Raw genomic sequence first — 116,424 nt, forward strand, 5'->3', positions numbered from 1 at the left:
TGGCGAGTGGCAAATTCATACAAATGATTTTAGGACAAAATCCACCTCATCTAAGAGTTCCTTTGTCACCAAGGAGCTTAAAGCGAGCAAGGTAGAGATAATGCCCTGATTAGTATGGCATGTACTATTCCATGAAACAAATAGAAACAGCTGCAATGTCCACATATAAAATTTTGATAAAGAAAACAGTCAGAATAAATTCATATTGATTATGGGAAACCATACTCTAGCACCAACCTTGGCTGTCTTCTTAAAAACAGCTATGGAACAAAACAGCAACAACTATCAGTGTATTAGGTTACATTTTGTGTTCATTCTATATTCTGTATTCACCATTGGTTGCAAACTGTCTTTACTGTTTATTCATATTTCTTTTTGATTTGTTTTATATTTTTAGAATAGTTTTTTTTCTCTTTTTAGATTATAGTTTTTAAATTTCTTTCTGTAAGACCCTTTTTATCCTTTCCTAAGGATTTTATGCGTCTAATAAAAAATAAAATATAACTGAACATAATCTACACACTGAAATTGATCAACAAACAAGCTGCTCCCATTGGTCTGACTGTAGCCAATCAGGTACAATCTTCTCAGTAGCTTTGCATTGACTAAAATTTTAAAGCATGTAGCGAAAGGGAGCTACTTATTTGACATAGAGAAATATCATACAATAGCATACAAACATTAAACTTAGTAATTTATTTGTTTTCATAACCAGTATACAACAGAAAGTAAAGTAGAAATACTTTATATGGCAGTGGAGTAAAGAAATACAGCCTTATATACACATTATATACAACTGAAATCATGATTAGGACCAAGTGTCTTTAAACTGGTCTATTTAACAAGCATCAACAGTAATCTTTTCAGCAACTTGCAGATTAGTAACCAGTGAGGATTGCAGAGTTTAGTCCAAAATTATTCCAGTTCGAGTTTTATGGTGCTATGGTGGAAAGTTGAAATTTAAAGTTTTGTTTACAAAGGCAAAGTTGAAATTTTGTTCGTGTAAACATGCTCTATTAGAAGAAAAGAGAATCTGTTGTAACACAGAAATAACAGTTTTACTACACGTTAACGCAATTCAGGATTAATTAAATTCCAGAGTTAATACACCTGCCCTCAAACTCCCATACGTTTAAACGATGAACACAAGTACATTTGATATTGCGCAATGACACCTTATAACTGATTTAACTATCAGAAGCTGTATTGCATTATAATAAGCTAGTCAGCAGCTGAGGAAAAGTTGGAAATTTTTACAAGATACAGAGAAGTCTTGCTAATTGCATTAAAAACACTGTAAGTTGCAATTAATTACTTCATACCATCAGAACCCTCGTGAAAACTAGAATTAAAAAAAATGATTTACTTCACTTTTGCTGGACAGTAATTTTTGACAAATGCACATATCTTATCCCAACTTTCTATCATAAAGAAAAAAACTATTTGAACAATGAAAAATTATATCTTGGGGGTCAACAATTTGAAATTCTGGGTGTGGTTAGAAGAGTGACGAGTGTAATTTTTTGTTTGCGTCTGTATATTTTTTTCTTCGAATTTTGACAATTGTTCTGAACACCTTGTATGCAAATTTGTTTGTTTTTTTCTCTGTGTCTAGCTTGCAGTTTTTTTTCAACAAATCTTCCATACCCCCACACCCCATGATTTCAAATGGTCGACCCCTTATTCTTCAAACATTATTTGAAACAGTATGGATGTTCTCAGAAAAAATTAAGTTCAATCAATTTGAAGTATTTCACGATATTTACAACATGATTCTAGACATTGAATACTAGTAAAACTTTGTGAATGTGTCAATTGGTATCAAAACTAAGTTGCATTCTGTTAGGAAAAGCTGCTCCAACGCTTAAATAAAATTTAAAGATTATCCATCAGTTGTACATGTGCAAAAGAAAAAAGTAAACAACCAAAAGTAATTCTGTGAAAAAAAAAACAGGATTGCTTAACTCTTTCTTCGACACATCTCCCTCGAAACATGGCCTCTTCTCAAAATGTACATATACAAGAGTTCAAAAATTAAAATAATATAAACTGGAAAAGGTTTGAAGAAAATGTGGAAATTTGAAATTATACTACGGTTTTAATGAAACCATTGACAACTTTTGCTACACATAAAAATTTAAAAATATAAAATCTATAATTTTAATGTAAAATTCACAAGAGGCTAAAACAGTTTGAGAACAAACATAAAGCCATAAACATAAATTCTCCTTTCCTGGGTTCAAGCAATGTCTTTCTATTTCCCAGTGTCTTTGCTTCAAGATTGTTTCAATTGTAAATTCTTTCAAGTTACCAGGTTTCCTACAAAGACCATCTACAGATGTTGAAGAAAAAATGACATGTTATGCGACGCCCAATCTGCTTGATACACAGAATTGGCATGAGCGAGACAACATAGAATGCAAATGCATAATCGTGTGCACCTACAAAATATTCGTTTAGAGAATAAACACCAGACAGAAAATTAAAACTATAACAATTGCAGTGGGCCATTTAATTATTTCAAAATACCTGTACAGATATTTTTACTTATTTACACATCCACCAAAATAATTTTGTAAAGTAATTTAAGTTGACTTGAACATGAAAATAAAAAAAAATTTTAGCTTTCAATTTTAACACAATTTGTAGACCACACATCCCTGACTAGACAGGATAATCATTGCTACTTAAAGCGCGGTGGTCGGTCGTCGCTCAGCGCGTGTTCGAATTTCATGTAAATAAACAATGTATTTTACACGCGTTGTATACATCGCTATGAGTCCCATATCGAACAGGACGCGGCACGACGACTGTCGCTCTTTAATATTTGCATATTACAAAGCTTGTTTATATTATAAAGATCAAAACCATAACAGGGTTTAGAACAAATCCTGTGATCACCAATAATTCGATGTGGTTTATACCGGTACTAACAAATATAGATTGGTAGATGTTCACCAAGCCATCCGCGGATATACTTCATGTGTTTTTCCCAAATACTTTTTTGGTTCCTTCTCTTCCCCAAATTGCTGAATAGATTGACGTGTTGCGAAGAGTAAGCCAAAAATTTAAAACCACAGTAAACAATTCTTAGATAAAAAATTTAAATTCCAGCACCAGGTAGTATCTTTGAATAGATGCTACAAAAAAATATCCATATTAGCTCTGCCAGGTTATGAAGGTTGAGCACGGATGGTGCAAATTAAATTTCCCAAAAAACTGAGAGCAATTTTAATGCCTCAGATAATCCGCTGACACAATGCAAAACATACTTTTGAAAAACCAATCAATACAACTCTCTAGGAATTTGATAGGCTCCAAAATAGTTTGGCCATAAAAAGGTTTCAGAGACGTCAATATTCTAATCACAGAATTATAAGTATATAAATTTGTAGTACCATGAAGTGCAGAATTTCAACAAAAATCTAAAAATAATTTTCATAGTCATGGCTGGTGTTCAAAAGTGATTTGATTGTGAGAACAGGGGTCAAAACAACTGATACCTGTATACTTTAACTATGTGGGTACCCCATAAATAGGTTGTCCTTTGCAACTTGGTCAGTGTTTTGAGTCAAATTGAATTAATAATTAACAAATGACAAAGCATTCCTAGAATTGTTTGGGGTTAATGTAAATTAGATGCATGTGTCCATGGCAAAACAGGAGTTTCATAGCGAGACCAGCTGTTTGACCATAATTTCACTATTACAAGAAGGTTTGTCATGTGTTAAATTATAAACCACACTATAAACCACATCAAAGAGCTTCTGCCTGCCTGTATATGAACATGTGGAATTACAATATGATTCACTAAAGCATAAATGTGACTGCTGTGATTCCTGGAAAAAGTACTGTAGCACCACTTATTTTTACTGGCATTTACCGGTAAATCACCATTTCGCTTTGTGCACTTTTACTAGGTTTTAAGGTAATGAACAGAGAAACGATGAGTTGTATTTTTCATGTTCACATTTAATTTGGCTGATTTTGCTTTTTTCGGCAAAAATAAAAAACTGTGAAAAATGAATGTGTTTACTGTACACTGGCAGTGCTCTAGACATGCAGAAGGGTACTGTGTTTACCCATTTCCGAGAAATAAATGTGCCTATATCATAATTGGCTTGTTCATTTTTATATTATACAAAAATTAATATTTATTTTTCAATATCTATCTAGGACCAAAAAAAGAATTTGACGCTAACTAAAGACTTTACTAATATGTGCAAGAAGACAAAAGTTGATGACCCACGGTGTTTGACCACAAAGCAAAGATCATTTGAACAAAACCTACAGTAGTAGCCAATCTTCATATATGTACCTTATTATGAATATTTTTCATCATATGAAGGAGTGCAATTAGCATATGGAAAACGAAAAAGGACAAAATTTACCCTGTGTAAAGTCCACGGCAGTACTCTAGCATGTTTCACTGCAATAACTCAAAGCTATGCACAACTAAAAACATCTTTACAATTGTACATAAAAATTAACTGTGCTGTCCCACAAAGTGCAACATAAACGAGTTTCGATCACGGCAATTCTCGCCACAAGTATTACACTGGAATGCATGATCGGAACCGTGAATACCCATGTGAATAGTGAATAACATGGCATCAGGAAATGTAATATCACAATGTTTACACTTGAATCGGTTTTGTCGAGGAGTTGGAGTTGGACTTGGACTAGAAGCCTCACTAATGGACGAGGAGCGCAATGAGTCCCCATTCGATTTGTCACTGTATCCTTCATCTCCGTCACATATTTTCACAGTCTCCACTGGTTTTTTATGACCTGTTAAAAGCATCTGCAGTCGAGACTGGGCACGACTACCACCACCGCTACCGCTACCAGATGGCGCATCATTGCTATTTAGCGAACACACATTTGATATAATCAATCCGGACATGTCAGTGTGACCTTTACTGGTGCTAGCATCATGCGCTGATAAATCCAATGGTGTAGAGTCACCATATCCAGCATAACTACCATCAATCTCCTTCTTAATGGCCGTGGAGGTTGGAGTCTTGAACAAGCCAAGACTTCGAGGAGAAACATTATTCTGCGCTTCAAGAGTGTTGGAGATTGGAGCAGCACCGAGACAAGGTCCAGATTTGTTGATGTGTATTTTCATATTCTTCCAGAGTTTAAACATTTTACCACACTTGCTGCAAGTAAACTTGTATGGAGTTGGTTCAGCTCTCTTTTGTGCTTCCGCAGACCTCTCATTTTGATGAACTGTATACTGATGCGAATTTAAGTCCACGCGTGATCGGAATGTTTCGTCACAGAGAGAGCACTGTACTCTGACATCCTGTCGATGGGTCACCTGATGCAAAGAAAGCTCAAAGCGCGACTCAAAACAGTCCCCACAAGTAGAGCATCTCATTCCAACGTTCTTAACAGGTTTACACTGATGCGTTTTCAATTTGTCATGTCTTGTGAATCCACGACCACAGTGTACACAAACGTATGGTTTATCATCACTATGTGTCCATTCATGGCGTCTCAAATCAGAGGAGCTTTTAAATTCTTTGTAACATACTTTACATTTTCTTGTTGGTATAGTAACTGCGTCTTCTATCTCGCTATCTTCATCATTTGTGGGAGCTCTTTCCCGTCCACTCTCCTCAGTCTTCAAACGAACTATAAGACTTTTTATGGATGGCCGTTTGTTCGGTGGCGACTGATCTTGTTGGGTTTTCTTACTAAGTTTATATATGCGTTTTGGAGTTGAATCTTTGATTTGATGCACTGTTTCCATATGTCTTGCAAGGTTGGGTTTATAATTTGTTTTCAAGCCACAGATTTTACATTTGAAATGCTCCCCGGAGTAGTGGTTACTGATATGACTTTGTAAGCCATCCTTTGATTTACACGAGTGGTGGCATCCACGATAATAACACTTATAAGCTTTTGTTACGGGATCAATATGTTTTTCATAGTGAGACCTAAATTTTTTGGTTTCCGTAGCAGCAAAGGAGCAAATATCACATATATGAACATTGGGATGGGATTTCACATGACAAGCCAAAGCAACTTTGGAAGTGAATTTTTCTCCACATACCGTGCACAGGTTGGCCGGAGAACGTTTTTCTGTGGCATGCGACTGCTGCTTATGCAGCACCAGAGCACTCAGAGAAGAAAAGTTTTGTGGGCAGATATTGCAGTAAAAGTGAGTTTCTTTTTTATGCATCTGACTGTGTCTGATGAGGTCTGATCTTTTGTAGAAACCTTTGTGGCATACTTTGCACTTGCAAGGTTTATTTTTAGATTTTAAGTGCCATTTTTCATGACATTGTAAATGACACTCTTTCACGAACCTCTTCCCGCAGGTTTTGCATCGATGCGGTTTACCCACTTCATTTGGATGGCTTTTGGTTTGATGGTGTGAAAGATCACATCTGCGACCAAAGCTGCGATTACATATATTGCATTCAAACCTATCTCCAGCTGAGGCATCTGCTTGTTCTACTTTGATTTTATTATTCTTTTGCTTGATTCTATGATGGGCCATCTTCATATGCCTGCTTCGGTTACTAGCACTTGCAAAACTAGCTGAGCATTCCAAGCATTTGTAGGGTTGTGAAGCTCTTGGAACAGTAGGAGACGGCCTTACTCCTTGACGTGGCAATACAAATATATTGTGAACTTTTCTCTTATGAAATCCAAATGATTTCCAACTGGTGTAAGTTTTGTGACACAGGTGGCAGCTGTACAAGGTAGTCTTAAGATCATCACCATTGTTGTCGCTGCTCGAACTATCTGCTAATAAGGCTTCATGCTTCGGCCCTTTCATGTAAATACCATGAACAAGCCTATTGTGAAGGGTGTAGTACTTTCGTACCTTAAACGTGAGGTTGCAAGCATTACACTTTGGTCGGGTTCGCAAGGTTGATATTTTAATATCCTCAATGGTTTTCAGAGGACTCTGAGGAGCTTCATGGATTTTCTTGTGGTCCTCCAAGCTTTGCACAGTGGAAAATACCTCATCACACATCTGACACTTGTACTCAACTTCAATGTGTGTGTTCATGTGCTCTGTCAAACCAGCTCTGTCTACACTTGTAAACAAACACATCTGGCAATCAAAGGTGTTCACCTGATGAGCCTTACGCAAGTGTCTGCTGTAGCTATCTCTCCAAGTGAATCTCTCAGTACAGATGGTACACTCGTACAGTTTCACACCGCCATGGACATAACTGATATGCGAGGCCAATCTATCTTTCTTGGAGAACTTCTGCTGACAAATAAAGCACACTAAACTAATATCTTTTTTCAAATCAGACGAGTCATCACCATCTGTCTGTTTCTCTTCCTTTTGATTATCTGTATTCTCTGGAGATTTCTCTTCTTCTTTGTCACTATTTTCTTTCACAACATGAACATTTTCATCAATCTTCTCTTCAACCTCTACAGCAACTGGCGATTCTGGTTTAGCATATCTATCTTTGTTTTCTTCACCATCTGAATTCTCCGATGAAATGACTGCATGCACAGTGACCGATGATTCTCCAGCATGTTCAGTGGTCACATGCTCTGTTAATCTGGTGTATGTATCACCAACAAAATCACACTGCTCACACTTTAATGCCACTTCTGCCATTGTATGTCTAAAAATAACAATAAAAATATTACATTAGAGACCGAAAGTTTATATGCAACTCAAAAAATTGAAGAAAGCTTAGAAAGTTTTGGAGACATTAAAATTTAATTAGCCTTCCAAACAAGAAGCTTGGCAACTAATATTTGTCTGCTATTTGAGATGTACAATGTGATTCACAATATCAAAGTTTATAATACTCACAGAAAATACATTTGATTTTAAATCTGTGGTTTTCAGTCTAATTTATTCCAGAGCACCTTTACCACAAGTTCAATTTGAATCATATTTTTTGGGATACCATAAATTGGCCAACAATAATTAAATAATCAATATGGATGATTTTCATTATTAAATTAATCACATCTGTGGATTACCCCAAAGCATCTATGAACCAAATTTCAATTCAATGCGATGATTATGCAATTAGTATGCTTGAATTTCAATCCAAAACAAATGCATTGTTCCCAGGGACTTATATACCAAGTCTTATTGAAATGCAATAATTGTTTTTTGAATAAGTGGGTAATTATTGTGCAAATTAAGCAACTATTGTGCATAGTTTTCAACAATAAACTAAAAAGGTCTGTGTATTATTTCAGAGCACATATGTACCAAGTTTTACTGAAATGTGATTAATTCATTATGCAAATTAGGTAATTTACATGCATAGCAGGGTTCTGCCCAGCCTGATTTGAGTGCCGGTCACTAATTAATATTCATTTTTCTATTCTACTAGCTACGATTTAACTACATTAATTTACTACTACTTTAATTATTTTAACTTTTTATTTTAAATATTTCAATATACCGTACTTGACCGCGTTAGCGCCCATGCCCAGGCAAGCGCCCACCCCCCAGTTTTGCGCAATTTTTATATTTGGGGTCACATTCGGCAAAGCGCCCACCCATTCAAAATGCAACTAATTTAAAACTTGGTCTTGCGTAACGAATCTTGGTAATCATTTTTATATGATACAGCGTGGATATCGATCGCTGTGAACATGTTGTGAATGCGTAGAACACGGTAACCGTGCGTAAATCTGCGATTGCATCATGGCGGAAAGTGATTTTCATCGAGAGTTTGCGTACAATCCAACAACTTCGTCAGTGGAAATAATATGACAATTTTGACTTTGACTGTGTTCCAACTCAAATGTTTTTAATTCCGTAAATTATGATGGTACGTAATTAATATTGTAATAAAATGTGCGTATTTTTTGTGATCATTTCTGTTTCTTCATTGTGAAAATCAATGACGCAACTAATTTAGTAATTTGCTTTTCCCTCAAAGACGTAATCTGTCACTTGATGAATCAAAATTTTCACTTGCACTCTTTTTCGAGGGGGGTGCTCGGGTAAGCGCCCACCCCTACAAAATCGTGATTTTCTGAGTTGAGGCCCCTGGGCGCTAACGCGGTCGAGTACGGTAAAATTAATCTGATTTGATAAAAGTGAAAAAATATATACACTTTATTTTCGCAGTCACGTCTAAAATGCGTATTTTGAGACATTGACCTCTGACCTGGCAGCCATTTTTTGTTCAAAGCATGTCGTCAGTTTGTTACGGCCAAAGTGGAAACAAGAATTTAATTGTTTTCTTTTCCAATGGAATGCTTGTAAATTGTTATTAAGATATTGTTCAACTCAACAAATCCTACACACAACTAAATTTTCAATGGTAATCCTTCCTTCTGTTTATTTATATCATTGTCTTCCCTTCCATTATCTTGATGTACGACTTATTCCAATTTGGGTTGTTTGTTAAAACTAACAGAATGTCAATCTTGGAAGGTTAAAACAAAAACACATTAGGCTGATGTCACACGTGTACATTAATTTTGAACAACTGTATCTTCTTTCAAGTTTTGTTGTTGTGTTAATTTTTTGCATTGTGTTGTTGTGTGCACATTTTCCCAAAGCATCTATGTACCAAGTTTCATTAAAATCCAATGAGTAGTTCTTTAGATATCTGTGGAACAGTCATAGAACAGCTAAAATTAGCTAATTCATGTATCAAGCAAATTCGTTAATTAATATGCATGGATTTAACCCAAAACCTATTTAAATCTGCACATTAGCCCAGAGCATCTATACATCAAGTTGCATCAAAATAACGTTTTTGAGATATCAGTGGAACAGACAGACACACACACACACTCACACTTATGCAGACAAATTATTAAACTGCAAAGACTATCATTCTGTGCTTTGCACACAGGAGTCAATTATACCCCGGAAATAGATATTAAACGAGTAAAAATGTTACTGGTGAAGCTCAAAATGTGACTAATTAGCATATAAATGACAAGTAATTGAAATCCAAATTTGCATATGAATGCATACTAATTAACGAATGAATGATGGAGATAGGACCTTCTACAAGTTGAAATCAAATAAACCTTAGAAAGAACTTCCATGGCATGAAGTACAAATAAGAAATACCATATTTACTATATAAGAAGCACATTTCCAATACACATAAAGCAACAATTTTATATATTGCATGCAAGATTATTGAAATATGTTTTATTTTGACTATAGACTTCAAAAATAGCAAATACAGCATTTAATCAAGAAATAACAATCAAAGAAAGCCCAGAAAGAACTCCTGTGTGAAGATATTGGAGGCATGAAGTACAAATATTAAGGAATACTGTGTTCACTGGTTTTATTAAAATTTGATCAGTGGGTGGTACCCCAAGTTATCTGTGGAGCACCTATAAATTTGTTAATTTATGCAAATTAGGTAATTAGTAAGCACAAAATTTAACCTATGTACCAAGTTTTATTGAATCTGATGAGTGGTTGAGATATTGGTGGAAAATTTAATATGGCTAATTTATATGCAAATTAGTTCATTAATATGCATGATTTCAACCAAAAAGCATCTATGTACCAGGTTTCATTAAAATTGGCTAACTATTATGCAAATTAGGTCAATAACATGCACAGATTTAAACCAAAAACTAATCAAGTTTGCATATTATCCCAGAGCATAGATGCTTGAAATCTCATGAATGGTTCTTGAGATATTAGTGGAACAGACACGCACACATACATACAATGTACATACACACAGACACACACTCTAACCACAAGATTCCCATTACTATAATTTTGTCATGAACTTCGACCAAATGAAAGTGTTATTCTTTTACAGAAGAGTTTCAAAATGCAATCACCCAGAATGGTGACAAATAAACATATAAATGGCTAGTAAATTTACATACAACCATGACTAATTAGCATCTGTACAGCGAGTAATTACCATACAATTAATACATAATTAGCACATGGATGATGCTAACAGGGGCGCTCAAGGTTGAAAAGAACTTTGAGTCAAACTGGTCATCAAGTCACCATTATGTCATGAATTTTAGTGAGTAATACAGTAGAGATTTTTTTTTTCAAAAATGACACTGCTTTGTCAGTAAGGCGGTAAGATCCTTATCATGCTTAAAATTACACAAGACCTTATTCAAGAGATATTGCAAACAATTCTCAAATCCTCAAAAGGGTCACTCAGTGTTAATACTGTGAAAAATAGATAAGTTTTTTTGCTAAACTAATCAAAAGCCATGTTTGAGATATGCTTCAGGGACAGCATTCTCGGAATTAAAATACAGTTGTTCTGAGTTTTAATAAAAAATGTGTCCGTTAATGAACAAAATTGTGTTCCAGAATGGCAGAAATGCTTAGTTTTGGTGGACTATTTAATAGCAGTAAATTGGCAGCCATTTTGAATTGTACTGCAGCGTATGTTCCCTAATCCTGCATATAGCTTTTTACAATAGAGATAGTCTTCTGCATTTAGGTATTTATACTATAACCTCATCTATTTATCATTTATTTGAAGTTACAATTACATATACAATTGTACAACCTTTGATTTGACCCATGCCATATTGCAGATTAAATACAGAGTCAATTTACTTTTAGAATTGTAAATTTCATTGAAAAATTTTCAATGAAAAAAAAACATATCAAGAATGCATATATACATATGCATGACATATATTTAAAGCAGCACTTCAACTTTTCCACTATGCAAAACACCTCCAACGAATCATGAACAGTGCAAAACATTGCAAGTTCTAATGAGGATTACAGAGATCATTGAGATTCTTTCTGCAGATCTAGTTGTTTATCACTTAACATCCATTGGAAGGGATGATAATGGATACACACAAAGTGAAAATGCAACTTGAATTTCTATAATCTGGTATTTTGAGCATATTTACTGGGGTTCATAAATTCACAGACTTGCCAGTGACAAAAACAATGAAATTTATAATTTCACATGTGTTCAATTAAGCGGATTTTATTAGTTGGCAAAAACAGCAAAATTATAACTTGATTGTACCAGGGTAACTGCATAAGAGGCCTTCTAAATTCACACTTCCGCTTAATAAAATATAGTGTCTTGTTAATGCATGTTTTAGTGAGACCGACACTAGACAAATACCTAATCAATATCAATTTGTGTGAAATGCATTCTATGGCACAATTCTCCCTACCACATTATAAAATAGGGGCGTTAACTCTTTAATGTTGATGAACAATAGAGTCAGCTTAGCATAACAATATGGATGATTGACTTGTCATATTGTTATGTAAATTTGATCAATTTGATGCTTTGTACACAACTGAACTGATCATCCCAACAATACCCGGTACTCCCGAATTTCTCAACTTGCTTGATCCTGAAAAATGTTTGTTGTGACAGGGACAACGGCAGTATTTATGGTTTTCAAATAATGAAATTTTATCTGGGACACTAGTGCTTGACAAATACAATCTTCCTTTGCTCAAGTGTTGTTGTAAACTCTGAAGTAGGAATTTACAAATCGCTGACTGAAACTAAATATGTTGTTTGTCATACTGTTAATTTATTGTTATTGCAAATTACTGCCAGACACAAGTCAGAAACTTTTACTCAGCTGTCTCAGCATGCAGTCAAAGTAACCTTGAATGCCCTCAAACTATCAATTAGCAAAAACATACCCGTAAGCAAAATAAATAGCAGCAGTCTCAACTATCTATAGGTTTCAAGTGGTTGTGATTCATTATTATTCCACTGCCACCGGATTCTATCAGACTGGTTCAAATAGCTGTGACTTTCGGTGAACATTCACAGGTCTTCATGTTCAACCTGGCCAGGTTGACATTATGACAGGATATCAAATTGTGATAATGCGACTATGAGAGAAAGATGGCAGCAAAGCCATGACACATAATTTCAAAAACGAAATGAGCTTTCTATAGACAAAATGGACTATATCTTCTGTCAGCACTGCAATTTGCACAGAACAAATTTAGAAGCGACAATAGAGATGTTCAATGTTAGAAACCAAAAAACATCCATAAAAATTGTATCTGATTTAAATTGGCAGCATCTCTAATTTATTCACATCAACCCTATCTTTTTCTAACAAACTGACTTGTAGCTACAGGTATGAACAAGGTCGTGACAGCTTCTCTCAGCAAGGAAAAGTTACAACATAAGACAACTACCTATATAGTAGGGGAAAAAAAGCACTCCTCCGGAAGCATAAATTACAGGTACTTGAGTATTAAAGCAGGATAAATGGTGCAGCGACATTGAAACCTTTTACACTTGAAAATTTTTTTCAACATCATTTTGGCAAATGTCAGAGAAGAACATTGCCCCAGACTTGAAATTCAGAAGCCATGCTATTGTGGCTCCATGCACATATTTTGATGATCAGAATATATATCTTAAACTGCAGATCCAACAGAGTGGAAGCATGGTAGAAAGTGGCAGCAAGTACATTTCAAATAAACTAAGTATGAAAGATTATTAGATAACTGGTCAAAAAACCAAAATACTATTGAATTTTCGTTTTGAGTCAATTTTTTTTTTATTATTATTATCCCCCCTCTACTTTTCTAAAACATTACTATTTTTCGTCATTCATAAAGCCGCCATATATATTAAATACTTACACAAAAATGACTAAGAATTCTGAGAAATATTGAAATCCCAGTGCTCATAAAACACCTAATGTTTTTGATAAGTGGAACACTATTAAAATATAAATATATTGAGACAAACTTAAACTTGAGTGATAAGGTCTAACATTGGAGTAATTTACTTGATAGAAATTGTCATAGTCTCGGGAAACTCATTTAAAATGAACCCGTTGCCAGTTTTTACCATTTTTCAACATGGTTTGAACTGTGACATGAAGGACCACATAATATCCTGAGCATCAAAATATGACCTTAGAGCAGCAAAACCATGGCAAAGGCCATGCATGAAAGCCTCATCATCTGAATGTCCTGATAGCCTTCAAATAGCCTTCATAGTTCTAATTAGTCGAAAGCATTTGTAGAAGTTTTAGATTCAAAATTAGGCACAATTAGTTAACAAAGTTCAAACTCCAGAAAAGAAGGACAGAAGTATTATATAACCTCCTAATATTAGTTTAAAGAAAGTGACAAGCTGAAGTAATAGGAATTCAGTCGACAGCTGTCGTGATAAGCAGATCTGATTAAATCATCATTTGTGCTTTGTCAAAGAATATTCTTTTTAATTTGACATACGATTATTTTCACACTTAATCAGAAGTCAACTTACCTGTTATCTATCAGAACAAGCTTGAAAATCTTCAATGCGACAGCGTGTACAGCTACATCTGTAAAATAATCACATGTTAAGCCTCATGAATATTCAAAGCTTTAATCTGAATCGAGGCATCTCGTGCCTTTGAAACCTCCATTTTGTTCCTGAAAAAGTACCCCTTGCGCGAATTGTCGTCCAAAATTCTCAATCATAAAATAAACAGATGGAATAAAGAACACGAATAACCTAATTGGAGATTAACCAGGGAGTGGTACTTATTATAAACTGAGGCGAACTTTCATCCGCAACGGGAATATCGAGGCACGAACCACGAACAACCTTCAGATCAGAGTCAGCTACTGATGATTCATTCCTTTCAGAGAGGCACGCTGTGTGGAACTAGGGAAGAGGGTCGGACCTCTCTTATGAACCCGCAAAATAAATATGGATCAGGAGATTTAAAAACTCGCCACAACTTACAAAAATATATACACTTCTTCTTTAGTAGCACGTTTTGATCACTGGTGAGGTATTTGCACGATCAAAACAACGGAAGCGTTACAGAGATAGACAGACAGCTCATCCAAAAGCTTTGCTTGATGTCTCGGCGAATCATGTGACCAGTGTTTGTGAAATCATTCCTCCAAACATGGCTGCTCGCTCTGGAAGAGGCACTGGAATAACTTGTTAATTTTACTCGGTTAGATCTAATTTTGAGCAAATGGTAACGTGTGTAACTCAGGTAAGGTACCGCACGCTGGCACTCTGTAGATAAAAGTGAGATCGACGAATGTTCGTCGTAAATAAGCTGGTGATACTTAACACCGTTAATGCTCTTATATAGTGGAGTATGCATATGCCTTCCGAACTCTCGTGAACGCTGCATTCACATGTGGATTGTCGTCGTTATGCGTTGCGTTGAGTCTGGCATTGTCTACACAGTTGAGGCGACACAGTTCATATGTTGCACCGTATTATGCATTACGGAACTTTAGAATGTTGGAATACACGTTATTAAAAGACAATCCTGTAGTAGGAGTCTTCAAGTGAAAGAGGCTCATTACTTCACTTGATCATTGTCAACGCTGTGATTCGACCGAGGCCAACGATAATAGATGTACCGTATCATGCACGCATAATATTTGTTATTTCTTGAAAATATAAACAGTAAAATTGGTGGGCAAGATGATTTAAGTTGGTAAAAGATGAGACAAAAGCTTGTAAAGTCTTTGTGACTCTGTGTCTTGAAGTATTCACTGCATGTCACTTGAGGGCTGAAAATCCAAATAATTTGATTAGTGCATTATTTTCTGATTTTGTTACCGTGACACTACAGTGTGGTTCACTGCCACAACATTTTATGATTTTCCTGTCGTTCACAATATTCATGAAAATTTGTATGCACTGAAATTTAAGGAAAATGGTGTTCATTCTACTTTACGGTTGTTTTACCTTTTGGATCCCATGCGACATACATGTACATGTATACAACATGTGTAAGATACATTGTCAACACAAAATATCTGCACAACAACCACCAAGCACTGTATGAATTGACCCCACCCACTATTAACTGACCACGCCCCTGGACCACTCCCACTGTTGTGTATTTGACCACACCCAGGTAATAATCTAATGTGGGTGTGGTCAGGTAATAACATAATGTGGGTGTGGTCAGGTAATAACCTAATGTGGGTGTGGTCAGGTAACAACCTATTGTGGGTGTGGTCAGGTAATAACCTAATGGGGGTGTGGTCAGGTAATAACCTATTGTGGGTGTGGTCAGGTAATAACATAATTTGGGTGTGGTCAGGTAATAACCTATTGTGGGTGTGGTCAGGTAATAACCTAATGTGGGTGTGGTCAGGTAATAACCTATTGTGGGTGTGGTCAGGTAATAACCTAATGTGGGTGTGGTCAGATAATAACCTAATGTGGGTGTGGTCAGGTAATAACCTAATGTGGGTGTGGTCAGATAATAACCTAATGTGGGTGTGGTCAGATAATAACCTAATGTGGGTGTGGTCAGGTAATAACCTAATGTGGGTGTGGTCAGGTAATAACCTAATGTGGGTGTGGTCAGGTAATAACCTAATGTGGGTGTGGTCAGGTAATAACCTAATGTGGGTGTGGTCAGGTAATAACCTATTGTGGGTGTGGTCAGGTAATAACCTATTGTAGGTGTGGTCAGGTAATAACCTAATGTGGGTGTGGTCAGGTAATAACCTAATGTGGGTGTGGTCAGGTAATAACCTATTGTAGGTGTGGTCAGGTAATAACCTAATGTGGGTGTGGTCAGATAATAACCTATTGTGGTTGTGGTAAGGTAATAACTAAATTTTAGTATATTCATGTAATAACTCACTGGGCATGAACAGGTAATAACTCAATATGGGTGTGGTTAGGTAAAACCTCAATGTAGGTGTGGTCAGGTTATGACTCCATGTGGGTGTGTCAGGTAATGTTGGCATGTCGTATGGTGGAGATAGGGATGTGAAAAATATATAATTCTACCAATTTTTAGCTTGACTCACACGACTCAGATTGATACAAAACTGAGGCAGTAATCATGCCAGTTGAGTGTAATAAAGCAGTGGAATATTTTTAAATCTCCATATTATGTAATACAAATTTTGGTAATCTGATTGGTCAATGCAAGCAAATTGAATTTGATATTATGGCTTAGTTGGTTCACATAGTTTCACTGAAGTTGACCATTCATGTTCGTTCTCATGAACATATGCCTGATCATGTTAGGAAAATCTGTGAAAATATTTGACCTTAGTTAAATTTGATTTGATTCGGCACACAAAAGAGCTGGATCTATCAATTTGCGTTCCTGTAACAACTTGTCTTTTTATATTACGTCAAAGCTTAGCTGATAACAACATGCTATTTTGCGTTTGATTTCGCATAGAAACACATCACAACACGTGACTTTGTGTTCCATTTAGCATGGAAATGCATCAGTAAATACAGGTTTTATAATGGTATCTGCCAAGGTATAATGCTGAGGAGAAGGTCGAATAAAAGAATTTTGGTTGGTGAACGTTACATCGTGTCTGACATTCCCAAAATACGTCAACCTTGATTTTACGCCATATTGTAGGATTTTTGGGAATTATATTTTGAATAATATCCACTATCAGAAAGACGTGTTTTGTAGAGCCGCATACTGTGGAATACTTTATTTTCGCTGGAATTAATTTTCACTGAAAAGGCTTTTTGGGCGTTTTGTATGGAATTTATTTTCACTGACTTTTGATTAGTTTAATGTGAAATATAGGAAAAAAAGTATATTCACTGGATTTTATTTTCACGGAATCATCCTTTCAGTGAAAATAGCGAAAATAAATTCCAAGCGAAAATAAAGTATTCTACAGTACTATAGAAATATGCACTAAGATTAATTTTAGTGGATTTCATTTTGCAGAAATATTTAAATTCACTAGATTGTGTCGGGAAGATTATATCTTTACCTGGTTATCTTTGTATATTTACTGGTTTTCAATTGAGTGCATATAGCAGCCAGTGAAAATAAAACTCAGCGAATAATTAAACTATATGCAGTATATGTGAGGTACCTTTTCTAGACTACGATATTCAGCTTAGGTGAGGGAGCGAAGCAACCTAGCGGGGGTGGGGGGGGGTGATGGTGGAAGGGCGGATCGACCTGGAAAAGCCATATCAGAAGGTTTCTATGCTGTTTTCACAGTGTATCTATCACCATTAAAATATTTTTAGAGTGTGTTTGTGAGTGTGTCAGCTGGTGTTGCTGGAAAGTTTTCATGGAGAAATATATATTTGAGAAAGATTTCATGCTGTACGGCAGCAAGAAAGTGTGCGGCTCAAGAAATATATTTATGACTTGAAAGTTCAATCGACAATTAGGTAAGAGGGCGCCAGCCGAGAATGTCAGGGCGCTGTACCCCTGTTCAGAAAAAAAAACTGCATGTATATATATATATATATATATATATATATATATAATAATATTGATAGTTTCAAAATAAACATATTCCTTAATTCCATGAAAACTGACAGTAATTAATGTTTATGGAACAGCTATTGTGTTTGCAAATGAGAATTGAATATGTGCTCACAAACTACATTTCAGCATAAATTGTGTGTTTAAAAGCTGCAATAGGGATATCATAGTTAATCTATTAATAGAAGCAACAATTTATTGTATTTTAATCATTGAAATGCGTTTTATTTTTGCCATATACTTACTTCATGTGCTTCTAATAGAGGAAATATGGTATATATCAAATTATGATCTGGTAATATCAGATTTTTTAGTCAAATATACCCAGTTGAATGCTTACAAAGTTTGGTCACAGCAAGTAGAATTAAATTTAAATATTAGTCACATGCTTGGCTTGGCATGCTTGTCAAAGAACATATTTCCCTGAATTTCACTCTGATTTCTGTCAAACTTGGTATGAGTATCACACATGGTCAGTTACTATGGCAATGTCATTTTGCAATGCATCATGGGAAAGGCCGGAAAACCCTGTTAATATTGCAGCATTCTCAATGGTGCACTACATTAGCAAAGGATATTGTAATTGGTATTTGTGCGTGAGGTTTTTCTGGTTCACGTCGATGGCTATACTATATTCTTCAGTGGAAAAAGTGATTTTGTGATGTGAATATTGGGGAAAGCAAGGTCGTTCAACTCAACAATTGTCTTTGTGTTGTCATTCATCATCTAGAATATAGTTAAATATTATGTGAGTGTATAAATGCCGAAAGCAGGTTACTGCAAAAAAAAGTGGTTACTATGGAACAACTGATGTTTTCGTCTCAATGTGGACAGCATAAATAAACTCTGTCTTGAATCATGCAAACATACAGACATACATTTACATAATTTGGCATGTGACCTCACTAAATAACTTTTTCTTTTGTTTTTTTGTAGTTCTTTGATGGTCTTTAAACTATGCTCTTGAGAACTGCAGAAGAACATTAACGGCAACTAAACCATCATTGGCTGCAATTGAACCATTAGTGGAGCATTCCACTGGTGCCAAACTAAACCATCATTGGCTGCAATTGAACCATTAGTGGAGCATTCCACTGGTGCCAAACTAAACCATCATTGGCTGCAATTGAACCATTAGTGGAGCATTCCACTGGTGCCAAACTAAACCATCAGAAGAATGTTCAATTGGCAGCAACTAAACTTTACTTCCATTTTGAAATTGCTCTAAAACAACTAGAATTACTATTTAAATGTACATGAAAATACATGCTCACATCCTAACCTGGAATAGCTCATCTTCCATCTTAACATGATATCTCTTCATAGACTCGCAGTCTGTCACTTTAGATCACAATGTAGAATGTGGTGCAATCATCAACGTAAAATTACCGGATTTGTGTTAACAAAAAAGGATGGAGATAGTGCTGCAAATAAAGAAAGGTCAGAGGATGATAGCAGTAAATCAGAACGGAAAGTCCCTTATCTTTTAGATGAAGCCATTCACATTAATCGACAACCCTCAAAAGACTATGCTAAAATAGCGAGAAGGGCTTTCTATGCTGACTCCAAACAATACAACATACATAAGTTAAAACAGTCTGTGCAGAGTGATAATAAGGATATCTCAATCAAGGCGGAACGCTTCTTGAATGACATAGCAGACTGTCAGGATAGTGTTGATACAAATGAACTTGTTGAAGGATTCATAGTTCTTAGTAATTTAGACAAATGGAAACATCGATTGCTTAAAAAGGATTACAGGTTTCATGTGGCCAGTCAGCATGTCACAGCTGCCAAGTTTAGTTCCGAAGAAATGGTAGATTTACTAAATGCTTGCAGCATTATTCAAGTAAGACCAAATGATCCCCTCATGGTAGCTTTAGAGCGACAATGCACCAACAGTATTTCGAATTGGGATCTAAATACGCAGCTTGTGATTTCTGATCTGTGGCGCGTGATTGGACGCTCTGTTCATAGTATGAATGACAAACTGTTTCAACATGTAGAACTGCATTGGAACACACTGACCAAACATCAACTAGTGCAACTAGTATATCTCATTGGCGAAAATCGATCCTGTTCTCAAACATTGATGGCAAAACTGGAGAATCTACTATTAAAGTATGTGGATGATCTTACAATTAATGAAATAGCTGCTGTGTGCCTTGGTTTCTTCAAGTCTCAAACACGGCTCACTAATAGTACAGTGCTTCATAGGTTTGGTGACCGTGTTTGTGAACATTTACATGATATCAACCCCATCTGCCTTGTTAGTATTCTCAAGGAATATCGATATATTCACTTTATTCATCGAAGGATGTTTGATGCAATTGGCCAATACATTGCACCAAGATTACATACCATGCCCGTACTGTCTATGGTGCATATCTGTCACACGTTTGCTTCACTGCATCTTTTCAATAAACCTTTTTTAGACGCTGTCGCAAAGTGTGCGATCGCGACAGTCCCAAAGTGTCGGAATAAAGACATTGCTAAATATTTATATGCTTTCGGTTCTTTGAATTATGAACCACCAAACGCAGATGAATTCTTTACAGCTATGATTCAGCAAATGCACCGATTGAAGCCTGAATATGATAGGTCGCCCGAGCAGTTGGTTGTCAGTCTGTTATCGTTGGCGTATTTGAACCAATATCATTACAGCCTATTGAATATGGTATTCAGTCCTACATTCAGAAGCATGATTTCAGGTGAGTTTCAGAAGAATACATGGTACATGTTTTATGCAGTAATTCAGTTTGTGGTTTGCATTTCTGCTTGCAGTGATGAAGCACTATGTCGTGTGTGAGTTCAAATTCTGAGTTGCATGTTGTTATGTGTTGTCTGCAATTATTTACATTTTTCATCAGTCGTTTCTGCTGAGGACAGTCATAAGGAGGTTTGTACTCAACTATGAATACTAGCCTTTCTATGTATAAATACTATTTGTTTTGTCCAAGCTTCAGCTTGTGTATTGTGGGTGTTCATTACAGAGTATGGTTCAGTTGTGAGGGCATCGGCTTTCATAAATGTGATAATGTATTGCACGGATGATGGAGTTATTACATGGGACTGTGTGGGTGAAAAGTATGAAGTTCAAGGCCTGAGTGTCACTTCTCTTTGGCATAACTTTACTTCTTGAAGTTAGTCTGGTGATTCATTAAGAAGTCTGATGACATTTGTCCCATACAACAATTAACATAACATAACACAAAGACACATCGCTGATTTTTGCAGAACTAATGGCCAGTGTATATGATTTTGTACACTCTTCGAATTAACCTCAATTTTTGGACTAACCTTAGAGTTACTGTGCATCTCAAGAACCCTTCAGTAATTCATCTTCCATGTTCAATACAATGATCCTCAGAGTAACTTGGTTACAATGCTGATTTATTTGTGTAGCCCATGATCAATTCTTCAGAGAAACTCAGCTTCTCAGTACATTATTGCGACTCATTTTTTACTCCTGTGTGCTTCGCACACAATGGGAATCTTTGCAGTTAGTGTGTCTGTATGTGTGTCTGTGTGTGTCTGTTCCACTGATATCTCAAGAACCATATGTTGCATTTTTATGAACTTATTGCATAGATGCTCTAGGCTATTGCCCAGATTTGATTACGTTTTGGTAGAAATCCATGCATATTAATTACCTAATTTGCATGATAATTAAATCATTTTTAGTTGTTCCACTGATAGATACTCTGTACTAATGCACAGTTTGATTAGTTTAAATTCTTTGCACATTAATTACCTAATTCTCTGCTTTTCCACTGATATCTCAAGTACTAATCATTACATTTCAATGAAACTTGGTACACAGATGTCATAGGACAATGCACAGACCTGATAGTTTTAGTTTAATATCTGTGCATATTAATTACCTAATTTACAATTTTCATCCTTTGGTAAGTACTAATCATGAAACTTCAATAAAACTTTGTACATATATATTCTAGGACAATGTACAGACCTGATTAGTTTTGGGTTAAAATCTGTTGATATTAATTCCCTAATTAGCATAATAATTCATGATTCATTTTTGGTTCTAATCACATTTCAATGAAACTGGGTACATAGATGGTCTGTGACATTGTGCAGACCTTGTTAATTTTATGCTCAAATCTGTGCATATTAAGTACCTAATTTGCATAATTAGTAAGTTTTCAGCTTTTCTAGCAATATCTTAAGTACAAGTAATTTTGAATTATTAGTCCCTGTTCGGACGAAGTCCGTAAACAGGGACTTATAATTCGATCTCAGTCCACCTGTCCGTCCGTCCGTCTGTGCGTCCGTCCATCTGTGCATCCGTCCGTCCGTCCAGAGTCATATCTCAGAATCCCTTGGACCGATTCCGTTCATTCTTTGCATGTGCCTAGTACTTTATGTGGGACATATGCACATGTAGTGATTTAGAGATTTGATTCAAAATGGCCGACTGGCAGCCATCTTGTTTTTTGAAAATGTCGTATTTTTTACATGTTTTGTCAGTTTTCATTGAAATTTGGTACATAGATTATACATGTTAGGATACATGTCCATGACAATTTTTTTTGCAATTGGATCAAAGATGGCAGACTGTTTGGTATCTTGGACATGTTTTGTCAGTTTTTATTCTAATTTGGCAATTCTTTATACATGTTAGGATATATGTCCGGGACAATTTGTTTCAAAATCGGATCAAGGATGGTCGAGTGACAGCCATCTGACTTTTTGGCCTTACTGCTATATTTATGTACCATTTTCATTCGTATTTGGCATATACATCATACAAGTCAGTTTGTTTCAAAATCAGATCAAAGATGGCTGAATAATGGCTGTTTTTATTTTTGGCCATATTACTATATCTCTGTCACCCATGTATCATTTTCATTGATATTTAGCATGTCATAAATGGATACATGTACATGTCAATTCAATTTGCAATTTGATCAAATATGGCCAACTGGCGGCCATCTTGTTTGTTTAAAATGTGATAACTTGGTCATGCTTTCACTTTTGATCTATGTTTTTCTTTGCTGTCTTAAACTGAAGGGGTCGTCACGCAACACATGTTTGAATTTGATGTGAATAAATAATCTGTTGTATATGCCACTTGGGACCCAAGTTTCAAGGACACGCACGCGACAACCCCTCCGCTTTAATATGACAGCATATGACTGTGTCATTTTCAATGACTTGTTTTTTAATGCGTCTCCAATACTCTCAGCACACAGAAGTTCTTTCTAAGCTTTCTTTGGTTTACTCCTGTGTACGCAGCATACAATGAGAGTCTTTATCTCTGTGTGTGTGTATGTATGACTGTTTAGTCAATTTTGGCTTTTCTACTGATAGATATCTTGATTATTAATCATCATTTTTAATCATCATATTTCAATAATACTTGGTACATACATATAGATGCTTTAAGACAATGCAACAACCTGCTTAGTTTTGAGTTTAACTACAGTACTTCCATAATACTTAGTACCTGATTTGCATATTACCTTAATTTACTTTTCAGCTTTTCTTCGATTTTTTTTAAAAAAGGATATGTGTTCCTGAACAATGCACAGACCTGACTAGTTTTGGGTTGAAATTCATGCATAATAATTACCTAATTTGCATAATAATTAACCTCCTATATCTCTAAAACTAATTATTCTATTTCTTGGTACATATTAAGTGCCCAGGACAAGGCTGATGGGCCAAATACAAACTACAATACTATGGATCACATTGGTTTCAGACAAATAATTAGTTTTCAAGCTTTTTATTTGAAAGGCTAATCTTAAATTTGAATTCATTTTTAATATGGCTCCAATACTTTAAACACACAGGAGTTCTTTCTAAGTTTTCTTTGATTAATTTCTGCTTAGCCACTGTCCAAAAGTGACAACTATTAATTTAATATTAATCTTGTTTGTCGATCTGTGTGTCTGTGTCGTCCGTCTATCCGTCTGTCTTTCTTTCTTTCTGCCTGCCTGTCCACCTATCTGTTCATCTGTCTGTTCATTCATTGCTGTCTGTCCATCCAACCATCAATTTGTATTTCAGACACTCATTAACCAATTTCACTCAAACTTTACACAAATAAAATAAATCATGTTTTCCATATTTCATGATCTGAACAAAAATTGTCTGGGTTTCGTTTTTGCTGGTTACTTTTATTTTCCTTAAAAGTAATTTTGTGTTACTGGACAGTGCTCAGTACATCAGTGCTATTAATCAGATAATTTATCTTATTTTTGTTTTGTTTTTTCACTAGAGAGAGGAAGATTGGATTCTAATAGAAATCTATTTGTGTTACATTCGTCAGTGAAAATTGAACGTCCTAATTATAATGCTCATAAATTAGCAGAGGTAAGATCAAAGTTATATATGGCAGTGATAGTCATTGGTATGACTATGTTTATTCAAGAGTTTCAAGGTGGGAGAAACAATAGTAAAATATGATATACCATGGTCAAGGAGGAAGATGTATGGACTTGTTGGACATATTCAAATAATTTGCATATTTATTGGTCCACATGAAAGTGAGGGCAGTGTACAGCGGCAACTGCAATTTCAATGGATCAACACCTCTCCCTCCTACATTGGATTTTGACATGTTTGCAGAAATAAAGTTATAACAATGAATTTAATCTCTTATATTTTGTTGGTGATTTACCAGGAGTTCATCCAGCAGTTACCAGCAGAAATATATGGCAGTGTTGAGCATGAAATATCGTCCAGAGCAGGTGTTGCTGAAGTTCTGGCTGTCTTAAAAGAAGTTGTTGGAGAGAAATATTTCAAATGTTGTTTTATTTTACCTCATATTCGATCAATGGGTAACGTATTTTTCAGTGTCTATGATGGTGTGTCCATGGTTACATGTGGTTCATATTTCACACAAACTTGACACACAGACATCAAGTTATACATCAGCACATACAAGTCAATTAAATATGGCCGACTGATGTCCATTTTTGTCATCATTACCGGGGGGTAAGAATTTGATGCAGCTAACATGCTTTGACATTTTGGAAGATGACTGAGAACCTGAACTAGTTTTTGAATGAACTTGGGGGGGGGGGGGTCCTCATATTGGCAAATTTCACCAAAAAACAAAAGGTGGCTATATTAGTTTAAACAACAACATCGAAACAATTCATCAACTGTTTCGCAGGCATATATTGATCATTGACTCCCGTGTGAAGCACACAATGGGAGTCTTTGCAGTTAGTGTGTCTGTATGTGTGTCCGTCTGTTTCACTGATATCTCCAGAACCATACATTGATTTTTGATGAAACTTGGTGCATAGATGCTCTGGGCCAATGCGCAGATTTGATTAGGTTTTAGGTAGAAATTCACGCATAATAATAATTACCTAATTTGCATGATAATTAGCTAATTTTTAGCTGTTCCATGACTGTTCCACTAATATCTGAACAACCACTCATTGGATTTTGATGAAACTTGGTACATAGATGCTCTGAACTAATGCTAGGTTTTGATATTAATTTTCTGATTTGCATAATTAGTTTTCAGCTTTTCCATCAATATCTCAAATACAAGTAATTTCGGATTATTTTTAATGTGTCTCCAATGCTCTCTGCATATGGGAGTTCTTTCTAAGCTTTCTTTGATTTAAATTTAAACTTAGTATGGACATCAGTTTGTTCGGATTGGCAGTCATGTTGGTCTTATTTTCATGCATCTTTAACCATTCATTGGACTTATTAAGTTCAAAGTAGGTACAAAGAAAAAACAACAGTAAACATTTACATCTTTTTGTGTGTGACTTGATTCAAAATGGCTGATTGGTGGCCATGTTTTTTTTTTCATTTGTCCTTGACACAGTGCCTTCTCATGCGGTCATAGAGACTTTCAGCAGGCAATGTGTTAATAATTTCTTGAACATAACATTTTATTTTTATTTTTGTTTATATTCATTGTTTATAACTTACACAAGCACTAATAACTTAGCAAAAACATTTCTTAACAATGCCGATATTAATCTGATCTTTATTTTCACACCATAGATATAGAAATTCATGTTGATCCTGATGGTAATTACATTCCTCTTAACAAGAATCCGGAATCCAAGATCAATAAAACTGCGCAGTTAGACAATGCATTGTTGCATCAGTTGATTAGCCCTACAGGCAAGAAAACTAAACTGTCTATACCTGGTGTTGCTGTGCAGCTGAACAGTGAATTAACGCAACAGATGGTTGGTACAAAGAACGATAAAACAGTAAAACAATCTAAAAGGTATGTATTATATTTGTAGCCATTCTGTTTGAAAGCTACTGTGGACAAAGATTACCATGGCTGTAAATAACTTAATACATCCTAGTTACCAGTGAATACAGTGAAATTGTCTAAAGTAAGAAAATTACTCAATTCTCAAGGTTCTGTTTATCGAGGTTTTATAATGAAACCTGTCAAAGCTTAAGTGACTACCACGGGTTGATTAGTCAATCTTCAGAGGTGGTTCAGTTTTAGATACTTCAATGTTTATGGATAATGAATTGTGGGTTGAATTTAGACAGGCTTCCAGCTTACACTGGGTTCAGTTTACACAGGATTCAGTATACAAAGGTTCAGTTAAGACTGATTTCAAGAATCAGGATTAACTTTAGGCAAGGTTCAATTTAGACAGGCTTCCAGCTTACACTGGGTTCAGTTTACATAGGATTCAGTATACAAAGGTTCAGTTAAGACAGATTTCATGAATCAGGATTAACTTTAGGCAAGGTTCAATTTAGACAGGCTTCCAGCTTACACTGGGTTCAGTTTACACAGGATTCAGTATACAAAGGTTCAGTTAAGACAGATTTCAAGAATCAGGATTAACTTTAGGCAAGGTTCAATTTAGACAGGCTTCCAGCTTACACTGGGTTCAGTTTACACAGGATTCAGTATACAAAGGTTCAGTTAAGACAGATTTCAATAATCAAGATTAACTTTAGGCAAGGTTCAATTTAGACAGGCTTCCAGCTTACACTGGGTTCAGTTTACACAGGATTCAGTATACAAAGGTTTAGTTAAGACAGATTTCAAGAATCAGGATTAACTTTAGGCAAGGTTCAATTTAGACAGGCTTCCAGCTTACACTGGGTTCAGGTTACACAGGATTCAGTATACAAAGGTTCAGTTTACACAGGATTCAGTATACAAAGGTTTAGTTAAGACAGATTTCAAGAATCAGGATTAACTTTAGGCAAGGTTCAATTTAGACAGGGTTCAGTTTACACAGGATTCAGTATACAAAGGTTCAGTTTACACAGGATTCAGTTAAGACAAATTTCCAGAATCAGGATTCTCTTTAGGCAGGGTTCAATTTAGGCAGGGTTTAATTTAGACAGGCTTCCAGCTTACACTGGGTTCAGTTTACACAGGATTCAGTTAAGACAGATTTCCAGAATCAGGATTCTCTTTAGGCAGGATTCAATTTAGGCAGGGTTCAATTTAGACAGGCTTCCAGCTTACACTGGGTTCAGTATACAAAGGTTCAGTTAAGACAGATTTCCAGAATCAGGATTCAGTTCAGGCAGGGTTCAATTTAGAAGACTTCCAACTCACACAGGGCTCGGTTTACACAGGATTCAATTTGGACAACATTCCAGTTTACACAAGGTTCACTGCAGTTTATATAGGTTTCCTGTTTACACAGCGTCTCAGTTTACAGAGAGTGCCGTTTAGACATACTAGTACATAGGGTTCAGTATACACAGAATTTAGTTTACTGTACATGTGGTTCTGTGTAGATTGATTTGAGTGTATTGTCAACTCCACTTTCTATTAATATGCAAATGACATCTCTACCACAGGCTAGCTGTCGTCATTACCAGTCCTAAACACTACCAACATGAGAGCAAATCACTCTTAGGAATTCATGTCATGAAGCGAAGACAACTCAACCTTCTAGGATACACAGTAATTGAGGTAAGTATGAGAAGCACATATTAAAGCCCCCTAACTATATTGTATTTGATACACAACTAAGGAAAAATAATATTATTAAAAAAATCATAGTACCACCTAGGTGCTACTGTAAAATATGTAAAATCAGCTGCTGCTTCTATTAAAATGGTACAATGCAACAGAATGCAACTTTTATTAGTCCAAGAGCATCTACACATATGAGAAATGGTGAATTTTTGGTTCTCAATTTTTCAATTGGGGCTATGGTTGTGGTTTAAAATAAAGATTTTACAGTACCATACTGAGTGTTATAGTATTTTCATGAACATTTGCATATTGTCTTCAGCACAGCTTAAATGATGTACAGTTGCTTATTGTAATATACCTGATAGTTTAGCTAGCAAGTGTTGTGGAAATAAAATGTTTGTCATTCTGTAAAAATCTGTGCATATTAATTACCTAATTTGCATAATGATTAGAATGGCTCCTGGAAAAACAGTGCATTTTATAAATTAGTCACTAAACTCACAATCAAATATAATTGAAACTGCCTTGGAGTGCCTTACCTGGTCAGTTTATTTTCGAGCTATTATGAAATATACTTGACAATTTCCCTAATTATTGTCATCAAATATATAAGTACACAACATATTTTTCTAATTCCACAGATTGCATACTATGAATGGAATGAGGTGACGAAGAAAGGAGTTGAAGAGTGTAAAGTTTGGTTAAAACAACAAATCGACTCGGCAATAGCTAGATAATTATATAGATGATATTATCTTGACGAGCTTGCATGTGATGTCTTCTGAACTCTTGCGCCACATTAGAATACAGTTTGAAATAACTGCATACTAGCAACCAGATTACACAAATAAACCTGTTGCTGGAAAAAATAGCTAATTAAAATTGGCTGAAAAGACCCACAAGTCTACACATCCTGATACATTGAGCCAACCTTTTGAGCTCAATTTTGTCATTATCACACAATTGGTACTGGTATTTTTTTTTATGACTGCAGGACATCGGAAATTGGCAGTGATTGATTTGATAGACATAACAAGAAGTGTGGCCATCGATGACCTCTTGTTGGTATTGTCAAAGCATTATGTATCCGAGTATTTTAAGTACACCTTCAACGCTGTCTTGCAATGCTATCATAAAAAAAATCATGTAGAATATTGTGAAATATTTATCTATATACTCACATAAATATGATAACTTAACTTGTGGCTGCTCTGTGTTATTTCCACTGGCATCTTGAGAACCTCTCATCAGATTTCAAAGAAATTGTGTACACATTTTCTGGGATATTAATTACCCCAATTTGCACAATAAACAAATTCTTGGCTGTTTCACTGATATTTAGGTTTGATTGAAATCTCAATATTAAATTAGGGAATATTCTTATTCCATAGATATTTCAAGAACCACAACTGGATTAATGTAATTAAATTGTTTTAAACCTAGCAGCAAATATAAGAAAGCCATCAGAGATGCCAGAACTATGGCACTGTTTCTCAGGCACAGTTTTTACAAGCATTGCAATATACTGTAAAATACTTAATTTTTGCTTGGAATACATTTTCGCTAAAGGAATGATACAGTGAAAATAAAATGCAGTGAATATACCTTTTTACCTATATTTTATATTCAAGTCCTCAGAAATCAGTAAAAATAAATTCCACACAAAACACCCAAAAAGTCTTCAGTGAAAATTAATTCCAGCTAAAATAAAGTATTTTACAGTATATCTGAGGTCACATGACCAAATATGTTGATAGTGAATGCAATAGTACTCCTGATATATTTATGCATTTCAATGAGGCCATTAAATTAATGTTCAGATCCAGTGTGAAACGTCTTCAAAATAATCACTGGTTGACTGTCTATCTGCAAGTGTTTTGTACAATATTTATGCATTTTGAGTTTTTATAAGGCAAATTTTTTGAGGAGGGGGGGGATTAATTCTTTATTCCATTAGATTTGTGTGATTCTCAAAGAATTGTGAGATTATTGATCAGAGAGAAGAAATAAAATAAAATTTTATTCCATGTGTAATCTTGTTTTCATCTGCGCGAGAGTTTGATACTTTGATCGATACTCCCACGAAAATTCAACTTTGACTTGTTATGCGGCGGGCAGGGAAAAAAAATGAAGATAAAAATATTTTTTTTTATTAATTTTTTCCACTTACAATTCAGTGGGCGCAAGAAATTACGCTGAAATAAAATTTTATTTTTATTTCATTTTCGGCTCCTGTTCATTTGGCGGGTTCGCGAAACAAGGGATAATAAAAATCTGGCCTAAATATATTGATAGATCTTGTGTGAAATGATTTTAATAAAGCACAAGTTGGATGTCAATCTACAACAGTGCTCCTGATATAACTCTTAAAAGAGGTGGACTGATGCAAGGTGTCTGGTAACCACTATATCTCCCCCCCCCCCCCAACATCATGTGTCGGGGAATAGTAATGCAAGCCCATTCTACAGCACAACTTTAACAACATAACAGTACCGTTAGTGCATAATAACATGTTTTTATTAATATTTTATATACAATATTTACATGTATAATAGATACTACAGCTGCAGACACTTTTTGCAGTTTGCAATACCTGTACAATGAACAACTTTGGTTTTAACAAAACTTATTTAAAATGCAAACAACTTTGTTATTTCTTCATTTTTTTTCTTTTCTCCTTTTCTTCTTTTTATTTAATACTTTATCTGGATTCTGGAAAAAAACAAACACATTTATGATGTATAACATCACACAAATATACTTATTCAAGTTTAAACTGGTCATTTTATCGTCAGTGTTGTGTAGTTTTGTTCAGCCACACAACTTAGCTGAAATCTGAGGATGGAATTTTGCATTGTTATATATAGAAATGAATATGCGAAGTGAAAATGATACTTCAATGCTCAACTATATATTTTGATTTTGATTCCTATTGAATCCCAGGGAAGTCAAGTTGATCATCCGTCTGTTTTTCCCAAAATGAAAAAAGGAATATATGAGAAGGCAGGGAGTTTCAGCATGTTACAGAATACATGGAGGGGAGGTCAGAGAGTTGCAGAATACATGAAGGGGAGGGCAGAGAGTTGCAGAATACATGGAGGGGAGGGCAGAGAGTTGCAGAATACATGGAGGGGAGGGCAGAGAGTTGCAGAATACATGGAGGGGAGGGCAGAGAGTTGTAGAATACATGAAGGGGAGGGCAGAGAGTTGTAGAATACATGGAGGGGAGGACAGAGAGTTGTAGAATACATGGAGGGGAGGACAGAGAGTTGCAGAATACATGGAGGGGAGGACAGAGAGTTGCAGAATACATGGAGGGGAGGACAGAGTTGTAGAATACATGGAGGGGAGGGCAGAGAGTTGTAGAATACATGGAGTGGCAGAGAGTTGTAGAATACATGGAGGGAGGGCAGAGAGTTGCAGAATACATGGAGGGGAGGACAGAGTTGTAGAATACATGGAGGGGAGGGCAGAGAGTTGCAAATACATGGAGGGGAGGGCAGAGAGTTGCAAATACATGGAGGGGAGGGCAGAGAGTTGCAGAATACATGAAGGGGAGGGCAGAGAGTTGCAGAATACATGAAGGGGAGGGCAGAGAGTTGCAGAATACATGAAGGGGAGGACAGAGAGTTGCAGAATACATGGAGGGGAGGGCAGAGAGTTGCAGAATACATGGAGGGGAGGGCAGAGAGTTGCAGAATACATGGAGGGGAAGGCAAAGAGTTGCAAAATACATGAAGGGGAGGGCAGAGAGTTGCAGAATACATGAAGGGGAGGACAGAGAGTTGCAGAATACATGGAGGGGAGGGCAGAGAGTTGTAGAATACATGGAGGGGAGGACAGAGAGTTGCAGAATACATGGAGGGGAGGACAGAGTTGTAGAATACATTGAGGGGAGGGCTGACAGTTGTAGCATACATGGAGGGGAGGGCAGAGAGTTGCAGAATACATGGAGGGAGGGCTGACAGTTGTAGAATACATGGAGGGGAGGGCAGAGTTGTAGAATACATGGAGGGGAGGGCAGAGAGTTGTAGAATACATGGAATGGCAGAGAGTTGTAGAATACATGGAGGGGAGGGCAGAGAGTTGCAGAATACATGGAGGGAGGGCTGACAGTTGTAGCATACATGGAGGGGAGGGCAGAGAGTTGCAGAATACATGGAGGGAGGGCTGACAGTTGTAGAATACATGGAGGGGAGGGCAGAGAGTTGTAGAATACATTGGGGCAGAGAGTTGTAGAGTACATGGGGGGCAGAGAGTTGTAGAATACATGGAGGGGAGGGCAGAGAATTGCAAATACATGGAGGGGAGGGCAGAGAGTTGCAGAATACATGAAGGGGAGGGCAGAGAGTTGCAGAATACATGAAGGGGAGGGCAGAGAGTTGCAGAATACATGAATGGGAGGGCAGAGAGTTGCAGAATACATGAATGGGAGGACAGAGAGTTGCAGAATACATGGAGGGGAGGGCAGAGAGTTGCAGAATACATGGAGGGGAGGGCAGAGAGTTGCAGAATACATGGAGGGGAGGGCAGAGAGTTGCAAAATACATGAAGGGGAGGGCAGAGAGTTGCAGAATACATGAAGGGGAGGGCAGAGAGTTGCAGAATACATGAAGGGGAGGACAGAGAGTTGCAGAATACATGGAGGGGAGGACAGAGAGTTGCAGAATACATGGAGGGGAGGGCAGAGAGTTGCAGAATACATGGAGGGGAGGGCAGAGAGTTGCAGAATACATGGAGGGGAGGGCAGAGAGTTGCAAATACATGGAGGGGAGGGCAGAGAGTTGTAGAATACATGGATGGGAGGGCAGAGAGTTGCAGAATACATGAAGGGGAGGGCAGAGAGTTGCAGAATACATGAAGGGGAGGACAGAGTTGCAGAATACATGGAGGGGGGGGCAGAGAGTTGCAGAATACATGGAGGGGAGGGCTGACAGTTGTAGCATACATGGAGGGGAGGGCAGAGAGTTGCAGAATACATGGAGGGGAGGGCAGAGAGTTGCAAATACATGGAGGGCAGAGAGTTGCAGAATACATGGAGGGCAGAGAGTTGCAGAATACATGGAGGGCAGAGAGTTGCAGAATACATGAAGGGGAGGGCAGGGAGTTGCAGAATACATGGAGGGGAGGGCAGAGAGTTGCAGAATACATGAAGGGGAGGGCAGAGAGTTGCAGAATACATGGAGGGGAGGGCAGAGAGTTGCAGAATACATGAAGGGGAGGGCAGAGAGTTGCAGAATACATGAAGGGGAGGGCAGAGAGTTGCAGAATACATGAAGGGGAGGACAGAGAGTTGCAGAATACATGGAGGGGAGAGTTGCAGAATTCATGGAGGGGAGGGCAGAGAGTTGCAGAATACATGGAGGGGAGGGCAGAGAGTTGCGGAATACATGGAGGGGAGGGCAGAGAGTTTCAGAATACATGGAGGGGAGGGCAGAGAGTTGCAGAATACATGGAGGGGAGAGTTGCAGAATTCATGGAGGGGAGGGCAGAGAGTTGCAGAATACATGAAGGAGAGGACAGAGTTGCAGAATACATGGAGGGGAGGGCAGAGAGTTGCAGAATACATGGAGGGGAGGGCAGAGACTTGCAGAATACATGGAGGGGAGGGCAGAGAGTTGCAGAATACAAGGAGGGGAGGGCAGAGAGTTGCAGATCACATGGAGGGGAGAGTTGCAGAATACATGGAGGGGGGCAGAGAGTTGCAGAATACATGGAGGGGAGAGTTGCAGAATACATGGAGGGGAGAGTTGAAGAATACATGGAGGGGAGAGTTGCAGAATACATGGAGGGGAGAGTTGCAGAATACATGGAGGGGAGGGCAGAGAGTTGCAGAATACATGGAGGGGAGGGCAGAGAGTTGCAGAATACATGAAGGGGAGGGCAGAGGGTTGCAGAATACATGGAGGGGATGGCAGAGAGTTGCAGAATACATAGAGGGGAGGGCAGAGAGTTTCAGAATACATGGAGGGGAGGGCAGAGAGTTGCAGAATACATGGAGGGGAGGGCAGAGAGTTGCAGAATACATGGAGGGGAGGGCAGAGAGTTGCAGAATACATGGAGGGGAGGGCAGAGAGTTGCAGAATACATGGAGGGGATGGCAGAGAGTTGCAGAATACATGGAGGGGAGGGCAGAGAGTTGCAGAATACATGGAGGGGAGGGCAGCGAGTTGCAGAATACATGAAGGGGAGGGCATAGAGTTGCAGAATACATGGAGGGGAGGGCAGAGAGTTGCAGAATACATGGAGGGAGGGCTGACAGTTGTAGCATACATGGAGGGGAGGGCAGAGAGTTGCAGAATACATGGAGGGGAGGGCTGACAGTTGTAGCATACATGGATATACAAAGAGTGTAATTTACCCTTCCTTCTCTTATGAGCTTCTTTCTCTTGTTTATTGTTTTCCTCTCTCCAAAGTCTTGTTCCTCCAGTCTCTGAAAGAAAACATTACAATACCTGCTTGTAAACACCTGTTTCCAGCCACACAAAATGACCATAATTTGAGGGGGGGGGGGGGTAATTCACCATACATACAGTTCACACTGTTAATAAGACCATTTACAACTACATGCAGTATATTTTCAACAATTTCACCCACCATTTCAGCTTCTCTTTTCGCAACAGAGACTTCATTAAGTATTGTCAAAACCTCTTTGTCATCAACTGGATACTCAGTTAATTTTGTATCTGAAAATGAAAAAAAATGTGTTATATCATGTGCTGAGCCACATTTTAATTTTAGTAAATCATATTGGTTGATTCAAGGTTTAGTAAAAAAAATGGAAATAATACGAGTAAAATTTAGGATATTGTGCTAATATTTTGTTGATACAATTAACTTTTTCGTTTTTTTATCGATTAGCTTTTGAATGACATCAAAATGTGGGTAGAAGAATTGTCTGTATTTTTCTCACACTGTAATATCTTTTTTATTTTTAAAGAAAACTGTGACTTTTTAACTTTTTCTTAACATAATTAACTAGGTTTCGATCATATGGTAAATATGATCTATGAAAATGAAATCAGACAATAAATCGTGAAGAAAATACTTCATTATTGGGAGCAGTTGAAAAATTTCTTAATCACAATTAAAATCTCAACTTAAGGCAGTTTTCTTGTTATAATTTGCATCAACCATTCACACTAGCATTCTACTTACTGATCTGTTTTTCGATTGCCTCAATTAATTTGACATCATATTGCGTCATCAGAGTTAAAGCCATTCCACCACGACCTGTAACACAAACATAATCACTAGATGTTCTGTCAATGCATTTCACATAAAGATGGACGGGGCATGTTCAGTATACTGTAAAATACTTTATTTTCGCTTGAAATTTATTTTCGCTGAAAGGATGATTCCGTGAAAATAAAATCCAGCAAATATACTTTTTGTCCTATATTTTACATTAAACTCACCAAAAATCAGTGAAAATAAATTCCATACAAAATGCCCAAAAAACCTTTTCAGCGAAAATTAATTCCACCAAAAATAAAGTATTCCACAGTACTTCTAAAACCTAGATATGTGCTTCTGAAATTGCACATTCCATTCCTAAAATATATATAATGATTGTAACAAGCGTACAAGGCTCAAAGAATAACTTAATTATAATATTAGTTATAACTTTTATGGGAAAAAAAATGGAGAGCAAAATAATTACATGGTTTTAATCTGGGGTATATTATGAAGTCTATATTGATGTGTTTCACTTCTATGGGTCATTGTAATGAACAATAGTTGGGCAGTAATATACATCGTATATACACATGCCTGCAGACTTGTGAATCATGTCTCGTAAAAAAAATTCCAAAAATAGTTTTCAGTGATTTATGGTAAAAGGCATACACTGTAAAAGTTATCAATGATGGCCGATAACAAATCCACGTCTAGTACCTCCAACGATCCCAAAACATTTTGGGCAAGGCAAAACAAAAATGCTGACAAGAGGTCACTAAGCCTTGAAGTGACCATGACACATTGCGACAAGGTGGCCTACTCACCTGCTCGAGCAGTTCTTCCAACGCGATGTACATAATCAATAGGAGACCATGGTACATTGTGATTAACCACCAGTTGTACAATCGGAATATCAAGTCCTCTACTGGCTACGTCTGTTGCTAACAATATTCGTACTCTTCCAGATTTGAACTGTGCTAGCGATGCAATACGATCTCGCTATTGATAACCAAATAATTAATGCAGTCAATATTTGTGTCCCATCAAAGAGAGTTGTGTACTTAATACATATAACAAATCACAGTATCAGTGTCTCGGTGAGTAGTCGGTAACCACTTTATTATTTAGGTTGTTCATTTCTACAGGGACCCCAGCATTATAATGGTCTGAATATGTCATTTTGATTGGTCAAGAGTGTACTGTAAAATGACTAATTTTCACTGGCTTTAAATTTCGCTTATTTACCATTTCAGGCATATTCAGTGGGTTTTAAATTCACAGTATTATCATTTAGATAATGTGTTCTATGCTAAATTTTACATATTCAATGGGTTTTAATTTAGCGCATTTTCCAGTCAGCGAAATAAGGACAAATTTAAACCCAGTGAATAATTAACCCCTTTACAGTATTTTTAATTATGCAAGCAGTGGTTGAACAGATGATGTACCACAGTTTTTCATGTTTAAAATTAGACCCAAAAGTGAATAACACACAGCGAGTAAATCCGAATGTCAAGTGAAATCAGGCAAAATATAATTTTGCACTACAGACATAGCATGTAATGAAGAACATTTGAACCTTTTGGGTATTTTGAATTCAGAAGAGATGCACGAGAAAAACATTCAGAATTACGCAAACAACGCCAAAAAAAATGATTGCTGTTTGCTTGTGAACTTTGTCAAGCCAAAAAATGTAATAGGGCATACAACGGTAATCGCAGTCTGTATGATGCTTACATTCATTTCATAGACCACCACTGCAGTCAGTGGATACCGTATACATGTACCATTAGATATTACACAACTCCCTCTATATATGCACTTTCCTGTGCACAAATATATTGTGAATGTGCAATATCTTATGGTATATCCACCTGCAGCAGTGGCTTAATCCTTAAATGTCAGATGAAAGTTTATTTTGGAAATATTATGAAACATTTTTAATACTGGAGAATTTCAATATAACTGATTAAACTACAAATGTACATTATTCACTCAGTAAAACCTCAATGGCAGTGAATACATGCCTTACTCAGAATGCAACATTTACTTTGAAAGCAAAGCGGCAATACTTACCTGAGGTATCATAGAATGCAGAGGAGTACATGGAAACTCCAATGCTTTCAACATCAAATACAATGACTGACAATTTCTGTAAAGAAGTACATCAATAATTTTTTAACCAATCTATATTTATTTTGATTCTCAGAACATACAAAACAACAACAAATATTGAATATTGTAAGTAACATCTATATTTGGCAGTCATTCGTGCTACACTTTCAGATATGTAAATATTGTAATCACCACTTCCTTATATGGCAGTCATTGAAACTACATTTTCAGATATGTAAATATTGTGATCACCACTTCCTTATATGGCAGTCATTGAAACTACATTCTCAGATATGTAAATATTGTAATCACCACTTCCTTATATGGCAGTCATTGAAACTACATTCTCAGATATGTAAATATTGTAATCACCATTTCCTTATATGGCAGTCATTGAAACTACATTCTCAGATATGTAAATATTGTAATCACCACTTCCTTATATGGCAGTCATTGAAACTACATTCTCAGATATGTAAATATTGTAATCACCATTTCCTTATATGGCAGTCATTGAAACTACATTCTCAGATATGTAAATATTGTAATCACCACTTCCTTATATGGCAGTCATTGAAACTACATTCTCAGATATGTAAATATTGTAATCACCACTTCCTTATATGGCAGTCATTGAAACTACATTCTCAGATATGTAAATATTGTAATCACCATTTCCTTATATGGCAGTCATTGAAACTACATCTTCAGATATGTAAATATTGTAATCACCACTTCCTTATATGGCAGTCATTGAAACTACATTCTCAGATATGTAAATATTGTAATCACCACTTCCATATATGGCAATCATTGAAACTACATTCTCAGATATGTAAATATTGTAATCACCATTTCCTTATATGGCAGTCAATGAAACTACATTCTCAGATATGTAAATATTGTAATCACCACTTCCTTATATGGCAGTCATTGAAACTACATTCTCAGATATGTAAATATTGTAATCACCACTCCCTTATATGGCAGTCATTGAAACTACATTCTCAGATATGTAAATATTGTAATCACCATTTCCTTATATGGCAGTCATTGAAACTACATTCTCAGATATGTAAATATTGTAATCACCATTTCCTTATATGGCAGTCAATGAAACTACATTTTCAGATATGTAAATATTGTAATCACCACTTCCTTATATGGCAGTCATTGAAACTACATTCTCAGATATGTAAATATTGTAATCACCATTTCCTTATATGGCAGTCATTGAAACTACATTCTCAGATATGTAAATATTGTAATCACCATTTCCTTATATGGCAGTCATTGAAACTACATTCTCAGATATGTAAATATTGTAATCACCACTCCCTTATATGGCAGTCATTGAAACTACATTCTCAGATATGTAAATATTGTAATCACCATTTCCTTATATGGCAGTCATTGAAACTACATTCTCAGATATGTAAATATTGTAATCACCACTTCCTTATATGGCAGTCATTGAAACTACATTCTCAGATATGTAAATATTGTAATCACCATTTCCTTATATGGCAATCATTGAAACTACATCCTCAGATATGTAAATATTGTAATCACCACTTCCATATATGGCAGTCATTGAAACTACATCTTCAGATATGTAAATATTGTAATCACCACTTCCATATATGGCAATCATTGAAACTACATCCTCAGATATGTAAATATTGTAATCACTCCCTCCATATATGGCAATGTATGATTTGCATGAATTGTACTTACTTGCACGTATTTGAAAATATAATCATTGAATAATCTTCCGTCTCAGAGCAAATCTTTTGTAAAATGTGAACTAAATATGCATCTCTCACTTTTGCTGGAATAAGCACATATTTCTGATCTAGTTGTTCAACTGTAGCTATTCTGTAAGATAAAAAGCATCAATTGGTACAGTGAAATTCATTAAGGCATGAAATTTAAATATAAAATATTTATAAAACATACCCTGGAAGACCATCATATTTCATTTGAAACCAAAAAATACCCTTCCATTAACTCCATTAAAATCCATTTGGTAATGCACATTACCCATAAGCCTTAGTTTTCAACCACTATTTTAATAAACACTTAGAAATTTTATTTTGAACAAGTTATTGTTAATGACACAGTCCCTGTCCAAAATTGTGTGATCTGACATATCAATTTGATGCTGATGAAGTCATTGAGATTAGATTGAAACCATTAACAGGAGATGGATTTGTAAAAAATTATGATTTAGTGCTTTTACACGAGAATTGGACATTGGGCAGTCATATTGAATCAAATTACAAAAATAATGTTCATGTTGATGTATCTATTGGTATACTATCTTTGTACGAAATTTAAAGAGAAACGTTCATTGCATTCAAGAGAAAGTAGCATGGGTACCATGAAAAACAAAATGGCGGCCAGTCAGCCATATTTGTTTGAATCACGGAAAAAGTATGCTGTGCACCTATAACCAAATATGTATGATCATCATACCAAGTTTGATCCAAATCGGCCCAGTCATCTCTGAGAAACAGCTCCGGACATGTAAAAATGACGATTTAGCACTTTTACATGAAAATTGGGCATTGGCCAGCCATATTGAATTGAATCACAAAAATCATGTTGGTGCAGATGTATCTCTTGATATACTATTGTTGTAGAAAATTTAAACAGAAACGTTCATTGCATTCAAGATAAAATAGCATGGGTACCATGAAAAACAAGATGGCCGCCAGTCGGCCATATTTGTTCGAATCACACAAAAAAAAATGACTTGCACCTACAACCTCTGATCCAAATCGGCCCAGTCATCTTCGAGAAACTGCTGCGGACTTGTTTAGGTATCAGAAATAGCACATTTTACACCAAAATGGCCACCAGTCGGCCATTTTTGCTCTGATCATAAAGCAACTTGACGCGCATATGTAAGACATTATGTATTGTTTTCATGTAAAGTTTGAATAACGACTTTCACAAAATTTCATCCTAAGGAATGCCCTCAAACTATCCAAATGCTGAAAATAAACAGTATTTCAAATTTGAGTTTCGGGCAACACCGTTGAAAGTAAACATTGTTTGGGCTTGATAGTCAGTGCCCATGTATGTGCGAAATTTGTATTGTTAAAAATTGATTTTCTCATAAATAAATGTGCTATTTTAATGAAGTACAAACACAAATTTTAATGTAGACATGACGTGCACTAAATACCAACTTTGATATTTTGGAACTCTGTTGATGTGTTCCAATCATCCCAGAAAATATCTAGTTAAACCTTGGTAATGTCTTGTTTTTGTACTACATTGAACATTTAAAGACATTATCTTTGTATGTATGGAACTAATGTCTTGTACATGTGGTGTGATACACACCTACCCGCAACTATTTATATTTGGTTCAAAATAAATGCAGAAAATTTGATAAATGTCAAAAAGTGCAGAAATTGCATGATGGGAGAATGATGGGGTGGGTCTGCCATTACAGTATGTAATAAAATATATGAAAACCCTTCCCTCATATTTAACAAGTGTAAACAATTGAAAAAGACAAAACTTACTCTGCCTTGGACTGCCAGAAGAATGGTTTATTCAAAGCCAATGTCTGCAGTTTTTCAAGTTTATCCGTCAACGTGGCACTGAATAGTAGCGTCTGTCGCTTCTCGGGAAGAGCATCAAATATAACTTGAAGATCCTCTGCAAATGTGTCTTCTAAAAGCCTGTCGGCTTCATCAAGTACCTTGAAATAAAGTGAGATATCTTTAACCCTTTTCCGGTCAGGGGAGTTTCACGCTATCAGGTTAAGTCGTTGAAAAACGGTCATGATTCAATGCACTCCAGTAGCCAGCATCTGAGCATGCTATCCTGCCAGACATTTTTGCAAAAATAGGCCATAGTTAACAGACTGTATCGACCACAGTTTTCACATTTTTTGCAATCTGTTTGCATACACACTTCATTACCACCATGGACAACAATTTCTCGTATAAAAAAAATCACCGTTTTATTTCAATACACATTTTTTACTGTCGTTAAGTAACGATGTTTTGCCCTTTGTACAGTCTCAATAAACACGTGTTAAACATTGAAATAAATATTGCTTAATTGAAAACACATTACAAGCAAGTACAAGGTCACTACATGAATGCAAGTTCGAAGTAAGAAGAAAAAAAAACGCGTGAGTATGGGGATATTTGGGACATGTACGGGGGAAAACGTGTTTGACGTACTCGACCCGTTAGCGTACATTTCAAATTACAACGTATATTCAACGACTTGAACTACATGTGTAACATATTACAACGTACTTTCCGTGACTTAACTGATGTTATATTCAAGCTCTAACGTATATTAACCGACTTGACCGGATGAGTAAGTCCACACTTACAACGTATATTTAACGACTCAAACTGAGACTGAAACGAACGAGAACGTAACTGCAACGACTTGATCGGGGTTACCTTCACACGGTAACGTATATTCACCGACATGACCACATTAACCAACTAAATATTTCAACGTATATTTAACGACTTGAAATAAAACGAACTAGCGAGAACGTAACTGCAGGGACTTGGCGTGTATATATACTCACGCAGAAACGTATTTCCACCGACTAGACCCGATGAACTATCCTGACATTAAAACGTATAAATACCGACTGAGCATGAAACTAAATTAATGATAACGTATTTTCACCAACTCAAACTATTGTACAGTTCGTGACGCTGTAATAAGTCCCAAATTTATTTGTTGTACGCCTTTCTTAGTCGTCCACCCCGGCGGGCTGCTCCCATGCGTCTGCCTGATGTCGAGGGCTGCTCTTCTGTACTTCGTGTTTGTGTTCCCACGGTGCGTTTTCCCCTCAGTGCCATGTTGTGATGAAAAGCAGCGAAACATTCGCCCGCGTGAAGGTGAACTTTACAAATTGGGCATCCTTTTGATGTTTCTGATAATCGGCCACTCGCAGTTTTTCTCCCGTCCTTGCTGCACTGCTTACACGATTTTTGACGCCCGGATAGTCTGCATATTTCGTGCGAATCCATGTTTTCACTACGAATAAATGACGTGTTACTTGGAAGAGAGCCAACTTCTCTTATGGATTTTTGAATTCTACTCGAGTGTCCACCAATCAGTTGTTTACCTGTGCGGATATTGAAGAATTTGTGCGTTACTTTAGTCGTGCGATTCAATGCCTTGAAACATTCATAAGCATTGACCAATGCAACATCTATGAGGTAACAGGCCATGTAGATCCACCAACGATTGTTTTTTCTGCCCGTGTGATAGTATTTTCGCCTTTGGTTAGAACGATCCACGCCACCCATGTGATGTCTGTAACATTGTAACGATACAGGCACGTGTCTCTCGTCATCTACTGCTTCTGCCGACGTAGCCAGTGGGGGATAGACTGTATTTAAAATCAATATTTGCGCGCTGTCATCCTGGTATGCAGTAATATTGATAGTGTCGTCCGGTCTAGTTGCTGCTTTCATTTCACCAATTTTCAATTTCAGCTTCTTGCTTTTCCCTTCAGGAATTAATTGCGGCGGCATGGTTTTCCGATTTCGTCTGCTAAAACTACCGACCATGTACACTTTCTTGTCTTGTAATTCAAGGGCTGTGTTAACTGACGTAAAAAGCGAATCACAGAAAAGAATATGGTTTTTTTCTGTGAAGGGCTGTAGCAACCGGTGTGTTGTCTTCTTGATTGTCCCAGTTTCTTTCTTTCTCCCCTCAATTGTAGTTTTATATTTCACCCCCAAATATGGTTCAAAGTTTGCAATGTAAGACGTTGTCGAGTCGCACACCTGCCATATTTTGAAGCCATCACGGTCGGGTTTGTGGGGCAATCTCTGCTTAAACTTGGACCGTCCCTTGAATCTAATCATACCCTCATCAATCGAAATTTCCTGTCCCATCTGGTAGTATCGCCGACAATTTTCGAGTACGGGTTTCAGCCATGGGTTGATTTTATACAACGGGTCGGCCTCTGATCGTTGACGGCGACGTTCAATGTCAGGATCCCGCCGTGGGTCATTTACTGGATCAGCTAAATGAAAATAACGCATTAGCATTTGAAATCTGGCCCGAGTCATTACTGATGCAATTCCCATGTTCTGCAGAAAGGGGTCACTCGACCAATAATCGTCGATTGCTGATTTGTGATCAACACCCATACATATCATCACACCAAAGAATGCTTGCATTTCAATGAAATTTGTATTACGCCAGCGGGCATTTAATTTTTTTGCAATGCATTTTTGATGATATTTGGCGTATTTATTAGTCTCGGTAGAAGCCAGTTCTATCAGTTCTGGTGGGATAAATTTGTAGAAATATTCCACCTCACGAGCATATGAAGGCAGTTCGAAAGTTGGTCCAGGTTCGGGTTCAAAAACTGGAATAGTAAATATATCGCCGTCTTCCTCCGTGGCCATTCTCCATTCACCAGTGCCGGAGGCAACATAATCGAATGTAGCACCAATTTCTGTGTCGGATTCAATTTCAATGTCGCTATCGAGTACAGGTGGGTAACGTTGCTCTAAAAAATCGTCATTCTCAGCACGATCTTCATCGATTTCTGAATCTGTATCATCGTCAGTTGCAACTATGAAATCATCTGGTATTTTGTGTCGTAGCTCACCCGTTTTTTCGTCCAATACAAGTTCATCATCACGCGTGTCCATTGGCGATGCGTGTGCATACACAACACGTTTTTTAATAGTTTGTTTTTCGGGGAAACTCGCAAGTGTTGATTGTTCTGTACCGCATACATTTTCTTGTACCATTTCTTTGGTGACATCGACGTTTTGTTGCGTACTCGCTGGGTCGATATGTTCAGGCCCCTGCTTTTCTGCGTTGGCAGTTGTGGCGGATGTCGACGGTTCCGAATCGCAAACATTGTCTTGCAAAAATTGTATCACATCTTCGACGACACGTTGTATTTCAGCGTGACCAACTTCCGTTTCTTCGGCATCTGCTTTGTCGGCAGCTGGCGATTCAACCACTTTACGGTTCGTCTTCGATTTACGTTTGCCTCCTGGTTTGCCCCTGCAGTCCTTCAAACGGTTTTCTTCTGTAATCGCATGTTCATTGACAGAGGAGACAGTCTCCGACTTGCGTTTGTTCTTATTCTTTTTACGCCTTTTCTTGAGTGGACTATTATCACTGGTGTCCGTGGTACGCTCGGCTGGTAACTCACCGACGTCAAATGTTTCCTTTGCTTTGGATTTCTTTCTTTTTCCACGCTTTGCTGGTGAAAAATCTGTCGTGTCAATGTCAAACTTATCACTCCCCGTGCCACTGCACGATTGACGCGTTTTCTTCAGTTTCCTTCTTGCCTTCATAAAACACTTTCTATCTGTATAGGACGGCATATTAACGTATGTGTCGGAAAGGAGGCACACAGCGAGTCTGGGCTTTATCTCACTTTCTTCGGCCATATTTATACTGAACGACCAGATGTCCACAAGACTGCATCTCCCCACAATTTGAATATTTATTGTTATGTAAATAAATATGTTATTTTTTCGAACACAGATTGGTTACAATTTGCATACACATAAAATTGCATATGCTAGCTCAGACGGTGAAATCACGTGGACTTTAATATTTCCCACCAGCTGTCCCGGTCATTTTACGTTGGTGATTGCCGACATTCCAAGCTCAGCCGTTGGAATCCGTTATGCTATTCATTCTAAGTGCCGGGACTATTTGCCAAGCTGGTCAAAATACGTTACTACCGTTATAACCGTGAATCGTGTCGTTCAAATACGGTTGTAATGCTGCAGTTTGCAATGTGGTCAAGGCGGTTTTTTTACGTCGTCGCAAACGTCGCGTTGTGACGGTAAAATAGTGAAATGAGCAGACAAGAGTATAGAATTACATTCTTTATTACTTGGTTAATTTATTTGACTTGGCGTAATCGAAAACAAATTCTCTCCCTCCATAATTTCGCAAGTGTAAAATATCAGGTTCCGTACAACGTATTATAAACGCTTGACCGTCTGAGCAACCTAAATAACAGGCCGTTTTTCAACGACTTAACCAGTTAGCTAGCTGGAGTGGGAAATTCTAGCATACCCATATTGACGGCGGTTTTTCACCGACTTGACCGGAAAAGGGTTAAGGTAAAACGATACTTACATGCAGGTCACACCATCTCAGGTTGTGATGTTAATCAATTCAATTTTGCCCAAAGTATGAAATATTTTAGTAAGCTATGATACCAGCAAGAAATAATTGCATTGCGATATTTAATGATAGAAACCAGTGATATGGTGATACACGGTACCACATGGTTACATCAACTCTTGTTATTATTGAAAACTGGCTTAACAAAAACTATTTTTTTTGTGAATTAATGATAACTTTAATAATTCAATAACATTTTCAGAAAGTTACTGGGGGTATCTGTACACTTTTATCACCACTGTCTACTCCTACCATCTACATCCAATAACTCCTAGTTTTAATAAAAGATGCCAATAACAATCATTAACATATGCTGTTTGTTTGGCTCTATTTGGCAGAAAGTAGTTCTCTCTGCATGGTATCTTTCAAAAGTTACTACTCACTAAAAACTTGATTTTCTTCAGACTAAATGTGTTGGAACTATTAATATGATCAGCCAATCGACCAGGTGTTGCTATGACAACATGTGGTTTATCAGCAAGATCCATCCCTTGGCGCATGACATCTACAAAAAAAACATAGAATGCACATGGTTGGCAAAAAACATAGAGAAACTATTGAAGCCTTACCAACAAATAATTAAATCTGGGAACAAGGGTTTCATAACTAGAAAATTCCAGCAGTTATTATTGTAAGCTATTTGTTCAAGCCAAGTCGTACCTGCCACACACTGCCCGACCCACCCCATCTAAACACATCCAGTAATGGCAATTGATTGATCAGAAAACGCCCCACCCCCCACTTTTGATCAATCTTTATATACAGGGTTACATTCAGCAAAGCGCCCACCCTTTCAAAATGCCACTAATTTCAAACTTGGTCTGAGTTAAGGACCCTGGGCGCTAACGCGATGAGAACGGTATATTTAGCTTTCGCTAAAACCAAACCAAAACGTAGACTAATGATACAAACTGTCTATATAACTGGCTGTATGGTGCAATGCATTCTGGGAATTACAGTCAAACATCGCAAGAGGACACTCATAAATATAACCACAGATCAAGCATAATGAAAAAAGTGAACAAAACTAAGACTTCTAGCCTTGCTCGAACTGATTACAAGACCAGTTACTAAAATATTGCCATCAATTGTACCATGAACATTTTCACTAATTGTCATATTCAAATTAAAGAAGATAAGATTTGTTGTCAGTCAACAATACTATTTTTTTCATAATTTTCAGTTGAACTCAAGCAACTTACCTCTACCTCCAATGATAACAGCATCTTTCAAACCTATTGGTTTACCCAATATTCTAAATTGTTCTGCAATCTGGAAGGCTAATTCCCTGCAAGTAAATGGACAGACAGCAAGGCAAAACATGCACCTTTGAATCAAATCTGTAAATGTATGTTTGAGAATCACTGAGAGATTAAATGAATGAACGAACGGACAGACAGATGGACAGACAGACAAATTGTGCTGAGAAGTGATTACAAATTCTCATATTGAATACTGTAAAGGGGGTAATTATTCACTGGGTTTTAATTTAGCTTATTTCGCTGACTGGAAAATGCGCTAAATTAAAACCCAGTGAATATGTAAAATTTAGCATAGAACACATTATCTAAATGACGAAACCGCGAATTTAAAACCCACTGAATATGCCTGAAATGGTAAATCAGTGAAATTTAAACCCAGTGAAAATTAGTCATTTTACAGTACAAACTAAAACCTTCTATCGAACTTTTGAAATGTCCTTATGAAATTTTCACTTTCAAATCAATTAAAACTAAATTAATGATTACATACAGTGATAAAATGTTCTGCTGTTTCATTGCCAAGTATTACAAACAACTATTCACTTCAAACTTTTTCTTGATTGTTGCCATTTGCGGCAAACATCACCAATGACGAATGGGGTACCATGCTCAAATAAACAATTCGCACACTTACCGTGTTGGAGTCAAAACAAGTGCATATATACCATAGGGATCTTCACAAAGTTTTTGCAATATTGGTAAAGCAAAAGCAGCCGTCTTACCACTACCAGTTTTAGCACACCCTAAACAGTCAACACCTATTAAATAACAGAATATACATATAAATGGATTGTTACAGGATTTACTCTATTTCTTCGGTAGAAATGATGGATTTGAAAAAGCAGTAAAAAGAAACCAAAGTTTGCTGGAATCATCCGATAAATACTGTGGATCTAATGCTACCCAAAGTCAAACCCCGAGACTACAACCCCCAGTTTAATTGTGTACATGTCCCTCTAACTTGTATTCAAGGCTGGGACGCTGGAGGAGAACGCCATTAAATAAGATAAATTCAAAATATATTAATGTAAAAATGTGTTTTAGCTAGCATAGAGCTAATCCAAGATTCTGCTGATTTAAAATAAAGTATCTTCTCATAATAAGACTGTTGTGACTTTAGCTATTAAAATTAAAGCGGGGGACTAGTCACCTGCGCATGCGCCAGATGGCCATAGCGTGTCATTGTTTACAAACAAGCATCTATCCATGAGCCTTTGCATTTTTAGCGTGTGTTGTTATTGTCGCTTGGGACTCAATTCCCGCGCATGCACAGGTGACGACCCTCCCACTTTAAGACTGTTATTCATGCATTCAAATGGTAGCAGGTCAACTCGACCCCCATACAAGTGTAGGTAGTGTCCATATGTTTGTGTCGGTGACACACTGCTTTGTCGATTTCACCGACTTGTGTGGTTAATGGTAGTACGTTGTCGATTTCACTAACTTACGCTAATACCTACATAGGTGGCCCCAACGTACACTAAAGCAAGCGAACAAACAACATGGTGATTTCGTTCTATTAAAAAAAACTTCTCAAATGACGTGTGGTCCATTCAGCTTGCTATAAGATTTCAATAGATTCGTTGCATCTATTTCACGATCGTTATACTTTTCCCATAGATCAAATAAGCAGGCATTAAGGCTTCTGTAGATTTTTCTCTGGTAACGTCTGAGTTTGTCATCCCTCACGAGCTTCACATGTATACTGGTTAGCAGAGCATCTTCATGGAGGAGTGGGATAATAACATAATTGGAGACCACTACGCCCGGCTTTACCATTTAATTTTCGATGTCAGCCTTCAACGTCGTTATTGGTGCGGATATATATTTTTCATGAAAATACTCCATGAAGTATTCATGGTCCATGTTTTTCTAATATATTCTACCAGTCTACCCAGATTTGGTATTGCTGCATCCTTTAGCACTGTAAACGTTACAGAAATGCGTTCGTGTGGATGATAAGGGAATGCCATCAACTGTTTGATAGTTTTACCACAGTCACTTAGTTTGTATTTGTATTCAGTTGTCAAACCATATTGCCTCACAGGCGCTCGATATGTTTCTGTGATAATAAAAGAAATATACAATAGGGGTCGAGAGACCGCTCGGTCATAATGGTTACAGGGCCAGGCGATCTATCGACCCCTTTTGTATATTTCTTTTATTATCACAAAAACGTACCGAGCGCCTGTGGGGTAGAGTTGACCAGAAGCTCATTCAAATAAACTAAATCAGTACGTTATGTCACATTTAACGGCGAGGTAAAACATAATTGACTGTTATTAGTAGCGACGCCTTAACAGCTGACTCCATAGACGTTGGTCGATGACACGTGCATTTGTTTTGGCACGCTTGGCCAACAATCATACAGGAAATAGTCGTTACAAGACTTACCTTCAAGAATTTGGGGTATACAGTAGTATTGTATAGGTGTTGGTTTTGTAATACCAACAGCTTTACACTGTTTCACCAACCAGTCATTCAGTCCTAAGCTGGAAAATTTCGCGTTCACACCATCTTCGAGCTCAATGTCGGCCATTTTACCTTTCAATATCCGTTCAAGATGCATGCTGGGAAATTGGGCAATATCTAAGGTTGACCTTATAGGTTTCACACCATGAACATACAAACTGGACAGTGAAGTACTATTAAACTGCAATCGAAAATCGTTTTACAAAGAATGAGGAAAATTATCTTCGTAAATTAAACCAATTGTATGTGCTATTATTCTATTGTCATCCTTTATTTTGAAAAAAAAAATTAAATTCTAAAATTGGCCTTGGAAGATCATGAAAAACCATGCCAGAAACAATGGCCAAATTTAAACTTTGCCCACATGTGTGCAATGTATCATGGGAAATAAATAGTGTATTGTATAGAACTTAATTCATTCAATGGTACCAAACTACCAGGAAGTGTCATTGATAGCAAGACTTATTTTTTTACCCATCAAATAGCACTCTGTTTTCTATTCATTGTGACCACTATTCCACTGACGTATGTAAAGATGGTATTTGCAATGGAATGCGATGCGATGGCGAGAGAAAGGAACACTACTTGGGTGCAAAAGTGATGTGACTGACAATTTCAATGAGGACTCAGCGGCCACCAAACATCTATTTTTATTTCACTCGCTGTATCCTAAAGAAATGAACCTATTTTTCATTTCAAGCTATAAAATTACCAACTACTGCACATCAGTGTGACCTTATGTCACAACTGATATTTTCACAATCATTTTTTCAACAAACTTTCACAAAATCATCAGAAACGACTACACTACACTTCTGCTGCGACTGAAATTATTTTGGAAGAAAATCCATCGACAAGACACAACACTAAAAAAATACAAGCTTTAATCATCAATTTTATTCAATTCCTTCAAAAAGTGATGCACTGACAAGTTGTACCTCTTATTGGCAGATTAAAATAGGATTTTTTTTTAATTGCCTTTCTGAAGAAAATGCTGACAGTACAGATCAAAGAATACTCCATGATTATTATATAGATAGTATGTTGAGAGCACCAGACATGAATCTGTGATTGGGGGGGGGGGGGGGGAATTACCCAAGGGCACAGTGAAAATATGTGCAATAAATTGCACTTTTATAAATGAATTGAAGTGATACAAATTATATATGGCACAAATAATGGTAACATTTAAGCAGCTACCGGTACTTATTTCATCAATACAAAAACGTGACAAACTTCATACAATATTGCAAACATTGACTTCAATCCTCGTGCAGCACTTGTTCAAATTTGATCGACATAAACAATACTTTTATACGAGTTGTATACATGTCATATAAGACTTGTGTTAAACAGCGTGATTCAAGTAATTTATTATTACCGGTAAATGACTAGACAAAGTGTTCAAATAAGAACAACAACTTGTTTTGTTACAGCTTTGGGAATCTCGCTGTATGAATGCAGTATACTAAAATACAAAACAGCTAACGACATTGCCACTATGACACACATCTGTCGGTTTGTGGTTATTGTTTACTTTTGTCTGAATTTAGCGACTTTATGAATAATATCATGATTCAATGCTTTGTGTTGTTGGTAATAATCAAGTAACAGTAATCAATACAACTATTTTAAACCATTCCAGCTGAAAATTAGAGTGCATTTGAATAACTACACATTGAAAACATTTTAAATTCATCAAATGTACAAGAGCAATGAGTAGTCCTGTATACGAGAACAAATATTTAAGTTTCTGATTATCACACATGTCATTTTAAAATTTCAGAAGTTTTCTAAAAATCATAATAAAAGCACAAATTTTGAAAACAATTGACCAAAATTTAATTTGTTTTGGTCTTAACAGCAAACCAGACACAAAGCCACAAATTTGATTAGTTCTAATAACCACAGGATTTGAAAACAAAAATTTGATTGATTCAAATAGCCATGGAAGCTGAATATAATTATAATTTGATGATTTCAATATCCACAAAATATGAAAACAATAATTTTATTAGTTCAAAAACCCATGGAATTTGAATACAATAATTTGTTTGCTTCAAATAGCCATAGAATTTGAATACAATAATTTGATTGGTTCAAATAGTTATGGAATTTGAAAAGACATCAATAACTGATTGCCCCTTAAAATGGCTTAAGTTATCTATTGCGAACATGACTGTGACATACAGTGAACTTTGAGAAAAAAATGATGTGTAGTATCTTTTATAAACATGCTTTAGCTCTACTGTCCATTTTCTAAGAAAAATGATAATGTATGTTTTCTTGGAAATTCTGTTTTAAAAATGGTCAGCAAATTATGGCTGATAAAAGTCTATAAATGCATAAAACCCATCTGATCAGCTGTTATAATGCACAATTTTGAGATGTTGTTTAAACATATTAAAGCAAAAGTCAGCGCTGTAACTGATTTGGTTTTTGAGTGTGGAGTTGAATTAAAGAATCTACTAGCATGGAACAAGGATTGTATTTCTTATATAAGCAACAGGATGATGAAGCACACAGAGTGTAACCCCTTGAGTGTTTTAATTTTTCTCAACAACATTTGGGCACAAAATTTTGACTATATATGTATGTATTTGTCTATAATTTGTTGGATAACTTCGGACTATCCTGGCATAATTGGCTACAAGTCTTGATCAATTTGTGGTGATGCTAAAAGTTGACTTGGGTGCTCAAATAATGGAAACTGACACCACCTTTATTTTGTTTCATATTGTGTCATGTCTTTGTTATTTTGGATGCAGGAATTCATTGCTTAAATGTCACAAGAGAGATTTATTACAATAAGTTTAATTCACCTTAGCTAAAACAATGAAGCATCATTTGTTAATGTATTACGTATGTAGCATATATTGAGTGAAGGCAAAGATATATTTAGGAATTCATGTCATTGAAAACTAAGGTTTACATCTTCCAGTGAATCGTGGATACAAACAAACGTCTCTAATGTGAGGTCTGTTTAAAAGCCATGTCAAGAATCTTTCTAATCCTAATCCATAACCACCATGAGGACAGGAACCATATTTGCGCTGTGAAAAGAAAAAATAATAACAATTAAATACCTTGCACATCACGTACTGAAAACAATTTCAACTGCTAGAAATTTTCAAAATTTTATGACATTCAGGAAGACAACATTTTTGTTGAAATTCACTCAACTCTGTAATGTAGGACCACCAGAGAAATTGTCACTGTGACAAAATTTAGCGATTCCAATTGACTCGCGAAATTTTCAAAAATTTGTCCCACAAAAAAATAAATTGGTTGACAGTTTTCATAAATGTGTTCAGATGTGTGTAAACCACCAAATTATTTTATTAACACCAAATGTATTACTATGTTGAGGCTATTCTGTCAAATACTACTACTGTCAAATAATTTTATTTTCAGAGAAAATAAAATCCAGCGAATATACCTTTTTACTTATACTTTACATTTAAATCATCAAAAAGACTTTTTTACTTTATTTAAGTTTAAGAATTGCAACAATCAAATGGAAAATGACAATTTATATTGAACAAGTCTCCATGGCAACACAAGATGAAGGATGGTATGGAGCAATGCATAGTAGCATACCTGATCTGTGTACCAGTAATATGGTGTGGGATCAATTCCCTCTCTTTTATACCCGGCTAATAACTCCTCATTGTCCCATATCCTCATAGATCCACCAACAATCTCACCCACATTAGGCATTAATAAGTCAACCTATAATATAATATTTTACAAGTCAGTGATATTATGCAAATATTATGCAAATTTTACTACCACAGTGGTTTAAATTACTGGGAAGAACACTACAGTGATACGAGTGATAGAACTTCCTAGATAGTTTTACCCATAATGCAGTGGGTTCATAGACTCTACAATCTGTTCATGACAACAATGAACGTATTCATTCAAACAAGCAGCCTATCGGCCGAGATAGCTCCGCTGTTAGCAATGCACATTTCAATTAAAGAACTGAAGACATCATTAGACAATGAACAATATGTATAGTATCAAAGCAATCGGACTTACAGTTTTTAACAAGAAGTCGAAAATATCACTTTCTACCAAAAATGACAAAAATATTCACCAAAATTTGAGAATTGAAGATATCATCACAAAATGAACAAATCTGAGAAAGGTCTACATGTAGTATCTATATATGCAATATCAAAGCAATTGAACTATTGGTTTTTAACAAGAAGTCGTAAATATCACTTTTTACCAAAAATGACAAAAATATTCACCAAAATTAGAGAATTGAAGATATCAACATGAAATGAACAAACCTAAGAGAGGTCTACCCAAGGTACCTATACACCAAGTATCAAAGCATTCAGGCTTGTAGTTTTCAAGAAGAAGTCGAAAAAGTAAAACATTGACACGGACGACGACGACGACGGACAATCACTCATATGATAAGCTCCGCTCGACAAAGTCGACAGTGGAGCTAAAAAGATAAAATAATCATTTTCCATTTATGACATGCCCATGATGTTGATTTGGGAGAATTCTGTTTATATCTGTAAACAATTCCAGTAGTCAATATTGTAGACAGTTCAGATTTCAAGTTACATTATTTATAAAAATGTTTTTTTCACCAATGTTGGAAACAAATTATGCAGCTTTGATTTGTGAAAGGTGGCTCACCGGTTTGGTGCTCCAAGAGTCAATATAAAACATGACTAGAATTGACAACAATTCAAACAAAGAAAATTTGGGTTTCTATTAGCCTCAAACTATTAAGCACACACACTAAAACTTTATTACAGAAATGTTTATTTGGTTTCTGATACTCAGTACAGTGATGCCTGTGATTGGAAACGGATACTAGGATGTTAACATTTGTACAAATCAACTTACCGATTCAGTAACTTTGCGATTTTCTGGACATCTGAACATGTAGAATGACTTGATTTCAGTAGGAAATCTACATAAGAATATAGGCTAAAAGAAAAACGAAATGAATAGTTACAAACAATGTTTATACCTCATAGAAATGATAGAGGCTATTGTAGAGGACCCACACATTCTTGTATTTTCTTCACAATTTGAGTTCTTTGAACTTTTAAAAATTGTCATCCACCCAACCGAAAATTTCAAGCTCTGGTTAATATGGGGGTTCAGAAACATTTAGTGAACTGTAATATTCACAACTCTCTTTGTTCCTCTCTCCATCCCTCTCCAAGTTTATCTATCCCTCTCTCTATCCCTCTCCTAGTTTATCTGTCCCTCTGTCTGTCTGTCCCTCTGTCTGTTCGTCCGACCATCTGTCCCTCTGTCTGTTCGTCCGACCATCCATCTGTATATCTATCCACCCCTTTCCTTCTTCTCCTCCACTCTACACAGCAAGAAAAAAAATCCATAGCTGTACCTCGTTTATTTGATCTGTCATTTTTCTTTCTGGCATCTCTGGAATGTCCTGTAAATAAACAATAATTTATCATTTACTGGTATTATTTATATTTATTTGCTAATTTTTTCATTCATTCATTCATTCATCTGTGGAGGATTTCAGCAGGTGATTCATACAGTAAGAACTAATTTTTGTCAGAATGAACAACTATTACATTTACTAGTTGATTATAGACTATTAAGCAGTCATGTTTTTTACTGTAACAAACCAATATGTCAAACATTCGCATACTACCCCGGTACTTGCGAGTGAGAATGTACTTTGCATAACAGCCCCCTCTGGTGGCAACAATATATTTATTTTCATCAAATTCAAACAGAAAGTAGAAAACTTCTTTAAAGTTTTAATATAAAATTTCTAACGATGAAAGTTTTGTTTGTTAAAAAAAAAAAGTAGCCACAAACATCATTTAATTTAGTCAAAAGTTATACTGAAATAATTGTTACAAACCTCTCCGAATTCATAATAAGTGTCATCTTCTTTCTTGATTTCATGTTCTCGAAGATATACTATTGCTTCACTGTAATTCATTCTCTTGAAAGGACGCTTGGGAGGTTTGAATTCCTGAAAAAATTAATCAGACCAATAGTAACCATGGTAATAGTTGCTATTTGTATTCCCAACTTCATATTTGCCTATAACTGGATGAAAATCAGGTTCCTATTGAAATCATTCATAATAATGTTAACCTAAATATTGTTTTTTAAATTTGCATGTTTACATAATATACAGCAGATCTTTGGCAAATTCCAGCGCATACAACTGATTTTAATATAAAGCTACAATATTTAACAGAACATCGGAAAGCATCATGATTGACAGTTGTGCCAGGATGCAAGAAAATATTGCAAGTATGATGTATTAACAGTTATGCTGGGACGCACAAAAATCGCAAACATTATGTAATGACGGTTGTGCAGAGATGCACGAATATCAAAAACGCGATGTATTAATGGTTATACAGGGACACACAAACATCACAAGCATGAGAGTATTGATGTTTATGTTGGAAACTATAAATCTACATACATTCTACTTACTGGATGTAATTCTTTAATCAGTTGACCTACTGGTGAGTTCAGTGCACGTTCTACCACATCGCATACGAGCGATTCAATCCGATTTAACAGGTCATCGAAACATATAAAAGAACATTCAGCTTCAACGTGTGTATACCTGCAGTAATTTGAATAATATGGTATGTCCATGATTAAAACATAGCTCTCAATAGACCATTTTCTGTTCACTGCGAGAATCACATGTTATGCGTGAAATTGAATGTAAAACCAGGACAAACAAAGGTCATAGCATCATAGTGGCGCCAAACATCGCGTGGGATTCGACAAACGCGAAATATTTTGGGGGGCATTTCCATAATAAGATAATGTGCTGTACACATTTGATGATAGACAATTTCGATTACCGGTAAGTAAGGGTATTCGGAAGGAACATTCCTCTGTCTAAGATCGACCGGTCGATTTGAGCTACGAAATAAAGAAATTATAGTTCAAAATCAAATCGTTTGTTTTTTGCGACAGACGTTCGATGCACGTCTTTCATGCATCTCGCGAGATCTCACCGAAAAGTTGAACGGGAAATCACCTATTACAACAATTGGAATTACCACTCGGTAGATTCTGTAATTTTATTTGTTTTTTTCTTTTTCTTACAAGCTCCAAAGTTAATCATTAACTGGTGCATTGACTTGCTTATTTAAGAAAACTTGTTATGGAAAAAACAATAACAATTTGGTGTTCTGCTTAAAATTTAAAACTGAACATTCAAAATAGAGCATTTGAAATGTTACAAATAATTAATTGTTCAGTTTTTGATGATAGTACTTTAGTGGTATGTACATGAATATAAAACAAATTTTGACTTTAATGTACCTTTCTAATTATACATGCTAATAAAATTTGGAGATATCGAATATTATAATAAAATGTATAAAAGTGTTGTAATGTCCAGTGAAATAACAACATTTTGAGTTGAGTTTTAAATTTGGTGTTCTGCTTAAAATTTAAAACTGAACATTCAAAATAGAGCATTTGAAATGTTACAAATAATTAATTGTTCAGTTTTTGATGATAGTACTTTAGTGGTATGTACATGAATATAAAACAAATTTTGACTTTAATGTACCTTTCTAATTATACATGCTAATAAAATTTGGAGATATCGAATATTATAATAAAATGTATAAAAGGGTTGTAATGTCCGGTGAAATAACAACATTTTGAGTTGAGTTTTAAATTTGAATGTGAACTATTCCAGTTCATGGGTGCCAGTGGAAGTTGAGAACAACTGAAAGGTACAAGTCAGGCTCTTTGATACGAATGGATTGAGAGTATAGATATGAATTATTTGCCCCAAAAAATTGGTTTATTCTTTATTCTAAGCTGCAAGTTATGTTTGTATGGGCTTGATCGGCTCCGTTGTAGAGTAATACCGGTAAATAAGTCCGTATTATACATCCGTATAGATAAGTATCGTCAGTCGAGCGTTTCGGAGTTGTCAATGTATTTGTCAACACCGCCAGTCTGGGAAAATTGCAGAGATGCAAAATAGCTGCCTCCATGGGACAATGTATTGCAAAAAATAAATAAGTAAATAATCTCTTCCATAATCACACCAAAACATGCAGAGATGGTGAATATTGATTCATTTACCCAACGAACTGGTGTTGCATTCTCGCAGTGGAAGTTTGCAAAGAACATTCAGTTTTCGCGAGTCATTTCACTAGTACCAGCGAGTCCATCGTTATAATTGTATTCACGCAAGTTGACCTTTTGACATAGATTTTGATGATTAATAAATTAATTTTATTTTGAATGTTTTATAAAAAATAATAAACTTCGTTGATATATCTATTTTTAATGAACACCATACAATTGATTACAGTACCAAAATTACCTTCGTGAGAACAGTTTTAGAGTGCAGTTTTTGATTTTGAATCGTTAACTAAAACTATACAATTAATGCTATTATGCGAGAGCTTGTGGACACTCTAAAGGAGATTATTCGAATCTTCTTGGATGGAAACAGTTTGCCAGCGATCGCTAAATAAGATGGGCGAGCGTGGGCAAGAGTTCAAGGCATTGTGCGACATTTTCGTCGCACTAGTTTGGTTACGTCCAGCAAGAGCAGCGACCGACGTCGGCTAGCCTTATAATAAAACCCTTGAATTAACTGTATCTTGTTATGCATTCAAAATATCATTGTTGCAAAACATGATATTCAAAGGATACTAGTACGTGGTGACGGTACAGTGGGGAAATATTCCAAGGAAAAATTGACTGGCAATGGGACATTCCATTACGGTAAATTGAGTGCTTGACACTCGCCATGCTAATATTACTACAAATACAAGATCATGACTGCATCAAATATCAACAAACTACCAATGAACAGAATTTACAATTACTATGGCTTTTTAATATCCATTCTCAGTTTTATATTCTTATTACATTTCATTGAAGTGTTACAGCAATGTTTCATGTACCCATAAAAGCAATGGAATAGTCCAACTACGCTGTCTCAAACGGCCACACATCAAAGGCATACCACATCCCATGTTTCGATAATCGTCCAATCAAGTTCTTGGTGCTTGCAACTACATTGTATTTTTCCCCGGCTGTCACACATTCCTGTTCGCGCTCTAACACACACACCCACACCCGTAGCTATAAAACCAAAGCTGTTCATACACTTGAAACAGTCTTTGTAACTTTGACCATAACGCTAATAAGTTTCGAGATGAATGCCTTCTCGAAAGTTCGTAGATTTCAAGGTACATGTGAACCCGACCTTGTTTAACTGGCATATTATACATATTTAAAGGCCCACTAGCTGTAATGAAAACGTCTCTAACGGCATTCTAAATAACTATTTTGGGTTGAAAACTTGTTGCATTTATTTATGAAATTGCTTATCTCCTGTTATAATAAAATTTACATCAATCTCTGTGCGGATACGAATGCGGAGAAAATGCTCACAATCGAACTCAACGCCATATTTCTAGGTGGTCTGACTGATCACGAGATGAAGAACTCCAACAATCATTGACGCTGCAGTTTGGCGTCTTCTACACCGATCTGACGCATATCGCGCTAGGTGTGCCGGGAGTTTGTTCGAAATTTCGAACGTTTCGAAGTCAATTGTCGATTGCCACGTATTTTACGGATATATTTAATCGTTTCAGAGACCTGTTTACTAAATAATGATAAATGAAACTTAGAAAGCTTGTAAGAACAAACTGGGCCCAAATCGCGCAAATTGCAATAAGTTTACGCTGGTTCGGATGGAGTTCTACGCGTGATTTTATTGCGCTCAAGGACGTTCTATCTTCGAACTAGTTGAAACCGGAAATAACGCAACTACTTTCGAACTTCAAACAAAAATTTGATTATCGTTATTATGTGTTAGTTTCTGTTGTTTCAAAGATTGAATTATGTATGACAATAATATTTCACTCTATAAACAATATTTCACTAAAATATGTGGTTCAAAGGCAACCCAAATTGTAAAAAGCAGTATCAAGTTCCGCGTATAAACACTGTTGTAAAGAGGCGGCGGAGCGGAATTTTAGCCAAAATCGGCTAGTAAGGCGTCATATGACACAGGGACAGCGCTTCCGGTGACGACATAACGGAGTACTCGGAATTGCGCACGCGCTAACAATCAGTAATGACGTATGATGGTTTAACAAACGGAGTGTAGGGTACGTACAATAAACACTTCACGATGTTGATTCAGTGCTTTTAGCGAGCTTATAAAGCATACAGAAGGGCTCGGTACCAAATAATTGAACTAGTTTCAGCTAATAGAACGGAAATAATTGCTATTCATGTAGAACACGTTTGCAATACAAAAAACTAGGTCATTACAGCTAGTGTATCTTTAACTGGCTACATAGTTCAATCAATAACTAACAGCAACAAACCAGTAAATTCACCTTGACGACTGGACTTGCATACAGTCCCTTCAAGTTGTTATTTGTTGTTTGTTTATTTGTTTTTTTCAATTTTATGGAAGTGTATAAATGGCGAAAGCTATTATGCATCAAGGGAAACACTTATAATTTGTAACAAATAGAAACTCAACATGTGGCTATCACACCGGACATTAACAACACTTATGGCCATTTTATATATTCTCAATGTATTTGATATATATACATTTTATTTGCAGCTGTAATTAGTTCATGTCCATAAATCAGAATGTGTTGTACTTCATGATTTACTGTAACAATATTTGGAAGCTCACCAAAGCTTATGTATAATATTGTATCAATAAGGATCTTCAACCAAATGGGTGGTGCGCGTGGTGGTGACAACTAGTCAGACTTCTTGCAATGATTTTGGCCGTATTCTCAACATATTTGATACTTCCATATTTTATTGGCGTGTATAATTAGATAGCCACATGCAAGCTCACACGCAAGTCTATTTTATTGACACACGTAAGTCTGGTTTGCACGCAGGTTATGATTAGAATGCCACGCACAAGTCTGATTTGCTGGTACGCGCAAGTGGCATATATACGAAAATGCGCCTGTAGAAACTACCCTGTAGAGGCACCCTTACATACATGACAGAGTCCATACAAAAACATGGTAAAGTAGTGCGCGTCTTAGCACCCAAGGATAAGATTTACTGACAACCTCCCCAAGGAAATGTGAAACATTTTATCACTTTCTGACAACTTACTCTGATAAATGTCTTCTAGTACGAGATTGTTCAGCTCGATAACTTGAAGCGATACAAAACACATCTCCCATGGAAGGTAGTGCAGTTTCAAGATACAATTGTGATGACTGAGTCAGGTAAGACTGAAAAAAAAACAATTACTGCATAAGCCTTTGTTTAAAAAAAAATAGAAATACCATGACATTTAAATTTTTTCGGTAATATATAAATGTCCCAACAGAATTTAAGCAACAGTTCATAAGAACAGTGTTTAGTTGTGGACCTTTTATGGGTGATACCAAGTTTGAATGAAATAGAAACACTAATTTTAGAGACAAAATTGGCCAAAGAGTTCCAGATAATGGTTAAAGAGATATAGAAAAATGTGCTACATTTCGAAAGGCAAACAGTTTGTCATTGAACAGTTAAATTAGTCAGAGAGAGACTAAACAGATTTACATACTAACCTCTTCACCAAAATAGTTCAATTTAAATAGAGTGGATCCACCTTCTACCTGTGTCTGTACCAATGTTGGTGGAAATATCTAAAAAATAAAGATCATAAAGTGATTGTTTATGAACAAAGTATGAATGACCGGACACAAGTTGATGTGCAGAAGAATAAACACAATAGTTAAAATTATTTCAATAGTTACAAATTGTTTTAATAGTTACAAATGATTTTAATAATTACAAATGTGCAAATCATATTACAAAACAGTCGATGTTATTAAACAAGTCTGAAGATGACATTTGAATTATATTTGCTTCAACTAAATTCTGTTGTTACTCGTAATATTTGTAATTTTGACTAACCTCAAAGTAGCTATTATTGAAGTAATGATCTCGGAAGCTGGTTGAATGAAAGTAAAAATAATACTGAATTATTCAAATATGAAGCTTTCCTTGCTTCCAAAAAAATGCAAACAACTTGCAATCACTGTTTGTAATTGTTGCCACCTGAGCTGCAACCAATCACCTGTAAGATTCAGGAAGAACCTCACCAAAGCAGGTTCATCAGAAAACACCAACAGATGAAAAATTATTATTAAGGTAGAAATTTAAGTGAGTGAATGATTTTTTTTCTTACCATTGCGTGACAACAGATCTGATTTTCAAAATCTTGGATAACTGTAAAAAACAATAAAGTCATGGATAGAACAGTCTCAACCTACTGAATTATGAAAACATAAATCAAGCTAATATTTATTTTTAATCCACTCATTGAATGGCAAAGTAACTATTGTCACCTTTCATAAAATTATCCCATTTAATTTTTTTAATATTGTTTTTGAAAATTTACTCGTGACAGGTAAAAAATGATGAATTAAGTCTATTTTGTGCAATAAAAAATAATAATAATCATGGTATGCAAATGTACAAAACAAATAAATTGTTTAATCTCAGAGTTTGACGGAAGCAGTTTGCAAACCTGCATGATGATCATGATGGGCGGACTTTGTGCGAATCATCATTACATAATCAGGTTTCCAAAGAAACTAAACTGCCAAACTACATGACTAGGTGAATGCTGCACTAATCCCTGACATGTGAAATTAAATCTTCTTATACGTAAAGGTCACCTGAAATCATACTCACGTTTTCCCCTCTTATCATCATATGTCGGTTATCAAGCTGAACGTCAACATGAGACTCCTGCAAATACAAATATCAGTTGCAAAGTTTAAAAGTTTAAAAATTTATAATTATATTTCACAATCATTTTGACATATTTCCTCTATTTGCCAAGTTTAGTTGCTAATAGCAACAAATGATCTATATATACCCAAAATCCTGTGTATAACAAGATAGGAAATGCGTCATAGAGGGCAGGGCACCAGTCCAAACTACTAGTATACAAAGCTGGGTGATCAGAATGTTAGATTCTGTATTTCCAACCAAATTTTCAAAATGTAGGTGGAAGGTGATATAATCAATTGCACTCTGATGTCATGTATAAATTTATGCCAACCAGCATGCGAGTGTCTAATCATGGAGATAAAAGACATGACAGTTACAAATGGTTTAAGATCAAAGGTTCCATGATCATTTCCGGCATTTACTAAGTGATTATAATGTTTGCTTGTTAATCTAGCAGCAAACAAGTTATCGAATTAACATACTGTGGGACGCGGAATTTTCACATAATGAAATTTTCGCGTGAAAGCAAATTTCGTCTAATTTGTGCATTTTGTTATTCGCATTCTCTTTCAGACGAATTATTTCAACTTTGACCATTCATTCATACGTGATTGTCATAATTTTAAAACAAAATTTCAACAAATAAGAACAAAGAACATTTATTATTCAATGTTCCATTCAATGTCCGAGGATTATCGCTATTATTTCTGCAGTTCACACTCAGCGCGGCATTATGCCAAGACAAAAATACAGAAAAACAATGCATCGGTATCTAAACACTGTTATCATTCCGTATGTGCCAGAAGGTGCGGTTGTATTCAGAGCACATCGATGGGAAGATTTTTTTGAAAAAACTACAAGACAACAACATCGCCACAGTGTTTGTTCCGGCCTCTTGTACAGATCAGCTGCAACCCCTTGATCTTGCCGTCAACAAACCTTTCAAGGACTCGCTAAAATCTCACTTTCTATCGTGGTACACTGACCATAATTTGAAGGACCTGCAGACGAAAGCTGATAATTCCGATGTCAGTATTATGGACGTACTTCAGGAATATTCAAAAACTGTTGGGCCAAAGGTCACTGTTTAAAAAAAAGTGGAAAATTGTGTATGCATTTGCAAAGACGAAGTCGTTGATTGTTTCAATTCAGCGGAAGTAAATAAAATTGAAGAAGTCGTGATTGAAGAGAATATATTTTGTCCCAAAATCATGATGACTGGATAATAGCAAAAGATGTAGCCAGAAGTCATGAAATACTGTTAATGACAAAAAAAAACCTTGAAAACAGTTCAAGTTTCCGTCATCTGCTGCATGTGCAGAGTACTCTGAAGGGACATAGTTTTAACACCATTGCAAAGATCATGAAGTAGGCTTCAATACACATAAGTAGGCCAATTGGATGCAACCCTGCCAAAACAGCAGTTGAAATTTCACGAAAAAACAATATAGATCAGCCGATTTTAAAAATTCAAACATGAATAAACTTGTCATAACAATGGCATTCTTTCTAGATGCATCACGTAAGTAAAAATACTCTTATTCTCATAAAACGCTGCATAGCAACCAAGAAAAAAAAGACCCGCCCTTGGTTACGAGGACAGTGAATGCTAGCATTAAAAATGATTATGGGCAATAAAGGAGGTTTAAACAGACAAGATAAGAGAATTAACTCTACTAGAATCAAAGGAAATTTAATAGGCTTTGAACCAGTTGTAACTCCTTCTGTCTTTTACCTCCATGGTCTAATAACAAATCATTTGATCACAAGTTGCTATGACAACATTGCCAATAAGGGAACTGATCATTACCACCAAGCCGGTTTCCTGTGAGTCTCCTGCGGCATGCGTTTCTTTACCGTACCGGCCGCTGCTTTACCGTACCGGCCGCTGCTTTACCGTACCGGCCGCTGCTTTACCGTACCGGCCGCTGCTTTACCGTACCCGAAGGTCATTAGCCGTACCGGCAAGGCCGTTACCGTACTGGCAGGAGGCAATTCACACTTCTGACAAGTTAATATATGCATTGATTTTCCGGTTTACCGGTAAAATGCCGACCTGTTTAAATTTCAGTTTTATGCACAGGATCGCCTGAGAAAGCAAAACTGTAGAATTAATTTGAGTAGAATTTGTTTAGTTTGTAGTTATAGTCAGTTTATAAATCATTTTGTTCATGTTTGCTATGCAGTAGCTTTCGAGGTCAAATACACCACCAGGTCAATTTGTTGCGTCTTTTTATTTGTCAGAGATTAAACTTTACCATTATTATTGCATAATATTTACATTCAAGTTGCGCGTGATAATGCTACACATGATTTTTTTGAGACCATGGAGCTCCCAGTACGTCCATGTGAACTGTTGGATATGACTACAGACGGAACTGCGTCTTTATTTTATACGATATTTTTATTTTTTTTTAAATTGGGATCAGTGCTCCCAAATCAACTGAGCCGACAAAGTGGGTTACAAAAATAACAGTTCCATGAAAGTGGCTATATTTGTGTATGATGAATCCTGAGTCGGTAGTTTTGGCATGTAACCTAATGGTTTTGGTTATTGTTAAAAATGCACAGTGCAGACGTAATTTTGTTTTCATTTTTTCACTTTATCTGGCGCCAGTGCACGTGTGCTTGGATGTTTTTTTATTCAGTGATTGGGCTAAATATTTGACGACGTTGCCAACGTATTCAACATACGAAAATAGCATGTGTGTGCGTTTGCGTGAATGATAGATGCAGACGAGATTTCTCGTCGCAACGCGTTTTATTAGTTTATTTCCAACGCGAGTGGTCGGCGCCTTTGATTGCGTTTAGTTTGTTCTTTCATTCGCAAAATCTATCGCTGGCACCGTTTATTTTGTTATGTCTCACAACTGAATGTCCAAGCTGACTTTGTATTGGCTGTAATTATATTTTTTTTGTAAAACAAAAAAAAGTCCCGACCTTTCCAGTCTAAATCGTATTCTGCCCCAAACCAAACAGCCCTTTTCAGGGCCAATCACATGTTCCAAAAAGAGATATACCGGCACACTTGCACACTCTGTTTTGTTATAATAAAGTTACATTGGGGATTGTTGGAGGGGGTGTGTAAATATCGGGTAAATATGTTTGGACAATTCCATAAGCAAACTCACAAAATGAGGTCGAAAAGCAATAGAAAAATGTTGACCTAGAGCAAGGTCAAATTCCGTTTTACGCACTTGAATTTTATCTGGACTACGTGCACGCGTTGCGCGTGTTATTGTCAACAAAGTATCAAAACAGATTTTCGAACGCCCAAGCCCGAATTTAAATACACGTGAGCTCGGCCAAGCGAGTCACGCTGACACATTATGCAAGTATCATCGAATTCATGCGACAGATTGAGACGTTTTATTCAACGTCGTGGGTAAGCTACGATGTAGGACTGTCGTTTTATAGCGTTACAGGCGATCATGAATATGTGAATAACACACATATATTGGAAAAAAAAAACATGAAATTTCAGAAAGACTTTTTTATTTAATTTATTTATTTGTATTTCGACGGTTGTCCGACTTTCTTTCCACTGTGTGAGCTACTGACAAATATAAACAAATAATTAACCCATCGAGTCCTCTAGTCGACTGGGACGTAACACTCTGTTGTACAAGTCATGTCCTTTTCAAATTATTCACTTTCAATGGGTGGGTAAAAAAAAATTCTTATTGTTTGCAAAATGCCCAATTAATTCATGCATGACTCACGGTTACCGGCAGGGCGCCGATCAGTTACCGGGGCTTTGTTTACCATGCATTCATTAATCGAAGGTGATAAATAGTCGGTATTGGTCCTATCAGTACGGTAATTGTCCGGCCGGTACGGTAACGCAACGGTCGGTACGGTAAAGCAACGACCGGTACGGTAAAGCAACGACCGGTACGGTAAAGCAACGACCGGTACGGTAAAGCAACGACCGGTACGGTAAACCGAGTCAAACTCACAGGAAACCGGCTGGGTGGTAATGATCAGTTCCCTAAATTGTTTTACACATACATGCATTTAAAGACACCAGCAGCAATCAACGCCGTTATTTTCAAGTGTGAACAACGTTCCTTAAACAACCTGATCAACCAATAACTGCGCATATGCAAACGCAATTCGTAAACAAGTGGAAAAGCCTATGAACCATTAAAAAAAAACACCCAGCAGCTCTGTTGATCCTAAAAATAGAACAAGCATTGACAATGTACAGTCCTGTATTTAACACCAAAGTCCATCACTACCAGAGATTCAATAGCGAGTCAGTAACTTAGCTGGAAATATTACCCTTTTGGTGTTTGGAACAATATAATGATAATAATAATCATCCAAAAATCTTCTATTGAGCTACGACTCAGAAGCCCTTTTTATCTGCCTTTGCAAAGTATTTTTAGTGCATGCTCCTAAAAATAGAAGTGTTAAATTATTGAAGAAAAAACAATATTTCATTAATTGACAAACACTGTACCTCGTTTAGTATATTATCAATACCGCCAGCTGGTGCAGCAGACACTAACTCCCAATAATCAACGATGAGTTCATGTCCACCAGGTGCCTATATATTAGGAAAATTAGGACAATAAATCGATCAATTCCATCTCAAAATTGCAAAATGCCACACTGATAACTATTTCCCAAATACAATACTGTAGAATACTTTATTTTAGCTGGACTTAATTTTTGCTGAAACAACTTTTTTGGTGTTTTGTAAGGAATTTATTTTCACTGATTTTTGACCAGTTGAATGTAGAATATAGGAAAAAAGGTATATCTGCTAGATTTGGGAATCATTCCTTCAGCGAAAATGGCGAAAATTCATTCCAAGTGAAAATAAAGTATTTTACAGTATCCTAAACTACAGAAAGATTGCACAGCTAATAACACAAATATGAATACCGCATAAAATTAATAGATTGAATCAATTTAGGTTATTAATGCCATTCACACACAACACACCACACAGTACATTGGAAGTGAAACTACTGTTTTCATATCTATATACAACTTTATTACACCAACAAACAGTAATTTAGTGGATATTAACTCATTTGAATTACTGTAAATGCATTAATTATTCAGTGGGTTTTAATTTCGCTATTTTTGTAAAATCTGTTGGATGACCTGTGTATTGGCTAAAAAAATAGAGAAAAGTTGTTAGGAGGCACATGGTTGTGTATAGACAATGTATGAATGAAATCAGTGCCCTGCGTAAATACTTTCACCATGGATATTTTCTACTCACTGATTTCCCGTCGGGTACTTCTTTAATGGTTCCACACACAAAGACAGTACTCTCAGTAGACAGAGATAGGGCTTCATAGCTTTGACACTATCAAAACAGAACATGTAATAGGTGATTTTCCGAACAATTGCGAGATCTCGCGAGATGCATGAAAGACGCGCGTCGAACGTCTGCCGCAAAAATCGAACGATTTGATTTTGAACTAAAATTTCTTTATTTCGCAGCTTACATTGACCGGCCGATCTTCGACAGAGGAATATTGCTTCCGAATACCCTTACTTTAATAATCGAAATTGCCTATCATCAAATGTGGACAGCACATTATTAAGCATGGAAATGTCACCCAAAATACTTCGCGTTTGTCGAATCCCACGCAATGTTTGACGCGACTACGACGCTATGACCTTTGTTTGTCCTGTTTTTACGTTCGATTTCACGCATAACGCGTGATTCTCGCAGTGAACGGAAAATGGTCTATTTAGAATTAACAATCACTTAGAAAATGAACACATCATAATCTTAAATAACTAGATAGTATGTTGATTGTAGTTTGATTTAAAATATGGGAAAAAGCTACAATAAGGGAACTCATTAATACATTTGACAATATACTACGAACTATTATCAAAATTGCTGACGTGGTATAAGGATGTGCACTTTCCAAGTGGCAGCATGAATGCGAGTTTTTATATGGTGGCAATGTGTGCTAAAAACTGACATTGACTTTTTAGAGCCCCTCGCAGCGTTTCGTTCAGTTAAACCTTGGTAATGTATCTTTTTTGTGAATGCTATCTGCACAAAAATCAAAGTTGCAGCTTAGTCGCCATATTTGTTAAAGCTTGTTTGTATTATCTGTTAATTTAAAATATGTGGTAAAATGAAAAGCATTGAAGCGTTGGCAATTGATATATTTTTTATATGGAAAACCTAAAATCCCAACATGCAATGCTGTTTCGAATCCTGTTGACACCCTAAGATGCTAAAAAACTTGACTACAATCAAATCTACATAAATGCTCAGCAGTGTTCAGGGTTCTCCCCAGAAAAAATGCATAGCGCCGGGGCTAATTTGCATAATAATTTGCATATCATTTACATATCTTTCCTTCATTGATTAACAGAACTTATTTACAATTATGAATATTAGTGAGCTCAGTCACAGGGCAAATATTTTTTTTAATGGAATCAACACATTATGTTTCACAATTTAGAAGAGTTTGAAACATTCTCGAAATACAAATGCTGCAGACTAAAAACAAACACAAATAAATTATTGTTGCAATTTAATTGTTTTGTAAAACGTTGAAGGAAACGCATTCAAAACGTTAAGCCAGATTTATGTTCACGAATCTCATAATTTTATTCACTCCAAAAACATTCTCCTTCCAAAAAATCGATCACGTAATTAATTGACGTATTGTTGTAATTTATTATTCGTACCATCAACTTCTAAAACGTTTACAATTACAGTAATGAGCGAACAAATAAAGCTTCAAAACGATCATCAAAGTTACGACGTGACATAACTTACTTGGCCATGTTATACACCAGTTATAGCAATAATTCCTCAACAAATTTAACTTTTTTTTTTATATGAAATGTAAGTAAAATCCGACTTATTTTTATCGGGAGCAATTATTTTTGATCACTTGATCGCTTCGGTAAAAAAAACCAGACCCGCCATGATGTTTGTGAACATTAGCATGTGTCCTTTGACCTGATGGGTCAAGAATGCCATTAACCAATCAAAATGCCGCATGGTAATGCCGGTAGAACCCGAAGTTTTCCGAATGGTAGTGATCATAAAGATTACATTGCGGAAGTAAAGCGATGTCGTAGCACGATGTGTTGGCATCGATTTCAATTGACAACTGCATGATAGCTTTCGAAATAGGTGATTTGCAATTTTTAAAAGGTAAATTAGGTCTTGAAAGAAGAGTTTTTACATGATTCGCAATGATAACAGTTCAAATGTATTTTACCAAATAACGCAATAAACACGTTGTTTTTTTCTTGAGTAGCGTGAACTGATCGTGAACTCCGATTTGACCGTGTTATATCGAGGTGGAATTGATTTTGAAATAATTTTAGCTTTCAATCTAAAGACTGTGTCTATCGCAGAAAGTATTTACTTACAAACAAAGAGGTGCTAATTCCACAAATTTGACTAGCCGCTACGTATCGTGCGACTAGGTCTATTGTTTATAAATTATAATCCACGACTGACAGGATGCGTGTCGGTCGGTACGTAATTATACTAACAATCAGACAATAGTCCTCGCATTTCCGTGGTGGTCACTAATTTTGAGTGACGGTCGGGGCCGACCGACGTGGCGAACAAAGATTTTCACATCTGATATTGGCATGTCAAATATGAAATCAAGCGCCGAGGTGGGAACACATAGCGCCGAGGTCCCAAGTGAAGCGCCGAGATTCACAGGTATAGCGCCGCGGACCTCGGCGGTAAAAAGCCCTGGGGAGAACCCTGGTGTTCAGCAGTTTGCTAACACTTTCTGACCCAGATACCTTGCAAATAACGTAATTGTTGCATTTGATATAAGGCACATACTACGGTACTCTATATACCACGTACTACCGAACAAAATATATCCGATTACACAGCTTTAATTTTAATATTGGATCCACGTCTTACACTGCAAACACCATTAATGTGATAACACAACAAACACGAATAAGTGTTATGTTTACACAATTATCATTTCAACCATTATAGACCAAAAGTTGATTGAAAATGGTACACATAGTAATGTGAAATGTCATCAACACTGACAATATTCAGTATTGTATGTCAATCACATAGTAATGTGAAATGTCATCAACACTGACAATATTCAGTATTGTATGTCAATCACATAGTAATGTGAAATGTCATCAACACTGACAATATTCAGTATTGTATGTCAATCACATATTTGTTATTCCAATCATCATATAGGCTTAAAATTGTCAAAATGCTGGGAAGACAATAATATAAATGTTTCAACTTACTAATAAATCTGAACACACACACTGAAGATATCCTGTACCGTCACGTAAAATAATAAACATCAATGCTTTTCCTACAAAATCACAGAAAACAGTTTCAAATGTCAAGTTAAAAACCCATTAAAATGAAAAAAATAATACTCAAAAAGCATGAATTTTTATTGGTACCTGTATATTTTGAGAATATTCACAAAGTGTAAATTAAAATGGAGCACATTTTATTCACAGGCAAATCAAAGTTAAATTTATTAATATGCTCAAAACATCAAAATAGTGAAATTAAATTCCAGTGGTAATTTATGCTTTTGGAGTATTTCAAGAACAGCATGGTTTCCATATATACACAGGTAAAATGTATGGATAGCAATCTCAGGTTTTAAGCACAAATCACAAAGGATTGAGAATAATTTTAAGCATTGTGACACAGGAAAATTTCAGTGCGAGACTTACCTTGTCTTCTTAGACGATGTACCCATCCTAAAACTTTCACTCTTGTATCTCCTCGGTTCTTTTCACATAATGCAATTTTAATCTGACAACAAGACAATACATTGTGTCAGTTACATGACTGTTGTAGTTTCACGTTTTTAATATTTTCCGTAACCCAACTCTCACACCACAATTCTAGTATCAGCTTTAGAATGAACAAAGCCAGTTCTGATAATAATGTAAGACATGGCTGTAATACTGCTTGATCAACTGCTTCCTAATTTTCATACCAGCAATTGATTGGGAATATTGATGGCTCTTGAGTGTCAGACTCAGTTGAGTCAAAGCATAAATGCAAGGCAGAATTTGATACATTTAAAAAACAAGCTGCTCTCTGATTAGCCAATCAGACACAATCTTGTAAGTAGCTTGGCAGTGACTAACCAATTTTGGAGCAGGTAAATCTGGATTCTCTTTTATGACGATCTCTTTAGCTTTAAGAAGATTCTCTTCTCTTCGTTTCAGGTCTTCTGCCTGCATGGGTATTAAAACACAGAACATAATTACACAGTAATCAATATGGGTTCCATGCCATGAATACAATGCACACGTATAATACATTATTTAAAATTTTAACACAGAGATACCAAAATGATACTAACATAGTCAATTAATTACATTACATAGTCCCGTTAGTTACTGAGTTTAAGATATTAGTTTTGTTTATCATAATATAGTTGGATATGAATGGTTGGAACATGTCAAAGATATGAATTCAGAACTGCATTTGTTAAAACAAAATGCCTGCCAGTTGGCCATTTTGAATCCTGTCTGAAAAACAAAATGATGCGCATCAAGTTCGCATAATGTCCAATAGATGTTCAAAGTTTGTTTGTGGAATGGCAGAAATGCTTGATTTTAATTAATTTTTAACATTAAATGGCTGCCAATCGGCCATCTTGAATCAGCTCATGAAACAAATGGATGTGTTTATGTTGCCAAAGATACAACAGTATGTGATATATTTGTAAAATTTGAATGTGATCAGACAAGGGGTGCCTGAGATACAGCATGCTTGTACGCACACACAGAGGTCCCCGTTTTCGGACTGCGTCTAACAAGGACTAGTTACATTTTGTAACAACTTTTGTGTGTGTTTCTATATTTTACCAAGAGTAAAGTTTCAAAGGCAATATGAATAAATACAGAATCAATATATTTGGAATAAACCTGAAGCTAGTACACGTATATGACAGAGCTGTATTCAATTCAGTATCCTGGTCAGTGAATTAGTGAATGACTCACAGCCAATGGATTTATTCACTCTATTAAGTCTGTAGCATACACACCTAGAGTATGGATTGCTCACTTTATAGTGTTTAGCCCTAGATAGAGAGACCTTGCAACAATAACCACTACACCGATTAACAAGATCATCTTGCCCAGCAATTGAATCTTGTCATATACATTGTATATTACCTCTTTTTTCTCTTTTTCAACAAGTTTCCGTTGTTCTTTGGACCACATCTTGGTAATTTTCTTTCTCTGGGCTAATGATAGCTCCTCCCACCTCTGAAATAAAACAAGACAGAAATGACAGCAACAAATATCATTGCAACATAACTTATACAGGAACATGTTTTACAAAGGTGATCCTAGCTACTCAGCATTTGAACAACCCAATGTTACCACTGATAGGATTTCAATGCGTTGCAATATCTGAGAGTTTTATGAAATTTGCAGTGTAATATCACTGGGTATTTTACAAAAATAATATTATCAGTCAAGACTTGGGCTAATAAATGTACAAGTGTAGATGCTCTGTTAAAACATGCTTACATAACTTCAGCTCAGATGACAGAGGACTGAATATTTAGAAAATAAACTTGCTGTCGTTGCTATAGAAACATAATCCCTCACAATGAAATAATAAAGTGGATTTTCAAAAACTTGTTCACATCTCCGGAGGAAGTCAGACACCATTCAATGTTATATATTTATGACACTATCACAGTTCAGTCCATAAATTAATAGTATGGTTTCACAAACCATAAAGCTCAAAAATAATTTTTGCATAAACTGACAACAAGCGAAACCACAGCAAGCCTTCTGTAGTGAATTGTGGAAATCAGAGCAATAATAGGGTTCAAGTTAAAATATTGTAAAATACTTTGTTTTCGCTTGGAATTAACATTCGCTATTTTCGCTGAAGGGATGATTCAGTGAAAATAAAATCCAGCAAATATATCTTTTTTTCTATATTTTACATTCAACTTGTCAAAAATCAGGGAAAATGAATTACATACAAAACACCCAAAAATCCTTTTCAGCAAAAATTAATTCCAGCTCAAATATTTTACAGTACACATTCATATACAGTTAAAAAAACAGCAGTAATTTCTCAGAATATGACATACAGTCAAGTAGCATACATTTATTTCAGTAAAATTTAGGATGAAATTCTGGAACCAGTAAATTTAAAATGTCTACCAAGCAATACCATTGTGTACTCTACAACAGACAAAATGCATTATCTTTCTCATTATTCTTACCTGGTTTTCTTCTTTTCCATCTACATACATTTTAGGAAATGGTTCTTTCCCATAAGACTTCATAGCCTGGAAATAACAAACAAACAAGTGATCAGATTTTCATGAAATGGACTCTAGAGGGCAGACAAATTTCCATGCTGAAATATTGACCCTGTCATAGACATCTGAGATGTTTATTGTACTGAAACACACAGTTGATGGCATACCATAGTTGTCATGCATAGCTGTCCAAATCCTGCTTTGAGAGTGCACTAATTACAATTAATCTTTGATGTTCCAAGTTAGCATGTACACGATTATACACAAGTTAAATTATTGTACTGTAGAATACTTTATTTTCGCTATTTTTGCTGAAGGAATGATTCTGTGAAAATAAAATCCAGCGAATACACTTTTTATCCTATATTTCACATTAAACTCATCAAAAATTAGTGAAAATAAATTCCATACAAAATGCCCAAAACGCCTTTTCATCAAAAATTAATTCCAGCGAAAATAAAGTATTCACAGTAATATGTAGGGGGAAAAATGGCTCTACAGGAAATACTTCAAAAGTGTGGTGAGTTTCTCAGACTAATCATAATGAAAAATCATTGATCGTTGAACAGAGAATCCCACACATGAATATGTTGATGAAGCTACCGATACTGAAGTTCTCAATGGAGTTCAGCTATTGACAAGGCGCATATCTCGGGAATACTGTAGCTATTGCAAAAATTACTTGACATGTCAAAGACTTTAAATAAAATTTTGCCAATGATACAATTTTAACAGCACATGCGCTTACATTAATTATTAATTAATGTTTCTATTGTATTGGCAAAATAAGTCATACTTTAATGATTCAGTATACAATACATGCAATTTTGGGTTAAATGCACTTTTATTAGGGATGCGTTTTCAATAGAGCAAATATGGTACACATATACATGTACATGTACATGGGTCGATAACACACACCACAACAAATAAACACAAACTAAGATACAAATGTTATCTTGTATCTTTGAACTAAATCCTTATGGCAAATATTCAATTCAAAATGCTAATAGCTATGGCAACATAGGATGTCATATTACAACAACAGACATCTATAGAAAGGGAACAATATTCCAGAATTCAACACTGATGTACAACCCCCGGTACTAAGAATATTTCAAATTAACACATGCAATGACTATTGACGCCTTTTGTCCCATTGATTTTGGTATGTCCATAGAGGCTTTCTGCAGGTAATGTGTAAACAGTAAATATATAAACAACGTATCACCTGTAAGACAGTCTTAAATGGCTTATCTTGAGTGCCATCACCGCTATCACTGCCTTCCTTCTCAGAAATATACAGCACAGTATCATCACCTGTTAAACCATGTATAAAGTTAATTTTAGTCGCAATATTGTTAACAAAATTAACAAGCAAGTAAAAATTATAAACAACAGTTGCAAAAACTAAGTCATATTACAGATTTCATAAATCTAAATGCTACATATATAAAGCACAAACACCCACCAGAATGGCATGTCATCGTAGCAGGAAGTTAAACACAGTAGCTTGACCACACTAGGATGTATGAGTGTGTAAAATATTAGGTATTACCTAGCATGTACCGACTATAAATAGAATTTCTATGATGATGAAAGCAGGAAGTAACAGATGAGATGATGAAATGTGTTTTTATGTGTTCAGTACTATCAGAATTCATCAATACCGTTACTCTCACTGTACTGTCTTCAGAAGCGGATCTAGGATTTCTGAAATCGGGAGGGGCGATAAGTTGGCCGAAGGCCAAGTTCGCGAGCGCTGATGGCATGAAGACCTGCTGGTTTGTTAAAAATGGGGGGGGGCGCGGCCCCCTCGGCCCCCCTCTAAATCCGCCCATGGTTTTTATGCATACTTTGCAGTATCCTCGTAAGAACTTCATATTATCATATTAGCAATTGTGATATCCACTATTTCATATTGTCTACATTTTATTAAAAAAAGCTGCTTCACAGAGACAACAGATGTAATGACAATTCATCGTGATAATTGACGAGAAGCAAAAAACAAGTACCCGGTAACTATACGACATTAATCTAAATTGTATACTATACTTTGTTAAAAAATTTTGATTCTGATTTGATTTAAAAATGTATTTAATATTTAAACTGTGATTCCCAAATTTTGTTTGGAGATTTATACAAAGTACAAACACCAGAAAGCATTATTACATTATTACAAAATGTCTGACAACGAGACGAGACGAGCAGATACTACCCGGATAATGCATTTCCACGTCTACATGCTTTGAAATTCAATAATTGTTGTCCGTGTTATATTCAGAGAACATATATCACGGTTTTTCACCAATAAATGTGCATGATATGCATATGTATCGAGTGAAGTGCACAGAAACGTTTATCCCTTAAAACACACCTACAAAACATCTGTCATTTGAATCTACAATACACACTCAGAAGATACATTACATGACATTTATATAATCCCACAATGTTTTTTCTTAGGGTGAAGTCAGCAAACACTTGTGATTACCACCAAAAGAGCAAAAATTCTCGCCTGTGGCTCAGACAAACAGAAAACTCTGGCGGTAATCATTTGTGTCTATTGACTTCAATCGAATAATAAATATTGTATTGATTATATTTAAATGTCCCTTATATCATCCAGTTGAGTGTAATAAAGCAGTGGAATAATTCCAAATCTCCATTCGAATCCGATTAGCCCATGCAAGCGAATTGAACTTTTAATATCATGGCTACCAATCTTAAAATAAAACAATTATTATATTACATTAAAGATTTCTAGTATTTTCAGATATCACATAATGTGTGTTGTGATATAAATTCAGATCCACCTTTATGGACGAACAGGTTATTGACTTGAAATAAATGTATATATTGTATAGAAAAATATTTCTAATTCTTCCAACTTTAACTTGTTGGTGCATAAGAATGGTCATTTCTCATAAATTGTGTAAAGGACGTTACGGTATTTAAAATGACTCCAAAAATATTAGTATAAACATATTACCAATACATCGCCAAAATTAGAAATTCAAGACCATGGCATATCAAATTTATTGTTATTGTGTGGTACATATAATTTTCGAAATATCCTTTAAACATTACAACAGCAGTCAGAATCTAGTAAGAGACTTGTGGGGGAAAAATGCAAAACTTTCTGGAATAAGTATTATAAATCCTACTACTAAACTTTTCTTGGTACACATAAACAACATATAGCAAAATTTCACAATTTTCAGCTGAATACTAGATACATGAATAATTTATCATGTTTTGTTCTATATAATACAAACTTCATTAGTTTCATTTAATAACTGTTTTTATATACATTGACAAATGCAATTATAAACAAGTTGTTTAATTTCACAAGACAATTATATTCACCAAAAGTTTTGGCTGGGAAACTGTCTTTTGTTTGTTTCTGCATATTTTCACTCTTATTCTTGAAAGTAGGCCAATCGCTTTACCCCTCAGGCCTGACCCTGGGGTTGGGATATGTTGGGAGAGGGTAACATTTTCAGTGGCATTCAATTGACTGATACATAAATAAGTTGCGATAATATATGGATTTTATAAGCCTCGCCCAGGACGACAGCATGATCCACGCACAAATAAAACGGTTATCGATGACATCTTGACTCGTATATCATACAAATATCCAGACAAATAACAAATTATCAAAATAGAATGTTTAGACTTTGGGGTGCATATGCTACAATATGATAAACTGACAACGTGGAGATCAGTTGGTTTCCCATTCACACATTTTTTTTCCGAATGGCCAGGTTGTGTTTCAGGCGGCGAGGTACGACTTGTCCTTACCTAAAGATAGATCAGCCATCTTCTCGTCCACGGGTTTATCCATACCAGAGTAATTAACAATGTATACTCCAGGAAAGGACAGTACAAAAAACGGTTATTTGCACTCACTGACACTCGCCGAAGCCTTTCGCTGAAGCGTTAAAGAGTTGCATAGGTCAAAGGGCAGTCTTGCATCAGAAGGTAGTTTACCCACAATGCTTTTGTCTTCCTGCCAATTGAGCAAAACATCGATGTATGTTGTTTTACATGTAAATTTATTCTTGTGAAATTGAGAAAACACATACTAGTATTGAAAATAACAGCGAACACACTCTCTATAGATAACAGAAAAAACGAGTTCTGTGCCAAGAAATGAAGTGAAAAAAAGCTGTTTCAATTTGTAGAATTTCGTGTATGTTCACGTCTTTTGATATTATTTTCTATGAATGGCCTATAGAGGGCGTACTGCAATAAATCACCATCACACAGCCTTTAACAGTATTACCTACCAACATTCGTTCAATGAATTCCAGTGTAAAAATAGTAATGCAATATTGATAAGAATATAATATCACAGCAAGAGTTGGAATCTGGACTAGCTAGTAACAGCTAGGCGGGACAAATAAATAGTTTTATATCAAATATAAACTTGGATTGAACAAATTAAAACAAGCCATGCATGGCACAGTCCCCATTAGTTGTCAAATTTAAGATGTATAGTTTTGTTTATAGTAATATAGCTGGAATATAACCATGTCAGGAATATGATTTTTTTAACATTACTGTAAAATGATTGACATTTGTATCTGATCGTCAAACAAGTACATGTACTTGTCCATATTGAGATATATTGCTCTGGAACAGCATTCAAAATCAGCCATTTTGAATACATGTATATATATAACACGATGTATAACGAATATATAAAATTTGAATATAATCAGTCAAAGCATTTAACAGATATGGCTCTAGAAGCCCAATCATTAAAACAAAATGGCCGCCAGTCAGCCATTTTGAATCCAATCCGAAAAATAAAATGACGTGTATCAGGAATCCGTAATGTCTAATGTATGTACCAAGTTTGAATGAAATCCATCCATAACGAATGCCAGAAATGCCTGATATATGATTTTTTAGCACAAAAATGACCACCATTCAGCCATTTTAAATAGGATCGTCAAACCAATATATGTTTATCTATGACATGATGTATAATGAATATTTAAAATATGAACATAATCAGTCAAAATAAGTCGGGGATATGGGTCTAGAAGCCCATTCATTAAAACAAAATTGCCGCCAGTCGGCCATTTTGAATCTTATCTGAAAAACAAAATTATTTGCATCAAGGTCCCATAATGTCTAGTGTATATACCAATTTTGAACAAAACCCATCTGTAAACAGCCGAAAAATGTTTGATTTTGATGATTTTTAGAACAAAAATGGCCGCCATTCGGCCATCTTGAATCAGATCGTGAAACAAATTGACGTGCATATGTATAATATCAAGTTTGATTGTGATTGGTCCAGGCATTTCTAAGATACAAGTCGGGACGCACGCACGCACGAACGGACGGAGGTCAAAACATAAGTCCCCGTTTTCGGAGTGCGTCTGAACGGGAACTAATAAATTGCTCCGAGGTGGATTTCGGAAAGTGGACTTGGTCTTATATCTTAAAGATACAGAGAGATTATTTCATGATTTAGCACATCAACAAGACTACAGCAAATGGACTGAAGGATGTATTCATCCGTAAAAACAAGGTCATCAAGGTAATTATGTCTCGTATTGTGTTTATGATGTGTACGACTTAGGTTATAAGTTAACATAGAGTGTGACAAGTTGTCATTTATAATATCAAGGATACGGCGGCGCTGTTTGAAAGTGTCGAGGATATTAAAGGGTGGCAGTCGTCGCACTACGCATGTGCGACATTTGTGTTGATAAACATTGATTTTCCCACAATCCAATGCGCTCATCTAATGGAAATCATAAGTATGAAGTTTGACCTGGGCGCGACTTGCACTAATCACCGCCAGTGAGTCCTTCCAATCACCTAGGAAATACCTAATTAGAGCTTGGTAACGTCTCAGTTTGTAATCGTTGATTTGCGCAACAGTCAAAGTCGCCATCTTTGTTTACATGAGACCCATATATCTCGCGCATACGTGGCGCGACAACTACCACATTTAAGTTGTTTAAAAACAGGAACGGACAGTGGAATCAGAAAACATTAGAATTCTTCAATTCTTACAATATATTGTGTATTGTACAGACATCAATCCAAGTGTGACTATGACGTATTTTCCCCTAATATCATATGTGATGTGAGGTTGAATCAAAGATTTGTAATATGATATGCTGTTGAACATTGTGTCTAACATTTAGTAAAATTATTTATTTATTTTCTAATCATCTGATTGATTTTTGATGTGTGACATTGCCAGATGAGATATTTGTCGATCTTGATTCCTACGAGTTGTTGCTGTGTCAACATCACTTACTGGATTTGATTTTACAGAGATGTGTCTTTTAACTTTTAGAGAACCTCGGCCTTTAAATGTCACGATCATATAACGTACATTGTGTATCTTTAAACAATTTACTGTCAACCTGTTAGCATCAGACCACTACACTACACATGTGAAAGATATATGAAAGTACCGAATGAAAATTTATAAATTAGAAGGATCCTATTTTGAAGAGGTCTGTTCTGCACACGAATATTGAGGCACCTTTTTTCAGTGAAGGTTGTCTAATGATGCTTTCCAGCTTAAAATTCTTATATTTTAATAAATAATAATTCATTTTTGATTATATATCCACACAACATATTTTGCAATTAATATTTTATGTAATGTTTTATACCATAGATGGTGCCATTTCATGAAAACAATCAATTTGTTAGTAATGACTATTGGGGTAAACCATAGACCTTGGTAAACGTCCGAATTTTGGAATTAATCTGAGAAGTGGAGTAAAAGAGGACCATTTTACTTACTGACAGTTGAATAATACAGATCCTTTACTCCTTTAATTTGCCATGTTATTAGCGCAACTGACAGAAGTATCCAAGATCATGGAGCTAAGGAATGCTATGATCAAAATAGGTAATATTTTAATAGGTTGTGTTAATTATACATGTACCAAGGTACTCAACTGACAATTAAATACAACAGAAAGTATGCACATGTTTTGATCTTGGCAAAAAAGCAGCAGTGCTGGTTTTTAGGTACATGTAGACGGTATTTACCTATGCAAGAAGTGACCCATTCAAAATCTGGTGGGGAGGACTGGGGGAGGGGGGAATTGGTCAACTGCATACTATTTTCCTCATAACTGTGGCAGGGTCTAACCAAACTAGCACTTACCACCATATTAAATTATAGGAGAAATTAATCAACACAAATCTGGCATTTGTGTGATGCAACCACCTATCCACTTTAATAAATAGGACGCCAATATACCATATGATCAACAATCAGATTTGAGAAAAGTTTGCAAAGCAATCTAATTTAGAACAGACTTTGGAAAGAATGAACTGGTGGAGCTTCATTCTAGTGTAGCCAAAATTACCTTAATTTTTGGGTGAATTTCAGAACCTACACTAATAGCTCAAATAATAGCAAAATACGATAATAGCAAAATTTATGGATGATTGATAAAAGTACCCTGGCATACACATTACTGCAACTGCACCATATTAGTAGTTGTTTATTAAATGACAAGCACCACATACACAGTTTTGACCTCAAAATATCATACACATCGCTCATCATGTTTTAATCTACCGGTATATATCTAAATAGCAAATTGGGCAATTGCCACCCCAAGAATAAGAATCAAGACGACTGATTTTGTGAACAAACATTTTATGATATAAAAACACATAGATCAAGATATTGGATAATAACAAACAGAATATTCTTGGAATCAATTTTTTTTTTTTAAATTCAGCTTTGTACATACATGAATATTCAACATTGAGAAGATAAAAAGAATGAATTGACAACAGTCAGTCTCCAATGTAACCATAAATGGTAGCACAACCTAACACTTGTTCCAGGTGATCATGTATAACATTAGGAAATGGGGAGAAGGAAGGATACATGCAGTGATGGTTCAGGTTGTTTTTTGTACAAAATGTAATTAAAGCACTACTATAAAGTTACATTCCCATTTTGTACGATTTGTAGAAAACTTGACCCCTGTAAGCATTATAAGATGTGTACATTTCATGAGAAATTTTCAACAGAATCCTGAAATCAAATTGTAAATTTCCTAACACGAAGTGAAATGCGACAATGAAAACCAAGTTTGGTTTGATGATTAGAATCATGACCTTCGGTTGCAGGCTAGCTCCAGCAGTTAATACAAAATTAGTTGCCAAACGAACTGATTTTATTATTTATCTTGGTGATGACAATCAGTAGGTGTTTTCTGCATAAAATACAAAGTTGGAATGCATAAATAATGAAAAGACCAGCCTAACTGGACAAAGCATGCTGAGAAATTTTAAGCACTTCCATATATGGTTACAGTGGAGACTGAGACAGGAGTACTCTTATCTAATTGGATGTTGATGACTAAGCCTTTAAAAATGAAGTGCCCGGCAACTGAAAAATGGCTAAATTATTTAAAATATATACATATCCTGCTTCTCAGTGTATATAGTATTCAGTTATTTGGGGGATGACTATTTATAAATAATACAATTTAAAATGAAATTCACTTCAAAGAATTAAAATAGGATGAATTAAAAAACAAAACCAACTGAGAGAGAGCAGGACATGGTTGATATGTTAAAGAAATCACTATGATACTATTGTTTGTTTGATTATCAATTTTGCCATACTATACGCATGCTTACAGAAGCATGTATGGGGACGAGGGAAAATAAATACAACAATTCATCAAAATTCTTTTTTTTGCAAACAAGCATGTTGAAATGAACAATATTAATCTACAGCACCTTCTTAGCAGTCCTCGCACTTGGCCAAAGCAGAAACGTTCCACTACGACTACATCATGTCGTACATACAAAGCACTGGAGGATTTCCAATACTAGGAGACATGTGCTGCATGTTTAATGGAGGTAACAATACTTGAAAAGTTGTGATTAGTAACACTTACAGAATCTACAAGGCAGTCACCAATGGGTTTTAAATTAAAGACTTTGGAAAAGCATGAGCAATGGTAATATGACCTGTTCAGTTGTCAAACAATTGGTAGTAAGATTTTTAAGTCTGACATCGTCCACAACCCAATGGATCAGACAATTCTATTGACCGAGAAAAAACAAATTAGTTCTATACTCAAGCTATAGAAACCTCCATCAATCAGAGATTGACTGCAATTTTTGACACCAATACATAAATAACGCAAGGTGGTATGAAGGAACGAAAGATTAAAAAAAAAAACACAAAAAAAACAGTATTATGCTGCGATAAATAGCACTCCGGTATTGTCAACATTCAACTGAAGAAGTAATAAATACTTCTCTTTTAGACTGGTATCTAGTTTAAAAAAATTTTTTTTTTTAGTATTTATCTATATTTAACTAAATTTCTATGCAGCATATTTTATTGACGACAACTTCCTCCAAACCACACTGCCAATATTGCACAACTAAGAGAAAGAATTTGGTGGCAAAAACGTGGCTAAGAATTAGTTCCAACTATTTAAAAAAACAAAAAAAACAATCAGCAATTTTGAGAAAAATTGATATGAACAAGGTGAATGGATGTACTCCCAATTAGCTGACTGTGAAGATTTTGAATTGTGGGAAGGGGGGGGGGGGGTATAAAATAGTTAAAACCATCCCACAGCTTTGGCACTTCAGATACAACTGTGAGATTATAATTTGATAATGCAAGACCAGATACCAGTCTATACAAACATAATTGAATGCTTTTTTTTAAAAAATAAAATAAAAAACCAACAGATAACAAGAGATATCTGTAGAATTATTACAAATAACATTTTTGCTCATATACAGCATAGTAACAAAATAGTGTGGAACAGCAGCTATCCCTTAGTTTCTTCAGATTTCACCATATTTCTTGAGAAAAATGTACGTGACTTTAAGTCACACCTAATTGTTGGCATATCTACCCTACACAGCTAGCTGCTGATCTAACAATTGGTCTTTTAAACAACATGTACATAAAATCTATTTTTTTTTGTTCATTTCATTTTTTTTACATTTTTCATATATTTGTAAGTCATCTGTCTGTGTGTGCGTATGTCTGCGTGTGTGTGGATAACGTTTAAGTGTCGTAAAAAAATACCAAGAGAATAGTGTATACAACAGTGTATACCAAACATGGATTGAATTTTTTTTACATAGTAAATCAAAACAAAAACAAAAAAAACAGACAATTCTGATGCAAATTTGTTATAAAATATCTCTTTGAAGATCTACAAGCGGATAAAGTCAGACAATGTACAATAGGACACCAGCACATTGTACTCTTTTAGCAAAAGACCAAATACAAAATAATAACAGGAATAAAAAAATTTACCCACTCATATGACTAAATGGGTTTAAAAAGAAATTGACTATTTAGTAGTAGTCTGTACACAGTTCCTATTTAGAATAATAACATAAACATCAAAGAATGTAAACTCACATACTACATTCCATCTATTTAATTATTATCATCATTATTATTATTATTATTATTATAACAAATACAAAGTGGTATTAAAAATCAATATGCCAGCTACAGTCTATCAAGCCTAAATGAGTCTTCCGTAGCGGGATCGGTAATTACATCGTTATCAGAGAGCATCTGTAATCCATCTAAATCTAAAGGGTCCAAGCCTACTTTCAAAGCTTCTTCACCAGGAAATAATGGGTCACTGTCAAAGCCGCCTGCCATACCAACCATTGCGCTGCTTATATCTTTCGCAAAATCTTGACGAGGCGGCGACTCACCTGCACCTGAAATATCAATATAGTTCTCAAATTCTGTGAATGAGAACAATTTTTTTGAATGTCAATTTTTATACTTAAAAATTGTTGACATGGTATTACATGTGAAGGGTATTAAGCTGTGTTTTAGTATTCTCAAATCAATATAATAAACTGATCCCAAAATAATATTTGAGGTTCCAAATGTACCAAATAAGTCAACACAGAGTAAAATACTTGCCATGCACATGTGAAGAGAGCATCTGTAGTCAGCAGAAAATTTTTGTTTGAATTAAAAACCATTTTTATCAATTTGGTTGCTATTGGGATAAAGAAATATACCACAGGACTTAACGTAATACAGTGTTCAATGATTTGGTAATATACAAGTCAATAAGACTTATTATTAATTCAAATACAAGAAGAAACTGAAGAAAAATACAGCTCATGGTCTGTTAATAGTTGGGTCATTTTCAAAAAGTAGTGGATGAATACTGCATTACAGAAAATTTCAGCACTTTATTTATTTTTATTGAGAAAGGGGCAGTGACTTTGTGCATTTTATTTTTCACTTACTAACATATATTTGAACATATATTTTTGGATACGTGCCAGAAATAGTCACCTCCGCTGTGAACAATGAGAACATCCAAAAGAATATACATTGGTATACATAATCAACATTTCAAGCACAAGCATGTATGGTTTGACAAAACCTAAACAAGGTACATACCAGCGCTAAACTGTAGGGATGCTAGAGAAAAACTACATATCTCCCAGATGAATGGTACAATGCAGCTCAAGAAACAGCCACATATCTCAATTTTATAGATCAACTGTATTTTACAAGTCGCTTTTGAAAGCTTGGATGTAGGCCTGCACATCTTTGTGACATTTTTAACATTATAGATGGAGTGTTTTTTGTCAAGAAGGAAAAAAGAAAAGATGATTGCACATCAACATCATGCACCCTCACACAAGTTCAATGACATTTTGCAGCCAATATAATGTCATAGTTCATTAGTTTATAACCTTATAACAATGTAGTGTTGACGCGCAAATAATGAAATAACTATGAAATTTACAAATCCCCGTTTTTCGGACTGGGAACAAGAACTAAATCAACCTAGATATGGTTTCTCTTACATATCCAAGCTTTCAGAAAATATATACATGTAAAAAAAAATCACAATTCATTACAAGACATCGGTGGCAACCTTAAAGTGAGAGGGTCGTCACCTGCGCATGCACAAGAATTGAGTCCAAGCGATGATAACACCACAACACACGATAAGAACACAAAGGCTCATGGGTAGACGCTTGTTTGTAAACAATGACATGCTATGACCATCTGACGCATGCGTAAGTGACGACTCCCCCGCTTTAAATTTTAATATCATCACTTTACTATTATTCTGACAGCTTTGACAGATACTTACCGGTTAAAATTATATCTGGTATACTACTGCTCTGTGACGATGGTACTTGCTGATGCTTCTGTTTTGAGTGATGCTGCTGTTGATGATGTTGTTGCTGCTGCTGTTGTTGTTGTTGTTGGCGATGTTGTTGTTGTTGTTGTTTATGAGAATGTTGTTGTTGTTGATGTTGGAGATGTGATGGGAATGTGGTTGCCTGAGTTCCATACATCATATCCACCTGAAATACAACAACGGCTTTACTAACCAATAAAGTAAGACCAACACATAGTGGACTATAACATAAAAGGTTAAGCTTCAAATATGAAGAGTCAAAGATAGAAACCCCCACAAGGACCCCATTCAATAGTTTACTCAAATCACCCAGATTGCCTTTAAAACACAGGTTTAATGTAATTGGTCATAAGCTGGATTTGTTCATAATTTTTTTCTGTGGTATATTTTAATCCATGTAAAATAAGCCAAAATAATACCACATGAGCACACATAAGGTAAAATGTTAGGAGGTTCATACTAAGCATATTTAAACAGTATCTGGACATGCGTTTATACAAAAATGAGTTTCTAGTCATTAGTCACAGCTAAAGCATAGGTCACATTAATCAGGGATCATCTTTATACGCATTTGATAACACAACATTTATTTAATCTTAATACACAGCCTTCATAAACAAAACTGGCAAAAATGCAGCTGAAACATGTGTGTAGAAAATTTTAAATAAAATGACAAAAAAAAAGAATACACGTACATCTATTGTTGGCTGACCAGGCTGATCCCCGCAGTTCAAAATCCAACTATCTGTACTTACGCACTGATATGGCAGCGAAACTGTAACTTGAGTAGAATTAGGGGATGTATGCGGGATATCAGGCATCATATTAAACTGTTCAAATTGGTGCTGAAGAGCATTGGTTTGTTGCTGTTGAAGGTAGTAAGCGTCAGCAAAAGGAGAGTTAATGAAAGGGGTGTTATTGGTTGACGGTGACTGAGATGGCGAGTAGTTGGGATTGGAAACTGGCGATGTGGGTGACGAACACGAAGTAGCATTAGTGCTGTTGTCTCTGTATTGGTTGAGTGCAGCAGCCTGTGAAGAAAATAAGTGATTGCATTACATAACTTAGTTATGTAGTTGGTCAGTAATATAGATTCAGAACTGCATTTTTTAAAACAAAATGGCATCCAGGCAGCCATTATGAATTGATTCTGAAAAACAATATGACGTGCATCAAGGTCCTATAATGTTCAATGTATGTACAAAGTTTCAATGAAATCCACCCACACAAAATCTTGCTCTGCATGTCAGAAATGTTCGAGTTTCACCATTCAGCCATCTTATATCCGATCATCAAACAATTATATGAGCATATGTGTAACATAAATATGATATTTACATAAAGTTTGAACACGATTGCTCAAAGCATGGCTCTGAAACATACATACATACAATCATTCATACAAAGCAGCATTTAATACTTTGAAAAAAACAAACATGCTGCTTTGTGATTGGTTAAACTTATGGTTGGGTGGCCAATCAGACACAATCTTATAAGTAGCTTTGCACTGACATGAAAACTGTCCTGGGTACATCATGTACATTGAATACGACCATCTAAATATTTATTGTCCAAATTATGAAACTAAATAATTGACATGCTTGTACACTGAATGCTACAATGGATCAATGCAAACAGAAATCTTGAAAAATATTAAATTTTAAAGAATTAAATAAAATAGTTGACGAGATAACGATGTTGAACAGCACTTATGTAAAGTAACATTGTGCAATGCCTGAGGACAACCGCGCAAGTCCTATATTGATGAAATGTACAGATAAATTGAAAAAGAATTGTATTAGTATTAACAAAAATAAGACACCAATAACGGTTGTCCCAGACAACCAAATTCAAAATTTTTTGTCATTGAGACAACCATAACAATAAACATTTTCTGTTTCAATATATTTTTTGCTGCAGAAAAAAAACACTTCCAAATAGTTTTTTCATAAGAATGTCAGTAAAAATAATTTCCTATAATTTGCTATATTGAAACTACAGTGATCTCGTTGAAATACCTCCTTTTGTAAGTATTTTCAGTATGAACTGTGAGGGCGCTATTTATCATACGACTTGTCATCATGCCTTATTAGCAATAGCTTTGTCGTTAAGATTTTTGCACAATTTCAAACGAACAACTATTTTTATGAGATGGTCAACCATTTTCTAATATTTTTTTAAAACCACATCTTTCCAAGAAGCAAAATGCAAGGTGTAATTTATGAATGAAGTCAGAAGTACCTGTGAAATTTCAATTGTAAGACTATGTGGAGGATGTTGTGATGGTTGACCTTGTGTCTGTTGTGGATGTTGATGATGTTGTTGTTGTTGCTGCTGTTGCTGTTGTTGTTGTTGCTGCTGTTGTTGTTGTTGATGCTGCTGCTGCTGTTGTTGTTGTTGTTGTTGTTGCGGCTGTTGTTGTTGTTGTTGATACATTGGATACTGTGGTAACCTCGCTTCTCCACTAGTTTCTATGCTAACAACACCCTATAGAAAGACACACATGCTTAATTTGAGGAGTTTTTCTGCTAAATCTAACAAATACAAGGTGAACACAGACAAAATGCTTACATTCACAGCATGCACACTAACGAGAAACCACAACAACTGCTCAATTTCCAGGTTTTCAATCAAGCTACCTGGTACATGCAATAATGAAGTCTGATGTTTAGTTCCACATATATGCATCACTTTAGGTGTTTAAACATAGCTCAGTGTACAATTTGTTTCCTGGCCAAAATAAAGTGCTTGGAAAAAGAATGCCTAAATTGTGTAGTTATAATTACACAAAACAATTGGCCCATGTCAACATCTGTCAGGACACATGTATGTCATGCCATTCACCAAGTACACTCATACTCAATATCAGGAAATGCATGATCCCTCTGTATTACATGCATTAACTTTCATGCAAACTTTGCATAGTTTTTAATAATAGCATCCAGTCCATAGTCCAGCAAAGCGTGTATAGACCTTTGCATAGCAAATAACAGCAACATTGAAGCTATAGTAATAATTTGGCTGGAATTGTTTTACTGCTAATGTATGCGATTGTTAAACAGAGTAAATTTGGTTTAAATCATTTAAGAGGCATGTAATAGACGAAATATGTGGATTCGTTTAATATTTGGAATACGATTTTCCGACTGACAGATTGCCTGTATTGGGGCATATATAACAAGATAAGTTTTCAAGTCACCTGCTGAACAGGACGCCTTCTTTGATTAGTTAATGATAGTGGACTTGGTGGCGCATGTGAATGTGGATGTCTACGCCTCTGCGTTTGTGGACTATGTTCTTGCGCCGGTGGTGAAGCCGGTGTAGGAGCAGCAGGAGGCTGCTGCTGAACTATATTCAAATGATGACCTTGATTAGATGTGTTGACAAGATTACTTGAAGCGTTCTGGTGATCTTCCACATCCAGAGGCGTTGCCAACGGTGATGGAAAGTGTAGATTGGTTAAATCTGGCAGTGAACCAGTGTTGTTTGATATAGGAATATGCACACCAGAGTCTTGATCTGATGGGTATATACTGAAAAACAAAAATGGAAATATAAATAAGGAACTAGTCAGAAAGGAATAAGCTGCCATTTCGTTAAGTTCACAAAAAATGGAAGCTATTACATTTGGTAATAAATGGATTGAAAGTATCATAACAAAATGAATAATCTAAAAAAAGCCTACCCAAAAAAACTCCATATACATTTATCAAAACAATTTGGCATTACACAAGTGAAAATAACATAAAATTTGAGAACGGAGTTACCTTAATGAAACAAACAAATCGGAACCACTCAATGTATGCTACCGTTAAAGTCCTATTATAAACCGCGGTTTATATTACAATTTAAAAATTGGGATCAAAAGCTCAAGTTCGGGGTGCGGTTTCTATTACGTACATATTGCAATCACTAAATGGGCGTGGTCATTTTTTGTCCACAACACATGCACAAAACAAACAATACACCGTACAATCTCTTGAATAGGCGTCGGGGAAGAGAGAAAGGCATTATTTTGGTTCTAAAATAGGCATTACGAAATGTTGAAAAATTACAGTCAATCAAAAAAAAATTCCACATGATACAAAAAATACTCAGTATTTTTAATGTAATATGCATTTATTTTTTTAATTTTCTTGGTAACGAAAAGTATATTCTCACAGAAGTTTCAAATAAAAACACGAATGCACTGCTTAGTAGCAAATGATCACATAACGGTAGCTCGATCCGGCCATGCTGCGGGTCACAAGTGAATAACTTACTTGTTTTCGAAGTGTTGATATTGGTGATTATTATTTAGTAGTGATTACAATAACGCACGAAAAATAAATTCGTTGAATTGTTATAAAATGCAAGTAAAATTCAACTTAGTTTCCCCGTAAGCGAATGATTTCAGTCACATGTAAACAGCCGATATGATATCCGCCATGTTTTTGAATGCTCACGTGACGCATTATTGACAGGATAGGTCAAGTCGCTAATTAACCAATCAAAATGCTGGATGGTGCCCATGTGTCTAAATTACATAGCTCATTTAAATATGTTAATGACAGTTCAGCGACCTCATGGTGAACGCAACACGGAAGAGATTTACCGATAATGTAGTGCGATCTTTTGCCTTTGATTTCCATGGGAAAACGGCATGATTTTTTTTTAAATCAAGAAATTATTTGTTTTCGAAAGATAAATTATTCTTCAATGCTCAGTTTAACACTTTTACGGTGATAAAAGCTCATTGTCTAAAACTTAAGAAACACAGAAGTATTCAGAAAGAGTATTGACAGAGGTCGCCGCCAGAACAAAAGCAGTTTCATTGCCTGTCTGACATCTTAGCACCGCTGAACAATAAATAGGTGTGAATATTTTTAGGCATGTTGTCGAAACAAATGAATAGGATTAAGAACAATGCTGTTTTGGAACAGCTGGTTGAAACAATGAAGTCAGTCACGGTCTTGTTGAATTGGGGGTGCGGTTAGTAATAGGTACTTTTCAAGTTTTCAATTTTTGTTAAGAACTCTTTAACCCAGAAGCCGGAATTGGGGGTGCGGTTACTATTATGTATGCGGTTTATATTAGGACTTTAACGGTATATGTCTAATGGTTTTAAAAGTTGAAAATGTTGATGATGAAAGACAATCATTAACACCTTAACTTAAACAATGAAGTTAAAAATGATATTTCACTCATGCAAAGTAAAAAGAAAGATGATTGGAGCCATCTTTTGGCAAACATTGACAAATTGAGAAAACCATAATCATTAAATTTTGCCAATGAAATTATTCTACTTACTTAATTCCTGGAACTTCACATGATTTTGGCCTGGTTTGTGATTGCTGTGAATTACATCAACACACTTGTTAACATGTATTGAATTTACAGCATTTAAATTTCCAGTGACGGCGACAACATAGTGCAGACACACACAGACCGCCCAAGTGCAGACAGCAGTAACAACTAATGGCAGTTTACAAGAATTTCTTTTCAGTTCAGGGAATAACGGAGTAATAATGCAAATCAGTTCATTAAAGCTGGTCTTGTACACTTTTGACACAGGGTATCCCGAAGGTTTAAAAGTTGATCATAAATGACAAAGAGCAAAAAAAAAACAGGTAACAATTTACTCTTTTCATTTATTTGATGGAATGTGAAAACCTTGTTGAGTTTTCAAAATTTGCCACATCCAAGGTTTGGTCATTATTCATAAATAGTCAAGATAACAGTCCATTATGTAAACAAACGGATTTAAAACAAGACAAATTATTCAGGACATACAATTTTCAGGCAATAAAGTTGCATTCGACTAGCAGTTTTACAAGCATGATGGGGTCTAACAATGTTTAAGCTTGAAATTAACCAATGCATTAGATTTACAATTAAATTGAAATGACAGAGCCAGCCTACTACTTGTAAATCAAAGTAAACAACGACTGTTGCAATTTACAAAAATGATAAAGACAATATTCACAACATCATTCCAGCACCAACACTGAAAATAATTAAAATCAAATGTCATAATTTCCCTGTATGAAGACATTATTGCAGTGTAACCAATTTACAAAGTAGTATAACAGAGGATACATATACACTTGCAAAGAGTCAACATAATGTGAAAGTTATGATATTTGTTGTTACCATTATTACAAAACAACTAAGAGTGACGCACCAGTAGGTGTACCTTTTTTGGATCCCAAAACGTTTTTGGAAAATTTCTGTCACCGGCGCCATCAAGCATGTCACCTAAAAAAGGACGTGAATGAGAATGAGAAAGTTAATGTCAGTGTCTTGCGCCATTGTTGGATTGGTACATTTTTGCACAAAATTTCAGGCACTGGCAACTTCAGGAACACCAGAAAATTCACAACGAAATTTATAAACATCTAAATTGGCCGTTGGTGGCATCTTAATTTTTATATATAGGGGTAACCCTATTGCCCAACAACTGAGGCATATCTATTCTATGGGTGGCAGCTACTACAAACGAGACAAAAAAGACAACAAATGCTAATAAATTTTGCGGAAATTAACCAACAAACATAATGAGAGGAAAATTGATGGCATGTCAAATGGTTCCACTCAATAAAAAATGCAACTGAAAAGCTCAGAAACCTTAAAACTCACAAAAGTATCAGTGATGCTGACGATTTCAGCAAAGCGGATTGATAATGCATAGATGATTGAAGTACAAAGATGAATCACTTTTTTATAATTTTATAATTTTGGCATTTCGGCAAAATAAAACAACACGGGGCACAAACAATTTTAGAACAAATAAACTCGGGAGGGGGGGGTCCATAAAACTGGCATGGCAGCATACGCTACTGTATGCAATCAAATACCATTGTCATGGCTGTAAATTTGGAGTCATCTAAACATGAAGAAAGGGATTGTAAATTGCACATCTCAAGAAGGGTATTTCTATCACAACATTCATATACTTACATGTATTTTGTTACATGAGAATAAACAGATACATTTTGCATAGGAATAATTGCTCTATTTTTATTTATTAGTCAGCTGTATCCCATTTCTCTCAAAATTACTGTCCTTCAAAATTTCTAATTCGCCTCACTTTTATAGACATTGGGGACATTATGGGCCCTTGGCAAATCCTTGTAGGAATACTGTAATATCAAAAAATAAGAATTACTTGAAGTTTGGCCCTGAGCAAGGGCCTTTGTTAATCCCATATTCTGCTTCTCAGATCCTCAATAATTAGAGATTCACATTTTAGTACAAGGGGGTTCGATTTGTAATAATGATACACAATATTTTGTTAATTCGACTTCAGTCTCAAAGAAATCAATCTCCGATCCAGATGAATGTGTAACGGTGTTGAATGACTTTACAAATTAAGCATCTTGGGGTTTTACAATTTTACTCCAAGGATTTCACTGTTAAAGGTCCTGTCCAGTTAATCATGTGTGTGACAACAAATTTTCACTAAAATTTATTCACTATTTTGATATTTTCAGCATATTTTGGGGGTTTTAAATCCAAGAACAATGAGTTTTAATTGTAATTTTAAAAGTTCATAAGGATTATTCAAACATCTGCTGTGGCGAGTTTTGATCAACATAAAGGTTTTGATTTAAAGAGAATTGTCTCTTTATTAAGTTTCATCCAAAAACTAATAGTGTCTGCTTGCTGAGTAACCCAATTCACTGTGGAATCCATGCATGATGCAGTCATTCATTATCAAGGTAATTTAAGACAATTTCACACAATAGATGGCAGAATGAATACAACGCAGATCATTACACCTATAGCAATGCCATATGAATGGTGAAAACAGAGGACACTGACCTCATATGATCCAAGTCAAGTCATCACAAGTTGTCTGCCCATTAATACAGTACAGTACACCCCAGAACCAAGAAAAACAAACTTTCAAGGGCCATTTAGATATTATATCACAGTACAGTTCAAGCATAAATTAGCTTTGAAGCTAGCTTGAAGTGCTACAGTTGTTATGTAGCGCATGTTTGAATTTTGTGTAAACAAACAGAAATAAAAGTTTACATGAGATGTATACAGCGCTATGGGTACCATATTAAACACAGCACGACTGTATAGATTTAAAGCCAGCTCGTTTTCTTTCAAAACTATTGAATTTTTAAATTATGCAGATTTATTAATATTGACATTTATAAATACTACATGTACATACTACAAGTTGAATGGGTGATTTTCCGTTCAACTGCGAGATCTCGCGAGTTGCATGAAAGACGCGCGTCGAACGTCTGCCGCAAAAATCGAACGATTTGATTTTGAACTACAACGCTATGACCTTTGTTTGTCCTGTTATTACGTTCGATTTAACGCATATCGCGTGATTCTCACAGTGAACAGACAATGGTCAATTGTTGATGACAATGATAAAGTTTTATGGAAAAAAAACCCAGCTGATGGCCAGAATGGGAGTTAACTTGAGCCTGGACTGTATCATATGCAAGATTGACATGAAGGAATACAAATGTGAATGAAGTTTCTACTTAAAATCTCCTGTATATATATATACAAACCTCTTCTGTGAGCAGCTTGTATTGCAGCTGCTGTGTTGGCGCCATGGAATGCTTCAGTAGGATTAGGATTCATTGCGCTCGTATGTAATGCTGAATCAGAATTTGTCCTGCATGCAGAAAACAAAAGAAGTCAATCAATCAACAGATTTTAGTTTGACAATTATATCCTGGTATCCACCTTAAATAAAGTAAGCAATGTAAAAAAAAGAGTAAGAGTTCACATCAGATGAGCAACACAACACACATCCCTTCACCTGACAAATTTGCTTATATTATACTTATAGCACAATGTTAATGCACATTCCCATTTCAAGCTGATCTTTAAATCACCATGATACATGAAGTGAAACTACAATTTGAGTTATTTGTCTTCCAATGATAGCAAGGTGGCAAATACAAAATGACTGACTGAAACACAGTTCATAGAAAATGTACATATTAGAAATCAGTCCAGACAACTGTCATCAGTCACTCATATTGTGGATTTGATAGCAAAAAATGTGCATGGCAGTGAAGTTAATCAGTCTAATATAAATATATGTATAAATGTGTCTATGGAAAAAATGTCTGCACACATGCGTGCACAAACACAGACAGACAGACACACACACACAAACATACACAACACAAAGACAGATGGCTGGACACGTATATAGAACTCAATTCAAAAGAGGTCAACAGAGACGTACAATAAGTTTACCGGTGTCTGGATAATAGGTCTGTCAGCTGTTGCAATAGTCTCACTATTTGGTAATACTGGGTCATAATAAAGGCCTCAAGGACGCTGACTACTTGCCAAAGGTTTATTTTGATGAATGAACATTTCTAGCCCAAGTGATTGACCCCCCTTTAGAAAAGTTGCTCACTGAGACATTCATAGAGTTTTATCATGGTCTTGCAACAATCAATTACAGAACATACTGGATAGTATTTGCATGCATTGCTGAAAAACGATAAAGATTTTTGACCCACAGTAATTTGGAACAGAATCAAATCTTTGAAAAATTAAATAATCCCATAATAATAGTGCTAAGACCCCAATAAAGCTGTATGAATATACTCTGAGTACAACAGAAACTTTAATCCTGTCAGCCTCTATGTACTTTTACATGGACTTGACCAGATAAGGGTTAAGGTCAAACTCATCCTGGCAATGAACATTAATTTTTGACTAGTCAATTCTAGAAATGACCACATCTCCCAGACTTATTTATATCAACACCACCTTTAGGAGGTACATGTAGGTTAGTATGAGCGTGGAAAATGATATTTCTTCAAATCTGTATTTTCCTAATGAGGGAGCAAGTTCAAATACGCATAAAATATTCCATGGTTGAATTTCCATGTTAGTGAGAATATACTATACCAGATTGTACTAAAGTTGTCACTCTAATGCGACAATCTGTGTAAAATACAGTTACAGGAAACCCCCCAAAACAAAGAAATTTCATTCACCATGCATTCTCGTTCCAGATACAAGTTGAAACAAACTTGATTTGAGATGCATATACATAATGATATAAAACGAAAATTAATATCTGGATTTCATCCTATAGATTTGTTTGTGTATTTTGTTTATTCAATACTCCATGTGCATGTCATCACACAAGTCACACAACCTGGTACTTCTGAATGTAAATTCACTATCAAAGAGAATTTCTAAATTATTTCTCCCCTAAAATGCAAACAGTCAAAGTTCAGTGAAGTTCAAAAACTGTTTAAAATGTGTGGCATAATATTGCAAAATATTAATGCTGTCCAATATATTTTGTTTGTTGCTTTTTGTTATATGAATAGTATGTCCTGTATACCAAATAAAACAATTATGCTATCCACAAGATATCCAGGTCAGAAATTGTTCGCAAACAACTGAACATTGCAGAGCATTTATGTTCAAAACAGCGGTACATTTCAGATATTTAAGTATTCAACATAAAAAATAAACAATGTACCTCTTGATTCCAATTCATGGCTCATTTTACTACATATGTTCAAGACTTCAAATAACTTTAACAGATAATACAGAACAAAAAATACCCTTAGAAAGTACCAGGATGTGTGACCTTTAAACAGATCATGCACAAGGTATATTATTATTTCTTTTTTTGAGAATCCAAACCACAAGTAACTTTCAAGCTAGCGCAAGGCCTCATGGAATTGCCAGGATGTGTGACTTTCAGGGTCATGCAAACAAAGAAAAATATTGCTGGTATTCTATATGTACAGGTTAATTAAGAGTAATATTTGTATTTGTGGAAATATGTGCATACAGCTCAATAACCAGTCACCTTTTATGAAACACCAATTCAGCAAGGATTTTTGCTGTGCTAATTTGTGAAACAATTTTAATGTGTAAATGAGAGCAATGAAACATTTGAATTGTCAGAATTGATGAAATCAGCATTATTCATGCTCTCAGGTATGAAGACAATCATCAATTTATGAATGACTATGCAAGAAAATTATAGATGCCGTGTTATCTATTTTGGTACATTTGAATATACATTGTATATGCCAAACATGACACTGACAAAACTGTACAATAAATACATACTGGTAATTGTTGGTGGGAATCTTATCAATTGTCAATGGGCTTTTTAATATTGAAATTTGGGGTGAGAGCACAAAACTATGCATTCACTCAATAAGGTACATTTAATATACAATAGTCCAGTAGAAAAGCATGTGGTGACAATTTACAAGCTATGGGTCCACATTCTTTCTCCTATTTAATTATTTTGGGTTTGAGAGGAAGGGATTTTGTGTGTTTGTTTATTAATATGAATATGCAGTACCGGGTTAAAAATTACCTCTGGGCTAGGTTTAAAAACATGCTTCAATATTCAAACAGGACATAAGGAATAATGCTGAAATCTAAAAAGTAGACCAACTAGAAAATAAGATCACAGTGCAGCGCTGCATAGAGTGTGAAATTGTCATGTCATAAGAGAATCTTAAGTGTGTGTGTGAGTTGGGATTCTTAGAAAAGTCAAAAGTTGTTGTTTTTTTGATGTAGCCTAACCAACCATGAATATTATAGAAAGCAACCACTGAAACGAGGTCAGTGACCTGAGAATGTAATCACTCAATTCCTGCAACACACACTCCTATCAATGCACCACTACGTCATCACAGCTTCATGCTGTGGTCAAGACATTAGTCCACAGAAGAGAAGAATGAAGACAAGCAAGGGAAAAATAAGCAATAGCGGGTATCTCAGTGATGTGTTTGAATTCCTTTTTCTTATAAAATGATGATAGTCTTAGTAGTTAGTTAGTCAGTTAGTGAGTGAGTAGTAAGTAAAGCCCACAAGGTGAGGGAAAACACTGCCCGAGGAGGTGATTTTACTACCAATATTAATTATAGGCAAAAAGCAATGCAAAAAGCTTAGCAAGTTGCTGGTGAACATTAGAATCCTAGCTGGCTATCTCAGACCTATTTGTAATACTTCCTACCTTATTGCAAGCAACTTGGGTTCTAGATCATGACAATTGTGTAACCACATACTAAAGGTAAGAAAATAGTTTTCTTTAATTGCTATCACCTGGCAAAAAGGAGCATGCAATAACACATGACAAACATCAGCAACAACGAAAAAAAAAACAACACATTTTAAAACACTTGAAAAATAAAAGTAACACAAATTATGGCAATTCATAACAAGCAATTAACATGCACTGTTACCATTCCTATTGGGTATGTAAAATAAATTGTAATGTCTATATACATTTACTCTGATATTGGAATTTTAGTAATCCAGGAGATGTACTGTAGCGAGCAAACATTACTGGTGCTACAGAGTAGGGTTTATAGAGGTTTTTTTGGAGCACCCTAAATGAGCCAAGAGCTCTTTTCCGGCACTTACACCACAAAATACACATTGTCCAGCTAACCAGCATTGTGAATGTATTGACTTCATTCAGAGTGCTAATACAACCCCCTCCCCCCAATTGAATACTGATTTCACCAAATGGCAAAGGTCACCAGCGTTTATTGCAATGTTCTTAGAAATCAATATAACACTTATTAACATAACAATGAATGATTGTCAACACAGCCAATCGCTTTTAAAACCCAACAAAAATGTGTTATGAATTCGCATAATGGCACCCACGCTGGCTACATTCTTGAACGCTACATTTCTACATTTGTTTTACAACTCCTGCCCACCTGCATAGTGACATACTTTTATGCTCTTAATATATAATGACAGGACAGAATAAAATGAATAGTACTTAACAAGTGCCCTCATTGTACATTCAATTACTAGCTTAAATGTTACCATATTTGTTCTATTAAGCACAACCCAAATCAAAGCACTCATATCAATAAACCAAAAATTGCAATTATTTAAAATACTGTTTTTTTTACAACCAGCCTCTTGAGCAAATTTGATAAGTTTACAGGTATATTGTCTCTAGCAACCAATATTCCACATATTGGTAACACATTAAAATCAAATAAAGCTTAGAAAGAACTACCGTTTGCTGAGATTATTGAAGATTGATGAAGACACATCAAATTTAATTCAAAATTTAAGATTTGCTTTTCAAACGAGAAAGCTTGGCAACTAATATTTGTCTGCTTTTTGAGATGTACAAGATGAAAACAATGTGATTCACATTATCAAAATTTATAATACAAACAGAAAATACATTTTATTTTTCATCCATGGTTTTTAGTCTAATTAATTCCAGAGCACCTCTGTGATGAATTCAATTCAAATCTGATTTTTTTAAATATCAGAAATAGGTTAATAATAGATAATCAATTTGCATGTTTATCAACATTAAACTAATCATGTCTGTGGATTAGCTCAAAGAACCAAATGAAATATTATACAAATTATAAAGCAATTATTATGTATAGATTTAGGTCTGTAAATTGTTTCAGAACGCACATGTACAAAATTTCATTATAATGTGATGAGAAATCCTAACTAAATTAGTAGAAAGCTGAAAAGTAAATTATTATGCAGATTAGGTAATTAATATGATCTGATTTTAACTCAAAAATAAGCAGGTCTGTGCATTGTTCTAGAGCATCAATGTACCAAGTTTCATTATAATGGAATAATTAATTAGTACATGTGATATCAACCAGTGTAAAAGCTGAAAATTGGCAAATTAGGTAATTAATATGCACTGATTTTAACCCACTAGTCAGGTCTGTGCATTGTCCTAGAACATCTATGTACCAAGATTCATTGAAATAAGATAATTAGTACTTGCGAAATTAGTGTAAAAACCAAAAATTAACTAATTATGCAAATTATGCACACATAATTATGCACACATTTTTACCCAAAATTAACTAGGTCATTGAAAAGTAATTAGTACTTGAATTATCAAAAGCTGAAAAGAAATGAATTATGCAAATTTGGTAATTAATATTTCACATAACAGTCTGTGCATTGTCCAATGTATCTATATGTAAGTTTCATTGAAATGTGATGATTAGTACCTGAGATATCAGTAGAAAAGCCGAAAATTTACTAATGATTATGCAAATTAGGTTGATTATATGCATGGATTTTTACTTAAAACTAATCAAATCTGTGCATTAGTCCAGAGTATCTATGTACCAAGTTTCATTAAAAATGAATGGCTCTTTAACAGTAGAACAGTCATGGAACAGATAAAAATTAGCTATCATACAAATTAGGTAATTAACATGCATTGTTTTCAATCAAAACCTAATCAAATTCGCCCTGAGCAGCTATGCACCAAGTTTCATTAAAAACCAACATACGGTTATTGAGATATCAGTGGAACGAACTGACAGAGACACACACATACATACAGACAGACTAACTGCAAAGACTCCCATTGTGTGCTTCACACACAGGAGTCAATTATTGTACACTGCTGATTCCTAAAATAAAGTCACAGTCCAGGTAAACCTGTTTGTATATGGGATATTTTCAAAACAAGCAAAACGCCAATCATAACAACCAACGACAGAGTTGTTAAATTCCTGATAACAATGCCATTTTATGTAGTAGATAAGCAATACAGAAAAATGGAAAATTAGGTGCAGAAAAAACTTCCCAAAAAATGTGTAGTTGTCATTTATTCTTGGTTTATAAAAAAAAAAAAATGGGGATAGTAATTTAGATTACATGAAATGCCACAGCTTGAAATAATTTCTTAAATTTTGTATGACTATGGTATGCTATCTCTCAACCCTGCAGTACTTTTCAAAGATCTAATCACAGTAAACACAAGTTATGTGATACGTATTGACTGCATCTTTGATAAAATGTATGCAACTTTATATTATGCAACAAGGGTATCAGGTTTGTCAAGAAACAACTGGTGTAAGGAAAAACATTCAGATAAAAAAGTTATGTTCTCTACGATGTTTTGATGCATGGGATGACCTGCCACTCTGTCCTTTGACCTGAAAAGTCAAGCAGGTCATTAAGCAATCAGAATGCTGTGTGGTACTGCCAAATACCGGCCATGGTTAACCTTGAGTAACATGTTTCTCAGCCAACATTTTTGGGTATCATTTTGAACATTTTTTAACAATTTTGTTGTTAAATATTTAACTAAATGAACACAATTTTCTCATTGGCTACCAGTTTTGATCAACATTTGAAAAAATATGGAAAAAAGTTGTGCTTTATGAGTTGACTTTGGTGTTCATAGAGCAGAATGCAAAAGTAATTTTCATAACTATTGAAGTTATCAAAGACTGTCATTATGTTTGATGACTGATTGTCAATTTTGATAAAAAGGATATAGCATCTTTTTTTGGAAGATAACTGTTGAAATGTAGTTCACCCATTTATGTTTGCCAAAATAAACATTGTATGCCTAAACAGGTGGCAGTTTGCCATGAAAATATAAATTCAGCCCACTTTAAGAAAACATGTTTGAATTTACTATACGTCTCCTGTCCAACAAAGTAACATCTGATCAGAAAAAAACAATTCTGATATTTTTATAAAATTTTCAAAGATTTAGCTCATCTAGACTACTAATCAATATCCAATTAACATCTATTAACAGACTCAGGGTCATAAATGGTCACAACTCAGGGTCACAAATGTTCACAACTCAGGTCCATAGATAAAATAAATTCTCTAGATCACTGTAGCAACCTTCAAAAAATTCATTAAGATTCAGACAAAATTTCAAGAAAATTTGGCAAACTGCTGATTAATAAATAATGATGATACTCAGCTTGAGATCCGTCAATTGAGATGACACAGTAGTTGAACTGACATATGCAAAATAAATTATAAAACATGCACGAATTTGTACCAAAAAATAATCGGACCTTATTTTACAACCTAAGCTCCAAGCGAAGAACAGTGATAGAGCATATAATATACCCATATATATATATATATAATATTACCCTGCTCAAGAAATATAAATAAGATCAAGACAAATTAATAAACATAATTTGCCCTAATTAAATTTTCAGTTTAATGAAGTTGATCAATATGATGACAATCTAGATGCGGTAATTAAGTATGTTAAGCAACATGATTGGGCACGTTTCAGACTCAATTAAATAACTATTAATCTTTCATTTTTGTGAGGGCAGCCATCTGTGTTAATTATTCAAATTGATCTCATTTCTTATAGTATTAGCCTGAAAATCATTATTATAGCTTATCTGGAGAGGTCAATCATATGGTGCCAAATAAAGCCCATGTCAAAACTAATGGAGTGCAACAAATTTTAATAGAATTAATTTATTATAGTTTAATTAAAACTGTTGTTCTAGATCTAGACAAGACTTTTATCTATTCATTTTCTCCCAATTTATATAAACAAGCAGCCTCTTGGCTGAGATAGCTCCGCTGTTAGCAAGGGACACTTCAATTGAAGAACTGAAGATATCATTAGAAAATGAACAATATGCATAGTATGTATAATATGTATAGCAATCGAACTTGCTATTTTAACAAGTCAAAAATATCACTTTTTACCAAAAATGACAAAAATATTCACCAAAATTAGAGAATTGAGGATATCATCACAAAATGAACAAATCTGAGAAAGGTCCACATGTATCAAAGCAATTGGACTTTTGGTTTTTAACAAGAAGTCGAAAATATCACTGTTTACCAAAAATGACAAAAATATTGAAGGTATCACCAAGAAATGAACAAATCTGAGAAAGGTCCACATGTAGCATCTATATATGCAATATCAAAGCAATTGGACTTGCGGTTTTTAACAAGAAGTCAAAAATATCACTTTTTACCAAAAATTACAAAAATATTCACCAAAATTAGAGAATTGAAGATATCAACATGAAATGAACAAATCTAAGAGAGGTCTACCCAAGGTACATATACAACAAGTATCAAAGCATTCAGGCTTGTAGTTTTCAAGAAGAAGTCGAAAAAGTAAAACATTGACTCTGAACGACGACAGACGCCGACGGACAATCACTCATATGATAAGCTCCGCTCGACAAAGTCGACAGCGAAGCTAACAATTAAAAATTGTTAATGCGAAAAAGGAAGTGCATTCTACTTGCACTTCATGTAAGCCACAGGTGTCAGGTCCATTAGCATAATATTAACAAGTTTTCCACAAACATATTACTGATACAAGATACCAAGCTATTTATAATACATGATGTTCACACGTCTAGCCAAACATGCAGGGTCAATTTTGAGACAATAAAACTCGCTGTTAAAAAAAGTGCATCAACAGATTAACCTCCGTCTTGACCCAGTTTAGTTTTGATTTGAGTCAGAAGGCTGTTATTGACCTTGAGTGCCATGTAAACTCACTGTGGCCAAGGTCTCGGAAATAAACAATGCTCTCTAACAGCGATCCACTGTGATGTAGCACACTTATAACGAACATTAATGTAGTGATCTAAGCCCTTTCTTTTTCCGCATATGTGAACAAGGCTTAAGTTATGAAAGCATACGCACGATAGAAGTAATATTATTTAATCGAGAAAACAAACAAATGTTCAATAATGTCACAGAATACACTGCTACAATAACACACCACAGTACAGGCTAGATATGAAAGCTATAGCACTGAAAACAATGCTCCAAGGCACACCAGCAGTTCCTTTAAAAGCTAAAATGGTTACGAAAATTTGTTATAAATTCTGGTTACTGAACCATATTACAGTACCAGTATACTGATAATTTACATAGTTATAGTATACACTACGCTCACTTGATGAGAATGTCAAAAAATTGCAATAGTTTGGGTTTCATTAGATTTAAACACACTTACCTTCTCCAGTTTGTGTCTGGTGGTGGTGACAAGTAGTGTCCATAGGGAGACGCATCTGCCTGAAAAAGTATGTCAAGGCAAATAATCTAGAATAATGGGGCAGATAAATGTTTGGATATCATTATTTCCAGTTATATTGTGCGAAGCACAAAATGTTAAAGGGAGCACACCTGTTTATGCTCAATCAAACCTATTCCACTGAATATAATAAAATAGAAGTTGCTTCTGAAATAGTTTTACAAATTCTCATGATTTGATGGCATTAACAGGCACTAAAAGTAACGGTGTAATATTCACTGCAATAAAGTTTTACCATTTCATGAATATAGTAAAAACCTATTTCTCAGACAGTTAAATTTGGTAATTTTTTCCCCCAGGTTTGTTGGGTTTTTTTCAACACTGATTTGACATCCATGATAAATTTCTGCCTGATTTTAAAAAGACATGCAGGGAATGGTATAATATACAATGCATTTTAAACGAATATAAATCCCACTATAATCTATAGACACTTATCGTGCAATTTCTACTACAATTTTCGAAAAATTTATTTGGAGAATATTGTTTAAATTAGTATATACGGTATTATTGTTCATTTGGGATAGTAGGCAACATTCTGTTGAGTGTTAACCAACCAACAATATTTTGTAAAAATGGGCGACATATTTACTATGCACAAATTGCTATTGTGAGAACACAGTAGCTGTGGAAATTTCTATGATGTCCTAGCAGTGACTTTCACAAAATCTTATCTTTACACAAATGCCATAAAATCCTAAAATAGCAGAATTTCTAGTTGTGAACATTCATTTATGATTAGGTTTAAACCTTATCCCTATAACTTAATTTTTCAACACACAAATGTACGACAGATGGTGTTTAGTGGTGGGCTGAACCACAATGATTCAAAAACATTCAAGTTTTATATTTATTATATTTGTAGGCAGCACCATGTACAAAAGACATTCACCAAAATATTGTTGCAAAAAATTATTAATTAATAATGGGCAATAATGTTATTAAAATTATGTTTGCAGAGTTTCAATACAAAGCTCATATTAATTTCAATAAATTTATTAATAATACAGTGTAAGCATAGATTTCTACTTATTAAATAAACTAGCACTACACGTCGTTTATACACATTTCGAACCAATAAATGCAATCACAATAGTATAGCAATGTAATTTGGCCACAAAACAAAAACATCCAACGAGTATTCTATATGTCTGGGACACATACCTGCTCGGCTCTCCAGAGTCGTAATTAAATGCAGCGCAATCATAATTATAATGTGACATGAACATTGAGTGGTGATTACTATATAATTATAATCATGCTGATGTGATATTTTGCCCTGAGAGAGCAGCAACAAATGTCAATTGAAGGTCACTTAGAAAATAAACAGTCCGCTTGTTATGACAGCATAGGGGGTGGGACCTCCCATAGCAGTACAATTACCCCCACCAAATTACACCGCGGCCACCACCACCAAAACCTAAATAATGTCATTCCAAAATGTTTGTGAAAAAACAAATATATTGAGTAAACCAAACAGTCATTTATATTCACATGCAGCTTACAGAGCACACGGAGTGACATGCCAAGTGGGTCAGCAACTCCACCTGTCTGCCTTGCCTGCCAGGTACACCACGGAAAGTGAAACAATCCCGGGCCGCAAGACCATATTCTGCACAATAAACCACTGGGATGGACACACCCATATTTGTCCTAACATTTTAGTGAGCGAGAACCCCACTACCCACGCATATATTTTATCCTAAAAACCAATGTTTTGACCCAATTTATCAACTGCAATACAGAAGACTTTAACACACAAGGATACTCGTCGATGCGTCGTTACCCGACGTGGCACACGATCAATCAGACTGGCACGTCCTGATTTCATGTCTTCCAGTCCTTGTAAAGCACTCTGGACAAATTTTAATAAAAAAATAAATATAAGAATACTGCACTGAACATGGCATATATTGTACATGCGAGCGAACTACAGTACTTATGATGGACGCGAATACTAACCTGTAAATCTATAGCGTTTGAACCAATCTGATTGACATTCGGTAAAGATCCACCACGGTAGGCGCCAAGACTTTGTAGTTGTAGATGGTGCGACTTCTGATAGTGAGCCTAAAATATATTATTAAGAAAACACAACGGTTTACGAATGCGACCTACAATCAACATCTCAGGCTGTGACATCTTCGACACACAGACATCCCTAAGTCAAAGCACGGAAGCACCGCCATAGTTGCTCACTTGCGATATCACATCATCGGCGCAAAAAATGATACAGCTACTTACCCTAGCGACGTTCGACACTTCTTTCATAATTTGTTCAAATGCCGCTGTTTCCTCTGCCTGTTTTTGATTGTGAAGGGCAATTTTCTCGCTAAATTTCCTCGGGTTCGCCATGTTGTTGGCTTACCACTATTACCAGATGAAAAGGAGAATGTTGTCATTCATAGCCATGCGGGGGGTCCCCACATCTAAGCCAATCAGAGCAACAGGCTTGCATCATGTGACCATGTTCCATTATAAACACACGAGCAATATTGCTGTGAGAATATACCTGGCCCGAGTCACAGTGAGCCTAATTATTTTTTTCTTTCTTCAATAAAGGGTTGTCTTCCTAGCAAAAATATCCGAACTCACTAGTCTGGTTTCCGTACGTTTTCATATCATGTCACAGAATAATGTCGGAACCTTCCTGATGTGGGTGTCATTGATGGTGAGGTAGTGAATGAATGAACGTTAAAATTGAAGCCAACCTGATGTTCCCACGATTTCCGAAATGCATATGTGAATAAAAAATATAGTTATTTATTGGAGGATATATATATATAGTCTGTGAGCTTTTTTTATTATTATTATTATTATTTTTATGATTTCACTGAAGGATAGTAATAATTATGAAAATTAACCATTTATATAAAACACACTCCATGGTTTGATCATTGCCACACCTGTCATTTGTGTTTCCAGCACTCGCCTGTGGCCTCTACATTTGAGCTGAGGTCACTAACAGACTCTCCTCCGGGTCTTGGTTTGAGTTGGGGGCATTTCTTACTTAGCACATAGTGCAGTGCTGAACAATTCAAAATTCCGGAGAATTCATGGAAATCGTCACGGTCTTGTTTTTCATTTCACGATGACGCGCCTGAAATTAGATTTCCGGTATATTCTGTGAAGTATCCGGAATTGTACTCGAGAATGCGGAAAGCTGGTGTATTTGGTGTCAAAATACGGAATTGCTAGTTATTGACGTATTTATCATGCAAAATGGGAAATATTACAAGTTAGTTCCAATAGAACATGTACTCTCTCAACTTTGTTTTCTTAGTACATTTTTTTGGGCATTTTTTCTAAATATTTAATCAAATGAAATAATAACAATATATATTAAAAAAACGTGTACAATGTGTATCTTAAATTTCTACTCCAGTCGCAAACTGACGCAATGCTACTCTTATGTCAATATCCGCTGGGTCTCATTAAGACACATTGGTTGTTCATCCCGGAAGAAGTATTGGGAGTTTAGGATCCCTTATGAATTGTCAAACCCTACTCTCAAAACAATAACGCATTCCGTACATGCGTATATGTTACTTAGATAGGCAGGACATTCACCTTTATAACAAAAAACTAGTCGACAAATATTGGAAAACCGTATGGAGAAAACTGCATTACAGCTATTTTCGATAAATATAGGAGAATAATCTTTTGTTTTGGTAGATCATGGAGGTTTTTACCTCCATGGATAGATGGACTGTGATTATTCCGGATGGCTAAGTTGCATGCGCTGAATTTCACCATCAACAACTTTACAAGACAAACAAATAATAGACTTATAAATTCAGTAAAACATACCTCAATGATTAGTCTATCAAGTTTACTGACTCCTTGTGTAACGTTTATATTGAACCTTGGAAACTACGTAGATATATTTAAATTGGAGAATACGTGAGAAATCGTTCACAAACATTGAAAAGCAACATCCCTTACTTAGTTGTAGTTTTAAATATAATTGGACCGAGAACACTTACCATACTTATATAATCACACTATAATCGTGTTCACCTTGGTGAGATATAAATATACTTGTACCGAGAGTAAAATGCCGATCACGTGACTATGCGCACTTGTCATTAAACGGTTACGTTTGTACACTTAACACGTTAACTGACGATTTTTATATAGTTGGTTTGAAATGTCATTATTTATTAATAATGAAAAATTACCGCATTTGTACATATAAGATGATCCATTAAACACGCTATATAAAATAAATGCATAAACATAGTCAATACATCGATTACATTTATAATTTTTCAATTCAGTTCTACAATTTGTATTTGTTGAAACGCTGCTTTTTGAGTCATGTAGCTTACTTAATGCTTTACCTATAATGGAGATGAGCTTTCTTGGTAATGGGCCAAGTACAGTGACGGAGTGAACATATGTTGGTGAAATATGTCGACATTGGGGGCGCTTCGGCCACAAGACTTCCATATACTTGATGTTGACAGTTCTGCTTTACAAAGCTTTGTTTATGCACAGTCTCCCTATCCAGGACTGTGGTTTACATTATGTTTTATAGACAAAAAATAGAATTAATCGTGAAAAATGGAACTCATTGGCAACTCACTCGGCCAATAGTATTGTTGTATGAGACGTTGGACCATGGACGGCGTATACAGACAGCAGTGGCTTTGTTTTGCGGATGGAAATTGTGTTTGGCGCTATAAAACTACTGAGAGCCGGAGATCACACAACGCATTGGTAGACACTCGCACGTATATCAGCGAGTTTTCCTGCCAGAATGGTCGCCCATCTTTAATTTGAAAAAAATCTATACTGACTGTAATGTTAGTTTTTACATGATTAGAGTAAGTTGTAGATATTGAGAGGTCGGACGTCATTTAAACATTCCCACAAACCAGAGACATTGCCTCTATAGCAAACATGGTAATAATGTGAACGTTGTAGAAAAGGAACACCAGGCATTTCATATATATAATTATTTCCAACAAATAAATCTCAAAAAATTCAAATGTGCTATAAAAAATGTAACCGTGCAAGCATTCTGAGCGCCCAGTTGATTTTGTGAAAAGTGTATTTAACAAAAAAGAGTCATCTGTTTTTTGTCAGTGATGGAAATTGTGACGTAAAACGTTGGGCTAACCAGTGTGTCTATGTCGATATGCATGTCACCGTGCCTCAGTGTTTTACTTCTCTTGGCTTATATCCCTTATTAGGGCATACATCAGTGAATTTAGCGCAGCTGTTCCGAAATTAAAAAAAAAAAGGCTCAAAATAGTGTACTATGATGCGGCCCTTAACATAACATATAAACACACGAACATGCATGGAACTTGTTGGTAGTATATATTTTGTTTGAATATTATTGACATTTTCTACTAATTAATCCCTGTTCAGAATTCATGTCATTGTTGAGCTAATATCGGAGTTTCTAAAGCTTCCTCTTTTTTTCAAAAAATAATAATAATAAAAATGTGTCACGCAAACCCAGGTAGATACAAAATTCAGTATTTTCATTCCCGACATGTTACACGGTGCGTGGTAGTGAATGAACACTCTTGAACACTCTAGACTAAGTACGAGTTCTTTCATTGAGAGACAACACATTTCTTCAATGTATAACATGATTTATGTCTGCACCATCATAAATCTATACGCTGGGACTTTGGAGTACCAATTTAGTCAGTAAGATTGTTTCCAGGAAAGACGTACGCTTTTTTTTTTTTGAAGTACGAACAAATAATGAGTGAAAATGATATGTTTGTTTTCATTAAGGCACGCGTAGCCATATTTGTCACATAATCGTATTTGTCGAAACTTTATCTCCTAACCAACCTCGTCATAACCGCGGAAATAGAACGCCCAGTGGACAATTCAAGACCCACAAGAAATAGTTATAACATATTTTCATCTTTTTATAAGTAGGTGAAATTCATGCCTTCATGAAAAGGGATGAATGTTCCTGAGTTGAATCAATCAAGGCTACTAGTTATCGCGACAGTGACCATTTCTTTTTTTCTTTGCACACGGTGGACCATTTACCCTTGCATGGGCGTTATTTGCATTAATTAATAGAATAATTCGTAAAATAGATATAAATAACAGCGTAATGACCCTTTGAATTTCAGGAATTTCCGTTTCCATCATTGGTGTACATGATTCAGATTATTGCACATCGAAATCACTAGTCTAACTCTATGTCTTGAAATATAATTCTATTTTGGGCTTTTTTATTTATTTATTTTTTAATCACGATTGCAACAACCTAAAGTGGTACCAGTCAATAAATAATAAATTAAAATAAAATAGAACAAAATAAAATATATAAAAACAATAATAAATAAATAAATAAATAAATAATCAAACAACAAACAAATCAATAAATAAATAAATAAATAAACAAATAAATAAATAAATAAATAAATAAATAAATAAAGAAAGAAAGAAAGAAAGAAAGAAAGAAAGAAAGAAAGAAAGAAAGAAAGAAAGAAAGAAAGAAAGAAAGAAAGAAAGAAAGAAAGAAAGAAAGAAAGAAAGAAAGAAAGAAAGAAAGAAAGAAAGAAAGAAAGAAAGAAATAAAGAAATAAATAAATAAATAAATAAACAAACAAATAAATAAATAAATAAATAAATAAATAAAGAAGCAATATAAGACCCTTCAGATTAACGCTAAGTTTACCTTTTTTTCTTGGATTGATCAATTTTCAAAATTTGACATTGACCTATATTTCAGACCCTATATTGGTAAATAATAATGTATTGGTTAATAAAAAATAATGACCAATATATGGTTGTTTTTAGAATGTCCAATCAATGTGAAAAGCAAAATGAAAAGTGTTGTTTAAGGTCAGCAAAATTTGTTTTTCGTATATCAATCTGGAAAGTGTTTATATCTGGAAAATGTTTAATAACCTTAATCCGACCTTTCAATAAGGTCAGGGTGACCCGGGTCGCGATGCTGTAAAGTTCAGACTGTATACATTTTCTCGTTTGGCAGTAATTACTAATGGTTACATATGGCACTGTAAACTATATGCTGCCCGGATATGCTAATATTTGTAGTTCGACTCACGGACTTAAATCATCCATAGGAAAACAAGGTGGCAGCGAAAGCCCGCAACCGGTAAACGCAAACCGTTACATTTTATTTTTGTCACATGACCTCAGTTTAATCAAGACGTCACATTTGCCATTTGAACTCCAATTCAAAATGGCTGTCGTTCTAATTTCCGGGAGGCTGTTTAGAAACCTACGTGAATTAATTACATTTGTTGTGCTACTGTTAACGATTTGTCAAATAGTCTGCTGTAGTAGTAAGTATGACATGGTTTTGTGCTTGATAACCATTTTGGAAGTGTCGTCATAAACGTTATAATCATTTATAGTTTCGTGTCGTATCGGTGTACTTTTATTTTGTCAACAAAACGGCACCAATAAACTGGGGTAAAACTAAGAGTTCAGTAGGGCCCCTCATTCATAACTGTAATTCTAACTATGCCCTTCCAGTTCTCCTTCCCGAGTGTAATAGTATATTTCCCTCTTCAGGACACATATGGTTAACTGCAGGGGCATATGCAATTACACTGGGGGGGGGGGACTGCATGGGGTGTTAGAATTCAGGTATGGGGATGGGGGTTGATGAAGATAAGAACTCTTTCCACAACACATACATCTTAATTTTCTTACTTTAAAGCTATATTTCTGCTTTATTCTTAGTTATAATCCTTTCATCTCTTTCAAGGAATGTTATGTGTTAATAGAAATTATTATTGTTGTTATTAAATTCACAGCACATCATGAAGACAGTGAACAATATGTTGTGCGAATTGAGAGGGAAATCCAGAAACAAAATGATCACAGGAACGTTAGCAGTGCGTTTGACAATTATCAAGACAAATGCCCAAGTTCAGTTGATGAATGCTCAGAACTTAGCAATGAATACATAGACTGTAACTATAATCTATCCTGTATTTATGGCAAATCTTCTACTGTTGAATGTCGGCCCAAGACAGATATTGAATGCTTTGTAAGTATTTTTTAATTTATAAATATACTGCATTGCTGATTTGATTATTTTTTGTTTTTGATGAATATTTGCATAGTCATAATATAACCAATGAATTAATTAAGCAATACCCCCCCCCCCCCCCCCCCCGCTGAAGGTGAGTATACCACGAGATATTGCACAATTCAGGACATATATGCAACGAGCCGCAAACGAGTGCATGTATGGAGTGAATTATGCAATATCTGGACAATTCGATAAAAAGAGTTTACTTACATCTACTATAAGATCATGATTATGGCCCTTGAACATGAATATTTATAAAAAACAGTATGTAGCTGTATACTTGAATGCACACACAAAATACACACACAACACAGTTTAGATTAAATACAATATATTATTTTGTGTGAAAACAAAACATTTCCACAGTGAATAGAACATTGTAAATACAAAAAATTAGCATAACAAAAGATGACCTTTTACTGACTACGTCAACGCCATTTGAGATACAGAGTCGTGTACAATTTGGATCATTACAACAACGGATTTTCCACATTTTCATGCCGTTTTTTTGTACAATTTGGACTGTAATTGGCCCATTGAAAGTTCAGTTGTGAAATAAACTGGTTTTCTGACTCATCATACTACCTGTAACTGTGGATATTTGACATTCAGCGGTACTTTATTGACTGAAGTTTGAGACTGACATGGCGAACGAGGTAGTGTATCATGTATGGTGACCGGCACAGCGACCTCAGACCCAACTTCTGACCTAGATACATCTTTGGTATAACCAAGGTTTTGTGACAGTATCGTTCTGAGTTTGTTGGTGCAGGATCAGATGCTTGCATCGTTTTTGTAACACATACATGATATGCCTTGTCTCAACTCCGGCCGAATGAAGGACTTTGCATGCTGTCGCTCTATTATACAGTGGTTGATTTACACTCTGGACAAATTTGCAGGTTTCGAAATTCATCATTTCCCCTAATTAGTCCGTGTTCAGACCCAGTCTGAAAACGGGGACTTATGTTTTGACCCTTGTGCATCCGTGCTTCCGTGCGTGCGTCCGGACCTCTATCTTAGAAATGCCTGGACAAATCATAATCAAGCTTCACACATACATCATACATGATATTATACATATGCACGTCAATTTGTTTCAGGATCTGATTCAACATGGCTGAATGGCGGCCATTTTTGTGCTAAAAAATCATCATAATCAAGCATTTCTCTGCTGTTTACAGATGGATTTTGTTCAAACTTGGTATATACATTAGACATTATGGGACCTTGATGCAAACAATTTTATTTTTCGGATCGGATTCAAAATGGCTGATTGGCGGCCATTTTGTTTTAATGAATGGGCTTCTAGACCCATATCTCTGACTTGCTTTGACTGATTATGTTCAAATTTTTAATATTCATTATACATCATGTCATAGATTTACAGATATATTTGTTTAACAATCCTATTCAAAATGGCCGAATGGTGGCCATTTTTGCACTAAAAATCATCAAATATCAAGCATTTAGACATTACGGGTTCCTGATGCATGTCATTTTATTTTTCAGATTGGATTCAAAATGGCTGACTGGTAGCCATTTTGTTTTAATGATTGGGCTTCTAGAGCCATATCTCTGACATGCTTTGACTGATTATGTTCAAATTTTATATATTCGTTATACATCATGTTATAGATATATACATGTATTCAAAATGGCTGATTTTGTTTTAATTAATGCTGTTCCAAAGCAATATCTCCCAATATGGACAAGTACTTGTTTGACAATCAATACAAATGTCAATCATTTTAATGTTAAACAATCATCATAATCATATTCCTGACATGGTTATATTCCAGCTATATTTAATACTATAAACAAAACTATATATCTTAAATTTGATAACTAACAGGGACTGTGCCATGCATGGCTTCTTTATTTACCCCCGGTGGAGAATTACAATACCATATATCGTCGTCGAATTCTGTAATATCCTATGGTCTTTGAAATTGATGGCAATTAAACGGGTGCAGTTTTGTCAGCTAGAATTCGAATGTCGCTATGAGACACCGGTTGTTATTGGTGGCATAGATTTTTGCCTGTGCCTCGTAGTTTTTTGCATTTTTTGTTTGTTTTTCAATCCCTCAATCTCATCTAGTTGGTCACCAGTTGAACTTAAAGATCAAGTTTTCTTTGTTGGAGGTTTGCAATCCATTTCAAAGTCATAACATGGAGGACAAGTCATGTTTTATCAGCAAAAACAGCATTCTGGAATTAGTTTAGGTTTGTCTGGCGAACGACGATCGCCCAACGACCGACACTCACAACTCGGATCCCGCCATTAATAAAATGCAGTATTATGGTTATATAATTTTCAGGTGTTTTTATTTTGGTAATTTTTCCAATAATTTTCCAAAATTCAACCTCAATCAAATACTACCGGTTTAATGTATTTCCGCATTAAACCTGTAGTCAATTCATGTTCCAGGGCCACTATACCATTAATTGCATATGCAAATTTTGTGTTTGCACCAATCAATATACTGGTATAATATAATTACTAATGATACTACATTGTAGTTGAGCATTAAAGGTATGTATATTCAAAAAACAAATAAAATGGCTGCCACTTGGCTCTTGGGATATTATGTATACAATCCAGCTTTGTAATAATGTGCTAAAAGGCACTCACAATGCTCTGGAACTTCATGTCTTGTTGTGTATGTGTTTTTAGTTACTGTTATTTTATTTTACTTGTGAAGGGTCAGAAAATGTAGTTTGTAAGAAAATTGGCAATTGTTAACATGAGGAGGTATTTTATTCACAACTGCCCAATGAATGAGGGCCTAATTTGGCATAGTTGTACAGCATGCTACCGAGTTACTTCCAATTACAGGTGAAACTGTATTGAGAACCATAATGAGGCACTGGTTTCATCCACTATGAACTGGTACATATGACAACAATGGTTTTTTCAATATGTCTAAGTTTTTTGCAAAACTTGTTAAAACTCTTTTTCAACACTTTTAAAGTTGTCAATCTCTTCATTATTTAAAGACGTCATGCTATTTTCACAGTGTAAAATCAATATCGAAGGACTGTATTAGTTTTTTTGGCCTTCCCTGACATTGGCCCAGGGGAAAAGACATTGAAAACTACTAGTATATACTGCTATTATAGTCAAAACATAACAGGAGTATATTCTTGGCAATAATGAATAGGGAAAATGCAAAACAACATTCAAGAAATTTGTAGATGTGTCACCACTTTTCATTGTCGCCATTGAATATGACTACAGTCATTCCAGTAATGAAGTAGTTCTATACTTTTCTCAGGGAGAGCGAGTATTTGAAAGAACATTTACATGTAGGTATTGTTATCAGAGTGCATCATGGGAGCATAAATGTACACCAGCTGCAGACTGCAAGGTAAATGCCAGCCCTCGAAATATCATCAAGGTGAATTGTACTATTAATGAAACTATCTTGTGTCTAGGTAAGCAAATATTGTTGATATCAATCATGATAAGTGTTTTTAGAACTACTGTATTTGCTCTATTAGTAGTGCATGTTTAAATAAATGACATAATGAGTTTTGTCTATAGTCAGAAAAGACATATTTTAATAATTCAGCATGCAATAAATTCAATTTTAGCTTATGTGCACTTTTATTTTTGATGCGCTCTCAGGAAAGCATATATGGACTGTTAATTTTTTGTGTGGTTGCTGTAACACAGGTTTGACTGTTTTGGGAATGTCAGTTTACTTTAGAACATTTAACACATTCAGGCCTTAAAAAAATCCAATTTATAAATTGTAGGAAGAAGAACTTTTTATAAAACTACACCGTGCAATTGGACATCAGGTTATCGGTACACAACAGCAATAATTCTCAGGTATGTACTCAATAACATACATGCAGCCATATTTTTTAAAATTCTTCCATCCAAAATTAAATGTTATTATATAGTTTACATATTTAGTATTGATGGATATTTAAAGGTCATTCGAAGCTAATACTGTAGATACTGGTAATATCGCTTCTAGCAATAAAACACATTATCTTCGGTATTAACCTTTTCCACACCAGTTCCCTCGTTTCATCACAAATTCACAAAATATACGTTTATATTATTTATTTATATATTAATTCCTGTTTATGGTCTGCAGAAGATTAGACAAAAAACGAATTTTTTGAGTAAAAACATTTCCAGAAATATTGAAGAATATAAAAAAAGTGCAGATAAATTTTGGCGAGAAAGTCTGGTGGTGAAAAAGTTAACTTCAAATGCCCCCCATGTTATCATATGTGTAACTGCATCAGCATGTAAATCACAAGAAGGCAGAGGAGCTTAAAAAATATAAGGCCAAGCATGCCAAAAATGAGGAACTATCGTTTGTTTTGTTATATGTGATGGAAAAATACATGGAAAAATCTATGGGAGTTGTGATAACGTTTTTGCATGTGTTTGTGTATTGATATCTTGCTATGTTAATGTAGTACGGTGTTGAATTCATGGATTTTATGGATTGCCGAATGTTTCATCAATGATTTAACCTAAATGTCTCATAGTTATAATCTTAACACCAAGAGCTGAGAATACAGTGTGTGTACTCGTTATTGATGGTTATCATATGGCCATGGTGCGACTGAGGTGGGAAATATAGTGTTCGTTACATCATATCATTCTCAGTTGTGACGTTTAGTATGAAATACTGCTGCTGGAATGGCAATTGTCACGCTATGGATGGTAAACATGATCATTTTATGCGCATTTGAATAGTACAAATCATGTGACAATACCATGTTTAGCACTGTGATATAATATTAATAATTTCAGGCCGACAACAGTTAGTTATGTGATGCAATTACACCGACTTGTAACTGTGCTGACTGAAAGTTATATTTATATTCTGGCTATTACAAAAACATTACATTATTACAACTGTGAATGTGTTTCCACTAGTGTGCTTGGACGTCATGTTGAATATATAATATAGTCTATGAACATCACTATTTATCTGTCTTTTTGGCCGTCAACATGTGCGAAGATTGTATGATCAGGTCAATGATGGCCGACTGGTGGCC

General features: G+C 35.4%; 6 protein-coding genes across 14 annotated transcripts in view; 2 read left to right on the forward strand and 4 right to left on the reverse strand.

The window, feature by feature from the left end:
- Positions 1-677: 677 nt before the first annotated feature.
- Positions 678-14,884, reverse strand: LOC102807869 (uncharacterized). 3 transcript variants are annotated; one of them, XM_085506982.1, is made up of 3 exons: positions 14,670-14,884; positions 14,205-14,262; positions 678-7,610 (listed from the first exon to the last, which is right to left on the reverse strand). In XM_085506982.1, the coding sequence occupies exon 3, from the start codon at positions 7,601-7,603 to the stop codon at positions 4,487-4,489; it is 3,117 nt and encodes a 1,038-aa protein (XP_085363108.1). In that variant the 5' UTR covers positions 7,604-7,610; positions 14,205-14,262; positions 14,670-14,884; the 3' UTR covers positions 678-4,486. The 3 variants fall into 3 exon arrangements, with proteins under 3 accessions (XP_085363108.1, XP_085363109.1, XP_006817527.1); XM_085506983.1 differs by lacking the exon at positions 14,670-14,884 and adding an exon at positions 14,436-14,612; XM_006817464.3 differs by lacking the exon at positions 14,670-14,884 and adding an exon at positions 14,519-14,605.
- LOC102807968 (non-canonical pre-mRNAs endonuclease FASTKD5, mitochondrial-like) lies at positions 14,824-30,123 on the forward strand. The gene is made up of 7 exons (XM_006817465.3): positions 14,824-14,931; positions 19,114-20,888; positions 24,425-24,519; positions 24,830-24,986; positions 26,182-26,413; positions 27,976-28,090; positions 28,738-30,123. Exons 2-7 carry the CDS (start codon positions 19,487-19,489, stop codon positions 28,831-28,833), a joined length of 2,097 nt encoding a protein of 698 aa, XP_006817528.2. The 5' UTR covers positions 14,824-14,931; positions 19,114-19,486; the 3' UTR covers positions 28,834-30,123.
- A 468-nt stretch (positions 30,124-30,591) lies between these two features.
- On the reverse strand, positions 30,592-49,373 carry LOC100378423 (putative ATP-dependent RNA helicase DDX49). Its single transcript, XM_002735515.2, has 12 exons — positions 49,222-49,373; positions 47,462-47,585; positions 46,768-46,853; positions 45,949-46,070; positions 40,930-41,108; positions 39,128-39,268; positions 37,352-37,427; positions 36,100-36,274; positions 35,255-35,329; positions 34,694-34,782; positions 34,458-34,529; positions 30,592-30,808 (listed from the first exon to the last, which is right to left on the reverse strand). Exons 1-12 carry the CDS (start codon positions 49,364-49,366, stop codon positions 30,755-30,757), a joined length of 1,338 nt encoding a protein of 445 aa, XP_002735561.1. The 5' UTR covers positions 49,367-49,373; the 3' UTR covers positions 30,592-30,754.
- A 2,724-nt stretch (positions 49,374-52,097) lies between these two features.
- On the reverse strand, positions 52,098-77,315 carry LOC100378572 (asparagine--tRNA ligase, cytoplasmic-like). The gene is made up of 20 exons (XM_002735516.3): positions 77,127-77,315; positions 74,551-74,639; positions 73,281-73,346; positions 72,208-72,300; positions 71,173-71,262; positions 70,750-70,831; positions 70,303-70,373; positions 67,295-67,381; positions 66,521-66,607; positions 62,014-62,070; positions 61,505-61,545; positions 61,231-61,267; positions 60,882-60,959; positions 60,436-60,557; positions 55,768-55,903; positions 55,178-55,291; positions 54,686-54,733; positions 54,175-54,258; positions 52,900-53,031; positions 52,098-52,352 (listed from the first exon to the last, which is right to left on the reverse strand). The coding sequence occupies exons 1-20, from the start codon at positions 77,167-77,169 to the stop codon at positions 52,221-52,223; spliced, it is 1,689 nt and encodes a 562-aa protein (XP_002735562.1). The 5' UTR covers positions 77,170-77,315; the 3' UTR covers positions 52,098-52,220.
- Positions 77,316-80,791: 3,476 nt separating this feature from the next.
- Positions 80,792-106,075, reverse strand: LOC100378719 (CREB-regulated transcription coactivator 1-like). Of its 6 annotated transcripts, none has more exons than XM_078009961.2 (13): positions 105,585-106,075; positions 105,303-105,410; positions 105,109-105,195; positions 103,263-103,321; positions 97,491-97,541; positions 94,036-94,142; positions 91,677-91,750; positions 90,803-90,846; positions 88,713-89,046; positions 87,755-88,000; positions 86,269-86,544; positions 85,463-85,679; positions 80,792-84,053 (listed from the first exon to the last, which is right to left on the reverse strand). In XM_078009961.2, exons 1-13 carry the CDS (start codon positions 105,693-105,695, stop codon positions 83,833-83,835), a joined length of 1,935 nt encoding a protein of 644 aa, XP_077866087.1. In that variant the 5' UTR covers positions 105,696-106,075; the 3' UTR covers positions 80,792-83,832. The 6 variants fall into 6 exon arrangements, with proteins under 6 accessions (XP_077866087.1, XP_085363115.1, XP_077866086.1 ...); XM_085506989.1 differs by having other exon boundaries at positions 80,792-84,080; XM_078009960.2 differs by having other exon boundaries at positions 86,209-86,544.
- A 4,376-nt stretch (positions 106,076-110,451) lies between these two features.
- Positions 110,452-116,424, forward strand: part of LOC102806093 (TM2 domain-containing protein almondex-like) — an 8,962-nt gene continuing 2,989 nt past the window's right edge. For both annotated transcript variants that reach the window (XM_006817454.3, XM_085506991.1), the window contains exons 1-4: positions 110,452-110,635; positions 111,113-111,348; positions 114,672-114,831; positions 115,156-115,231. In XM_006817454.3, the coding sequence (XP_006817517.1) occupies positions 110,533-110,635; positions 111,113-111,348; positions 114,672-114,831; positions 115,156-115,231 (575 nt within the window). In that variant the 5' untranslated portion in view covers positions 110,452-110,532. The remainder of the gene's footprint in view (positions 110,636-111,112; positions 111,349-114,671; positions 114,832-115,155; positions 115,232-116,424) is intronic.

This window comes from Saccoglossus kowalevskii, chromosome 13 (genome assembly GCF_978046115.1).
Source record: "Saccoglossus kowalevskii chromosome 13, keSacKowa6.1, whole genome shotgun sequence".
NCBI lineage: Eukaryota > Metazoa > Hemichordata > Enteropneusta > Harrimaniidae > Saccoglossus > Saccoglossus kowalevskii.

What these genes read in the sequence shown, in the direction of transcription:
- LOC102807869 (XM_085506982.1), bottom strand. Translation starts at nt 7,603, where the DNA reads ATGGCAGAAGTGGCATTAAAGTGTGAGCAGTGTGATTTTGTTGGTGAT.
- LOC102807968 (XM_006817465.3), top strand. Translation starts at nt 19,487, where the DNA reads ATGATATCTCTTCATAGACTCGCAGTCTGTCACTTTAGATCACAATGT. An exon ending in ATTCAGAAGCATGATTTCAG is followed by an intron (nt 20,889 to 24,424) that starts GTGAGTTTCAGA and finishes TTTTTTCACTAG; the next exon opens with AGAGAGGAAGATTGGATTCT. An exon ending in TAGGATACACAGTAATTGAG is followed by an intron (nt 28,091 to 28,737) that starts GTAAGTATGAGA and finishes CTAATTCCACAG; the next exon opens with ATTGCATACTATGAATGGAA.
- LOC100378423 (XM_002735515.2), bottom strand. Translation starts at nt 49,366, where the DNA reads ATGGCCGACATTGAGCTCGAAGATGGTGTGAACGCGAAATTTTCCAGC. An exon ending in CTTGTTTTGACTCCAACACG is followed by an intron (nt 46,854 to 47,461) that starts GTAAGTGTGCGA and finishes ATTTACTTGCAG; the next exon opens with GGAATTAGCCTTCCAGATTG. An exon ending in CGAAAAGAGAAGCTGAAATG is followed by an intron (nt 34,530 to 34,693) that starts GTGGGTGAAATT and finishes GTTTTCTTTCAG; the next exon opens with AGACTGGAGGAACAAGACTT.
- LOC100378572 (XM_002735516.3), bottom strand. Translation starts at nt 77,169, where the DNA reads ATGGATAAACCCGTGGACGAGAAGATGGCTGATCTATCTTTAG. An exon ending in GATGGCTGATCTATCTTTAG is followed by an intron (nt 74,640 to 77,126) that starts GTAAGGACAAGT and finishes ATGGTTTAACAG; the next exon opens with GTGATGATACTGTGCTGTAT. An exon ending in TCAATAATAGCTACTTTGAG is followed by an intron (nt 60,960 to 61,230) that starts GTTAGTCAAAAT and finishes TTTATTTTTTAG; the next exon opens with ATATTTCCACCAACATTGGT.
- LOC100378719 (XM_085506987.1), bottom strand. Translation starts at nt 105,695, where the DNA reads ATGGCGAACCCGAGGAAATTTAGCGAGAAAATTGCCCTTCACAATCAA. An exon ending in ACAAGCTGCTCACAGAAGAG is followed by an intron (nt 91,751 to 94,035) that starts GTTTGTATATAT and finishes GTCCTTTTTTAG; the next exon opens with GTGACATGCTTGATGGCGCC. An exon ending in TTACAATTGAAATTTCACAG is followed by an intron (nt 86,545 to 87,754) that starts GTACTTCTGACT and finishes TTTTCTTCACAG; the next exon opens with GCTGCTGCACTCAACCAATA.